This window comes from Peromyscus eremicus, chromosome 5 (genome assembly GCF_949786415.1).
Source record: "Peromyscus eremicus chromosome 5, PerEre_H2_v1, whole genome shotgun sequence".
Classification (NCBI taxonomy): domain Eukaryota; kingdom Metazoa; phylum Chordata; class Mammalia; order Rodentia; family Cricetidae; genus Peromyscus; species Peromyscus eremicus.
Window position 1 is genome coordinate 3,877,456 of NC_081420.1, and position 143,541 is coordinate 4,020,996.

A 143,541-nucleotide genomic window follows, 5' to 3' on the forward strand; every position below is an offset into this window, starting at 1 on the left:
TGAGTACGCACACACACACACAATGGGGAAAAAACACAAAACCAAATTTAATAATTCATGCCTATAATTCCAGCACTCAGGAGGCTGAGCTAGGAGGGTTGCAATGGTTTTGAAGTCAGCCTTAGTAAGTTCCAGGCCAGCCTATACTATAAAATGAGACACACACACACACACACACACACACACACACACACACACCCGCCACATTGAGATCATGATGGGAGGATGTGCAGAGATGACCGGCCACACTGGTGGAAACCCATGAACTGTAGACTAGTGGCTGTGGAGCCCCCATGGGCGCTCTGGATATGGAAGACAGTTGTTTGCCTCGAACTGGGGGGCACCCAGGCAGGGGGATGGGGATCCATCCCTGGTGCATGGGCAGGCTGTTGGGAGCATGGTGCCTGTAGCCTGTAGTGTGACACCTTGCACAGCCTTGGTGCAGTGGGGAAGGGCTTGTACCTGCCTAGGCTCAGTGTGCCAGGCTCTGCTGACTCCCCATTTGGGGAGACCTTGATTTGGGGGATGTGGGGTGGCTTGAGAGGGAGGGCTGGGGGTTGAGAGGAGGGGGGAGGGGGGATCTGTGGGTTGTATGTAGAATGAGTAGAAAATTTAATAAAGAAAAATGAAAAAATGAGACCCCCCATTTCCAAAACAAACAAACAAAATCACCCCATTAAATAAAATAATAAAATATAAAACCATAAATATGTGGCTTAGCCATTTTAGCTGGGTTGATTTTTTTTTTTTTTTTTTTTTTTTTTTTTTTTTTTTTTTGGTTTTTCGAGACAGGGTTTCTCTGTGTAGCTTTGCGCCTGTCCTCGAACTCACAGAGATCCACCTGGCTCTGCCTCCCAAGTGCTGGGATTAAAGGCGTGCGCCACCACCGCCCGGCAGCTGGCTTGATTTTAATTGTTAAATTCCACAAACTTTTAAAAAATGGTTCAGGGCTGGCAAGATGACTCAGTCAGTAAAGGGGCTTGCTGCTAGGCCTGACAACCTGAGTTCCATCCCCAGGACCCACATGGAGACAAGTAATTCCTCAAAGTTGTCCTCTGATCTCCGCACACATGTGCAAGCAGACATGCACACAAAACAAGTACGAACAAATGAACTAAGAATTTAAAAAGAAAAAAAAATATTCCAGTGGGAATGAACAAGAGAAGTTCCTCACAGAGACATAGCAAGGCTGGAGAAAGTGAAGCGCCTCGTCACCTCAGGGTCCCTTCACAAAGTGAGGCAGAACAGAGAAAGCTGCAGATGTCCAGCCCTGGGTCACCTGAGCATATCCTTTTGTGTAAGGATTAGACCACAGGGGACATCCATGACCACAACAGTTAGAACTAACCTGTTTTAGAAAATAGCTGTTATCTCTCTCATCCTGATTTATCGAAAGGCCAGGAAAGCGCCCGAGTTTCAGCTTGGTGCAATAGGACATGAGCTGACTGCTGCTGACGTTCGCCTGTTGTCTGGCTGCTCCAATGACCTCCTTAACACTGACTTGAATTGCAAAGACCAGAGAGGCAAGAGTGTCACTCAAACAACTGTGTCTGTATGTCTGTCTCTGTGTGTGTGTATCTGTGTATGTCAGTGTGTATATGTGTTTGTATCTGTCTGTTTCTCTCTCTCTCTCTCTCTCTCTCTCTCTCTCTCTCTCTCTCTCTCTCTCGTGTGTGTGTGTGTGTGTGTGTGTGTGTGTGTGTGTGGTGTCAAGGACTTTCCTTGCTAATTATGAGTATACACGATCACATCCCTAAGTGTCATCCAAGAAAAGTGGAGGGAGAACCTGAGTGGAGTGTTGAGAGACAGATCTCTTGATGGGAAGAAAGGATTTGAAGGGCTGAAGTAATGGTTCAGTGGTTAAGAACACTCACTGCTCTTGTAGAGAAGCCTGGTTCAGTTCCCAGCACCCACATGAACGCTCATAATTGTCTGTAACTCTAGTTACAGGGGAATCAGATAGCCTCTTCCAACATCCATGCACACATAAGCACACATATGGTATGGTACACATACACATATGCAAGCAAAACACTGATACATGTAAAATAAAATAAATAAACCTAAATATTTATTTAGGTTTTTTTTTTCTTGAGACAGTACTTCACTCTGTAGCCCAGACTAGACTCAAATTCATGATCCTTCTGCTTCAGCCCCTTTTGAAAATGTACCCAGCCTGAAAATGTTTTCTTTCCCACCACCCCGCTCCAACACACACACACACACACACACACACACACACACACACACACACACACACACAAATGAGTCAGGGTCTCCCCATGTTGTCCTGGCTGGCCTGGGACTGGCTATGTAACCATCCTGGCCTCAAACTCACAAAGATCCTCCTGCCTCTGCCTCTGAAGCACTGGGATTAAAGGTGAGTGTTACCACACCCTGTGAAAAATATGGTGGCTGAGTGTGGTGGTGCAGACTAGTAAAAACTGTGTTTGGAAAGATGGGCCATAAGAGTTATGAGTTCAAGTTTAGTCTGGGCTACAAGGGAACTTTGGGGCAAACATCTATACATCTGAGTGTGGTGGCATGGGTCTGTTACACGGGGAGGTTAAGGCACGAGTTCTGAAGTTAAAGGCCTGCTTGAGAAGCTTAGAAAGACCTTCTGGTTTTTCGTTTGTTTGCTGTAAGTACAGAGGGCTGGGCAGACAACCTGGGGTGAAGTGCTTACTTGTCTTCCATGCTGGAAAACAAAGCAAATGACAAAAGCTGGATCTCCTGTGCCTGGTAAAAACTCCAGACTAGCTGGGGGGTGGGGGTTGGGGTGGTGGTGGTAACTGTTTTCAGATTAAAATGCCTAAATTCATTTCTTCTTCTGTTGTTGTTTTGAAGCAGGGTCTCAGTAACTACACCTTGCTGGCCTGGAATCCACAGTTACCCATCTGCAGTGCTAGGATTGGTGTGTGCCACCATACTCTGCCCCCAAAATCATGTAAATTCTGTCGTATATTGGGTCTTTATGCTTTTACACCTTAACAAAAGAGAGGAACCAGGGGTGCACAGGCACATGTCTGTAATCCCAGAATTTGCAAGGTAGAAGCAAGGGGATCAGTAGTTTCAGGTCATCCTTAGCTACACAGCCAGTTCAAAGCCAGTCTGGGCTACAGGAGACCATCTCAAGAAAAATCACCTTCCACAAACAACAAAAACAAAAGGGAGGACACAGTGGTGTTTGAGAAAGTGAAGTTGGAGAGGCATCTAAGTTGTTCTTTGTGATATGGAGATCTTATCACAAAGAAAAACATTTAAAAGGGAACCAAATTGTCTTAGGGTTTCTATTGCTGTGAAGAGAGATCATGACCACAAAACTCTTATAAAGGAAAAACATTTAATTGGGATGGTTTACATTTTCAAAGGTTTAGTCCATTAACATCATGATTCGACATGGTAGTGTGCAGGCAGACATGATGCTGGAGAAGTAGCTGAGAGTCCTACATCTTGACTTGCAGGCAACAGGAAGTGGTCTGAAACACTGGGTGTGGCTTGAGCATATATGAGACCTCAAAGCCCTCCTTCACAGTGACACACTTCCTCCAACAAGGCCATACCCACTCCAACAATGCCACACCTCCTAATAGTGCCACTCCCTATGAGCTTGCAGGGGCCAATCACATTCAAACTATCACAAAATGTTCATTAGAACCACTGACCAGAAACTGACTTGTTCCATAACTCCATTTGTCCCTCAAATCTTCCCAGCAAGTGCCATGACCCAGCTAATATCCTAGGTCCTAGAAGGTGTATTTATAAACAAAATAGGCAAGTCACTGACATTTCAAAATGTATATTCTATTTGAAAAAGATGACAGCAAATAATTTTAATGACTAAGTGAAGAATCTGATAAGCATACAAAGTGCTACAAGAGAGAAACATAGTAAGGAGGGAGACAAGGAAAGCGGCAGAGAAGGGCAGAGTGCAGCTAACTTCCTTCCCTACAGAAGACACATCGTAATATGAAGAGCAGTGTCACTGTTCTTAGAACAATTCTGGAATAATCTACTGGACTCTTACGCCTAACACACTATGAGTTTGATCCTAAGCCCCAAGCTCAGCACTCAGGCAGCTTGAGGCAGGAGGATTGCTGGGAGCTTGAGCCCTGACTAGGCCACATAGTGAGTCCCAGGCCAGCCAGAGCTATAGTGAGACTCCTGGGAGTATAGCTAGGTGATAAGAAACAGAGAGAGAGAGAGAGAGAGAGAGAGAGAGAGAGAGAGAGAGAGAGAGGTGTTCAGAGGGGCTGCAATGAAACATGACCTTTGAGCAGAAATAAAAAGGCCAAGAAGATGTGAACTAGATACCCAAAGGAAGATTGAGATAGGAGAGAAAGATGGGACATGGGAAGGAAACATCTTACTCGTTGGCTTAAAGTAAATAACTTTAATACAACTTACAAAAACGTTTTTTGTGAATTATCAGTGAACTACTTAAGGTAAAAATGAGTGTGACTAACTACTTAAGGTAAAAATGTGTGTGACTTTTGAGTTTAACATTTTCCCTTCCTTATACAAACCTATACTCTTCTTCAAAGTTCACAAACAAAGTTATAAACCACATTTACAATCAAACCATTTTCTTTTTAACTTCTTTTTGTTTTTGAAATGGGATCTTGCTATATAGCCTGGATAGCCTGATACTTGCTATGCAGACCAAACTGTCCTTGAACTTGTGGTCTTCCTCCTGTCTCAAGTGCTGGAATTACAGCTGTGAGTGTGTGTGTGTGTGTGTGTGTGTGTGTGTGTGTGTGTGTCCCAGGATGTCCTCAAACTCACAGACTTCTCCTGCCTCAGCTTCCTGAGTGCTGACAATATATGTATGCACCATAAAACCTGGCTTGAAATGTCTCAATCTCAATATGAACTACTTGTATTAAAAAATCTTTTTGACCTTTTTTACTTGTTTTCATCTTATCAACCTGTAAGAAAAGCAAAACAAGGCAGGAAACAAAGGCCAAATACACGTCATGTTTTATCTTCATGAGAGTAGTAAATGTGTATCTGAAGGCAAACGGAGCTGTGTGGTGCTGCGGGCCACAGGAATATATCATAAGAACTCAGCTGGTTATGGCAAAGTCACTACCTGGAGGAATCAGGAAATTCCTCCAGAGGAAGCCAAATCCCAAGGAGTTTTTGGTGTTACTCGGCTTGTTATATATCAGCTGTATTCTGTTATGAAAGTCATGTGTGCCTTCATAGTTTTCCCAATTGACTTTTCCCCAAGAAGGGCTAACAGTGTGGACTGATCACTCTCTGGACATACACATTCCAGGTATTTGGAGAACAGCCTCAGGAAAGGCTTTCTCTGGAATCAGATATCTCCCTTGGCCACTTTCAAGGACTAGCAGTAATAACAGTCCACATGCAAGTCTCCTGATTTAAGGTAAATTCCACAAGGAGACACTACCTAGGTCAGGTGGACGTTAATAATAGCTTTACACAATTCAGTTCAGACCCTCCTTTCTTACAGCCTTACTAACTTTATAGATCGCTAACTCCTTACCTAACCACTTCTAGGAATAATTAGATAACCTTCTGTGCTGACAGCTATGCTCAGCCAGAACCCCAGTTCAAGTCTCCCTGTAATTATCATCATTGGCAGCATCCGGCCAGGTCCATCCTCAGATGGAGGAAAGTACCTTATCAGAGATACCTCTGTACTCTCTAAGAACAGACTTAAGCATCCAGGCTACCTGTTTGAGAAGGCCTGGCGGATGTGCCAATTAAGCTTTACTTCCTCCTTTCCCAAACCTTACCTCTAGTTCCAGATCTCCCTTTAACTATCACCAAAGGCATCTAGCTGTACACAGGTTGCCTAGCGACTGAGCACACTTTCCCCCACCCTGCAGAAAAACAGCAGATAGCTTGGACAGATAGGAGCCACAGGAAAAAAGAAGGCAGTTTTATTTTCTCCCATTGACCTAGCAACTTATAGATTCTTAACATTTTCTACTAATCACGTTTAAGACTATAGTTGAGCACATAAGATTCCCTCTTCTTAGATATTACCTGAATTTAGCCTTTAGTTAATTCATTTCCCCATTGGTCACCTCCCTTTGGGGTTGCAAATGATAATTAACGGTTATTGCCTCCCTATGTGATTCTTATCACCCCTCCATTTGATCCTGGAAACCTGGCTTTATATACCAGGACTTCCAGGGCATGGGGAGACAGAGAAGAGAAAAGAGAATGGAAGAACTAGACGGGTAAGAACTTGAGAGGAACAAACTGAGATGGGGAAGAATTAGATTGAAGGGCTAGAGGAGAGCACCAGAGGAACGAGATGGAAGATGAGGAAGAGTCAGATGGGGAAGTACTACCTGGGTAAGAACAAGATAAAAAGGACCTAGATGAGGCAGAGTTAAGACAAGAGAATTAAGATAGAACTTAGAGGAAGCAGTAGATAAATATAGAGAGAAATCAGCCAAGAAAGGAGCTAGACATGAGAACAGAACTGGGTATAAAGGATGTTATGCCAGAGGAATTAAAGCAAGTGGACTATAGAGCTCGGTGTGCTGAGATTCTATTTCCTGAAAATAGTCCTCACTGTTAGTAGTTCTCTCGCCTGAGCCCCTGGGATGTATAATATTAAGGCTGGTCCCTCTAATATTATACAAGAGTGTGGACATTTTAAGAACCTGTGTTTATTCTTAGAAGCAACAAGAACTTAACGCAAGCCTAACTCTCTGAAAGCTACTGACTGGGGCAAGCCAGCCAAGCCAGGCTAGTGACTGACAGAGTCACACCAGATTCCAGGCTGGAGATGTGTTAAGAAGTCACTGGACTCTAGACATGTTTACCTTTCTTTTGTTTTCTTTTCCTAGGTGTACTTAAAGAAGAGTAAACACAATTTGCTAACAAAGTGGACAAAAAGCCTTGAGAGAAAGAGAAAAAAACCCTAGCTGATAAAACTATAAAGATAACCACTGTTCTTCTGATGCCATGGACCTACAGAACAAAGGAGAGTTTGTTACAGATGTATCACAGTAAACAACTTCCGTTCCCTATAGAAGATACAATGTAATATGAAGAGCAGTGTCACTATTCTTAGAACAATTCTGGAATAATCTACTGTCTCCTGCCCCCACATTTCTGCTCAGGGTTACTGAAGCAATGCCACAAACATTCCAAGAAATTCAGTCTTCTTCCCAAGGACTTCCAAAGAAAATTCAAACCAAACATTTCAACTACATTAGAATTACCATGACAGATATAAATCTCCAATATATTCTGATGGTTTTATTTTGCTGTCAGTAATTTTTGATTAGTACTAGGTCATCAATATGGGTTTTTTTTTTTTTGAGTGCTGTAAAGGAACCAAAAGCATTCTTCTAACTGAGCAGTATCCTCAAATGAATGTTTTTAAGAGTTTGTTTCTTTTTATTATGTATATGCATGTGAGTGCAGTTTCCCTAGGTGGCCAGAGGCAGTGAAGTTGGAATTACAAGCGACTGTGAGCCACCCAACATGGGTGATTGGAACTGAACTTGAGTCCTTTGCAAGAGTAGCCATACTCTTAACCACTGAGTCACTTCTCCAGTCCCTGAAGATGAGTCTTTCCTTTTTTTTTAAGATTTTTTTTTCGTGTGTGCATGCATGTCTTGCTCATATATATGTCTATACACACGTGTGTCTGGTACCCATGGAGGTCAGAAGAGGGTCTTGGAGCCCCTGGAACTGGAGTTATGGAGAGTAGTGAACTGCCATATGGGTGCTGGGAATTGAACCTGGACCTCTGCAAGAGTAACACATTCTCTTAACCATTGAGCCATCTCTCCAGCACTCAGGATCTTTTGTTGTTGTTGTTGTTTGTTTTTTGTTTTTTGTTTTTTTTTGGAGCTGAGGACCGAACCCAGGGCCTTGTGCTTGCTAGGCAAGCACTCTACCACTGAGCTAAATCCCCAACCCAGCAGCACTCAGGATCGTAAAAGCAACTTTTTAGAATAGGAAATGACCTTGGAAAACATATTGAAGATATGCAAATAAAAGTATTTTAAATCTTTAAAACAGTGTAGCTGTGTCCTTCCTCTAGGATTCTAGGAATGGAGGCTGGTTTACATAAACCAGGACTTTGGTACAGAGATTACTCACCTGGGTGTGGTGACGCTGCTGTGGCCCATAATAAATATAATGATGTATCACCAACTCTCTTTGGACTCACTGTCTGCCTGGCAAACAGATTATTAGTTTGGCTCCCATAAATTTTCAGAACCAAAACATCTACATAAGAGACTATCACAAATTTTTAAGAGTGTGTTTCAAGTCACACACAGCTAAATAAAAACTTCCAGCTGGTGAAGGTTTGGATTTCAGTCAGGTTCTCCTAAAGGGCTAAGCTTTGCCATCTCAAAAATGGGAATGATCATGTTTCCCCTAGATCTGTTTCTAATGTACTTTCCTCATTGTTAAAAGATTGTGTGTGTGTGTGTGTGTCTGGGCGTGCAAGTGTTGATGGAGCCCAATAGAGTGTCAGATCCCCTAGGAATGGAGTTATAAATGGTTGGGAGCAATCCACTGCAGGTGATGGTAAGTGAACTTTGATCCTCCGTAAAAGTATCAAATGCTCTCACTCAATCCTTCAGCCCTTTCATTCCTTAAATGTATCTACAGAGGGATACAGTACATTGCTTGGTAATCACATTCACTCTGAGTGATAGGAATGCTCAATTTATGTTAGAAGAACAACTACTGACATTGTGGGACCCTGGAGATGGCTCAGTAAGAGCCACAGATAATTTCCAAGACTCACAAGGTGGAAGCAGAAGACCAACTCTGACAAGTTGTTTGTAGAATGCCTACCACTTAGCTGTGTCCCTTCTGCCTTTTAGCAGTCTATTGTATTCCTTTCTCCGTAAATTATTAGGATTGAGTTAATATTTGTTTACAAAGTTTCCAAAACAGTGTCTTGGAATAGCCAAGGCTGTATATGTTCCTCATTTTAAGACTGGCCACAGAACCAATGGATTTAAATTTGTATGTGGTAGGCATAGAAATAAAAATTGCCTTACTTTTCCCAGCACTTCCTATTTATTAGTTGCTTGATGTTTTTGAGGCATTTAGATTACTTCAGATAACAATGAATGCCCAGTTAGAAAACAAATCTACCAATACATGTATGTATTCCTCAAAATACGACCTTTTTTTGAGACACGGTTTCACTGTGTAGTCCTGGCTGTCCTGGAACTCAATCTGTAGACCAGGCCGGCCTTGAGCTCAGAGATTCTCCTGCCTCTGCCTCCTAGGTGCTGGCATTAAAGGGATGCGCCACCACGCCCTGCCAAAATTTGACTTTTCATAAAGTCAAACTGCATCACATGCAGCCTAAAGAGGAGGAAGCGTTCCCCTTGGGCATGAGAGTTGGGTTAGGGAGAGGCTTAGGTCGCTAGACTTCCTTCAAGGTCGGCAATGAAGCCTTCACTGAAACCTTGAGTCACTCGGAATTATAAAAAGGCAGCAACAGTTTGGCTCAGTTTCCTCGGAAACCACAGGAGGGCCTCCGGTAGTCCAAAAGTGCTCGGCAACAGAACCCACAAGATGCTAGCAACCGAGACCCTCGGACCACACGCGCCGCGCGCGCCCGCCGCTGGGCGGAACCTGGGCGGCGCGCGCTTCCGATGCACGCTTCCGGCTAGCGGCGGAGCGCGGGGCGGGGGCACCGCCGGCTTCCAATCACGCACAATGAGAAGGCGCTGAGCGCCGGAAGTGGGGCCGAAGGAAAACACGGAGAGGAGCCGGCCCGGACAGGAAGCGGCGGGGGACCGCAGCGGCGCTGGTGAGTGCTCCGGGGCGCCGTCTCGTCGCGTCCCTCCCGGACTCGCCTCCGGGCTGGGCCCTTGTGTTCCCCCGGCCCCGAGGAGCTTACTGCCCGGCCCCGAGGTACGTTGGCGCCGTCCTTCTCGGGCCGCCTCGGCCCGGCTGCGCGCCCGGAGCCCTCGGGTTCGAGTCCGTGTCTTCACTTTGTGTCGGGGCTCCGGCCCTGGCCGGGGGGACCACGGAACCCTGTCAATGGCCGAGTGCTTCCTGCTTCCTAGTCCCCACGGCGGCTTCAAAGCCAGTAGTGCGGTGCCGCTGCCTCCATCGCCTGGGGACTCCGCTTGTGGAAACTGAGGCACACAGGGGTGGGGCAGCCGAATGGGGAAGGAAAAGGAGTGTCACTCTGCGGAGGATTGTGGTTGGTGTCGAAACCGGACTTGTCTGGGGCTGGGGACTAAGAAATCGGGTAAGTCAGCTGGCGTTATCCCTTGGTCGCAAGCTCGGCCCCTTAGAGTGGTACCTTGCTGGCAAGTGTTGCCCCTTCGTCCAGCGGTCGCGCCGGGTCTGAAGTGAAAAGTAAAGCAAAGAGAGGGGTTGATTTAAATGAAATCTTTTCACATAGTTTCAGCTGCTTTGACACTTGAAAGTAATTGCCAACTTTTTTTTTTTTTTAAATAGACTTGGGGGAGTTTTGTAACAGTGTTGACTTAGGATGTTTACTTTGAAGAGAGGTGTTTTTGTTACATAGAAGCTGACCAAGTTGCTACATTAGTTTTTGAGGTTATAGAAGCGCCTTCGTATTTAGTCAAAATATTAAATGACTAGTTTTTTTGGGTTTTTTTATGAACGATGTAGGGCTAAGCCTCCTAACTTCTGGAATGCACTAATTATTAGCGATGTAATAGCAGTTTTATTTTTTATTTTTATTTTATTTTATTTTCTTGGTTTTTCGAGACAGGGTTTCTCTGTGTAGCTTTGCGCCTTTCCTGGAACTCACTCTGTAGCCCAGGCTGGCCTCGAACTCACAGAGATCTGCCTGGCTCTGCCTCCCGAGTGCTGGGATGCGCCACCACCACCCGGCTAGCAGTTTTATTTTTTAAATGGGGAAAATAAGTCTTCAGGGCATCAGTGTGTTACATTGAGTATTTGGTATGATGGCATTTTATAGTTTGTTTCTCCTGAAACGCTTTCTTCCAGGTACAAAGTAAGAAAATTAAAGTTCAAGACCATGGGAGATACAGCAAAACCTTACTTTATGAAGCGCACTAAAGACCGTGGAATTACTGATGATGATGATTTCAGAAGGGGTCATCCCCAACAAGATTATTTAATAATGGATGATTATGCTAAAGGCCATAGCAATAAAATGGAAAAAGGCCTTCCCAAAAAAAAGATAGCACCCGGGAACTATGGGAATGCCCCCAGGAAAGGACCATATGCGGTTTCCAGCAATCCGTATGCATTTAAAAACCCAATTTACAGTCAGCCTGCTTGGATGAATGACAGCCACAAAGATCAAAATAAGAGATGGCTGCCTGATGAACTTACTAGTAATGCAGATAGCTGGAGAGAGTTCAAGCCTGGACCTAGGATTCCTGCCATCAGCCGGTCAAGGAAAGAATCCTTTCAAGAAAGTGAAGATTGCTACCGGTGGCAGGAGGGGAGAGGCTGCAGGGCAGTTAGACGGCTGTTTCAGAAGGATCTCACCAGCCTGGAAGCCATGTCAGAAATGGAAGCAGGAAGTCCAGGTATGTTTCAAGTCTCTAGGTTACATGTCTGTATTTTTTTTCCCTCCAAATAAGTTTTGTTATTTTCAGTAATGAGCTATTTAATGTGATTATGTTAGGGTTTATAGTGCTATAATTGGGTGACTTCAACATATTTCAGACATTGGGCTGCAGAGTAGGGTACTGTCCCACAAAAAAAAGTAAGGCTCATTTTACATTAGTAAACACTTTACAGAAGAGGGTCATATACCCTTGTAGGTCATACTGTAATTTACGAGTAATGTGTATTTTCACGTTCATAATTTTAATTTTAAAGTGTGTTCAGAATGTACATGACAATTTAAAACTAAGAATATTTAATGCAAAGACAGGGTATAGTCTGCATATATTCCAAAGAGAGGGAGGGAGAGAGGAACTTTGGGGGAAAAAGGAGACGCTGAGTTGCTGTTTAACCAAATTCACACAGGGCCAGGGAAGTTAGAATACAAGCTTTACAACAGGATATGGGAAACAAGTAATTAAAGACTGAGAATTCAATATAAAAGCAGTATTGCTCCCTTGAGAAGAATCAAAATGTCTCTTTTTCTGTAGCCAAGGCTAGCCTTGAACTAAGTGCTAAACTTCATTTCTCAGTAACTTCACATGCTTTATAATAACTATACAAAGTGGTTGTGCATTTTTCTAAAAGGTGCAAGTAGATGTTTTATAGCAGTTATTCCTCAAAACAAGAAAGTTATTTCTATCTAATTGATATATTCACTGAAGTGAAATAAAAGTCGCGCATTGGATGCAAAAAAAGTAAAAACTGTTTATAGTATGAAATTGGATTTAAAAATTGCCTTTTTTTTTTTTTTTTTTTTTTTTTTTTTTAAGACAGTGTCTTAATGTGTAGTGCTGACTGGCCTGGAACTTACTTACTGTGTAGACCAGACTGGCCTCACAGCCATCCTCCTCCTGCTTCTTCCTGGACTAGGGTTTAAAGAACCATAAAAAGAACCATTGCGGTACTAATCTGTGAGCTGAACAGACTAGAAAGGCTGTTGTGTAGGATGCCAGAGTGGCGTGGAGCCACAGTTCTGCAGATTGGAGAGCTGCAGTTTGGAGAGGTTAAAATTGTCCAGACTTGTTCATACAGTGCTGGATGGAAAAGTGGGACTCCAATGAAACAGAAATCAGGGGTTTCATTCTGTCACTGTGACCATGACCTCAGGCTTGTAGGACCTGGGATCCTGAGGAGGAAATTAAGTATGTACTGGTGGTTTCTGGGCTTTTGATTTTTTTTGGTTTTTTTTGTTTTTGTCTTTTGTTTTTTGTTTTTTAATAAGTTTTGTGCATACTTTAATATAGGTGTGGATACTAAATTACATTTGTCATGTGGAAATTAAAAAATTAAGATATGTGTGTTACCTGCTTGCAATCTCAGAACTAGGGAAGATAAAGTGGGAGGATGGAGAATTTGAGGCCAGCCTGGACTATGGCAAAACCTTGGAGAAGGGATGATTTTTGAAAATCATTTTTAGGTCAGGTGTGGTGGCCCACTGGTATAATCATAACGTTTGGGAGGTGGAGGCTGGAAGATCAGGAGTTGAAGATGAACCTTGGCTCCCTGAGTGAGTTCAGGCCAGTCTAGGTTTCAAGAACAAAATAAAACAAGCACATGAAAAAAAGGAGGAGGAAAAGGGACTTTTAAGAGTCTCATACTCTACTGACTGAGCTGGGTGGGCCATCTTAAAAAGAACTTTTAAGATGGAGAGTTAAGCCAGGCTGAGGGACACACACTGATATTCCCAGTACAAGAGGAAGAGGCTAGCAGATCTGTGAATCTGAGGTCAGCCTGGTCTACTTAGTGATTTCCAGGCCAGCCAGGGCTACTTTAGACCCTGTCTAAAATTACTACTACTACTAGTGATGATTTATTTGTAGATCAATGTTTTGTAGCTAGAAATATTAAAGAGACTGATTGCAGACTCAAACCCTCTTACAGGTGCTCTTGCTCAGGAATAACTAGGGAGGTGCCTCAGCAGGTGTGAACGAGAGTACCTGCTGTCCCTGTATTTGCAGAAGCTCATTTAAGTATGTATATATGTATGAAGTACAGACATGAGTTTCAAGTTGCCAAGTGAAGAAATTGATAATTTCCCTTGAAGATCTTCATAAAGGAAACATAAAAGTTTTGTTTAAGATTACATACAATAGTGAGGAGTTTAATTTGATGTGTAAATTTGCAGTGGGTGGAAATGATCCGAAGAAAGATCATTAAAGGGACTAAAATGTCTTTAAAAAAAAATTTTTTTTTTCTTTTTGAGACAGAGTCTCCTGTGTAGCTCTGGTGAGCTTGAAACTCTCTATGTAGATAAGGCCACCTCAGACTCAGAGACATCCACCTTCCTCCGCCCTCCTTGTTCTAGTATTAAAGGGATGCACCACCACGGCCTGCAATAAGGATCAATCAAACTATGAGAAGATATGATAAAACTTATATTAAAGCTGATTTTTAAAACTTTAAGTACTGATTTTTTTTTTCTCAATTCTACATTATTGTCCCTCCCTTAGCCCTCAAATGTCTTAATTGGCAATGTAAAGCATTTGGGGCAATGTCATTAATAGGCTGACTGGAAATATCCATTCAAATATCCATTCAAATTCCTCTGTGACTGGAGTGATGTACCATATGCAAATAAGATGTGAGGGACTTGGAAAGCTCACAGACAGCTGGGGTTGTGACAGACCAGGAAGCTGAAATCTTCCTGTCAGTGGTTATAGAGGCTTCTTGGGGCTGTTTTCCTGTCCGAGAGCTGCTCCGGGGAGCTTTTCTCACAGTTGGTACCTGCAGGCCTAGATAGCCTGTCAGTTTGTAGGGATTCCTCTTCACTTTGCATTCTGCTTTATTTTAAATTGCAGTTTAGATCTTTATGTTACCTTGGCCCTGTGTCCTTAGACAAGTCACTTAGTTCTCTGAGACTGCTATTGTTACCATCTGCACAATGGGGCTAATCTCAGCATTGATGTGGGGATTACTATAGGGATCAGAGGAGGCAGGGCATATAAAAGCACTTGCTTTCCTTAGGTTGTGGGATGAGATAGTAATGTATGCTGTTGACATCACCCAGCACTTGGTTCAGCTCTCCCTTGCCAAAAGGAGTAAGTCATGGTCTTGGCCCTCTAGCCTCAGTGTCCCAGTGTTGTAGCAAGAATGCACTACTAATCACAGCTGCAGCTGATAATTACTAGTTGATGGATTGTTTTCCCCAGGCTGAGGATCAGTCTTAGTGCCGGTGTGCATGTTGAGCAAGTGTTCTGCTATCTAGCTAAGTTCCCAATCTGGCAATGGCATTCTTCATTTTTTGTAAGAATTTATTTATTTATTATTTTTATGTGTATGTGTGTGCACACCTGGATGGTGCACCATCCATATATAGGAGCCCGTGGTACCAGGCCAGAGAGGGCATCGGGTCCCCTAGAACTAGAGTTACAGATGATTGTGAGTCTTCTTAATTGCTGAGCCATGTCCAACCCCAATAGTGGTATTCTTTAAAATCGGAAGTCCTGTATTTCCTTTTCTACCCAGAATTCTTTTCTACAATTAGCCAGTGCATTGCAATTGCTGTACTGGTAATGAGTGCCTCTAGAAGCTGGAGAGAGACTGCTTTATGCAAGTTCTTTTCTAAGCACTAATTTATGGAAAGCCAATGGAAACAATTCCATCTGTTTAATCAGAATTTTAAGAAGATTTATTTTATTATTTTAGTTTATGTAGGTATGTGCATATGTGGATGCCTGCAGAGGCTACATGGGTGCTGGGAACAGAACTCAGGTCCTCTGTAAGAGCTCATTCCATAGAGCCATCTCTACAGCCCCATGTTACCATTAGCATTCATTGTCTTTCAGAACCTGATAGGAGTCCCAAGGCTGCTTACCATAGTTTTTAAAGTTCAGTCCCACAATTCTTATATGCTTCACAGGTTGAAGAGTAGTTAGCTTGAATTTATTTATTCACTCTAAGGATTATAGAACTAATAAAGAATTCATAACACATTTATTTAGGCTAAACTTTGATTTTTAACTGCCAATTGTTTTTTCCGGTATGGCATGTGCTCAGTCTGTCGGTGGTATGTTTAAAAAACAAAAGCAAAAGTGAAGTGGGGAACTGTGTGTTCTCACTAAGTAAAACTTTGGCTTGAATTTTTTCTTAATAAGGAAGGAACTCCAATTATGATTAAAGGCTACATTTGTAGCTAAATGACTTTATTTGAATCACATAAGAAAATGATCAATTTCTGAGTTCTCCAGGTGCATGCAGTATTGTCCATTCTTCCCTACTGGGATTCTTCACTTAAAAAAAATCAAAACAAATATGAATACTTTTTATTAAAACACCAGGTACATTTACAATTTGGTTGGAAATACTATGTATGTATATATCAAGTGTATTAGAATTACAGTTATATCTGCCTTCAGCGGGAGACTTTTACTGTTGCATAAGTGTGCTCAGCAGCCTAATGTGGGAGGAGATAAAATCAAATTGTACGGAAAAAACAGTCCTTTTTCATTGCAGTGATTAATGTGGATGGGTGAATATGGAAAGCCACCTTCCCTATTGTTCAATGTTCAGACATCACTTATCCTATCATTGAAATAAGTTCACATGCGCTTGGGATAGAACACAGAGTCTAGCACTTGCCAGTATATGTGAGGACCTGGGTTCAATCCTTAGTGCTGTGTGTAAGTAAGTGAATTTAAAGGAAGGAATTTCTACATCTTACTCGGAGTGATGGTATTTACCACTGTCAATATTGTCCCCTAACTTAAGAAACCAAGAAACAGCGGTCCAGACCTCGGAAGCCACGAAGGACTAGAAATGAGGAAAGTGAGCAGGATGGAGAGTTGGAAGGTCCTGTGATCGATGAGTCTGCACTTTCAACAAAGGAGCTTCTGGGCTTGCATCAGGCTGAGGAACGACTAAAGAGAGACTGCATTGACAGGCTAAAAAGGGTACCATCTTTACTCATACGTTTGCTAGATCATGTCTGTGTTTTCCTTTACACTGTGTTAGTGATTGTAACATTTGCCTCAGTGGGTTAGGCTTTCCACTTCTTTATCCTTGTGTAAGCCTGTGTGTTGAGGGATATTCAGTGTGATTTAAGAAAATCAAGACAAAACTGTCCATTTTGAAAGTGATGGGGGGAACCATTATTCTGGCTAATTTTGTTTCTCTAAATGTTTGGAGATATATCTTTCTGTCACTCTTTTCAAACTGTAGCGACCACGAAATTGCCCTACAGCCAAGTACACCTGTAAGCTGTGTGACGCTCTGATCGACTCCATCCCATTTGCTCATAAGCACATCAAGGAGAAGAGGCACAAGAAGAACCTCAAGGTGAGTCTCTGCAGCTGCTGTCTCTGTGGCCTTCCTAAACCCTGTAGATACTGAAATCAAACCACTTGCTGATTTTAGTTTTGTCAGAGTACTTCTCCTCTAGTCAGATGTGTTTGCTGGGTAGCCCTGTGAATATCCCCAAGTACAGAGTCAGGATGTAGGAGGCCACTGGGGAGCCTAGGTGTTCTTCTGTAAATAAGGTGCATAATGTCTGTTGTATTCTTGCCTGCTCTTTATTATCCATGTTAAGTACACAGAGTGTGTGTTTGATAGGAAGAAGACATGTCTGAGATAAGGAAGGCTATGAGGAGTCCAGAACATTCTCTGGGTACTGTCATGGTGAAAAGTGAAAGGTAACTGCTACCTATGAGTCCTTTGTAATCCTACTGTTGATCTTACAAGGAAAAGCAGGAGGAAGAGTTGCTCACCACGCTGCCCCCGCCAGCACCCTCCCAGATCAATGCAGTTGGCAGTGCCATTGACAGAGTGGTGCAGGAGTTTGGTTTACACAGTGAAAACTTGGATCAGAGACTAGAAATTAAGCATGTCATGGAAAGTGTGTTCCAGCACAAACTACCAGGTATTTTCTAGATTTGTTTTTCTATTTAGCATCTAAGGATACCGCATAGTTAAGTCACTTTCACCTAATAAGAATTAACTTATGGCCAGGCACAGGACTACTGCCTGTAATACCAGCTTATGGAGGCTGAGGTCTGGGGTCCCAAGCTTGAGGCCAGCCTGGGCTACATAGCAGACCCTGTCTCAAGAAACAAGGCATCATTAGGACTTTTTTGCTACATCGCAAAGCGCCTATTTTTAGTGTTCTGGTGGTGGTGGTTTTTTGGTGTGTGTGGGGGTGGCGGCAGGGGCTGGGGGGGGTGGGGGACTGGGGGCGTGTTGGGGAGTGTTCATTTTGTTTCATTTCCCTTCTTCCAGTGTGCTAGGCTGGTCTGAAATTTGCTATGTAGTCCAGGGTGACCTTGAACTCATGAATCCCCTCACATAGTTTCTTCTATGCTGGAATTACAGGCATGTACCACCACATCTAGCTCGTGTGTGTGTGTGTGTGTGTGTGTGTGTGTGTGTGTGTGTGTGTGTCTGAGTGTCTGACTTTTCCCAAGGTAACAAAAAACTTGCCGGGCGGTGATGGCGCACGCCTTTAATCCCAGCACTCGGGAGGCAGAGGCAGGCGGATCTCTGTGAGTTTGAGGCCAGCCTGGGCTACCAAGCGAGTTCCAGGAAAGGCGCAAAGCTACACAGAGAAACCCTGTCTTGAAAAACCAAAAAAAAAAAAAAAAAAAAAAAAACTTACATGTACTGTCATTATACATCTCTTTTCATTATACATTGAAAATGTGTGACTAATTTTAATATAGTTGAATATGCCCTTTATTGAGACACTGAGGTTTCGATGGATGTTTGGTTACTTTTTTGTCTGAATTAACGTAGTTTTTTTTTGTTTGTTTTGCAGTACTGAAAGCAACCCAGAGCCTTTTGCAAATGTTAGACATGTGCTTGATATTGGCTGAACCACATCCCCAACTCTATTTTTATTAACTAGCCTTATTTATTAGACTATTATTTATAGCACTAGAGATTAAATCTAGGACCTTGTACATACTAGGTAATTGCTCTATACTGAACCCTAGTCCAGTTAAACAAAGAGAGGTATCCTGAAGTAATTTTTAGGTTATATGTGTCAAAATAAAATTCTATTTAAATGTACATAAAAGAATTGTATAGAAACTGAGTTTTGGAGCCCAGTACATATTGTGTACTATTGTTTTGTTTACTCTTGCAATGATTTTCCAAGTTGCGTCTGTCTTTTGCTTTTGCCTCTTTCTAATTTTAGATCCATCAAGTTGTGGGGATAACTTTGTAGGGGCATACTGTCTGTTAACATTTCAGACTGGCAGACTCATCCCACACACACCTGGCTGGGCCTCTGTAGGCAATGACTGAAGTAGCGTAATTGGCTTTTGAGTCTTTCCTGTGGCAGAATTGCCAATGAACAGCGGACAACCCCTTCTAAAAGCCCCACAAGGCCCCAGCACTTGGGAGGCTGATGGATGAGGATCATGAGTTCAAGGCTACCTGGGGCTACCTAGTGAGGTGTAGAGGGAGGTCAAGGGAGAGAGAGAGAGAGAGAGAGTTAGAGTCATTGCTTAATTACCTTTCATTACAACTCTAAACTACTCATACTGAAAAGTCATGTACATGATGTTCTGTGACAAGCAACCAAAATAAAAGCACTTCCTCTTTTGTTTTTCCCTCAAAACAAGGTCTCACTGTGTAGCCCTGTTTGGATTGAAACTCACTATGTAGACCAGGCTGGCCTCAAACTCAAAGAGATCTGCTTGCTCCTTCCTTCCAATGCTGGGACTAAAGGCGTGCACCACCCCAGCTGGCAGCACTGTCTCTTTAAGCAAGGTGTGGTGCAGATGTGTGTCACCTGTACATATTTACAGCGTTCAATTTCAGTGCTTACTTCCGTTGTGCCAAAAAGACCTTCACCATCAAGGGGAGTGTTTTCTTTAAAAAAACAAAAACAAAAACAAAAAAAACTAAATGATTTAAGTGACTTCTTGGGTTTTAAGAGTTTTCTGTAACAAAGTATATTTTACAAGCAAAATTTACTGAAGTTACTAGTGACTAAGAGACACCTTTATAAGAAAATGAATATATTCTGTCCTCTTTCCTCAACCTTTTAAATGTGGGGACTTGAGTGTGAGCTTCACCACATCCATCTTGTCACATTTTAAATTATTCTGTAATACTTTTGCAAATGATTTTCAGAACTGGTTGTGTTATGTTAAAGGCTTTTTGTTCATGTTGTGGTGATTCCTATTAAAAAGTAACTTTAGAGCCTCATACAGTGGCAATTCTAACACCTAGGAGGAGGTGGAGGCAGGGGCATCAGGAGTTCACAGTTATTCTCAGCTACGTAGGTAGTTAGATGCCAGCAGGGCTGCTTGAGTCCTTGCCTCAAAGTCCTGTCCCCTCACAAAATGGCAGTGTTAGCTGGGTGCAGTAGACGAGCCTATAGTTCTAGCTTTGGGGAGGATGAGGCAAAATGATTGACGCAGGATCAAGGCAAATCTGAACAACAGCAAGAACCTTTACTTTATAGTGAAACCTACTCTTTATAGTAAGTTAGAGCTATGTATGCATTCTGATATTGGAAAGAAATGCTTGCAATAGCTCATGAGTATACTGTAGGATTTAAAACCAGTTGTTCTTTTCAACATTCAACATCAGAATTTTAAAAATCATTACAGAGTTTTCTGCACAAGATGTGAGCATGATCATGTAGGAGTCTTTAAATGCTTCAAAGCTCATGGCAGGGTGGCTGAAGTCCAGTGAAAAGCTGAGCAAATGGCTTTGCAGTCCTCCTTTGTGAGTGTCTGGTCTCTCTGGTCTTGCTTCTATGCACAGCTTTGATTGATGGTTTTGTGTTTTAAGTAGCAGTGTTTGGTTACAGCTTTTGAGAGATTTTACTATTTGTGACTCCCATGTGCTTACTTATTTCTAGACTGTTCTCTTAGGCTGTATGGATCTTCCTGTAGCAGATTCGGCTTCAGAGACTCAGATGTGAACATTGATGTTCAGTTTCCAGCAATCGTAAGTACAAAATGATGTGCTGGACTTTGCAGTCACAAAGAATTCTTTTGTTTAGCTTTAAAGAAAAGTTTTATATTTACATGCTTGTGTGAACTCATGTACCCTTCCTATTGTGTGTGTGTGTGTGTGTGTGTGTGTGTGTGTGTGTGCGCGTGTGTATGCATGCCAGGTGCGTGTAGATGCCCATGGGGGCCAGAGAGAGCATCAGCTCCCCTGGAGCTTGTGAGCCACCTGATGTGGGTGCTGGGATCTGAGCTCTGGTCCTCCAGAAGAACAAGTGCTCTTAACTCCTGAGCCCCTGTCTTTATTTAAGCTTATTTCATTGCTGAGTACGTAGGCACATTTGTGTGTATTTTCAGTTGGCTGGGCAGACCTGCATGGTCTTAGAATATCAAGCCAGTTGGTAATTTGGCTCCTTATCAGAAGCACATAGATCTTAGTGTCCTTATCTTTTCTGTTCCTCTCAAAACGTACACAGCAGCCATTTTCTTAATGGAGTGATGGGGACTCTCAGAGACATCAGGGGCAAGGCTTTTAGATTTGGGAATTCTCAGGATTTGATTGCTGATCAGCAAACATAATTGTGAGTCCCTCATGTTCCCGTGGATTGTGAGGAAGTCAGGCCTTCCTTAAGCCAGTTTGTCATAGCTCCTTTCTGAGGACTTGAGGTTTTTCTAGTATCAGCCTGCTATGCTTCACACTGGCACAGGCTTTTCCAGGGAGCATGCTTGAGACTCGTGGCTATCTGATGGCAAAAAGCAGGAATTCTTTTAAGTGTGACCTGGATGTGAATATATTTTGAGACTTAAAGTGTAACTGTGACAGGTCTCCCTGAGAATTTTCATTTTTATGTCTTCTGTCTTCAGCTTCAGAATTTTATTTTTTTTACTTTACAGATTTTCATGCTTATTTTGCTATAGATCTTTCCTACTTACTTGTAAAGCTGGTTTTCTAGGCGTATGGATCTTGAGAGGGTGTATATATGTCTATGAATTCAGAAAGTTTAAATTCTCTTCATAAAGCCAACCTTACTATGACAGGAAGGCAGATGTTCAAATAGTGTGTATTTGTAAATATTCATGATCTGGAAACCTAATTAACTCCCAAATTCTCATTTTATATATTATTATTAATAATAAATAATAATAGAATAATAACAATAATAAAAACTAGTGATGGACCAGAGAGATGGCTCAGTGATAACGGTGCTTGCCCCCAAGCCTGATGACCTGAGCTCAATCTCTGGTGCCACAAACTGTCCTGTGGCCAAATGTATGCCCCACACAAAGGCATAATGAATACATGTCATTTAAACAGTAATTAGACTTTTGAAAAGAACCACACCTAACCTCTTGATGGAGCACACCTGTAATCCCAGTACTAGAGCGCTGGAGACAGAGGTCAGGGCTTCGAGGCTGGCCTCAGACAAAGCAAGCTTAAGGCAAGCATAAAGTGAGGGACCCTCCTCCCAACACACACACACCAGCTATACAACCCTATGTTTTGGTGAAGTATGATTCCCAAAGACATGGATAAGTCATAACTTTAAAGCCAGAAGAAACTTAGATTATCCGTTTACCCACTCTGGTTCCCAATGGCTTTTTTATAGCTGGTCTATGCTTAGTTTAGTTGTTTGTTAAAAATATAGATTCTGAGGCCAGGCATGGTGGCACATGCCTTTGGTCCTAGAGGCAAGTGGGTCTCTGTGAGTTTGAGGCCAGCCTGGTCTACATAGTGAAGTTCCAGGTCAGCCAGGGTTACTTAGTAAGACCCTGTCTTTGAAACAACAACAACTAGATTCTGAGTTGGACTCCTTAGTGGTCTTCCTCATAGCCTCTCATTCCTTGCTGTGCTGCAATTCTGTAGCTACCTGATTAGTTAACCCGTAGATTTTACTGCTTTTTTAAAAACTTATTTTAGTGCGTGCGTGCGTGCGTGCGTGTCTGTCTTCGTGTAGGTATATGCACGTGAGTGTAGGTATACCTTCAGAGGCCAGAGGTATTAGATTCCCCCCAGGAACTGGAGTTACAAGTGGTTGTGAGCTGCCCAATGTGAGCACTAGGAACTGAACTCAGGTCCTCTGGAAGAGAAGTGTGTGCTCTTAACCACTGAGCCATCTCCAGCTCCAATGTTAATATTGTTTTAAGTTTCAAATTATAGTAAGTAATTTACCAGAGTAAATCTATAGTGGTTATTTTGATCTGGTATCATTAATGTAACAAATTTTCACTAAGCCCCTGTTGTATGTAGGCACTGTGCTAGTTTGTAAAGGACAAGATAGACCTGGCTCTCTGGTGGCACTTGTAGCTAGTCAGGAGGTAAGCTGTTTCCTCAGTTATTTACTATAGTAACAGCTGTGCAGAGAAGCAAGGCTGAGTGACAAGCTCTGAGAACAGACTTAGCTTCCTCAAAGAGGGTGCATTTCCACAGAACTGTACTTAGGATGTAGAGACCTGGGTCAATTGTACAGGAGCTTGAAGGCTGTGCAGTAACATTTGACTTTGACCTAATAACAGTATGGTATCAGCAAAAATTTAAGGACCCTTAAATTGGGAGGGTGGCTCACGCCTGTAGTCCCAGCATTTGCGAGGCAGTGGTAGGATTACTGTGAGTTTGAGGCCAGCCCGAGCTATAGAACAAAACCCTGTCTCAAAAAACAAAAAAGGCTGGAGTGACGGCTCAACAGTTCAGTGTTCGTGTTGCTTTTCCAGAGTACCTGTGTTTAGCTCCTGGCTCGCACATGGTTACTTTACAACTGCCTGTACCTCCTGTACCGAGGGTTTGACGACACCCTCTTCTGGTCTCTTTAGGGACACACACACACACACACACACACACACACACACACACACACACACACAAATAAATGTGTAAATAAAACACCTCAAACCAACGACATGAGAAAAAGATTTAAGGATCCATTGGAGAATTTGAAAGGGCTTTGGTCCAATGTGGAACAAAGATTGGAGAAAGGGATGTTATTGATGTTGGAACCATGTAGCTGTGTGTTGCAACAGTGTTTCAGAGCGAGGGGAACATTGTTGCAGCAAAACACCTTCCAACCACCATCACTACCTCAAGAATGAGTTTGTATGCAGTTAAGCAAATCCTTTACCCAACACAAGCCTCCTCATGGGCTCTTTGTTGGCCTTACACACAGGCTAATGACTATTTTCTTCACCTGTAGCAATGTGCATTTCTTATTTGGAAAGCAATTTGGGGAACTTCAGACTGTATTATACCAGAAAAACAAAAGTGCTGAGGGATTATTTCATGTATTCATTCATTTATTTCCTAGATGTCTCAGCCAGATGTCCTCTTACTTGTTCAAGAATGTTTAAAGAACAGTGGTAAGGCCAAATTCTTCCACATTTTGCTTCTGATTTTGTCTTCTGTCTATAAATTTGAATATATCTTACTACCAAACTGCAAGTAGGAAATTCACTTTTAAAAATTACTTATATTAAGGGTAAAATCCAAAGCAAAAATAAAAGTAAATGCCTTTGAACTATTAACTAGAGTCCAGCAAGCACTCTGAAGGACCACCAGTCAGACAGCTGTTAGTCTGACAACATTTAGGATTAATGAACCCTAGACTGAGTTAAAAATGCAAAATATATGATATTTACTCTTGGGAGTAAGCTCATAGTGATCTGCTTTATTGCGTGGTTGAAGTCAGCGTTACAAATGGCAAATAGGTGTGGCCCCACCCTGATTAATGAACTCAAAGACCATTGTTCCCAAATGGGCTCCTCAGTTGTCTTGTCCAATCCAATGTCCCCCTTGGAGCTTATGGCTTTTCTCAGTAGCTAGGCCTTATCAGATGATACTTTCCCTTGAGTTAGGTGTTCTTATTCTTTCTGTTTTTAGAAACATTTAAACATTTCATCTTGTTTCAGTCAGTACATATTTTGACACTGTCTATTGTTAGTAGCTTTACATCACTTTGTCCTTAGTCTCCCGTGCACATTTCTAATTATGTTGTCCACAGAGTGTTTAAGTGCTGCTTCAACACTGTAGTCTTTCTGATCAAAAACTAGCTTTGGAAGATTAGGGCTTGGACTGTGGTGATTTGATCTTGGACATAGTATCCTCTCTTTCTAAGTCACCTGAGGGGTGTTTGTGGCAGTGGCCTCTCAGACCCACAGCTACTCTTAGGCCTTCCCAGGTTTGTTTTTCAGAGAGGTTTAATTAACCTGTTTGATTGTTTTTCCTCTCTCCTCAGACTCCTTCACTGATGTTGATGCTGACTTCCATGCCCGGGTGCCCGTGGTACTGTGCAGAGATAAGCAAAGGTCTCTGTGTCTTTAAGCTGCTATTTATTTCATATGATTTATCTTATTTGGGTTTATTTTGAGATAAAGTCTAACTATATATAGCCCAGGATGGCCCTGAATCACTCTGTAGCCCAGGATGGCCTTTAGTTTTATGGCAGTATGTTTGCTGCTGTGCTGGGATCACAGGGGTGTACCACCATGTCCAGATTATCAGATTACCAAAGTCACATGTACTTTGTTAAATCTCAGGGTTAACTTGTAGAGGTGTAAATTCCTAATCTGGCTGTTACTTGTCCTGCTTACTGGCATTTCCCCTGTACTTTCATTTTAAGAAGAAAAGGAAAATAAACAGTTGGAAGTATCTTAGCGGATTCCAGCTAAACTGGCCTGATTGAATAATTGCTTCCTCTCAGCACCTTCTTTGCCGTTGTTTTCAGTAACACTTTTGGCATCTGAGATACTGTTCAGGGTGGCCTCACATGTGCAGCTCTTTTCCCTGGGGAAGCACTGCCGCCGCCACTTACTGGGAGCTTGGTAGGCTGTGATGACTCTTCATTAAGCAAATCCCTTTGACTCTCAGGAGAAAACTCTTGTACCATTGGAATGACCAGAGCAGGCCTTTGATAATACTTTTTTGTTCTTGTGCTCTTTCCAAAGTATTTTTAATACTCAACAATACTGCCGGGCGGTGGTGGCGCACGCCTTTAATCCCAGCACTCGGGAGGCAGAGGCAGGCGGATCTCTGTGAGTTCGAGGCCAGCCTGGGCTACCAAGTGAGTCCCAGGAAAGGTGCAAAGCTACACAGAGAAACCCTGTCTCAAAAAAACCAAAAAAAAAAAAAAAAAAAAAAAATACTAGGGCTGGAGAGATGGCTCAAAGGTTAAGAGCACTGACTGCTCTTCCAGAGGTCCTGAGTTCAATTCCCAGCAACCACATGGTGGCTCACAACCATCTGTAATGAGATCTAGCACCCTCTTCTGTATACATAATAAATAAATCTTTAAAAAAAAAAAAAAACTCAACAATACTGCCACCATTTTTTAAATCCAGTTTTGGGGTTGAGGATATGCTCAGAGGTTAAGAGCACTGACTGCTCCTGCAGAGGAGCTGGGTTTGATTCCCAGCACCCGATTGGTGGCTTGCAGCCACCTGGGACTCCAACTCCAGGGATCAGATGCCCTCTTCTGACCTTCTAGGGAACCCTGCATGTACATGGTACCCAACATACTTTACGTTTATTCAAAATGGTCACACACATAAAATAAATCAAGCTCTTATTGAAATCCCACGTCGTGTTTTTAAGCTCTTCATTCTTTAGGTTTTATTGTTGTTAGTGTAAACTTGATATAGAAGACCAATCCCTATTTAACACAGTTTTTCTCTTTTCCCTCTTGTCTTTACCCTTCCCCCACTAGTGGACTTCTTTGTAAAGTGAGCGCAGGAAATGAAAACGCTTATCTGACCACAAAGCACTTAACGGCTCTTGGAAAACTAGAGCCGAGGCTGGTTCCTCTGGTGATTGCATTTAGATACTGGGCAAAGGTAGGATTTGGGGTGGGTGGTTGTGTGTGGATTTTTTTTGTTTTGTTGTTGTTGTTTGTTTGGGTTTTGTTGGGTTTGTTTGGTTTGGTCTTGTTTTGGCAGCTCTGGCTGGCTTGGAACTCACTACATAATCTACACTGTCCTCTAACTTGTAGCTGCCTCTGCTTCCTGAGTGTTGAAATTACAGATGTGTGCCACCATGCCTTATTTCAGATACCTATTTATAGGCATCAAGAGAGTGGATGTTAGAATATATTGGACTAGACACTTTAATATACACAGAAGGAAAGCTCAGTTTCTATTTCAGTGTGACATTATTCCTCAGAAGATAAAATGAGTTATAGCACTTATTAAAAATCAGATATAGGTCAAACTTGTAGAATATGACCCAAGAAGTTCTACTTTAACTTCTTTGTGAAGTCTTCTGAGGCGTGGTAGTATTTGAGATAAGGCTGGTGACACCATTTCCAGTGACACACTCAGAGACTCCAGGATGCCTCACAGTTCTGTAGTGTTGTAGATAGGTGGTTGAACTGCAGTGCCAGTGTAAGCAGTCCCAAATGAAGATCACATCATGATGTAAGACTGACAGCTGGCCAGGTGTGAGCACACATGGATAATCTCATCACTAAGGAGGCTGAGACTAGGAGCTCTGAAGTTCCAGGACAGCCTGAACTGCTGCATACCAAGACTCTGTCTCAAAGAAACAGCTGTAAGAATAAAACATCCCGTTAAAAACAGAAGGACTCATAAACCACAGCTGCACTGATTGAGCTATGCTAGAGGGTTCACTTCTTGAATCTAGGATAAACAGGATGACCAGTTTTTAACTTGGTGAATTGGAAAAACCTTACAGGAGCTGGAGGTGACAGAGTTTGCTAGTACAAGTAAGGCTGTGTGTGGGTTTAGTATCCAGCTCCCCAAACTAACGTCATTAATGTGGGTTTGGTTTTTTTGTAGCTTTGTAGCATCGATCGCCCTGAAGAAGGAGGCCTGCCGCCATATGTGTTTGCTCTGATGGCCGTTTTCTTTCTTCAGCAAAGGAAAGAACCTCTCTTGCCAGTTTATCTAGGATCGTGGGTATGACACTTTTTGGTTATGCCTGATAATGATTTTATTAAATTCCTTATGAAAAAAATCTAAACCCTTAGCCAGACCTGAAGTATCTGACTATTCTACCATACTCTCATTACCAAAATATTAGTGTTTGATTACAATACTGATGTCACTTTGTCCCTGTGTAGGGATAATACTGTTTTAAAGAGTACCTAATACTAGTTGAAACAACTCTGAGCTGGGTTTGAATTTTTCATTGAGCTTAATTTTCTGACTTGATATTTGATTTTATTTAGCATCTCCATGGTATTTGAGAACCACTAAGACTTTTGTCTTATTTTTATTATTTGTTGATTTGTTTTTGAAACCGAGTCACACTGTTGCCCATGTTACCTCAAACATCTGGGCTCAGTTTATCCTCTTGTCTCAGCCTTCTGAGTATCTAGGACCATAGCACTTTTTATCTCTGGTTTCCCCTGTAGCCTGTAAAACCAAAGAAAGCAAACTGATGGTCACTTGAATTGTGAGATGCAGAGTGACATTTTAATGTTACCTTTGTGACAGTCGTCTTTAAATGGACCACTTTAGTCTGACCTGGGGGTACAGGTCTGTAATCCAGCTGTGCAGGAGGCTGAGGCTGGAGGACCACAAGGTCTAAGCTTACCTGGGCTAAAGTGAGTTCAAAACCAGTCCCCTTAGGCAATTTAGCTAGATCTTGTCTTAAAAATAGTTTGAAAAAATAAAATGGTGAGCTGAGGATGTAGTTGAAATGTTGAGCACTTGCCTAACAAACCCCAGTGTTTATACCCTGACAATGGAAACTGAAGCATAAAGACCTTCTCCAAGGCTAGGTGTGGTGTACATGTCTGTAGTCCTAGCACTCTGGAGGCTGAGGCAAGAGAATGGTGAATTCAAGGATAGCCTGGGCTATTTAGCAATACCCCCCCCCTTAAAAAAAAAGTGCTCTAAGCAGTTATTTAATGAAGGTATTACAATTTGTAACTTGCTAACAAAATAAATTACCTGGTAAAGCAAACAAAACTGTCAACATTTGTTTGGTTAAAGCATAAAGGGTCCATATTTTTCACAATATAGAACAGTGTTTATAGTTTCTAGGGTGCAATAAAAATTGCTCAGTCTATGAAGAACCAAGGAGCCTGGACAAGAGCAGGTTCCTGTGTATTAGCTGGCTTTTGGTTGCTGCAATGGTACACTTGAGAGATCAGCTTAAACAAACATGCATTTGTGCCAATGGTTTCGTTCTATGTTGTCTTGGCTCTGTTGCTTTGGCCTTTAGTAGCCCTATATATACATCATTGCAGTAGGAACATTTAGCATAAAAGACTGTTCACCTCAGAGTGGACACAAGCAAAGAGAAAGAGAGAGGTGGGGGCATGCTGTAGAGGGACTTTGATTAGTAACGTAAGCATGAGGGCCCCAGTCAGTCCCTAAAACACTTGTAAAATGCCGGGCCTTGGGTTGTACATTTGTAACTCCAGTGCTGGGGAAACCAACACAGGTGGGTCCCTGAAGCCATCTGCCCAGCCAGCCTAGCCTGCTTTGGTGGGTGTCAGACCAAATGAGAGAACCTGTCTCCAAAATCAGGGTTAACACCTCCTGAGGAACACCATTCAAGGTGGTCCTCTGGCTTCCACTTGTATGCACCCAGCCCAAGCACACATACAGGAGAAAGATGCATGAGGTCCCAGTATCCACTTTAAGGATATGCCCCCAGTGACCTAACTTCTTTCCATGAGGCTCCACCTCCCAAAAGCACCATAGACTCCAGCAAAGCCTTCAGTGTATGAGCCTTTGGGGGACCATATCATTGACTCCAAAACTACCCAGAGGTGACAGCTGTCAAAGACCTGAGCCTAGCTTTGATAACTTTGCCTCTGGAGATAGAAAGAATACACTCAGAATAAATTAAAGACAAGAGACACCAGCTTGAGAGACAGTGTATAGAGAGTGAAGTGGATGTTGATCTAGAACCAGTGATTGTAGCAGGCTTTCTCGGCCACTGGCCCCCAAATTATTATATGGAGACTTATTATTAATTATGAATGCTCATCCTTATTTTATGCTTTTCCCACTAGCTCTTATAATTTAATTTCACCCGTTTCTCTTCATCTATGTTTTGTCTTGGGGCTTTTTGCCTTTTTTTCGTTCTGTATGTCTTACTTTCATGCTTCATGTCTGGCTGACTGGCCCCGGCATCTCCCTCTTTTTCTCCTTCATTCTCTCTCAAGCCTACATTCCTCCTCTTACTTATTCTCTCTGCCCACCAGCCCTGCATATCCCTCTACTGCCTAGCTATTGGCCATTCAGCTTTTTATTAAACCAATCAGGTGTGTTAGGCAGGCAAGGTAAAACAGCAGCACATCTTTACATAATTAAACAAATGCAGCATAAACAAATGTAACACATCTTTACATAGTTAAACAAATATTCCACAACAAGTAATAGCAACAATTACCTGAAATATGAGTGGGTTGTTAGACAACCATATTTTAAAAGGCCAACATAGATGTCATGGTATACATTTGTAATCCCAGCTTCAGGAGGCTGAAGCAAGAAGATTGAGGGGGCCCAATCATTAAATCGCTGGCTGGTCTTCCAGAGGACCCAGGTTTGATTCCTAGCATTCACATGGTGGCTCATAACCATCTGTAACTCTGGTCCCAGGAGACACCAGAGTGTCCGGTCCCATGGTCCCAGAGATCTGACTCCGTCTTCTGGCCCCTGTGAGTACCAGGCACATGTCGTACACAGACATATTGCAGGCAAAATATCCATATGCAAAAAATAAACAAAGAAACAAACAAATGGTATTTAAAGGATTGAGAGATTAGAGATAGCTGGAACTAGGAAGACTCTGGAGGAGAGAGTAGAAAACATTTTTAACTAAATGATTAAGAAGTACGAGCTGTTGGAAAGCCGGGCGGTGGTGGCGCACGCCTTTAATCCCAGTACTCGGGAGGCAGAGGCAGGCGGATCTCTGTGAGTTCAAGGCCAGCCTGGGCTACCAGGTGAGTTCCAGGAAAGGTGCAAAGCTACACAGAGAAACCCTGTCTCGAAAAACCAAAAAAAAAAAAAAAAAAAAAAGAAGTACGAGCTGTTGGAGCCAGGAGGTGCACGCCTTTAATCCCAGCACTCAGGAGGCAGAGGCAGGCAGATCTGTGAGTTTCAAGACAGCCAGAGCAACACAGAGAAACCTTGTCTTAAAAAAGAAAGAAAGAAATACAAGCTGTCAGAGTGTGTGAGCTATATGCAAAGTGTTCACAAGGACATTTGTAGGCTTAATTCACTTCAATGTAAAAAAAAGAAAAAATTCAAGAAGTGTGAAGTTGAAGGGCAAAATAAATATGCACTGGGCCTGAGGAAGCAAATGGACTAGTGGACTAAGAGCAGCCACAGGAGAAGGGAGTGGGTAGAGTCAGCACCAGCAGGTGGAAAGCAAGCTCACACAGGGAGTGACGAGCCAGACCATTGGTTCACCAAAGTGTCAGTTCTGTACCTTTCATCGGGAAGCTTAATAGAGTGACTAAGATAAAGAAATACAAGTTATTGGGAATGAGAGAAAGATTATTGTTTAAGATCTAGCAAGCCTGAGTACATACCAAGCATCACTTAAAGCCAGGCATAGTGGTATACATTTGGAATCTCAGCACTCTGGAGGTGGAGGCAGGAAGATCAGTTCAGGGTCAGTCTTGGCTATATAGCAAATTTGAGGCTAGCTGGGCTATAGGAGATTGTCTTTAGATTAAAAGAGAGAGAGAGAGAGAAAAGACTTTAAAAAGAACATTTATGATGGCACGGTGGTGCATACCTTTAATCCCAGCACTTAAGAGGCAGAGGCAGGAGATCTCTGAGTTTGAGGTCAGCCTGGTCTACAGAGACTTTTTCTCAAACAAAGAAACAAAACACTGCATGGCTTTTACTGAGATTTTACAAAGAAATGTCTTCACATACCCACTCCTGATAGTAAGGGCACTGGTGTCACAAAAAGAACTCTATCTGAGTTGAACTTGGCGGACCTTTCCATTTACTGCATTGTTTACAAGAATATTGGTGGCTCAGGCATCTGTCAGCCCTCACCATTCACATGAGCTCCCATGAAACACAGCTGGGGTCTGGAGGTGGCAGTGCCTAGACTCAGGCAAGGGTCACCGGGCTCCTTTTCTTCCTTCTCTGAGGGACTGTCCACACTACTGTTTTGCTTAATTTGTTGTCTGGTCCTTGTCTTCAGATAGCAGTTCCATGGGGCCAAAGGTCATGAAATAGCTTCACTACAGCAGAAAGAAGAGCTAGGTAAATTGTACATTTTTAAAAAAATTTCATTTTATTATGTTTATGGGTGTGTGTCTGTATACATGAATGTAAGTGTTCACAGAGGCCAACAGTATCAAATCCCCCTGGAACTAGAGTTACAGATGATTGTAAGCACCTGACATAGGTGCTGGGAATCAAACTTGGGCCCTCTGCAAGAGTGCTCTCTCAGCTACTGAGCCATCTCTCCAGCTTCAAATGTACGTATTTTATAATAATCAACATGGCACTTTTCAACCAAAGAAAAAATAATCTAGTAGCCTTTCTTCTTCCTCTTTCTCCTCCTCTTCCAACAACAGCTCACCCATTTTGTGGCCTTGGCTGACATGGAGCTCACTCTGTAAACCAGACTGACCTCAGACTCACAGAGATCCACCTGCCTCTATCTCCTGGGTGCTGAGATTAAAGGTGTGGGCCACCATGCCTGGCTGACAGCCTTATTTTTACTAAAGAAGTTGAATTTGACAGTAGACATTTGTGAAAAATATCTGCAGCTAACTTATTATACTTTCTTCTTTTGAAACAAAAAAATGCCCTTATTTAAAGGTTCTGGGAAAAGTTATATGTAGCTAGCGTACAGGTTGATACGTTATTGATTGCTTGCTGCTGCCTCAGCACTCAGCATGGGACTGCCCTGGTATGCCATGGCTGCAGGCACCTGGCCAAGCTCTGCTTTTCCTTCTCACGAGAAACTTTCGCAGCCACCACTGATACCAACATATCCTAGTATGAAATTTGTCCTTTAAACTCCTTACACCTTAAAAACAAAAAATCTGAATGCTGATGGAAATTTTGGGAAGCTACCCTCAATGAAATTAATGACCACAAAGAGTGGCTGTATTGTGTCTGGTCCCCTCCCCAAGCAGCCATCTGATTTTTGCTATCATACCATGACTTCTGTATTAATTGCTTTTCTATTGCTGTGATAAAATACCACATCTTAGTTTGGGTTTCTATTTTTATAAAATTCCTTGACCAAAAGTAACTTGAGAAAAGGGTTGATTTTTACCTGAGGGAGATCAGGGCAGGAACAGGAGCACAGGCCATAGAGGAGTACTACTTATGGCTTATTTTCCATGGCTTCCTTATAGCACCAGGATTACCTTTCCAGGGATGGCACTGCTTACATTGAGCTAGACCTTCCCACATCAACATCAGTCAAGAAAATGCACCACAGGCTTTGAGAAATGCACCACAGGCTTTCCCATGTGAGGTTTCCTCTTCCCAAAATGATTCTAACTTGTGTCAAGTTGATGTAAAACTAGCCAAGACACACCATGACAAAGGCAACTTCTAGGAGGAAAGGTTTAGTTGGGACCAGAACCATTGTTGGGATACTGATATCAGGGCATCCCAGCTTTAACGGTGTTTTACTTGTAGTTTCCAACCTATGCTTGGTACCAAGGCAGCTGCATTTCTGGGACATTGGGGATAGACTCCAGTGACCAAGGTTTTCCTTGGGCTTGAGTCCCACACAAGGCATTGGCCAGTTGGCCAGGCACCCCTGCTATCACAGAAACCTCATGCTTAGTGGGATATTGGGTGGCTTTACTCTGCCAGTAGAAGCAGAGGGTGTCTGCCAACCTACAACCTGAGACTCAGCCTTTTCAGAAAGCCCTGGTCATTGCAGTCAGGAAAGAGGTGAAGAAGCAAACCTTTGTGTGCAAGTGACACAATTTTTTAAATAGAAAAAAAAAAAACTCCTAGAATTAATAAGACCGTAGGATACAAAGTTAACATACAAAATTTGGTTGTATTTTTACATGCTAGCATCACACAATTGGAAAATTTGGTTTAAAAAATTCCATTGAGCCTTTTGTGCAGTATACCTGTAATTCAAACACTCAGTCTGAGGCAGCAAGATCATGAGTTTAAGGCCATTTGGTGACATTAGCAAGACCATGTCTCAAAACAACAACAAAAATTCCATTAATAGTAATGCCAGAGAATAAGTGTAACAGAAGATATGCACAATTCCCAACTGGATATTAGAGTGTATGGCTGAGGAACTCTTAGACATATGCAGCAAGGGGCATTGGCACAGACCTACAAACCTGCTACTTGGGAGATTCAGGCAGGAAGATTACAAGTTTGAGGATGGCTTGGGCTACATACTGAGTACAGGCTACACAGGGAGACCTTGTTTCATAATCCATGCACACATGTACACATACAAAATAAAACATAGGTAAATGAGGTATACCGTGTCTTTGTGGACTCAATGTTGTCATGTGGTGATCACTTGGTTTTGTTGAAGGTATCTAAGCAAATTTTTGAGGAAAAGAGAAGTTTTTTTTAAGAAATGCTAAGAAAAACTGAATATCCATGGGGAAAAGGCAAAAATTAAGCCTTTATACTCCCCAGTGGGTCAGAGACCTACACATGAAAGTCAAAACTGGAATTCTCAGAAGTGAAGTCTTCATAGCAAGAGTTTCTTAGAAAACTAAAACTGTAATCTATATCAAGTTTAAAAATTAATAAACTTTTTAACTTCTAAAAATTTTGCTGTTCAAAAAACATTGTTAAGTGTAGCTAGAGTTTTTTTGCCTGGCCCACAGTAAGGACAAATCTCTGTCACCCGCCAGTCCCACAGCCGCTTAGACCCAACCAAGTAAACACAGAGACTTATATTGTTTACAAACTGTATGGCCGTGGCAGACTTCTTGCTAACTGTTCTTATATCTTAAATTAACCCATTTCTATAAATCTATACCTTGCCACATGGCTTGTGGCTTACCAGCATCTTCACATGCTGCTTGTCATGGCGGCGGCTGGCAGTCTCTCTGCCTCAGCCTTCCACTTCCCAGAATTCTCTTCTCTGCCTGTCCCGCCTATACTTCCTGCCTGGCCACTGGCCAATCAGCATTTTATTTATACAGAGTGATATCCACAGCACTTCCCCTTTTCTTTTCTTTTCTTTTTTTTTTTTTTTTTAAAGGAAGGTTTTAACTTTTACACATCTCCAAAGCCAGAATTTGGGCGTAGCTTCTCTTACTACTTCCTGCTGGAGGGGGGCGCTGTATCTTATGGGGACACAAACAATATTTTAGGATTATGGAGTAGTCCGTGAGGGTGTATCGTCTGAGCCAGTTGCCTGAAACGGTTCTGGATGTTGGATCATCTGGGCCATGGTGTCATCAGAGACCTTTCAGGGGGTCTTGGCTGGTCAAACCTGATGTATCTTAATCTGGAACAAATCCATAGCCTCTGGCTTTCTGTGGAAACAAAAGCAGAGCCTCCTTTCCAAAGCAACATATCCTTGTATCCAAATTTTGAAGTCAAGGTACCTTTAAAACATCCATATTGGTTTAACTCAACAGCTTTTACGATCAAATGTTTTTCTTCAGTTACGAATATCAAAGAACATAATCCACATTTTCTGTATGATAGCCATCTTTACATGGCTTATTTTTTATATTATCTTGAGCCTATTGCTTTATACTGCAGCGTTCTAAGACTGAAACGGCGCTGTGGCTGCTGGCTCTGCCCACTTCAGCTTCCCAACATGGTGGTGGTACATTTTCCGCCAGCTCTGGGAGCCATCAACTCTCAGAAATAGTGGGTCTATGCTTCTATCAAAGCAGCGTGTGGCCCAGAAACTTCTTTTTTTGTTTTGTACTAGCAGAGGCTAAATCCACCACACAGCTTAATGTGCCACTTGCAGAGGCCTCATTCCCGCCATACTGCAGGTCGAGCGCAAATGCCAGGAACCCGCCAGTAACTCAAACCTGCGTGTTGCAGCGTCTAGCTGCCCATATGAGATGCGAAGCAGGAATCTGTTTTTGGCTCTGTTTAGAATTGCTTATTAAATATTATCAGGTTTAAGGTGGAAACTCGAGCCGTTGGGCGCCATTTGTAGCTAGAGTTTTTCTGCCTGGCCCACACTCAGGACAAATCTCTGTCACCCGCCAGTCCCACAGCCGCTCAGACCCGACCAAGTAAACACAGAGACTTAAATTGTTTACAAACTGTATGGCCGTGGCTTCTTGCTAACTGTTCTTATATCTTAAATTAATCCATTTCTATAAATCTATACCTTACCACGTGGCTCGTGGCTTAGCAGCATCTTCACATGCTGCTTGTCGTGGTGGCGGCTGGCAGTCTCTCTGCCTCAGCCTTCCACTTCCCAGAATTCTCTTCTCTGCCTGTCCCGCCTATATTTCCTGCCTGGCCACTGGCCAATCAGCATTTTATTTATACAGAGAGATATCTACAACAGTTAAGGACAGGATAGACTCCATGGTAGAGCCCTTTCCTGGTCCTACAAAAAAGAAGAAAAATCAAATACAGCACTGACTTGAAGAACACCGAATGCATGCATCTTAGGAAGAGACAGGACACTCCCTGACCTCCAGAGTGTCTTTGGGAGAGTTGTTACAGAACACTGTCCTCTCCAGGCATTCTGGGTGCTGTGGTAGAACACCAGAGCAAACAATCATGTCATGAGTGTGTATACCGACCAGGGTGAGGTCTTCCTCATGCGCTAGTGCATGAACACCAGGCGGTGGTGTGTTTGAGAAAAGGAGAAGAGTGACAAGGGAAACATTAGAGAAGAGGAGTGGAGTCTGTGGCCCTGGGATTAGCAGGTGTTAGGAAGGCTGGGAAAAGACGGACTTCTTGTGAGATAGGACAGCAGGAAGTCGGGAGAGCCACAAGCTCTTCCACTTCAGTAGGAGTGCTGTCAGCTAAGCCATTGATTGACAACCAGTGCCAGTAGATGGATGTTAAGGAACCCATTCCACAGTTTGGTGTATTCATTAACTTGTTGAATTGCATGTGATGGTTGTGTTGTCAACTTGACAGAATCTGCAATCACCTGGAAGACAAGCTTCTTTAATCAGGTTGATATGGGTTAAAGGAGAAGACTACCTTCACTTCCCTGCCATGATGGACTATGAACTAAAATAAACATGTTGTCCCTCATGTTGCTTCTTTCAGCGATAGGAAAAGTAGCCCAGGCATTATGACTAATGAGCCCCGTTGTGTAAGAAGAGAACTGTCCGGTACTCCATAGTGCCTCTCAGAGCTTAGCACTTCAAACCTTTTCTTCTACAATGCACAGACATTTTCATTATTAATGAAAAAAATATACACAGATACTTTTGGACTTAATAAGAATTCATGATATCTAATGTTTTGGGGGGTTAGTGATTCTGGGAATTAAACTAAGGGTCCCAAACATGCTACCATCACAAATGCTCTACCACAGAGCTTCATTGTTAGCTACATCTTAACCTCTGCTGTGTACGCACATGCGTGCCTGCGTGCATGTATAAGTGCAGGTGCCTACAGAGGCATCAGATCCTCTGGAACTATAGTTACAGGCGGTTGTGAGCTATCATGTGGGTGCTCGGAATCAAACCTGTGTCCTCTGGAAGAGAAGCTAGTGCTCTTATATACTGAGCCATCTCTTCAGCCCTGTTTTACTTTGAAACAGTCTTGCCAAGTTGGCCAGATTCTCCTTGAACTCCTGCTTCCTCCTGAGAAGCTTGACTCCAAGTGTGTCCCCCTCCCCCAAGCTGTTCTATTAGGAGGAAGATCTAGACGGTAGTTCCATATCTTTAAAATGCTGATAGGAGCAATTCCTGGCATCCTTTGAAAATTTTTAAACACTATGTGTCATGCATGAGCAGATAAATTATAGCACCAGTATACTCCCATAGGGGGCCTCCACTTCTCAGGATGCTGAGGCCTAGAGAGATGCCTCAGACTCTCAGGACACATAGCTAGAGGAAGCTAAGGCTTAAGTACCAGTGAATTCTACTCTAGAACCAACAACTTCAGATACTTATTAGGCTATTTTGTTTTTTTCTTAGGGTTTTATTTTGTTTTGTTTTGTTTGTTTCCAGTTTTGTGATAGGTCTCAGGCATGCCAGGCAAGCAAATACTCTAGAACCATGCTGTGCCCCAGGACACTGAAAACTTACTTTGCCAAGTCACCATGGCTTTTTTGCAAATCAAAACCCTACTCTTTACCCCGAAAAGATACTTAAATTACCAGATCTCAAAGGTAGTTGGTGAACTGTTTTGTATTTTATAATTTTGTACTTTTATTCATTATTGTGTGTGGAAGTCAGAGAACAACTTTGAAGGATCCCCTGCTTCATTCCACCTTGGGACTGAACTCAGGTCATCAGGCCTTTACCCATTGAACCATCCTGCTGTCTCCTATTTCATGTCTTTGATGAACTATAGTGTGTGTTAAGTTTGTATTCCTATGAACATTTTAGTACCCCCATCATAGAATTTTTCATACTATATAGTAAGATATGTCTGATTATTTTTTCTAGATTGAAGAATTCTCATTAAACAAATTAGGGAATTTCAGCCTTAAAGACATTGAGAAGGACTCTGTGGTCTGGGAGTACACGGATGACACCTCAGGGGGCGCCAGCACTGCAAAAGAGGAGGCACCCAGAGAGACTCCAGCGAAGAAGGGGCAGGTCTGTTCTCTCCTTTCTAGTCATACCATTGATTTCCCCCTGGTCTTCGTTGTGTTTATGCATCAACCTGTCTCCTGTCTTCTTTGTTTTCACTACCCTTTTTGTTTACACTGCTTGGGTTTTGGAAACAGGGTCTTAACCCTGTTTCCTAAACTGACCCTGGGACCTAATATGTAGCCCAGAGTAGTCTGGAATTCATGGCAGTCTTCCAGCCTCGACCTCTCAAAGTCCTGGGATTATGGACATGAGCTGCCTGCCATACATGGCTTTATCTTAACTGTTTTTGAGATGTAGTATAAGTTAATTGTACAAAGGAGTGGGTCGCATTACATACAGTAGCATTTCTCTGCATGATTGTGATCTGTTTTGATGCTGTTCATTCCTGTTAGCCTTTCTTGGTCCACCTGCCCCTACCACTTCTCCTTGTCTGTGTCCTAATAGACCCTTTTCTACTGTCCCACCTTATGGTGCTCTTCGGTTCTGCACAGGAGACAAAGTGTGGGATGCTCATATTTGTGAGACTGGCTTATTTTAATGTGATAATCTCTAGTTCCATACATTCTCATGCCAGCAACATAATTTCCCTTTTTATGGACAAATAAAATTTCATTTTATTTAGAGAGACCTATTTTTTTTTTCATCCATTTATGAGTACCTAGACTGACTTCAAAGCGTGACTGATGTGAGTAACGCATTCATAAACATGGGTGTGTAGGCTTCTCCATAGTAAGCTGACTTTTGAGTGTAAGACTGGGTCATATGGTTGTCCCAGTTTGTTTGTTTGTTTGTTTTTATTTATTTTTGCTTTTTTGAGACAGGGTTTCTCTGTGTAGCCCTGATTGTCCTGGATCTCGCTCTGTAGACCAGGCTGGCCTTGAACTCACAGAGATACCCCTGGCTCTGCCTCCCAAGTGCTGGGATTAAAGGTGTGCGTCACCACCGCCCGGCTTCCAATTTATTTCTTACAGAGCTCACATACTTATGTACTAGCTCATGACTGTTTCATTTCCTTGTCTATTCAGCCTCTTGAATAAACAAGTAATGAGAAAGGTTGAAAAATTGATGTCACTAATCCATTTATTTATATGGCTTCTTCTATGTGCAGAGGCTTTTTAAAGATACTGAGTAGAACCTTTGATGTAAGATAACTGTACTAGCCATAAAATACTTCTGAGACAGGGTTCATGGTTCTAAGTCCAGTATACACTAACAAGTCATGTTACTCCTCTAGCCCATGGTTTATGCATGTCTCAAAATGGACCAGTGATGAACTATAGACTCCAGTTTCCTAGAACTGGGAGAGTAGTGGAGATGCCCCTGACCCTGCTGTCCCTAGACAGCACCATTCTGTTTCCTGTGTTTTGGTTTGGGTTGTGGAAAGCATCCTAGGCTTTTGAGGTGGCGTACGTGAATTTGTGTCTCAGCTCTGACTTTCTAGCTGTGTGTCCTTAGACAGGTCACTTAATCTTCCTGTGCCCTGGCTTCCTCCCCACAAATAATCTTGGTGCCCTCTCCTAGCATTCATTGTTTCCTAGAGAGTTTAACTCAGTGTCAGGCATGTGGTGAGCACTCGGTCAACACTAGCTGCTATTCTTCCTTGGAAAAGAGTATTCTCTACTTTGGGAAGAAAGGATAAAACCACTGGTGTAGATAGTCTCCTGAAGTTCCTTGCTATGAAGCTTTGAAGGCATTAAGTAAGAGACTTAAAAGTCCTTCCTCAGACTACAAAGTGGATAAAGAGGTGAAATTCAACAAGGCTCTCAGGCTTTCTGTGTCCTCAACTCCGATGTGTGGGACTTAGACCATGTCTGTTCCAGTGAGGAGTCTCAGCACTGCCTTGTAGTCCTCCCAGGTGACTTCCATGATTGGCAGAATCCATGTGCCTGAGATTTACTAGTTAATGAAATATCACACCACTTATTTTAAAGTGTGGTATTAGAAGTTTGATTGTAGACAAATTTATATACTTCAGATGAAAAATGTTTTATTCATGTATTAGAGAAAAAATGTGAAGAAAAGTCATTGTTATGTGTCCATTTAATGCTTTATTTTAAAATTGTTATTTGGAGATGTTAAGCAATCTCTAGAACATACTTAACTTGAGAGTGGTGGTTTGCTTAACCTCTCCTGATTCTTCCTGCTAAGCAGTGTCACCGAGGAATCACGAAAGTGCTCAGGCTTCAGTTCCTTCTTGTAGCACATGGGAGTTGAACTGAATTACCTCTAAAGAGCATCTTACAGGTGTGATGTTGTGTTTCAGTGATGTTTGCATTTCTTCAAAAGATAGTGCCTGAGAAAAGTGCAGAGAGCAACCACATCTGCCAGCTGCTTTCCCTTGCTTCTGATTTAATCCTCATCACTGTCCTGTGTTATAGGTGTATCATCCCTACTCTGCAGTAATGATAGCGACCATTTTTTGAACACTGTCTGCCAGGCACTGTGCTAAGCACTTTACAGACACTATCTCCCTCAGTCCTCCCAACAACCCTATGAGGTGGGTACTGTTATCCCCATTTTCCAGATGAGGAATTCAAGTCTTAGACAGGTTATAGACCTTGACCAAGGTCATCACAGCTAGTACCTGGCAGAGTGTGGATTTTAAACTAGGCTTGTCACACAGCCAGTTCTCTTGGCCATTGTCCTGCCTGTGCTAACAGTCACAGAGTGGAGAAACTAAGTTGCAGAGTAGCTAAAGCTATGGGCTGGCAGAGTCACGATGGGACTGTTCCCCTGTTCCTTCTATCTTAAGTCCTATGTAATTTTCATTATGTCACATATGTTGTTTGAACTTGTCAAAAAAAAAGTCTGTGATTGACAAACTAGTGTCAGTTTCTGATACTAAGTATTATCTGAGTTTCTTCCTCCTCCCTGCCTCAGCAGGAGCAGCTCTGGGTCCCCACACCTGCACAGGTGCTTGCCAGCAGCAGCAGCAGCAGCAGCAGCAGCAGCAGCAGCACCAGGCCTTTCCTGAGCACACCAGCAGCCTTCCACAGGGGCCTCTCCACCTACTGCTGAGACTTCACAATTAGCTGTGCTGTCTGCTCCTGTGGGGAAATTCCTGAGACAATGGCTGAGTGTTAACATGCTCGAATCCCAGGGTGCAGTGCTGTTCACCACTGACCAAATAGAACCTATGATTAGATTATCTAGATGGATTGTCCAGCTCATGGTTTTCTGAAGTCTTCAGATTTTTCACTTAGGTTTGAGAAATCTCTTACTTCTCAGGCTGAGCTGGCATCTGAATTAACCTCTGTGCTCCTTGTCATTCATAGGTTCCATTGACATTTAATATAAAACACCAGCCTTCAGTGCCAGTTGGGCAACTCTGGGTGGAATTACTACGGTTCTATGCTTTAGAGTTTAATCTGGCAGATTTAGTGATCAGTATTCGTGTCAAAGAATTGATATCCCGAGAATCCAAGGACTGGCCCAAAAAGCGCATCGCTATTGAAGGTAATAATGTTCAATTACTTTTTATGTGGTACCAATCTAACAGCCCATTTTTATCACATTTCTCTTTACAGTTCCTACCAGAGGTAGGCCTGGTCTGAAGGTAAAATAAACACTAGACTCCTGCATGCAGTGCCCTGGGTTGTAAGGGACCAAGGGCTTACCCTAAGGTACAGTGTCTTAATTATCAAGTGACTGGTTAAAGGTACCTGAGTCCCTGCTTTATGAGGTGCTTAGAAACTTAGTGCTTTCGAAGTTTCCCTGCGGTCTGTAGGTTCTTAGCCACCTTCTTACTGTCCTCACTTTTGTGTTTTGAAATTCTACCCTCTTAGGAATTCCTGTTGAGGTTTAGTTTTACAAAGATGAGTGAAATATTTTTCTTGTGAAAAATGCTGTCTTAAGGTTGGATGACTCTGGTAGAGGGAACAGAGAGTTATTTTTAAAGCAGAAAGCAGTAACTTCCTCATGCAGAGTCAGCTGTCAGATAGTGATGGCCTGTTAGTGTCACTGAATGGATAAACTGCTCTCAGCTTTGCAAAGTCAGGAGGTTGGAACCTTCTAGAAATCTTAGCTCTCCTCCTTTAACTTAAGAACAACAGCAAAACTCCTACATGGAAATCTCGGTTTTGCTTGATTTTTTTTCAAGCTTTATGTTGCATAAGATATTTTTTTTCTTTTTGCATAAATTCTATGTGCAGTCTTGGGGAATCTCACATTTTAAACCCTCCCCTGCAGTTTCTCTGGCTCAGCTCTTCTGGCCAATTGCCTAACCTGCTGGAGTTCTAGGGGAGGAGAAAAGATTGAGAGAAGTGGTGTCTCCTCCTGGTGCCTCCCTCTCGCCCCTGAAACTCAGGCCAGCCACTTCAGTGATGGGGCCTCCCAGGGCGGAAGAGTGGAGGTAAGCTTGACACACCGCAAGGCTGGCTGAGTAGGGTGCAGAGGACTCAGCCACAAAGCCTGTCGGAAAGTCTTCAGTTCCCCAGGGCTCAAGAGCCACACTGATGATATCTTTCCTACCTCCAGTCACTGAGCAACTAGGGAAGGGGTCTCACTTCCCATGGGTTCTCTGTGGAGAGCAGGAGACTCAGGAGCATTGCTTTCAGCTCGTAAACTGCTACCCTCACTCCCACCAAGTTGTTTTAAGTGTATCTAAAGCATGTAAGATGCATGATCCAGTTTACTATTGTTTGTTACCTGCTTTATCTTTGAAAGTCTAGTTTTAAGCATGGTGAAATAGAAGTGTACAAAGTGGTGGCGCTCTCTTTTTTTCTCTCTTTTTTTTGTTACAGACCCCTATTCTGTTAAAAGAAATGTGGCAAGGACCCTGAATAACCAACCTGTGTTTGAGTATATACTTCATTGTTTGAGGACAACATACAAATACTTTGCTCTTCCACACAGAGTTACAAAACCCAACCTCACAAAGCCTCCTGGCCCCATTACCCATGTTTCAGACCCATATAAAGAAGCAAGAAGTTGTGGCCCAAAGCTCCAAGAGACAGATACTGATAAACTGGGAAAAGCAGCTATGGCTCAAGGTCCTGGTGTTCCCACCTCAGGTTCCTGCAAGGCACAACCGCTTACTCTTAAAGATACCACTGAGCAGCTGGGAAGCCCACCAAAGGAGGAAATAGGAAGTGTGCACATTCAAATACACCAGGAAAGCTCTGGCTATGTCCAAGCAGAGGTCAGTTGCGAGGGTTGTGAGGATGCCACAGCACAGCATCAAGAAACAGGAAGTGACAACGAGGAAGTCAGAAGGAAGGCCAGGCATCTTTTGAGCTCTGATGATCAAGATTTAAGCAGCAGCAAGCATCCAGAACTTAAGAACTGTGGCAGCCTCTGTGGTCTCCAAGCAGACAACACTCTGGAGTTGGTAGGGCTCTGGAGTCATGGCACTGAAGAGTGTGGCAGCTGGGCCTCCTCGGATGACAAGGCTGATGCAAATGAAGAAAACACAGAAGGATCTCTGAATTGCTTCTCCCCTCTAGTCCCGGGCCAGGCATCAGCTGTCATGCACTTGGATGAGGATGAGGATGAGGATGAGGAGCCCAGGCTTAGTATGAACCACACAGAAGATGAGGAGGAGCTTGTTAGTGAACATCAGGGGGATAACAGACACATTGGGTCAGGGGAGGAGGATGCCCTCTCTGAAGAGGATGACTTAGCTGAGCCTGCTAAGGGTGAAGATCTAGAAGAGTCTGGAGAACACATGGGTGGGACTCTGCTCATAGACCTAAATAGAATAAGTCTTAATGAAAAAAGCCTTCCCGAGGAAAATTCACCCAGGGACCAGTCGGACTTCTTCTATGAATTTAGAAAACTGACCTTCACCAAAGGCAAGGTAAATGCTGATGGTCTCAGATCTGGGAGACTCTAGAGCATTCTAATGGATATTTTTTCTGGGTTGTTTTTTTTTGTTGTTGTTGTTGTTGTTATATTTATCCATTTATCACCTGTGTGGAATAGGCATATGTGCCATTTGTGTGTATGTGGAAGTCTGAGGCCAACTTGAGGGAGTCAGTTCTCTCACTGTGTGGGTCTCAGGAATTGAACTCAGGTCACCAGGCTTGGCAGCAAGGGCCCTTTACCAGCTGAGCTGTTAGTCAGCCTCATTTCCATGAACAGGTTCTGATGTGTGACCACTTGATCCTTGTCCCTCATTGAGACCAATAGGGTGTGCATAGGCTACAGACAGTTCACATCCCTTTTCTCCTGACATCACCAGCAGCATGTCCCATCTCTCAGGACATTTGGAGTAGCTGTAAATTAGGGAATAAAAATAGTTAATTATTTCTTTCTAAGACCCTTTATTTAGCACAGACTTCTCATTCACTTTTGGTTGGTTCATCATATCTCTGCAGTCTCCCACAGTAGTGTGCAGCTTGTGTAAGCGAGAAGGTCATCTAAAGAAGGACTGTCCTGAGGACTTCAAGAGAATCCAACTGGAACCTTTGCCACCACTGACACCCAAGTTCTCAAATATCTTAGATCAAGTTTGCATCCAGTGTTACAGTAAGTCTTCTGTGTTCCCCTGGTGTGCCACAGGAGTTGACACTCAAGTTATCACTGTCAGCCTTACAGTTAGTCCTCTGAGAACTGCATGCAGTGTGTTGTGATCATATTCACCACCACCCCTCCCCCAGCTCCTCCTGCATCCACTCCCCACATCTCACTACTTCCACTTCATGTCTTCTTGTTTATTTTTCACAACGACTGATTCCAGTCTGTGCTTCCCTGTTGTGGACATCCACTGACTATCATGCCCAGCCTAATCCCTCCTTCCCCTTCTCTGATAGGGTCTCACTGTGTTATTGAGTTCTTGGATTCAAGCCGTCCTCCTCTACCTTAGCCTCCCAAATATCCAGGATTGTCCAGCTACCATTGACATTTTTGTTTTGTTAAACTTTTTCAGATATTAAAAAAGAAAACCGGGCTACCATTTAAAAACAAAACGGCCCACAGACATTTCTGTTGGAATTCTAGAGGATTCTGTCAACCCAGATTTAGAGCCCCTGTCCCAGTTTGCTTCCCTCTCCAGAGCAGTTCTTGGGCTAGACTCAGTGAGGCAGGGTCTCCTTGTGTGTCCCTGGCTGGCGTGGACCTCCCACTGCTGGCATTATGTCTGTCCCACAGTCCTAGCTGGACAGACGCTGTCCAACTGTTTTATTGCTAGCACTGTCTGCTGAGAAGGTCTACAAGTCTAATTTTTGAAGCTTGTAAGTTTTCTTTTTCTCAAAACTATTTTTTCAGCTTTTCTAGCAATATCAACTCTTTTTTTTTTCTTTTTTTAAATCACTCCCCTATTCATTGTACCTATTTGTTTTTAAACAGAGGATTTTTCTCCAACTCTTGTTGAAGATCAGGCTCGTGAACATATCCGGCAAAATCTAGAAAGTTTCATAAAACAGGACTTTCCAGGTAAGTAATTTTATCTTTAGGAAAAGAAAGGTAATAGAAGAACATGTGTATTACAGGCACATTAACTTTAGCAACGATGGGAAAACCTTGTGGTGAGTAGGATCAGAGTTGAGGTCGTTTATATATCTGGGATGGGCTTTGGTCCACCACATCTAGTTTACCAACAGAAAGATGACAGTGTAGGATCACCCAGCATGCAGGAGGTGAATTCACTTGGAATTAGAGTAAGTCGCACACATTTACAGGAGCTAGAGAAATGGCTTAGCCAGTAAGAGTACATGCTGCTCTTGCAGACCAACTTCAGGGGACCTGACACCTCTGTTCTCTGTGGGTATATGCACTAATGTATGTAGACACATACACAGAGGTAAAAATCAGTCTTTTAAAGTACATTACAAGTATCGCTCTTACAGTATTAAATGGTTCACATTTTTTCCTTGAACAGCGTTCTTGCATTTTGGTATAAAGTTGTATCCGTTAATCTTTCATGTCATATATAGCATGTATATTTAAGTAAACTGAGAGAATCATTAAGAATAAATGTGTATTTAAAAAGACATTGGGGTTGGCAGGATGGCTGAACAGATAAATGACCTTGGTGCCAAGCCTGATGACCTGAGTCCAGGACCCACATGGTGGAAGGAAAAAACAGCTCTTGCATATTGTCCCCTGTCTTTCACATACGCACACAGACACAGTACATAAATAAATAAACAAATACAGCATTGTAATAACAACATTTAAAGACCTTAATTATGAGATAGGATAGTTAGCAATTGGTATTTTGGATTCATTAAAACAACAATTAAATGTACTCAGGTAATGAGTTATTACTTGTCATCTGTCCCTAACAGGAACTAAATTGAGCTTGTTTGGCTCCTCCAAAAATGGATTTGGGTTCAAACAGAGTGACCTTGACGTCTGTATGACAATTAACGGACATGAGACTGCTGAGGTACGGTTGCCACGTGAACACACATGTGCTGTGAACATGTGGTTAGCGCCGTCCTCACAGGCAGAATTGTGAGGCATCTGGAATGTACCGGGGCATTCCACATGCAGTGCACCACAAAGCACAGCCTCCGAACCTGTGTTGACCCGCTTGGAGGGGATGTGAAGAGTAGCAAGTGCTGGCTGGGCATGGGGCGGACACACCTGTGATCCCAGCACCTGGGAGCCTGAGGCAGGAGGATTGCTAGAAGTTCAAGGTCAGCCTGGGCTGTAGAGCAAGAGCCTGTCTTTAAAAAAAAAAAAAAGGCAAAGCATGCCCATTGACTAGGTAGCTCTGAAGGGGCTTCCACTGTAGTACAAATTGTGCTGACTGCTCTGAATCCCAACCACCTTCACCGGTGCCCATTGGCTTAGCCACTAGACCAGGACAGATACCCTCCCAGAGTTACCTGTGATGTTAGTTTGCTTATATATGGTGAGCATTAACTTTTGAGTTCAGGACCTAGATTTAAGACAAGCTTGGTCTTATCAGTACCAAAACATGTATTTTGGTAGATAATTCTGTTCCCCCTGTTGCTTTGGGAAGTTCTCTCTTGGATGGCTTGGATCATGTCTGTCAGGAGGGATAGCAGAGTACACCCCATATGCTGAAAAGCAGCTTAGAGCCCCGTTTGTTGTTTTGATTTTTCCCCCTCTTGAAGATGGGGGTCTGCTGTATAGTCCAGTCTAGTCTGGAATTCCTGATCCTCTTGCCTCAGCCTCTGAATCGGGATTATGGCCTGTGCCATCGTTCCATGCTAACACCCTGTTTTCACAGTTTTATTAGAATAGTGCCACACCCAGTCCTGTACATGTTCTCTGTGGCTGCTCTCTCTTTCTCTCTCTGATAACAGAATAAGTCTGGTAAGTGCCTTATGCATGCCAGGCGGGGCCCTGCACCAAGTCACTCCTGTCACTAAGGGACCCTTTTCGGAATGAAGGTGGCATAGATGCTGTTGGTCTGATGCCTGCACTGCTGCTGCTCAGGAGCTCACTCTCCGTGGCTTTGTTCTGAGTCTGCATTCCAAGGGCATTTCTGACTTCAGGAAAACCGTCCAAAATAATCTACCTGGAATTTGATGAATGGTGTAGAGTGAGATTAGGTCTACCATATGGAATGACCTATATCTCCTCAATGTTGATTTTCATTACTGTGTTGTATAAACTACTTTTGATAGTTATTTCTAAAGTAAAATTCTGAATATGTTGTAGGGTCTGTACCATCAGAAGGCCTTATGCAGATGGGGATCACAAACATGTTTTTATGTGCCAGAGTACAGTGGAATATGCTTGCATCCCAAAACTTGGGAGGCACAGGCAAGAGGGCCTTGAATCTGAGTTCAGCCTGGGCTGCACAGAGAGACTTGGTCTGAAAAACAGCCAAAACATGAAGTATGACTTGGCCAAAACACCATTCCAAACTACTGTGTGACTTTAATTTTGGCTAGTCCCATAGGGAAGTAACCTGAGTTCAGTCACTCTCCACAGCAAGTCATCAGTTCTTAAAAAAAACTGTGTGCAAATCTGCCCAGCATAAATGTGAGGAAGGACAGAAGCTCTCTTGCATATCCATACCTAAGGTATTCTTCCAAGTGAGAAAGTTCTCATGGCTCAAAGACCTTCTGGAAGTTCTGTTTTTGGCTTTTGTTGTACATCCAAAAGGTTTACATATCTTTAGGGTGTTTTGTATTTGTAGTAACTGACACTCAACTGAAGGGACATAGAAACCATCTGAAACTGAGCTTGTGGAGACAGCTCAGCAGGTGGATGTGTTTCAGTACAGCTCTGATGATTCGTCCAGTGCCTGACTCCCACAGTGGAAGAAGAAAACTGACCCTTGAAAAGTTGTTTTCTGACTTCCATGCATGCTCTCTTTCACACATGTAATGTCCTGACATGTGTATGCCCACACTCAGTCACACACGCACACAAATAAAAATAAGAAGAAGAAAGGTTTGAAATGAACCTCACTATCTCTGAAGGTGGTGGAAGCTGTCACAGTGTAGGACCCTGCCCCCTACTTGTTGCCGATTTGCTTCGGGTCTGACCAGAACCTCACACAAACCAGGCGAGCACTCTAACACTGAGCTCCATCCCCAGCCCCTCCCCCGAGTCTCACTAAGTTACCCAGGCTGGCTTTGAACTTACTGTGCAACCCAGACATCCCTTTAATTGTTGACTCTTTTACTTCAGTCTCCTGAGTAGCTAAGATTACAGGTATGTGCCAGCAGGCCCAGCTTGTTTCCTGATTTAGCTTTCAGTCTTCTTGTTTTTGTGCCTTTGTTGCAGGGGTTGGACTGCGTAAGAACTATTGAGGAGCTGGCAAGAGTCCTCAGAAAGCATTCAGGTACCTCTATTCATTTTTCAAAAGTACCTTTTACTTTTCCTTTAGTGTTTTATATACTTAGAATTTATTCATGCCAATGAGGAAGTATGCCTTCTCATTTATAAATATATGTAATATTGTTGTCATTAAAATGTTCTGTAGTCTAATAAGGAAAGAAAATTGGTAGTAATGCCTGTGTGGTTGATGCTAGCTCTTTTGTCTGGTTACAAAGCATATTCAAGGCAGGTGAGAGGTTTAAGTCATTTTACCTTAAATGTGGATCCAACTGTAGACATTGCTGAAAGCCCATGATACGGTGAAGAGCACACAGGCCTGGTGAATTGTGTTTGCATCCTTTCTGCGCAACAAACTGAACCATAAGCAAGATGCTTAACTTAGCTTGATCCAGTCTCATCACAGATCTAGAAGACTGTTGTAGGTGGTTTCTGAAGTATTTAGAGCTATAGAATGTGTAGGTCCTACAAATGACCTACAAACCTGAAATGCTCTTAGAGGCAGCTGTGGACCAAAATAGTGAAAGTGTATGTTTGTTTGCCTGCTTGTCTGTTGCTGGGGGTAGAATCTGAGGCCTTGCTCATCAGAGGCACTCTACCACGGAAGTACAACCCTAGCTCTGTCTTAACCATGTAACCCAGGCTGACCTCAAACTCCCTCTCTACCTCGTTTCTGGGATTATGGATGTGTACCATCATGCCTGGCTATTTGCTGGGTAGGGTGGTTAGTTGATTAATTGGTTAGTTTTGGAGGGATTTGTGTGTTTGAAAGTTCTTATCTGTTTGGGACGAGTTCTTTTTTTTTTTTTTTTGAGACAGGGTCTAATGTAGCCTTGAACTCAAAACTCTTGCCTCAGCCTCCTGACTACCTAAGATCACAGATGCAGACCACCACACTTAACAAAATACTTTCTTTAAACATTTATTTCTTAAACTTCGGTTCTGAGAGTAAAGAATGAAGGTGAACAACAGGGCCCTTGTTGTTGTGGACACACTCATGGGTGCACGTGCACACACAATGATACAGTTTCCTTTGTATATTGAGAAGATATTTTCCTCAAGTAACAGTCCATCTCTAAAGATAAGTTTTGTTTGGATTCTCAGATTATACAAAAAAAGCGAAGTTCCTAGACTTGATAGTTTTTCGTTTTTAGGACTGAGCTGAACTTTGACATTTACTGTAACTCACCCATGCTTACCTGCCTTCCGTCTTTTCCTGGATCACTTGGGTTGAGATAGACTGCCCCTGTCCTAAGCTTCCACTGTGTCCAGTGGTTGTTTTTAGAACAGAAATTACTCTGTATAGTCATTTATATAGAGAATTATATGATAGAAATAGACTGTAGAGAATTTAATGGTACCTAGAGGGCTCTGCTTACAAGCTGATGCCTTTAAAGGCAGGCAATCTCCCCAGCTATAGTGTTGAATGCCTGCTACATAATTAGAAGTGTTGGTTATCTAAGGACAGCAGAAAAGTTAAAAGGCCTGTGTCTCTCTCTCCTTTGGTATTTGGGAGGAGCTGAAGTTTGGCATAAAACTCAATTACAGTGGATAGAAAAGTGGAGCCAGGGTGACATGCAAGGAGTAAGTTTCCAAGGACAGGTTTGTGAGTGTCAAGAGATAAATCATGGCAGATTCCCTAATAAGAAAGAGGGGCGTAGTAAATTGTGGAGATTCTCAATCCTAGACTTCCTACTGGTTCTATGTTGTGTGAATTCAGATTTGCTTGTTGTTGTTTTGGGTTTTTGTTGTTGCTGTTTTTTGTTTTACATTTCTGTTCTGCTGCCTCTACCTGCTCTTACTCTAAATCCCTTCTAGACTTCAGCACTGGCGTCTGTGCAGTCAGCAACATAGGCAAACGACTGCTCGCCTGATCTATGCACAGGCCAGGGAAGTTGAAGTTGTTCCGGCTTCAATCTGCGGCCCTGCTCCGCAGCTTACCACTTGCACGTGCAGTTCCCTAGGATGCCTTCCGTTTCTGTTCCCCCTTATGCAAGGTGAAGTTGAAAGTCCGGTTATGAAGGGTCCTCTGCATACCACCATTACATGTAGGCCCACAGGAATTGAGTTTGTATATAGGCAATCTCAAGCATGCATTCCTTCATCTTTGCATTCTCAGGCCACCACGACATTTGAAGCTCAGATGTTCTTCAGGAGTGGTCAACCTGCCTCTGTCCTGTGCCTCCAGGCTACTGTTCGCCGGGAACATGGTTCAACTCTATGGTCCATGATTCTCCAGTACTTAGGCCAGCACATTGGTTTCTTTGTCCTCAAGGATTCTTCTCAGTTTTTCTCCTGTTTCTTATAACACATTTTCCTTTCCCTTGGGTCCGTTTTCCAGCCTACATAGTGTCATGGAAGGGCCCTGAAGCCTTTTTGTGCCACTTTCCTTGCCAGGTAAATGACTTCCACCTCCACTACTTCAGCATGTTCAAAGTGTGGCTCAGGCCGTCTCCTCACCCACTGAAAGTCATTCCTTCCCTTTCCGTGTGTTGTTTTAGCTCCATGGTGACTGCTGTGTCAGGCATTGAGATGATGGCTCATGGGTCACTAGTCAGATGGAAAGGGTAGCAGAACTCCTGTGTGCAAGCTCCAGTAGTTCCTCTGGAAACACCCCGTCTGGCACACACACTTGCAGCTTCTCGTGAGCCAGTTGGTTTGTGGAGGACAGTGGATTTTTTGGTTCTTGGGATTCAAATATCAGTGTGCTTAATAGATACAGACTTCGCCAGGCGTTTTCTAGTTACTTAACAACAGTTTTTGTTGATTAGTTGTAATGAATACAATGAGACAGCTCAAGTTAGATTTTGTTTGTCCTGCACATTAGCTTGAGAATCATCTCTGCCCAGTTGTTGTGCTTAATTATGCATCTTGCTTCCCTCTAGGGTTGAGGAACATCCTGCCCATTACAACAGCAAAGGTGCCCATCGTGAAGTTCTTCCACCTAAGAAGTGGGCTAGAGGTAGACATCAGCTTGTATAACACACTGGTAAGATGTCTAGGGTTTGCCCAGCCTGTCTTTCTTTTATTTATTTACTTTTTTTAAGAGTCTCAAAGACTAGCCCAGCCCAGTCTGTCCTCTCTCTTGCCATGTTATGTGTGAACTTCCTATTTTGGTTCCTTGAGTACTTTTTTTTTTTTTTAAGTCTTTCTGTTTGCTTGCTTCCTTCCATCTACTCTTTGTTTTTGCGGGGGCTGGGAGTGGGGGTTGAGACAGGGTTTCATAGTGCTGAGGTTAGCCATGAACTTGCCGTGCAGCTGATGGTGACCTTGAACTTCTGGTCTTCCTGGTTCCACCCCACAAGTGCTAAGATTACAAGCTCATACTACCATGCCTGGTGTTTCAGGCATTATCTTCAGGGAGATAAAGAGGAATTAATGTCTTTTTAAAAAGAAGCACATAAGTGAAATGAGGCATTCATTTCATCCTTCTTACCCCATCCTTTTGGTTCCTCGGCCTTTATCCCGAGGGGCTGAAGCACCTCTCAGCCCTCATTTTCTCTCTCTTTGGGAATTAGTTGGGTGCTTGGTATGTGCCTTGTAGTATTTTAAGACTGGAGGTATGGGGAATTCAGTAGCCATTTCATATCCACATGGGCTAAGAGAGTAGCTCAGTGGGAGGATGTTTGCCTAGCATTCCATCCCCACTCTGTTGTCAGTGAGTTGGTAAACGCTCATCAGTTTAAGTGTGAGAGTGTGTGTGTATGCACACATGAGCCCAATTGAAGATTCACTTCAGATAAGGTCACAGTAGCAGGTTTGTCTCTCTGACTTGAACTTGACTGTAATTTGGTTTGTGTGCTGTGCCCTCTTTTTTTTTTTTTTTTTTTTTTTTTACTTTGAGAGTAAAGGGTTTATTTGGCTTACAGGTCACAGTCCATCATTGAGAGAAGTCAGGCCAGGAGCTTAAAGCAGGATCCCGGAGGCAGGACTGGAGCAGAAGCCATGGAGGAATGATGCTTACTGGCTTGCTCCCTATGGCTTGCTCAGTTTGTTTTAATATACAGCCCAGGACCCCCTGCCATAGTGGGCTGGGCCCTCCCACATCAGCCATCAAGCAAGAACATGTCCCAGAGACTTGTCCACAGGCCGATCTGATGGAAGCAGTTTTCAGTTGACTTCTTTCTTCCTAGATGATTCTCAATTGTGTCAAGTTGACAAAACCCCAGTGCAAAGGCATTGTCCCACTGGTCAGAGCTGAGTCACAGGCCCCACTCAGCTACTGTGGAATGCTCTCCTGTTTGACGTCACATATGGCTGCTTCCAGACCCAATGGGACCTGAGAGGGTTTTACTCAAACGATGCCACAGGGAGAGGGCATCTACTTAAAGGAAACTCCTCATTTTATTACTGCCTCCATCTCCCAAGTGCTAGGATGACAGGCCTGTGTCACCACACCTAGTAACATGCTTGTTTATTTTAATGGCTTTTTTTTTTTCAATTTATTCAGACTAAAGATTTATTGATGAAATCAGAATTACATGTATTTGTCATCTCTTAGATTAACACAGCTTGTCTAAGAAAGAAAGAAAGAAAGAAAGGAAGGAAGGAAGGAAGGAAGGAAGGAAGGAAGGAAGAAAGACATTTCTAAACTGTGTTGCAGTTGTGAACTTTTCTAGGTCGCAATGTTTTCAAAGCCTCATGATGCCCTTTTCTTTTCAACAGGCTCTTCATAACACAAGACTCTTGTCTGCATACTCAGCCATTGACCCCAGAGTGAAGTATTTGTGCTACACCATGAAAGTGTTCACAAAGGTGGGTGCACTGCTGCTTGTGGCTGATCTGGAAATTGTTCTACACTTGCAAACTTTTTTGAAAGCACAAGTGTGACACTACCACCCTATACACACTGTGGGCTAGCTTGGAACTTGCTGTATAGACCAGGCTGGCCTCAAACTCAGAGATCCTCCTGCCTCTGCCTCCCAAGTGCTGGGATTAAAGGCGTGCACCACCACACCTGGCCTTGATGTCTTAGTTTTTCATGATAATCCTGCTGTGTGTCCACTACTTTCTTGAGTTCGGTTTGATTTAGGTTGGGTTGGTTGCTTTAGTTGACTTTTTCACTTTTGAAAATGTGATTTTTGTATTAGGCCCTCAAATGAAGTAGTGGTAATAGGGTGACTGCAGGCTGAGTAGACATGCTCTTCACAGTGTCTTCTCTTCCCTCTAGATGTGTGACATCGGTGATGCGTCCAGAGGCAGCTTGTCATCCTATGCGTACACTCTTATGGTGCTATATTTCCTTCAGCAAAGGTCTCCACCTGTCATCCCTGTGCTTCAAGAGGTACCCACAGGGGACTGTGTCCTCTGCAAAACTGGACTTTCTCAGAGCCTCTGCTAACGTGCTATAGATCTGTAGTTAAGCTTTTAACTTTTCCTAGTTGTCTTGCTATCAACGCATTAGTTTTTCATTCTATACTAATACTTTTTAAATTAATTTCAGATATACAAAGGTGAAAAGAAACCGGAAATACTTGTTGATGGCTGGAATATTTACTTTTTTGATCAAATAGATGAACTGGTGAGTATTTTAAGGTAAAGATTTTCCTAAGCCTTGACTAAAAGTTGTCCGGTTCTTTGTTGTAGCTGACCATGGTGTAGAGTTGTGACAGTGAAGGCTGGCATTCACGAGTGTCCCTTTCATTAAGCTAAGTGCAGTTATAGGCACTGTACCTGGGGTTTCATCAGTGTCTACTGGCTCTTGGTAGTAACTGTTCCAGGGACACATCTTTGTTGTGCGATTCTTCTAAGACTTTGTGTTAGATGTGCACTGAGTAGTTCTGTCTGTCCTGCTGACTGCACAGCTCTTAAGCTGCTTCACAGATTCTCCACCATCACATTGTGAGATATGCCATTTAAACTCTTGAGTCGTGTCTACGTCCTAGTCAGAGTAGAAGCTAATAGATTCATGTAAATGATGTTTTAAAACAAAAAAGCCAGGTGTGGTGGGGTACGCCTTTAATCCCAGCACTTACAAGGCAGGGGCAGGTGGGTCTCTGTGAGTTCAAGGCCAGCCTGGTCTACAAAATGAGTTCCAGGGCTACATAGTGAAACTCTGTCTCCAAAAACAAAACAAAACAAAACAAAACAAAACAAAAAGTTGAATGAGAACTTACACAATTAATTTACAATTACATTTTTGTGTATATAAGCCTGTTGATAGTCCAGGTTTTTCCTTCTGGGGTGCAAATGCATACTATTGTTAACACTTTATGATAGAGTGACAGCTCTTGTCCCCTTCTGTCTCTAGCCCACTTGTTGGCCAGAATATGGAAAAAATACAGAATCTGTTGGGCAGCTGTGGTTGGGACTTCTCCGATTCTATACAGAGGAGTTTGATTTTAAGGAGCATGTAATCAGCATCAGAAGAAAAGGTCTGCTTACAACTTTTAAGAAACAATGGACCTCAAAATACATCGTTATTGAAGGTATGAATAAAGTCAAATTAGAAGTGAGCTGCTGGCCTAGCATGTGTGAGGGGTGATGTGCAGAGCCTTTCAAGTTGAACACTGAGTCTAAACTAAGAGCCCTGGCTCTTGTGGCAACACATCTTTTGTGGGGCAGTCACTGAACTGCTGCTGCCCAGAGTGTGCAGTGCAGCAGCCCTGGTGTGGCCCACACCACCCTCAAGGTTCATTTTAAAATATATAATGCCTCTAGGTGGGGCCTTTCATGAGTCCAGAAAAATAAACCTTTCACTAGTACTGGACTCCTGTGGGAGAATAAGACTGCAGTAGAAATGAGGCAGCTTCGAGATAGTGGGATGTCGCAAACCTAAAATGAATCGTTTGTCTACTTCTGATTCTGTTGTGGATGTTTTTGGTTGTCATAGGTAAGTGCATGAAACATTTAATACTTAATGTGTAAAAACTAATGTGGAGTTCCACAGCTTCTGATTTGAATGCCTATTCTAACCGTATAGAGATTCATTGAGTTGTATAGACTTTGGGTCTGGTTAATTTTGGTGTGTGATGTTTTTATGTATTTGCAAGTGTCTTTTTTCTAATAAAGTAACTTAAGACTAAAATAAAACTAAGACTTTATTGAAGGTTGGAGAATGCCACTAGAAATGAATTTTTAGGACCTTTGCTTACTCTCAGGGAAAAAATTTTCTTGTAACGATTTGTCAGTGCTGACGAAAGGGAAAGGCTTTTTCTAGCTGGCCTGGTGCTCAAACCTATGACTCCAGCACCTGGGAGGCTGAGGCAGTTGGATCAGGTCACCCTACTGAATCCATGGGAGCCATTGATTTTTATAGCTAATTGTTTCTAACTGATAGGAATTTAATTTTTAAAAAGACAGAATAAAGGTTAAATTCTTTAATGAGCTGAGAAATAGCTGAGGAAATGTCTGCTTCGTCTCATAGGATCCATTTTCTTACCATGAGCTGGTATCTAGATGGTAATCTTTACGATTACTTCATTTCTTTGGGTAGTGTTGGATGCAGGGCTGTGACCTTCAGCCTGGGCTGTGGGTGGGGATTTAGCATTTTGGATGCTTCTGTCAAAGCAGAATTAGTGGGGAAAGGGGTCCTCTCATATTACCATGTCTTTTGTTGTTGTTCAGCATACTAAGTGAACTAAAAAAGAAAAAAAGGGCAGAGTTGAGTGTGATGGCCCATATGTAATCTCAGTCCTGAGAGGAGGACCTAAAAAACTCAGAGCTGTCCTGCCTCAGCTTCTCAAGCACTGGAGTTAGAGGCATGCACACCATGCCTGGCATAGTAGCAATCATTTCAACACTATGGTAACTAAGGTACAGTCTGCCTTTTATAACCAAGCAAACAACCAAAATACAACACACACACTCACTTGTGCACACACACACACACACCCCAACAGAAGAGAGCAGCACTGATCTGACTAGGATGATAGTTTCATCACACGTATTACAAGAGGATACCAGAGGAAGGGTTCTTAGCTCCAGCTGACAGTCATGTCTGATGTCATAGGCCCTGGCGTGGTGCTTGCCCGCTGGAAGCAAAGCCTGCAGAATCTTGGTGCCTAGCTTCACTCCCTAGCTCCTTCTGTGCTGCTGTGCATATGTGGTCCTTCATGTCCATATGGAGGGCTCTAAAAAGAGGCACCTTGGTTTTTCCTTTGCCTTTTTCAGTGCTGTCTTAGACAGGAAGAAAATGATATCTATCTTCATATGATGACTAGATCATTAGTAATGTGTATTTAATATTTTTAATCATCTATAAAATAATACTTGGGTTCAGTAGTGCTTAATAGTACTGTATGAAACAGTCCCCTCAGCCACATCTGTCACACCTTCCTCCTTTCATCAGGCCCGCTCCTGCAGCTGGCTTTTCACGGTTTTTGACAAGTGTGCAACAAGTGTTTTACACACTGAACTGTCTCCCTGGCTATTGGTAATCAATATTTACCATCTCAGTGTCAGTCTCTAGCTCAGATTGGCCTGGAACACAATTATATAGCTCAGGCCTGCTTCTGCCTCCCATGTGCTGAGATTACAGGCAGAGACTGCCACTCCTGGTTTATGTATTTATATTTGTGACTTATAATGTGAACACAAAATGGACATCATTAAGTCACCTGGGTAATGAGTCTTCCTCAGTAATTTTTCCAGAAGTAGGCAACCTTTATAAAGATGACACAGTGCTCTTTTCTGATTAATGCTTTTGGGAGATCTTGGCTTATATTTAGGTTTGTCTGTTGCTTAGCTGTGCATAACTCTTACTAATAAGCAAAGAGGTAGTAATGCTTTCTTCTTGTTGTGTGGACCTAGGTTATAGGATGGATGGTGGCATATCCTACTTTATTATCTTTTTTGTCTCTTTTTCTTTACTCAGATCCCTTTGATTTGAATCATAATCTTGGTGCTGGATTATCAAGGAAAAGTAAGTTAATCTTGTTGGTAAACTTGGTGTAGTCTCTTGTTCCCTTAATGCGTGTAATTGAATTCTTACTTTTTTCTTTATAGTGACAAATTTTATAATGAAAGCTTTTATCAATGGTAGAAGAGTATTTGGAATTCCAGTCAAAGGATTTCCAAAGGACTACCCCTCAAAAATGGTGAGTTTCTCTTAGAAATTCCAGAAAGCAAATAAGGTGCACATTTTAATCACCAATAAGTATGCAATAAGGAATGACTGAGTCAAGCTGATTAACATATCTATCTTCTGTGTCGTTTTATAGTGTGGCATTTGAAATATATGCAGTTATTTTGAAATATGTATTAGTGACTGTAGCTCCTACTTGGCAATAGCTCTCTCCAGACCTATTCCTTCTCTCTGTCCAGAACTTTGTCCCCTTTGAACAACAGCTTCCCATTTCCTTCCTCTACCCAAGAAGACTTTGATGCAACTTCTACATTTGAGCATGTAGGTACTTTTAGCATATCATTGCTGGGCTCATGTCAGATATTACTCTGGACATCTACAGTGGTGCATCTCATGCTTGTTCAAGAACTCTTTCTCCTGCACAGTCTGTTCAAATGAGTACTTTGTTCAGGAAGTGTGCAGGTGTGATGCAGCATCCCACAGACTCCTGCAGCAGACACTGAAGCAGCCCTTGTTTCTTTTTCTTAAGAAGCCACACAGCAGCACCAGTACTAACATGCAACTGTTACTTTGCCTTAGTATAGAATTTGCACAATGTAGATTATGTTTCTCAGTTCATTGCAGTTTAGCCATTTTGTTTCCTGACACCCTCTATTTGGCCTTGGCTTCTCCTTTAGTGTTGAAGCCGTGTGTGTGTGTGTGTGTGTGTGTGTGTGTGTGTGTGTGTGTGTGTGTATTTAGGTCAGTCTATCAGCTCTGCCTCTCACTGATGTTAAAATCTTGTTTGGGATGAACAGTACAAATATTAAAATACCAACCTGTTCTCCCACTGGTTGCATGGTGTGCCATGGTCTTGTTCACAGTTCCTTTTACACAGCTGTGTTCTTGCAGGAATACTTTTTTGATCCGGATGTCCTAACTGAGGGAGAACTGGCTCCGAATGACAGGTGTTGCCGAATTTGTGGAAAAATTGGACACTTCATGAAGGACTGTCCCATGAGGAGAAAGTAAGCACATGTTCAGAAGGGGTAGCCTTGGGCACCATGCTGTTTCCTGATGTGTTAGTGAGAGGCAAGGAGGTATTTTCTGTGGTCTGCTTGGGTCGTTTTCCCCGGCTGCCAGTGGTATTGTTTTAACTGGACAGTGCTGTTCTTACTTCAGATACACTCCAAGTAGGTAACAGTCTGGAGTTTAAGGACTAGTCATCAGTAGGGCAGAAAGAAATGATCTTGATACCTGGATGTCATTTACCAGTGCTTTTTGCACTTGGGAAGCTGAGAGTTCAAGGCCAGCCTCAGCTACAAAGGAAATATGAAGCCATCCTGGGCTATGTGTGATGTTATCTCTGAAGAGATGACTCAGTGGTTAGAGCACACTGCTCATGTAGAAAACCCCAGTTCCATTCTTAGCACCTGCATCTGGTGGCTCACAACCACCTGTAACTCCAATTCCAGGGCCTCCGTGGACACTTACATATATTTGGTACATATACGTATACATAAAATAAAATGACTTCTAAAAAAATAAATAAATAAAGGGAAAAGTGACTGACATTTTTTAAGATAAGCCTCCTTAAAACCATTGTTAAATGTTTCAGTGGAATTCAAATTTTACAGTTCAAATTTTCACTGCCTAGTAAAAGCTGATGCATCAGAAAGGCTGATGAGCACAACAGCACACGCGTGATTTGAGTGTCATCACACAGATATCGAGGCAGGCTCTGGGCTCAAGACTCTGAGCAGTAAGCGCTAACTTTGCAGCACTGTTAATAGACAGGCTCTGTGCCAGGGTTTCACATTTGAAAATTCAGCCAACTGCAGACAGGCTGTTTGGAAACTAGTGCATCTGGGTTGAAAAATATACAGACTTGGGTGTCTTGTTATTCACTCCACAGTGCAGTGTAACTGTCAGAGGGTGTATGTGGGTTATGCTTATACACACCATTTTCTGTAAGGACTTGGACAACCGTGGGCTTGAATTTCTGAGTGGCCACCAGTTACCCACCCCTGTGGATGTTGAAAAACTACAGAAATCGTAATAATCGTCTAATTCAAGGTTTCCTTTTCACACTTTCTGGTCCTGTAGACGCTTTTCCTGTTATATTTTATCTTCAATAGAGTGAGGCGACGGCGAGACCAGGAAGACACCCCAAACCAAAGATACTCTGAGAGCAAAGAAAAAAGAAGCAAAGAGGACAAAGAAATTCAGAACAAGTGCACAGAGAAGGAAGTGTCAACAAAAGAAGATAAGCCCACACAGTGCGCAGCTGCGAAATCGAAGCTGGTGAAGGCAGTTGTAGACCTGGGGCGGGAGAAGATTCTCAGGACACCAGTGGACAAATGGAAGAGACAGGATGACAAAGACTTGAGAGAAAAACGTTGTTTCATTTGTGGAAGAGAAGGACACATTAAAAAGGAATGCCCACAGTTCAAAGGCTCTCCAGGTACAGACACCTCTCCAGAGACCTTGATGTCTATGCTCACAGGATGTTAACCTCTTAGAGTTTTTCACATTTTGTATTTTTTCCTTCAAGGAATTTATTCACTCAGCAAAGATTATGCTGTAAGGAAGTGACATCTCCCCCTACACACACCTTTAATTCTCACCCTCTGTATGACTTAACTGCTTATTACTGGGTTTACTTAGTCTTATGAAAGTCTAAGATTAACAATGAAATGGCAGATTGCTCATCTTCAGTCCTTATAAGCATAGTCTCAGTAGCCAGTAAACAAGTTACAGCGAGAGGCATGCTGCTCACTGTGTGTATTTGTGAGTCAGAGCACTGCCTAGACACTGGTGAGGCAGTAGCTTGGTTATCTCAAGACACCACCATGTACAAATGAGCCGCTCGTGTTTCATTCATATACTCTAAGCACATGAGCAGGAAAGAGAATAGAAGGATGTTGACAGTGTTTGTGTCTGCAGAGAGCTGTGGAGGGTTTCATCTTTAGCCCTTATTTAAATACCTGTCTGTCAATGACCATAGTTATTCTTAGGATGAAGGGGGAAATATCTTAACAGCCCACAGTTCAGAGTCATCCACAGATCTTCTGGTCCATGTCTCTAGTCAAAGCTACTTAATAGGCTGAAGCAGGAGGTTACCTTAGCCCAGGAAAGTGACACCAGCCTGGGCAACATAGTATAACCCTGTCTTGAGCACAAAATCAAACCACCCCCAAATACTGACACTTTATGTTGTTGGATGTGAGTTGATAATTTTTACGGAATAGGTTGTGTCCATCATGGGCACCTTTTTAACAGAGTCTAGGCACCTTTAACCTGTGTAAGTTATGGTCTTCAAAACAACTTATAGACTGTACTGGTTCTTAGAATAAGCCTGGGTGAAATTGGATAAGCATAGACAAGGGCCCCTAGAGAGTAATTGTTACTGCCCATTTGCTGAGCATATTAGTTAGGGCAGCTCTGTAGTTCCTTCCAAAACACCCCGTGTGCTAGGAGCACTGATGTGCTCTTCCGGTTTAAATGCCAGGCCTGCCTGTCAGATTCTCTTAGTGTTTAAGACTGAAAGTTTTAGATCTCCTCTTGTTATTTATTTATTCATTTACTTATTTGTTTTATTTCTTTGGTTTTGGGGGCAGAGACTCACTATTGTAGTCAAAGCCAGTCTAGAATTTGCGGTGTAGTCCCCGCTGGCTTCAAACTCAGAATTCCCCTGCCTCCCGAGTTCTGGGATCACATGCATGTGCTACCATGCCCAGCTCGTTCTTACTTATTTTTTTAAAGGAGCCTTATGTGGAAAGAATTTGTCTTGAACATTTTCTTTTATTTGAAGTAGTGCTTGAATATGGATGAATGATGCAGCTTTGACTGACTTCCCACGGCTGAGTTAGCCCTGTTCTCCTGAGGAGGTCTGAACATAATCCCAACACTTGCCTTGATTTTCCTTTATAAGAAGGAGGTGTGACTTAAATAAATTAAAATAATGACATGTTAGCAGTCAACATGCTACTAAGGGTCAATTAGGCATTATTTCAAAGTTAAGTATAGTTAAAAAGATCTCATTTAGCTCAATAGCCTCCTTCAACCTAGTTAAACTAGACAATATAAACACAGTTTAACATAGTTTTCTCAAAATTACTCATACTCTGTATTTGATAAAGACTCAAGGCTGTGTTTACAAACAGGATGAAGCAGATCTTTGTGGTCCCCTCTTCCTCCTCTCCAGCAGAGTCATCCTGTAACTCCCCATTAGGTGCATCCCTTTGTCTAGTAGCAAGCTTAAAGTCAGTGGCCAGGATGTCTCAAAACCGTTAGAGGGGGGCCAAGGAGATGGCTCGGTTAGTAAAGTGCTTGCACAGAGACCTGAGTTCTGTTCCCAGTGTGTACATGAAAAGCAAGGCACTGTAGTGGATGCTTAATCCTGTGCTGGGGGGGGGGGGGGGGGGGGCGGAGACAGGCAGATCCTTCGGCTCACTAACCAGCTAGCTTAACCTAACTAAGGGAGTCCCAGTGAGAGACCCTGCCCCAAAAACCAGAATGGACTGCTCTTGAATGAACTCAGATACAGGTACACATCCCCACACATATGCATGTGCACATACACACACACACACACACACACACACAAGTGTGAGAGTGGTGATTCTGGCAGCCTGGCAAGACACCTGGCTAGCAGAGGGATTAGCAGCCTTAAGGAAGAGTCTGGTCTAGAAAACCTGCCTATGTAGTGTTTACAACTAATGTCAACAGTCAGCACACAAGAGCAGAAGGGACAAGTGGGGCTAGACTGTGACAGATGCTACTTGGTGGTAATTAAAATAATCAGGTGTTTCTGTGCCCAAAGTTCTGCTCTTCCCTATCATTCCTTCAGTGGACTATGTGGATGGAATTCCATCACATCAACAGAGAATTCTTAAAACGTTCGCGAACAGGGCTGTTGCTTTCAATTTAAAATAGGAACAAAAAGTGTTCCTTTCTTTCTGTAGGTTTGTGTAAGTCAGATTATGTGTCTGGATACTCTTCACCTAGCCCTTTGAGACCAGTGGCTCAGGTAAAAGCCAGCCCAAACCTGAGAAGGGAGCCCTGTTCACTCTGTCCTGCTCACTCCTCTGAGTCTTCTGGAGTGCTTGGAGCTCCTGGCTGGCCTGTGTGCTTACCCCTTCTGCGCCCCATGTACTGTGTGGTAAGGCTTGTGGGCCCTGGTAGCAGGGGCTTGCTGAATGACTCCTGCATACATGTCTGTCATTCCCACTAACATGCAAACTTCTGCCACCCACATGCCTAATTCCAGCTCTTGGATACAGTTGAGACTGTTTCTGTTGCTTTTACCTTCAGTCTTTGTAAACCAGTCTATTTCATTTTTTAGGCAGTGCTTTTACATGAAGACAAAAAGAAACAAAAAACAACCATATTTTTGAGTCCCCAGTCAGGTATGTGGTTTTTAAAGGATCAGATATATGTTGTTTTTCTTCTCTGAATATTTTACCACATGCCTTTTGAGACTCTTCCTTTACCTTGTGGTTCTGACAGAGGGATATCAGAACCTCTCAAGGGAACTTAAAAAACAAAAGCAACAACAAAAAACAAAACCTTTCTTGCCTTGCTTCCACGTTACATCCTTAATCTGATTGTTCAATGGGTAAGTGCAACCTGTACAGTTTTCAGATTTTCTGGGGAAGAATTGCTACCCTCAACTATGGAATCCTTTCTTTGTGACTTTTTGTGACTGCTGTGGAATTGCTATTGTTTTGCCGTCACTGTTCTCCTTGTGGAGATTATCTGCCATATTCTAGAAGAAGGAAAGAAAGTAACTTGAACCCTCCACTCTGCAACTAGACAACTATTTCATTTATGTATCCTTTCAGTAAATATCTATTGAGACTCTAACTTCAGGGCACGGCCTCAGCACTGAATACACCCCAATGAGTAGCAAAGCCCCTCCTCTATATTCTTGTCAGGGACAAACAACAATAAAGGACAACCATGTGGCAACAGATGCTTTAAGCGGGGAACCACAAAGTGATGCTGAGTATGGCAGTATCCCCTCTAATAAAATATTATCTCAAGTCAGCTGGGTCGTAGAAAGTGAGGGTCAGGCAGAGAGGAGATAGACATTTAACTGTTAGCAGGTCCTGCCCTTCAGCCTGAGACTGGCAGGAGTGGTGTGAGCTCAGGAGAGCAATGGGAGATGACATCAGAGAAGATGAGTCTAGTGTCCTGACGCTCCAGCAGTGATGGAGGGACTGGAAGGTTTTTTAAGATCTAAGTGAGATGGGAAGCTGCTGGAGACCTAACTAGAGGAATGGTGCTATTTGAAGTCTTGTAAAAGGCTAGGATGGGAACACTGCAGCCACTAAAGTATTTACCAACGTAGTTAAGTAGAGGTGATGGCGCAGGCTTGGGAGGAGTGTCGGGGAAGATGGTTGGGTGTGGATATTCTGAAGGTAACACCAACAAAATCGATGTACTGTGCACTGACGTGAAAATACAGTAAGGCTCAGATGTCACAACAGTCTTTGAGAACTGGAAGAATAAAGGAGAACTTTATTGTGCTGGGAAAAGTTGGAAGGAAACCGAGGTCTGTTTTATAGTGGTAGCTGTGGAATTCTAGGGCAGGGATGTCAAGTGGCCAGTTGAATATTTGAGCCTGGCATTTAGTGGGTCCAGGCTGCAGAAAGGAGTGTAGTGTTGTCAGCGTGGAGATAGCATTTTAAGCCCCTGTGCTGGGGACACGGAACAATGGGAGTGTGTAGACCCTGGAAATAAAGAAGACAGAGAGAGAGATGACTAAAGAAGGAGCGGAAGGAGCCAGAGTTGGGTCTCAGGATGCAAGCAAATAAAGTGATTTGTGAAGTGCTGCTCAAAGTTCTCTGTGGAGGCTGAGTTCAGCACTGGACTTGGCACCTGGGCTCACTGAAGCCTTTGTAAAGAGCTTTTTCTTTGGTAAGAAGGTTCAGAACTGCATGGAAGGAATTGGAGCCTGCTTAGCCTTGACTGTGGTATCAAGGGAGAGCCCTCCTCCTGCCATGTCCCAGGCCTGTGGAGGGATGCTAAAGAGAACATGGTGGACTACCATGACAAGAAGGTCTTTCCTGGTATTTCAGATGTTCTTATAAGTCTTGGGGGGGCGGGGAGGACAAGATTGAGGTGAAGGAAAAGAAAGTGACTTTTTCAGCATTATTATAGGAAATAACAAAACACAATGTAAACAACAGAGTCCTAGCCTAAGTAGCCTTACTTAATCAATCCATCCTGATCCCTTTTTACCTCTTTAAAAGAAGGCTAAAGGAGGAAAATTAAGAACGAGGAGCATGAACAATCAGTCCCTTTTAAGTTCTTGCATTTTTTATTAAAAAAAAGAATGGGGGGGTCTTTTTTATGTATATGAGTGTTTTGCCTGCATGTGCCTCATATATACATGGTGCCTGAGGAGGCCAGAAGAGGGTGTCAAATCCCCTGGAACTAGAGTTACAGATGGTCTGAAGCTACCATGTAGATGCTGGGATTCAAACCTGGTTTCCTGCTGGAGCAACAAATGCTCTTAACTGGTGAGTCATCACCAGCCCCAGAAAATGAAATTTTAAAAAATAACACTTATATAACTTTTACTACAGCAGTGTCTCATTCAGTTAACAGTAATATCTTTTATGCATTAGACTCTGTCACAGAATGGGTATGTAAGAATAAGCTCAGAACATATAGAACAGTTTATATGTTTACAGGTACAACAGAACATGTAGATAGCTTCAGTTTCAGGCATCCATTAGGGAGTCTTAGAATGACATTCTAATGCTAGGAACAAAGTGTTGACTTTTTTAGCTTGGATAAAATGTGGTAGAACGAGAAGTCTTAGCTGAGATCAGACCATAACAGATTCCCTGGCTCCTCAGAAGGATGAGCTGCCTTTTCTGGTCTTTCCAACCTCTTCCATCAAGGCAAGGATACTGACCACACTCTGGGAAAGTTGAAGAAGCTTTGGGTTAGGAATGTCTATTATTTCTACTGTGAGTGCTGTTAGAGGGGAAAAAATTGTGGAACTGTTAACATTTGACTCAAGTTTTTCTTTCAGTACCACGTGTTATCTCAAATATTTGCAATTACTTTACCTTTTTTTAGAGGGTGAGGGGAAATGTTGAAATTATACCAGATCCTCTTTTTTTTTTTTTTTTTTTTTTTTTAAGCTAGTATCTGATGTAGCCAAGGCTGGCTTTAAATTGACTATGTAGCTGAGGGTGGGTCACGCCATGCAATGCTTCATGAGTGGTAGGCAAGCATTCCACTGTCTACGTGACATCCCCGGGCATGGTATCAGATCTCTTTACACAAAATTTAAAGTTTGTGGAGTAGAGGTTGATGTGTAGAATAAGGGCAGATAATTTAAAAGAAACAGAAATCTTCAAATCTTAACTGCACTTAGACCTGAAGGAGAACATTTTACGTGATAGATAAGCAGGAGGAGGCTTAAGAACATGAGCTGCAGTAGTTCTCAGAAGATTTGTAATTTTTCTACATGGAATACATCATTTCAAAATAAGGGTTCTGTTGGGTACTCTCCAAATCCAGTAGACAGAAGTGAAAGGGGAATGGTGGTCCCCTGCAGTTAAGCTGATGATGGGTGAGGAAGAGAAATGGGCTGTATTATAACCATGCTGACTGCCCAGCATTCTGGAAGGGTATGGACAACAGACACCACCAGTCAATGGGATATTCCTCCCATAGATTTGGAAGTTTGAAAAATCACTGATGTACCATGTATAAACAGACCAAAAGAATGTTATTTTAAGTAACTTTGACCCTGAACAGATATTCCCAAAACATTTTACATAAGAAAAATACTGATGTTCCTGATGCTAGGCTTATAAAGGAACACAGAGTATAAACATCTGTTCTGCAGTTTATTACATAGGTCTGGTTTCCCTTCATTTGTTGGGGATGCTGCATGTCCTGCACATATCTCAGATCTCTCAGCTACAAACCAAGAGGCTAATATCTGACTGCTAAGGCTGCCGAGGAGCCCGTGTGTGAACAGTGTGAGCAGCTGTGTGTGTGAGTTAGAGAAAAGGAGGTGGTGGTGACTTCACTGACCTTATTCCCACACTATCCCCAAGTCTGCACGTATCAGCATTGCTTGGCGTATGGGTTTACATATCTTAAAAGTAGAATTTTACTATAATTTTGCAAGTTTTGAAACAGTGGAAGAAAACTGCAGATGTTAGTTATATATCTAGAAATGGCGTGGCCAACTGGCATTTATTTACTTAGAAAGAAGTTATTAGTTATTTTTCTGGGTAAAAATCCTGTAACTGAAAAACTTACTAACTTAAATGTATTATGGGGAAGTTTTATTATAAATTGTATTCTGCTTTCTACAAGAAAAAAATTATAGATGGCTAAGATTTGTCCTTTCCCATAAAATAACTCATGAAGTAAGTTAATGACAGCTGCCAGACTTACCTGTCATGTGCAGGTGTAAATGACGTTGTTAACATGTGAACTGTTTCTGTTGTAGGTAGGTGTAATTTTCCCTGACCCCTTTGTAGACTGTGCCTTTGACCTACCCGCTGCTCCCTTAGTTAACACACACCGATGTGCTCTTCGACTTTGCTAGTCTTGGGAAACAGATGCATTTCTGTTTCCGATGCCATGTCCCAGCAAATGTTGTTATTTTAAATGATCATGAAGACCACTGGTGGGGCTGGGAGATGGCTCCATGAGTAAAAGGCTTGCATTTAATCATGAGGACCAGAGTTTGGATCCTTGCATCCATGTAACTGCTAGGTGAATATGGCAGCTTGCTTGTAATCCATCACACAGGAGGCAGAGGGAGGGAAGCCCCAGAACAAGCTGGATAGCTAACCAAACCTGCCTCAATTCAATATTTTGAGTATAAACATCTGGAGGAAGGTACCCAATGTCAACCTGTCTCCATATGTGGATACACACATACACAATGTGTCCAAATACACATGAACATGTATAAACATGAAACTTTATCATACATACACACGGGGTGGGGGGAGACAACACACACAACATAGTGTTTGTTTGTTTCCACTGGGCTTTAAAATTCTGTCCAGTGATAAAGTTGTATGAATATACAAAACATGAAGGAGGAGAGATAACTACCAATCTCTTAAAATGTCTGATTTTAAAAACTCAAACCATGGGATTAAAATAGGATAAAGAGGCCTGGAGAGATGGCTCAGTGGTTAAGAGCACTGGCTGCTCTTCCAGAGGTCCTGAGTTCAATTCCCAGCAACCACATGGTGGCTCTCAACCACCTGTAATGAGACCTGGTGCCCTCTTCTGGCCAGCAGGGACACATGTAGGCAGAACACTGTATACATAATAAATAAATCTTTTTAAAAAAAAATAGGATAAAGAAAAAGCTTGTGGTAGATCATTCTTTTTATATATATCTCTTGAAATCCTCTTTTGTGAATATAATAATAGTCCCTGTTGACCACCCTGACATACTTAACTACAACAAAACATTTATAAATTAGATTTTAAAACTTTTTATTAAATCTCAAGCTACAAAAATTACCTCTATGTTACGCTTTTTTATTTTGACTATGTAAATGGTCAAAATAAATGTTACAAAATTTGATTAAAACTTACATTTCATGCACTTACTAAAAATGACTTTCAATCCGGGCGGTGGTGGCACACGCCTTTAATTCCAGCACTCGGGAGGCAGAGCCAGGCAGATCTCTGTGAGTTCAAGGCCAGCCTGGTCTACAAAGCGAGTTCCAGGAAAGGCACAAAGCTACACAGAGAAACCCTGTCTCGGGGGAAAAAAAAAAAAAATGACTTTCAAATAACAAGATAGGATACTTCCTCTTATCTTTAGATAAGTATTACTCTGCATGTGTGCATGCGTGCATGCATGTGTGCGAGCGAAGTATTCCTTGTCTTTGGTTTGTAAACACTGAGAAATTTTAATAGTCTTAATGACAGCAAATGAGAAGCAATAGAAATACTTAAGAGTACTGGTTCTCAACCTTCCTAATGCTGTGACCTTTTAATACAGTTCCTTATGTTGTGGTGACCCCAACCATAAAATTATTTTGTTGTTACTTCATAACTGTAATTTTGCTACTGTTATGAATCATACAAATATCTGTGTTTTCTGATGATCTTAGGCGACTCCTGTGAGAGAGTTGCACTGCTTAAGAGGTTAGAAATGGAAGAGTTTTTTGTTTGTTTGCTTCCTGGCTTTCTGAGACAGAGTTTCTCTGTGTAGACCAGGCTGGCCTTGAACTCAGAGATCCACCTGCTGCTGCTTCCCAAATATTGGGATTAAAGGTGTGCACCACCACCACCGCAGGCAGGAGACATATTTTTACAACAGTGCCACTCAGTTACCTGAATTAATTGTTAATTATGTGACCCAAAATCGAATAATGACATGTCACAGAAAATGATTTTTAATGATGATTCACATGTCAGTGGAATTCCTCAAAAAATTGGGACTTAGAGATATTCCCGCTGCCACAGATGTCAGCATTTCGTCTGCTTCCCCATTGCCGTGAGTGTCATGCACGGGCCATGGGAAGAGAGTTACAGTTCCGTCCCTAGAGTTGAGTTCATGGTGGGAACACAGTGTGCAGAGCCATTTCTTAGAGACATTCTCACACTTCCGTCTTGAAGTGTGTGTCAACTCCAATACCACCAGTGTTTATGGTGGGGCTTCCTTCAGTTAAGACTCCCCTTCCCAAACACACCCAAGTGTGTCTCCTGAGTGCTTCTAAATCTGGCCAAGTTGACAGTGGGGTTAAGCACACAAAGTGTGTTTTCTTCTATATATATTGCTTTTTCTTTAGGAAAACTGTGTCCATGCCTTTGAAAACATGCACTACTGCTTATACTTTGACTTTCTTTTACTGGCATTTAATTCTGAGATCCATGTGGAAGAGAGTGACAAGAGGGGCAGTTTAAAAAAGGAAGCTAGCTTCCGTCTACCCTTCAAAAAGTATGTATTTGAGCCAGGTATGGTGGTGGTGGTGGCAGCGTAGTCCTTTAATCCCAGCACTCAGAGGCAGACAAATCTCCATGAGTTCTAGGCCATCAAACAAACAAACAAAAAACTGAAATAAAACAAAGTAGTTGACATGATAATACCAGTTGCTAAATACTTTGAATTCTCTCATTCGTTTGATAGTGCCCTCATTATACAGTAGTGGTTACACTGGTTCTCTCAAGTTCTCAGCTCTCTAGCCTAGTTCATTTATGTGTTCAGCCTCCAGAACACAGTAACTGTGGTAATGTGTGGCTTGCTTCACTACTAATTAATTCTCATTCCTGTCCTTCACCTGTAAGAACAGTGAATTTTATTTTCTCCTTGTACATCCATAAAGCATGACTAGACTTCTAAAGGGTAATGGTGTGAGATATTAATTTCTGGCCAGAGAACTCTTTCCCATCTGTTTGGTTGCAAACGAAAAGAATGGCCTTTGTAAAGAACTTCCTTTTTCCTTTTCTTTTCTTTTTCCTTTTTTTTTTGTTTTTGTTTTTGTTTTTGTTTTTCGAGACAGGGTTTCTCTGTGTAGTTTTGGTGCCTGTCCTGGATCTCTCTCTGTAGACCAGGCTGGCCTCGAATTCACAGAGATCCTCCTGGCTCTGCCTCTCAAGTACTGGGATTAAAGGTGTGTGTCTTTAATCTTTAAAGAACTTTCAAAGCATTGGTTTCCTCCACCCTCAGCGCCAGCCTGGGAACACAGCCTGAAGCTGCATTAAACAGCCTCACTGCAGGGACTTGTCAGCACCCAGGAAGCAGCGACTAGCACTGTCTAATGCCTGTCTGCACTTGTTTATGTCTAGCTTGCTTAACCACTTGACCCAGGACAAGTGCCCTTTCTAGTGGAACATACTTCTGTGAGTAACTGATAATAAGATTGTGTGACTTTGATCAAGTAAGGTTCCTTTCATTTATGTTGGATTTTGTTTTCCCTCCTAGGTAGCCTTTCCAGTAAATATATGACTCAGGGGAAAGCCTCAGTGAAGAGGACCCAGCAAGAATCATGAGGGAAGGAAATGCAGCCCTGGAAATGGCCACTGCAGCGTCCCTGTCCACTTGGAAAATTAGGTTCACTTCACAGGACATAGGAACACAGATCAGGCTTAACAGTTGAGGGAGATGTCAGAATTTTTAAAGTTTTAATGAAATTGTTAATGAGGAAAAGAAAATTTTAATACAGTCTTAACATCAATCCCCAGAGATTTGAAGATTTTAATAGAAAGCCATGATGTATTTAAGCCAACCTCAAAGAAAAAAATATAACTGTGGGCCAGTATTCAATGACTACAGTGTCATGGTTTTTAATTCTTTCAAAGCACACTAAAAATAGTGTGCTGTTCTCGGGAGGAATTAGCCCTCCTTTCTCTAGGCATCCCTTTTGATGTCCAAGAGGGAATTCTATCTCTGCTGGACCCTGGAGTGGATGCACATCAAATATGTGTGGACTACCCTTCTGTAGTTAGGGTCTACCAGCATTACTCATGGTTCTTGTAGAAGTGATAACACAGTGCAGGCACCTATCAGTGTGGGCCTCAGTGGACTGCAGTACCACTGACTTATCTCTGGGGCTTCCTTCTCTAAGTAAATTGACACAGAACTGTTGTGCTCATAAAAATGAAGTCATGAAAACAAGTAGTCCCATTTGCTGGTCTTAAAAAAGAAATTTTCAAGGGGAAAATGACAATAAAAGTGCTTTTTACTTTTTATGATACTCAGAAATTAGGATGGGGAACTTTTACAAACGTGAAGATCAGAGAGGCTGCTGTCTCTGCCAGTCACAAGTTTGATTGGCATCCTTATGGGTCTGACTGGAGCCCTCTCTGAACTGTTTCTCTAACTTCACAAGCCTTTCTGAAATAGTACATAGTCAGAACTATGCCTCAGTTTATTTATCATTTTAAAATAAAATCGAACTTTCAACCTGTAATTTTATCTACATTATTTTCTTATAAAAGAAGCCTCATTAGAAAAATCAATGAAGGATCTGGGACAATACAGATGTCCTTCATGTGATGCCTATGAGGTGCCCCTTTGACATGGACTGAGTTGTTGATAGCTGTGTGCTGGGTCTGAGCTGCAGGCGCAGGAGACTAGGGGCTGAGAGAGCTTGCTGAGGACACCCCAGAACTGGAGGACTTGGAAGGTGCTTGTATGCACACTTCTATTCACATTCTAACTACAGAAGAGTCATGCCAAACGAAGTCTGTGAGACTTTGGAAATCATGGGAAATAAAAACGGTGACCATCAAACTCATAAGTTGTGCTACCCAGCCGCCTGCTACGTGACTGCTTAGCTGTTGTTCCTAGTCTCTGGCTGTGAACTGGCAGCATGCCACTCTGGCCTGAACAGCCACACCTTCCTGGAAAAGCTCTTGTGTTGTCTGTCTGCCCTTAAAGCAGAAAAGAAATATGTGGCCAAACTAACATTTATCCCTGGAAGTTATTTCTACTTGTGTTTTTTGTTGGTTTTGGTTTTTTAGGGTGTGTTTTAACTTATCCCTAAAATTAGGAAACAGAATTGCCATGTTTTCTTCTATCCTTACAAAGGTTTCCTACATTTTGTTTTGATTCTTAAAAGAAATTCTGTCCAGCAGGCTGGGGTTTTGATGGCTTACAGTGAGACCATGGGACAATCAATGAAGCATGTTTACCAGAAGATGACAGAATGGGGCTCTAAGCACCAGCTCCCCACAGCCCCAGCCCCTCCAAAGCTGTCTTTACAAGTGATCTCAGTGCCTGCTGCTGTGTTCTTTCTAAAACAACAGAGACTCAAGAATCCTGTTTTTACAGCAGGAGTCCTGAAAACTCCATCACTTTTTAGCAGTGCTTTGCTCACTTTGGACAGCTTTGGAAAGTGTCACGGTAAAAAATCAGTCTATTTTGTCTTTTGCTTCAAAGGTGGGGGCGGGGGGACTTCCCAAGTGGAACAAAACCCTTGCAAGACAGATCAGTGAGTGAGTGTCGTTCACAGTTACAGACAGTAGAAATACAGTCCAAATATGGTGTACCCGCTCTTTGCTCCTGGGCACATCTAGGCAGCAGCCATGTAGAACATCTTATTGGCAAAGCCCCCTTAGAGTGGGCCGTCGGGTTTCCATCCTTTAAAAGGAAACTGCCCCTTCTACTCAGATCAGACCGCACTGGGAAAGCACTTGTTACCCAAGGCTGAATCCTGAAGTGCAGTTACAAACATTTCCCTCCCTCAGCCTTCCTGGAACCCTGGGGTGGTTCGAGCCAGCGAACTCCTTCAGTACTCCCCACGCCCACCCAATGCCAGCACCAGGGCAGCTGCTGCCCCGAGATAAAGGAGTTCCTGTTTTTACAGCATCATGAAAGCTCATCTCACAAGCCCAAAAGGAAGCTGGGGCGTGTTTACGTGCGTGCTGCTAATCAAATGGAAACCGCCTGCAGGAACTGGTTCCAACAAAGCGCCCAGGACACACTGTTTTCGTCCTCGTCAGTCACGTGGCTGGTAGGTCACGTGCTCAGTTTTCACGCTGCAAACTGCTACACGAGAACTGGAAGCCCGCCGCAGGGGGTCTTAATCCGCTGGTGTTACTGTCCGAGCGGCTGCAGGCTGGAGTGGAGCTCGGGCGTACTGTCTTCAGTTCCGGAACGTCCCGTTAGAGGGCGCCGTGCGGAGGGAGCCATTCCACTTCCGGTAGCTCAGTGACCGCGAAGCCCGCAAGGTCACAGGTCACCGCCCGCGCCTCGTCAGCGATGACGGCCATGCGGCCCAGCCCGTCACTCACCCGACTGTCCAATGGCGGCGCGGGGCAGGCTGCGCGGGGGCGGGGCCTGTGGCGCCTGCGCCGGAGCTTGTGGCGTCAAAGCGCCAGCCGTGTCCATGGAGAGAGGCTGAGCTACCACGCTCCGGCCCGAGCCTCGGGCGCCGCGACGTGGACATGTCGGCGTCGTTGGTCCGCGCCACAGTGCGGGCCGTGAGCAAGAGGAAGCTGCAGGCCACGCGGGCGGCGCTGACGCTGGTGAGTCACCTCGGCGTCCGCGGGAGGTGGTGGCGGCCCGGGGCGCCGCGGGAGCGAGCCTGGCCCGCCGAGTGGGGCCCCCGGCGGGCCGCGCGGGCGGAGCTCCGAGGAGCGGACGGGCTGTGGGCGCTGCCGCCCGGAGGCCCGGGCGGGGGACGGCGGTTTGCCGCCGAGGTCACGGCGTTCTGGGAGAAAGGTCACGCAGGGATGACGCCGCGGAGGACGGCGGGTCAGCATACCCATCCTGGAGGCGTCTAGCACTGTTACCTCTGTCACCCCAGGGGGCAAGCCGCGTGAGGCCGCCGCGGAATCTGCTCCATCCGGTGTCCTAAGAGCGGCTGCTGCCAAATAATTAGTTGAAGTAAAATAGAAGGGAGTCGTGAGCAAGTAGAGTGATCTTTTCAGGATAGGTCGGTGTTTGGGCCTTCAGTCCGTCTCAGGTATACTGCACTCTGGAGTTTTCTAGAGCCAGCTTGTTTTTATTTCTGCAGGTACACCATGGAATCCAGAATTGTGCAAGCACAATTCCGGCTATGTTTCAACTTAGAGCAGAACAGTCAGTGCACAGGACGGGTTTCTCTGTTTGTTATCCCCCCTCCTTTTTTTTTTTTTTTTTTTAATCACCATTTGGCATATTACCTGTTACTTGGGAATTTCGAGGCTCCCTTTTCTTCTCCTTTCCTACCGTTTCAGCGTACATTATCAAGACCTGCTATGTTTTGTGACAAGAAATAAGTGAGTTTCCTGGGTCCCACCCTCCGTAGGCTATTCTTAGAAGGAATAACGTCTCTGCCCGTGTTTTCTGATCTTCTGCTTCGTTATGAATTGTCACACAGCAGATCTCAGTTCACAGACTCTCCGTGCTCCTGTAGTCTGTCATGTCAACTCATCCTTGAATCTCCTTTCCCTGTGATTTTCCTAGGAGCTAGCATGAGAGGATAGCACACAGAGCAGCACTACAGCCTGTTTGTGCTTGCTTTTCGGGTGTTTGGTAAACATTTTGAACCCCAGCGTGTAACATGCAAAAGCAGTGAGATGATCAAAGGCTCAGTGCTTGAGAGAGAGATACTAGCAAACAAAAGTAAACTGATAATTAAATATTGCCCGGCTGCCTCAGTCTGACAGTGGGAATTTGACAGGTTACAATAGCTGAAGAGTGCTCTAGAGTCTACTAGAAGTGAGCTGTGGCAAGGAAAGGTGCAGCATGAAAATGTGAGCACCAGTTAATTCTTTTAGCTGATGTTAGTCCTGGAGAGAATTGATGGGCTGTCATGGGATTAGATGGGTAAAGTCTACAAACCAGGAATGACTCCAGTTCACCCTGTTAGTGCAAGTACCCTTGGATACTTGGAGAGAACATCCAAGGAGAATGGGCTCCTTCCTACCCCACATTTCCAGGAGTTAATAAATAGAATTGAATTTGTAGGGACCAGATTAAGATGTGACTGAAGAATGTAAAACTTAAACACCTCCTAGTTGACAGGCAGCTTTATCGCCATCATTGTACAAGACAGTTAGTGCAGCTCTCATTTATGACTAGAGGTTCATGCTGCACAAAGCTCAACTTGTGAGTAAATGATGGGGCCCAGCCAGTATCAGTGTCCATATGTGCAGAAAAGTTGGTTCACTGCACACAGAATACTGAGGGTGGGGGGAACTTAGCTTCCCTCTGCTTCCTGATTGAGGGACACATGTAAGGACCTGTTACTTCGCTGGAGTAGGACCAAAGACCTTTGGAACAGCATGCAGTTCAGAAGCTGTTACCAGGAAAACTACAGCATACAGCTAGATTTCTAGTCCAGTGGTAGAGCAGCTGCTTAGGGTGTGAGAAGGGAGAGAGCCTGTTGGCAAAGTATTATGTACTCATTGCAAAGTGTAATTTTTTTTTTCAGTTTTACAGTCGTTAACTCTTACGTCATTAATTTAGTAGCCCTTGCAAATATTTAATTATTCCTAAACCACAGAATTGGTAGTTTAGCTAAAAGCATGATGTATAACAAACATCAGGGTTGGGGGCGGTGGCTCAGCTGGCAGAGAGCATGCTGTGAAGCATGAGGGCCTGAGTTTCCTCCCCAGTTCCTAGATAAAAACAGCTGGGGGGAGGGGGGGTGCATACTTGTAATCCCAGTGCTGGGATGGGAACAGGATGAGCCTAGGCTCCAGTGGCTGGCCAGATACTACTGGACAAGCACCAGGCCCTCTGAAGCAGATCTGAAACACTCACTTGGAGGGCATTTCCCAGCATTCTGACAGCAAAAACAGTCTTGAAACCATTTTTGGTTTGTGGTTTTGAATATTTTAAATTTACATTTATGTAATGTGTGTGCGTATATGTGGGCACTTGTGCTGGCGATTGTGTGGTCAGAGGGCAGCTCACAGGAGTCACTCTTCACCTCCCATCATGTGGATCCCAGGGATTAAACACTGATCCTCAAGCTCAGAGGCGAGTTCCTTTACCTGATGAACCATCTCACCAGCCCTTTAATAATTCTTTAAAAACATCTTCAAAGTGTTCTCCCTCTAAGCAACCATGTTCCTGTGGTTTACACGGGAGCTGATTAAAAGGCATTGTTAGATTTGAGAGTATTTCAGTATGAACTCTGAGTCCTTACTTGTTGGTGAATTTCTTGGGGAGGTTCAGGTTGAGTTGGTCTAGGGGTGCAGACACAGTAGAGACCTGCCAGTCTTGGAGGGAGCTTCAGGAAGATCTCGTCATTGCCAAGGTGTGCACATGGAGTCAAGGGGGTCACTTACCTTCTGTCTAGTACCAAATACAGTGCTGTACCTAGACTAGAAAGGGCAGCCCCACGCCCAGCAACAGTTCCTTCAGCTGAACAATGGCAGTTCACTGCACTCCTCAGAGGCCTGAGGGTCAAGTGTTAAGACCAGCCTGGAATACATAGTGAGTGTCTGTCTCCAAACAAGGCAGAATTAGAGCAGTCACTTGGCCAGTTCCAGCTGTCAGTCCCTCTTGGTTGAGAGCTCCTTAGTAACAGCTCCCCAAGGAGGAGCATAGCAGAGTTAAGATCTGTTTTGTCCTTCGACAGCCGCTGGAAGACATTCAGGTCCTTTAATGTCACTTTCTCCTTGTGTGTCTTTCCCTGAATACAAGATGGGACATTAGCAGCCCAATGCCTGTGTGGATGGTTCTGCATACTTTTACTTTCTGTGTTGAACTTGTTTTGAGAAAAACCTAGCTGTGTAGACCAGGTTGACTTCAAATTCATTATCCTCCTGCCTCAGCTTCCCAGTAGCCAGGAGTATAGGTAGCTACTGTTTAAATGTTTTCTAAGACTTGAGAAAAGAAGGAAACCTACTGATTTGTAAAACCAAATTAGGTAACTTAGAAAACTTTATGGGGATAAAACTCAGGCCCAGTTAATCAAAAAGAGCCCATGTGCTCTCATCACACAGTACAGTGGGCTGCTTCTTCACCTTTGACCTGTGCACTCGAAACACAGACTCTCCTTCAGAGTCTTGCTCCAAAAAATACTTTTTCTAGACTATGCCTTTTCTTCTAAGCTTTTTGTTTTATGTCTGTGAGTGTTTTGCCTGCATGTATGTGTATGTACCATGAGTAATTGGTGTCCCTAGGGTCAGAAGAGGGCATTGGGTTCCCTGAAAGTGAAGTTACAGATGGTGGTACCCCACCATGTGGTTGCTGCGACCAAAGCCAGGTTCTCTGCAAAGACAGCTAGTGAGTGCTCTAAGCTACAGCACCACCTCTGCAGCTTCTCTTGTAAGATTATTTTCAGAACTTGTGTTCTGTTGACACAGAATTTCCTCAGCACTTTCGTAGGAAATATGCCCATGAAAATGTACAACTGGAAGACTGGAAAGGAAGTGCTTATGGGCAGTCACTTGGAAATGTAATAATAAGCACATTTTTTAAAATGTTCTATTTATCCTTGATAAACCTTTTACTTTAACTAAAATTGTTTTCTTTCTGAAATTAAGTTTAGATAATTTAAAAATCTGTTAGAATCATTAAAATCTGCACATCTTTTTAATTCCTTCTCAAATAAGTTCATATTTAAAAATTATTTCTTTTCTGGAGCCATATTGTAGAGCAACCACTTCAAATGTGAAACAGCAAATATTGGTATATTCTGACATTTGATGTCACTGTATAGCAGTACCCTAGGTTCGTATTCAGGATGACACAGCGTCCCTTGTGCACAGTGGCTTTTCCTAAGAAAAGCAGCCTGACAGGTAAAGTGTGCAGTCAGGAGCAAAGACAAGGTCTTTCCTTCCTCTTGCTCCGTTGGAGTTCATGGAGCTTTATTTCAGATACTCAGATCCCAAGGTCTTAGAAGCATGAGCTCACCTGTCAGTTTCTCTAGTTGCCCTGTGCTCTTGATTATTTTGGTAGCTTTTATTTGACTTTATCTCTAAATGTCTTATTGGTGTAGCCTTATTTTATGAGAAGTACAGATAATGGCAAGATGTAATAAAGTCACCTGTAATTAGCTTGATTTATGATAATTAAAAGCTGCCAAATAGCCAGAGGAAAGTTTAGAGTCTTATAACTCAGTCTGCCTGAGCATCACAAGTTAGGAGTGTGTGTTGTTTTCTTTCTTTGTTGACATGGCACCTGTCTGTATACTGGGCTTTGGTGTTGTCATCCCACATTCCCTTCACCCCCTCTCCCATTGAAACCATTCTTCCTATCAAGCCCCACCACTTAGATATGTTGTTGAGGTTTTTGGGTGGTGGGTTGGTTGGTTGGGTATTTGTTTTTGAGACAGGGTTTCTCTGTGTGATCCTGGCTGTCCTGGAACTTGCTTTGTAGACCAAGGAGACTTTGAACTCAGGGATCTACCTATCTCTGCCTCCTGAGTGCTGGGATTAAAGGTGTGGACCACCACGCCTGGCTTGTTAGTTCTAATGAATGTTTCTGTTAACTCCTTGAGGTTGGCGTTCCTTTCTTCTACCCTTCATGTTGTGCCTGTGTGCCACTTCAGCCTGTCTATACTATAACTGAGGTCCAGGACTTGACAGACCACACTGACATTGACAAAACAGCGTCCATTTGTATTAAACATACTGCATTGCTTTCTTTTTGTGTGTGGAGTGTGTATGTGAGGGAGTGCTGGTACACATACATGTGTGTGCATGTGTGTGGAGGCTGGAGGATGTCTCCAGGATTATTTATTCCTCAGGAGCTCTCCTCCTTTCTTTTTCTTTGAGGCAGTCTCTCACTGACCTGGAACTCCCCAGGTAGGCACAGCTGGCTGCCTCCCTCCCTCCCTCCCCACCCCCCTATCCCATCTGGCCAGCTTACTGTTTGTTTTGTTTTATGGAGATTGAACTCGAACTCAGGTCCTCATGACTGTGAAGCAAGCACATTACCAGCTGAGCTGCCTTCCAGGCCTTCAATGCACAGCTTCTTACTTCACGTTTTCTTCTTTGTTGATTTTATGACTCTTGATTTAGTTCCACCCTGTATTTGTACTTCATCTGTCCAAGCCTCTAAGTCAGATCTGATCTAGGGCCAGGCCTATCATCTGTCCCCTTAGCACTAGCCTGATGCTCATTACTCTTGATCATAATAGACCCTGCCAGCTGGAATAGCTAATGATCACAAAGTAGGAAGAACATCATTCCCTCACCGTGATTTTGCCCACCTTTGTTACAGGAGCTGCCAATTTGCACTATGCCCCGTCCTCTCCTGGACTTTAGAATGCCATCCTCTCTAGGCTGCCTTCCCTGCATTTCAGTGTTTAGTCTTCATCAGAATTCTAGGGAAGGGATTATCTCTATTACCCAGAGTAGGAAGCTTAAGCGTTAGGAAAAAACTGCTTAGGGTGTCTACCTTTGGGATATACCCAGGAAGTAGTCCAAGAATGTTGCAGATCAGACTAGGTTCCCAGCACCCTTTACAAGAAAGTGGGACTGGTGACACTGATCTGAGAACAATGTACATCAGGATGTTTTCTCCTGCTGAAGACCACTAGGTTGCACTGCATTCTTAGATACACAGCCACATACGTAGTCCTGTCACTGAGGAGCATGGCTGCTCACCCAGATATCTAGGTATGTTTTTTATGCACACTGGATGTCTGTGCCTAGAAGCAACTCTGTAGCCATGCATTCAGATGGGCCTGAAGGGGATTGAACCAACAGGGAAAATACCCAGAAGTTGGCTTTTCCGTTGATAGGCTATTCATGAGCATCTCTGTCTGGCTCTGTACTTATTACAAGGCATGCAGTGGATGCACAAAATATGGTCTTCCCAGGAAAAGTGGGTTTCTGTTAGGATAGGAATGAATGTGCTTTCACTGTGGCTCCCTTTGCTGGATGAAATCCACAGGTCCTCTGGCAAGAACCACATGCATGCACTTACAACAAGCTCCTGTAGTGGAAGGCCTGGCCATTCTGTGGCTTCAGAGGATGAGTCTAGTAACTGTTTCTTTTTTTTTCCAGACCCCCTCAGCTGTGAACAAGATAAAACAGCTTCTTAAAGACAAGCCAGAGCATGTAAGTAACACCTGTGGAAGGGTTGGCAGATCTAAAGTTCTGTTCTCATTACTAAGGCATTTTGTTGCAAATAGTATGTTTTCATTAATTAAAGTGTTTGGTTTTGTTAGTTTTTACATTGCTTAGGACTCAACCTCCTGGCTTCACTCATGCCAGGCAAGTACAGGGAGCTGTACCCAAATTCTTGAATCACACAGGGAGAGCTTTTCCATAGAAAGCAGCTGCTCACCGCTCAAAACCCTAGACAACCAAGACATTGTCACTCTTATGCCAGATGCAGTCTGAGCTCGTCTGTGGGCTCACTGTATCTGGGCACTCCCCTGCCTCCACTGTATGCCTTAGGGTGGCCGAGGATGTTCTGGAGGGTCTCTGGCCTCTGCCTGCTGCATGGCAATAGCACCCTCTCTCTTCCCAAGTTGTAACAACCAAAAATGGCCTGCATGGCACTTGTTCTTCCGTAGATGACAGCATACAGTACATGCTTGGTTACACTTCCGTTCTTTACCCTAATAATTCAGCCTGAGGATCTTCCAGATCATTTTCTAAAGGTCTGCTCCTTTTCATGACTGCACATATTCCACCCAGCAGGTTTGATTCGTTCGACTAATCCTTTGTATGAAAGGCTACCACAGATTTCATTTACCAGCTGTAGATGAATTGAGCCATGCCCACAGAGGATCTATCCCTGCATGTAGGGTAGTTGAGTTAGATTTGTGAATCACTTCATGCTGTGGCCTGTGCATAGTGGTTCTGAGATTGTTTTCTAGATTCTCTTGTACTACATGACTGGTCTTCTCGCACCTCCATCCTAAAAGCTGTTAAATGTTGATAGGTGTCAGTGTTCTGACTCTGGACTTTCTAGCACATAAATTGACAAAAAAACTCAATGAAATTAGCCTTGTAGGTTTGTAAGGTATTTGTTCTTATTGGTGTAAAAATGTGTAATTTACAGCATTAACAATCCTTTCCCAAACTCCCATTACCTAAACCTTCCTGGACTGGAATTGTATGGGAACTAGGCTACCTTTGAACTCATAGGCGATCCACCCATCTCTTCCTCCTGAGTGCTGGGGTCACAGGTGTGGGCCACCATGCCTGCTTAAACCTCAATTTTTAGATACTGAGGAGGGTTTCTGTTTGCTTTGGCTTTTTGTGTTTCTGGGAGTGAGCGTGGGACTTCAGACATACTAGGCAAAACTCTTCTGCAGAGCTACACCCCTCACCCTGTCTAATGTCCACTGCCTAATGTCTGGACTTCCTGATTACAGCGGTAGAAACTAAAGCCTGCGCTCCAGAAATTCATCAGGCAGCTTATTCCCGTTCAGAATAATGAAGCCCCTCATTCTAAGCTTTGCAGTCAAGCTCATGAAACAAGCAGCCTTACAGAGTTTCACAGAATTGTAGGGCTCTGGTGGGACAGGACTTAGGGTAGTAGTACTTGACTGTTTACTTAAAAGAAAAGGCAGGCACCAAGATTGAGAGTTGGTAGATATTGTTAGAAAACCCCAGTGATGTGCTGTGTTGGCTAGGTTTATGTCAATTTGACACGAGCTAGAGTCATCTGAGAGGAGGGAGCCTCAATTGAGAAAATGTCTCTATAAGATCAGGCTGTAGGCAAGCCTGCAGGGCATTTTCTTAGTGATTGATTAGGAGTGGGGGTAGCTTATTTTTGGTGGTTGTGTCCCCAGCCCGGTCATCCTAGGTACTGTAAGAAAGTAGTTTGAGCAATTCATGAGAACCAAAGCAAACCAGTAAGCAGCACCTTCCACAGCCTCTGCATCAGCTCCTGCCTCCCCCATACCCCATTCGCACCCCCACACACAAATTTTTAACTTCTGTGGTCTTTGGCTTTCTGGTATGTTGGAAATGTTTTACTGGACTGCCTTAGAAAGGAGGCTCCTGTCCAGAGGCAGGATGGTTGCCAGGTGACAGGATGAACCTCAGTGCTCACTAACCATGGAAGCCTCCAGAAAGTATCTCACAGAACAAAGTGGAGCAGAGCCTCTTTAAGGAAGTCTAGGTTTTAAAGACAAAATCTACCATCAAATGCCTTTTAAAAAGAAAAGAGGTGGCACACCTCTAATCCCAGCACTGGGGAGACAGAGGCAGGTGAGTCTCTATGATTTCTAGGCCAGCCTGGTCTACAGTTCAAGTTTCAGGACAGCCAGGGCTACATAGAGAAACCCTGTCTCGAAAAACCAAAAGGAGAAAAGAAAAAGCCAGATGTGGTGGTGCATGAGCTCATTACCCCAGCCTTTGAGCAGTAGAAACTGGCAGGTAGTGAATTCAGGGCAAGGCGGGGCTGCAAAGCAGGTTGATACCTTTTTTTTTTAATTAATTTTTTTTTTAATTTTTTTATGTAATGCCAAATGCTGTTTATTGAAGGAGGGAGAAGGTCTTAAATACAGGCTTACAGCACAATGGGAGAACCCCGGAGGGCAGAAGTTCGCTACTGATGTTTTACAATCTTGCATCTAAGCTGTTAACGCCCATTATGTAGGATACACAAACAAGGAACTTCCCTTAAGCGTTCAGGAGGGTGGAACCCGCCAGGGAATTAGCATAGGGAGGATATCAAGGTCAAGGTCAGCAAGCAAGGCAACAGTTACCCAAAACAGGGGCCAGGACCCTTCAGGTCCCCCCTTTTACTAAAAAATGAGCTTCTGATGTCAACAGGTCACCTTGCCTGTCATGGAGACACCTGCCCAGGCCACACAGGCACTCTGTCTTAGGTTGGTGAGCGCCCCCCAGGCATTACCCATCTCCAAATACTCATTATCATACAGGCCCAATCTTGTGTGAGCGGTTGATACCATTTTTGAGACCCTGTGTTTAAAAAGTAAAAGAAGCCAGATGTGGTAATGTACACCATGACCCCAGCACTTTGAAGGATGAAACAGGTGGATGGTGAATTTGAGGCCAGCCTGGACTACAAAAAAAAAAAAAAAAAAAAAGCAAGTGGTATTCATGGCTGCAGAAGAGCATTGTGCTCTCATTACTTCCAAACTATAGTTAAGAAAGCAAACACTGTGTGAAACTATGTAAAGCCATAAAATACAATAGAGTACAACTTCTAATATGCTGTAATAAAAACTATGCAGATGCAACCAGGCCTGAGGAAACACAGAAAAGCTGCTTTCCTGGACAGCAGTGGTTGTACAGTTCTTCCTGTATGCTTTTTCAGTGTCATTTTAAATACTTGTTTCCCGTTCCATTTGTTCTTTCTATAGGGGCATTTTATAACCAGAAACCTATTACTTCCCACTGGGTTTAGGAGAAAATGAATAGTGGTAATAAATATCTTTTTTGGTTTTTTGAGACAGGGATTCTCTGTGTAGCTTTGTGCCTTTCCTGGAACTCACTCTGTAGCCCAGCTGGCCTGGAACTCACAGAGACCCGCCTGGCTCTGCCTCCCAAGTGTTGGGATTAAAGGCGTGCGCCACCACCACCTGGCTGGTAATAAATATCAAAGGTTGCTTTTTTTGTTTGTTTGTTTTTTGTTATTGTGTGTGCAGGTTATCTGTTTGTATTAGTGCTTTCATATTTGTGTGCATGTGTCTGGGGCCAGAGGTCAATCTCAGGGGTCACCCACCCTGATTGGAGACATGGTTTCTTGTTGGTTTGGACCTCAAGAGGTAGACCGGACTGACTGGTCAGCAAGCCCCAGAAATGGCCTGTCTGTGCCCCCTCCCCAGCACAGGGTCAGGCATAGGTCGCTGTGATGGGCCTTTTCATCTGGATTCTGGAGATCTGCCATAGGTTCTTGTGTACTTTACTGAGCTAATGCAGCCCTCATTGATTTTTCTCAAGAGCAAGCCTTGCTCTATGGCCCAGACTGGCTCCATCCTGCTACAGTCCTGTCCTCAGCCTCCCGAGCAGGTGCTGGGATTCAGGGTGTAAGTTATCATGCAAAGTTTATGTTCTCAATTCTTTTCAGGTGGGTCTGAAAGTTGGTGTGCGAACCAGGGGCTGTAATGGCCTCTCTTATACCCTAGAGTATACAAAGACAAAAGGAGATTCTGATGAAGAAGTTATTCAAGATGGTAAGCTCTCTTCTCTTTTTGAGATAGGTTCTTTTGTAGCCTAGGCTAGCCCTGAACTCCTTATGTAGCTGGGTGTAGGGAATGACATTAATTCCTGCTCCACTACCCAGTGGTGGGGTATAAGTATGCACCCCTACACTTGGCTCTGGTAAGTAATGGAGTTTTTTGGTGTTTTGGGTTTTGGGTTTTTTGTTTTTGTTTTTTGGGGGTTTTTTTTGTTGTTGTTGTTGTTCTTTAACATTTTATGGGCAAAAGTTTTGTCCTGATGAAAACTTTTATCCTTGTAAAGACTGCTGTCTGTGTTAGGAGTGGTGCTTCTTATGTGCCCAGCATTGGCAGACAGACTTTCATTATCGAACTATGTGCAGCCACTGAAAGGAGAGAGGTGACATTTTTCCTGGCTTCTGTTGAAGAACCTGGTACAAGGAGAGGTTCAGTAGCTGGGAAGCCCAAGGACCCAGTGAAGCTTTGAACCAGTTCTAAGGGTTTGGAGGAGTTGTGTTTTGTTTCAGCCCTAAAGGTCATCACTGTGAAAGGTTTTGGCTTGTTTTTGTCCCGGTTTTTTTAAGACAGGGCCTTCACTATGTGGCCCAGTTTCAGACTCTTGATTCTCCTTCCCACACATCTTAGTGCTGGAATTACAGAATGTTGCTGTGACTGCTGAGGATCAAGTTCGTCCTCACAGGTTTTTAAACGTTCTATTAGCATATGAAGTCAGAGGACAACTTTTGAGAGTTGGTTCTCTTCCTTCACCATGAATTCTGGGTATCAAAACTCAGATAGTCAGCTCCTTTTACCCCCTGAACCTCTCACCACACACACAGATTTTAAGACCAAAAGTAAACCATCCAACCATTTCTGTTGAAACAGTTTTATGCGGGTGTGGGTGTTGGTGCAGATTCCTGTTCCTATGGAGGCCAGAGGTGTCAGATCCCCTGGAGCTGGAAGGACAGGCGGTTGTGAGCTAGCTGCCTGAGATGGGTTCTAGGAACCAGGCTTGGTTCTCTGCAAGAGCAGCACATGCTCTCCAGCTACCACTTAACTTTTGAGGCCTTGTTTTTTAGTTTTTCAGTTATTGCATTTGATACCAACCCCTGTCATCTTGCAAAACCTACCAAAGAGTGAGGTACAGTGGCCCAGACTTAATATTACTACCTTTGGCAATAGGGATCTTAAGTTTGGAGTTCAAGATAAGGTCAGGCCAGCCTGGGCTAGCAAGATCCTGTGTGAGACAATAAACAACACTACAACCCTGGAGAAAGGGAGAGCCACAGGCTTTGCAGGTTTCTGCACTGGAGATGTGTGTGTAGCTTGCAGCCCTTTTTTGTGTGAGACAAGCAGGAATTATATTCCCAACTGTGCTTCCATCATATTTAACTGAAATAATTAACCAATAAAGGCCTTTTTTAAATTATAAATAAATGGGAGCTGGAGAGATGCTCAGAGGTTAAGCGCTTTTACAGTTCCCAGCACCCACATAGTGACTCACAGCCATCTGTAACTTTTGTTCTAACACCCTCTTCTGGCTTCCACAGGCAATACGCACATACCTACAGGCAAAACACCATACACATGAAAAATCTTAGAAGATAACATCAGTTCAAAAATAAGCCTCAGTTGCTCCCCTACAGAGGAAAGGACCTATAGTGTATGTTCATGTTTAAGTGATGTCTTGTAAGGAAAAACATGTTCTTGTATTTTCAAGAGGTTGGTCTCTCCTTCACAGTGACTAGGGAATATTACTTATTTTTAAGGCCATCAGCAGATTATAGCTCTGGGTCTCATGGGCATTTTCTGAAGTTCACATCTTATTATGTGGTCTTGGTTTATATGGTCTGCTTAGAAATGCACCATGGAATAACAGTTCTGTGGGTGTTTTTACCTGACAGGGTCAGGCACAGATGGTCCCAGAAATCTCATTATTAATGCCGTCATTAAGAAACTCAGAGAATTATACATTTTCCTGTGGCAGATTGAGCGGGGAGGGGATGAGTAAAATACAGTGAAAGGCAAACCACAGTTTTGCAGAAATGCCTTGGGATTTCCATATGTAAAAGGGTCTTCCCTGTTATGATTGGTTGGGCACAGACTGGGCTGGCTGGTGGGCAGCTGTGTGCTTCCTCCCTGTAAGGAACCCTGGGCTTGCCCAGAAGCTGTAGGGTTACCGATGGCACCCACTGGAAACTCACTGGCAGGTTCTTCACCCTGAAAGCTTCATGTCTAATGTGTTTTCTTTTCCCCAAGGAGTCAGAGTGTTCATCGAAAAGAAAGCACAGTTAACACTTTTAGGAACAGAAATGGACTATGTGGAAGACAAACTGTCCAGTGAGTTTGTTTTCAATAACCCCAACATCAAAGGGACTTGTGGCTGTGGTGAAAGCTTTAACATTTGAAACCTCAGGACTCCAAGCTCCGGGAGAGCCGGGATCTACCTGGGAGCTCACTTGAAGAGATCATGTGACTGTTATGTGCTCAGAGTTTATAATGTGTGGCCACCTCATGGGGAAAAATAAAGTGATGCATTTTGGAAATCAAGCCAGTGTGCTAAGAGTCCCGAAAACTTGGTATCTGTATTGTCTGTAAAGCACAGAAACTGAGAAACCATTGGTTTCTTTGGGTCGTCTGTTCTGTACAGAAAACTCTTACCCTGCTCTTAACACTGTAGCGTTTGTGCTAGAACCAGCTTCGTGGCCATTGCTTTGCTGGGAGCTGAGGAAACAGATAACAGGTGTGCCCCCATAGATCCTAGTGAATGGCTTGAGACTACGCCTGCTGGGTCCTTTCTCAACCTTTTGCCAACTCCTAATCTCACAGTCAGGACAACTGTGGGTAACAGCATAGTGGTACCCCACTTCTCTCTCACATTTGCCATGGCCTTTTGCATTTTTATTAGAAATATGATGATCGGATGCTTCATTTGCCCACTCAACAGGTCCAGACTTCTGAGTGATGGTGTCAGAAGGTGGGAGCTGCCAGACCTGGTCTCAGTCCATCCCCTAGGGCATGCTTCAAGATGGTTTGCTTAGACCTTTCAATTGGAAGCTCTTATAACAAGCAGCCAGCTAGTAACTCACAGCACCTAACTGTGTGTATGAAGACTAGATCCAAGTACAGGTTAGAAGAGCTAGGACCGGACCCAGCTCTACCTTCCTCACAGGTGACACCAGTGCTGTATGAGATAGTCAGTGAAGGTGAGTGCTGGCCTGGCTTGATGCCTGGGTAGCATTTTCATAAGACCTTAATTTATGGCGATTGCATTAGTTTTCTTTTGAATGGAAAAGTCTTAGTTAAACCCTTTTGTATGAATTGCTACCTTGTTTGTTTAGAACTTTGAAACAAGTTTCTTACAGAGATCCTGCAACAGGGGAATTACTCTTGGAGCACAGGACTTATGGAGCAGAACATGGAGGTGTCTTCTTAGAGTTCCCAATATGCATATACTTTCTGGTTCCTAAATGAATTTTTAGTATTTTTATCACCAGTTTTTTTGAGTCGTGATTTCACGACCCTCCTGCTTCAGCTTTCTGAGACATGTGCTACCACACCTAGATCCCAAGTTTTTCTTCAAAGTGATCTTGACTTGACTTGTGTTGACATCTTAAGTAACCTGTGAGTTCTTTTGTGGGAGGCTGATTTTCATGAAGTAGCTGAGTTTAATATTTGCGCTGTTTACTAAAGTACCTACCACCAAAATGCACCGACTTATAGTTTTATGATTGTTGATGAGTTTGTATCATAAATAGAATTGTTGATACATCTTTAATTTGTGCAATATTGTATGTAGAGATTATCAATTAAAAAACACAACTCCTTGTGGTCCTAATACTGTCTTTTCTTTTTGGGGGAGTTAGCTACTAAAGCCAGTCAGTTATGCTGCTGTCTCCAGAAGCCTGAGAACACACTGGAGATGATGCTGTCTTGCTTTGCTGCCTGTTTGTGGTACACACACTCACACCCTACCACACCATCTCTCCAGCTGACTGTAGTGTGTGTGTGTGTGTTTGTGTGTGTCTCGCGCACGCGTCCCACCACACCATCCCTCCATCTGACACAGATGCTTCCTGTCATCTTCAGGAGAGAATTTTATCCACACTCTGCATGCTTTTCCCTTGGTTGTCTGAGCTTCAGCTTCTCTTCCTTCCAGAAGGTTCTCAGCAGTTCAGATCCAGTAGACTATCCTGGACCTCACAGCCTAGAGCTCACACATGAACCAGACTCCAGACTGTAACTCGTATGTGGAGTGCATACTGTTCTCAAGCGGTAGGTCTGACAATATCCTTTTCATACTTGAGAACGTAAAGCATGACAAGAGTAGAATCTTTTATCTAATTAAATTATATAGGGCCTGGTGATGCTCTGAACAGCTACAACATATACTATTTTCATGACCTCTAGGGGTGAGAGGCAGATGGAGGGTACCCTCAAGGTTTTGTCCTGAGTTGAGTTTTTAAAGATGAGAAATGTAGAGGAAAGGGGGAGAATGAACAAAACTAATTGGTCTGAAAAAATGTAGAGAAGCTATGCCCTGAAAAGACCAAGGCACAGGAAGGACAAGGTGGGAGGCCATGAAACAGCCTCTCAGTTCTGCAAGGGCATCAGTGTGTACAAGGGAGTCCTCAGAATACAACTACATTCCACCAGACAAGGTGCAAGCCTACAAGTATAGCATTGGAAGGCTGAGGCAGGAGGATTGAACACTCCAAACCAAACCTGGGGGGGGGGGGGGCAAGACCTCCCACCTTAAAAATACAAATGGAAGACAAAACAGCATTCAGAAGTATCAGTCTTGTGCTTATACAGGAAAGTGGGCTAGAAAAGGGTAGAAAAGGGCTATTGGAAAACTCGGAAGGGGACAGACAGGGACCAGTGTGACTCAGTTTATGTGGGTACAGCAATACCTACAGTTTGGGCTTGGAGTTTTCTCTTATTCTCTTATCCAATATTGAAACGTTGAAGACAGGAACTCAACTGCTTCAGTGTTCTTGCTCCAGAGGTGCATCATTCTTTCAGACAGAATGGCTCAACCTGTAATCCTAACAACCATGTCACTCAAGCCTCAGCCCTGACCAGAAAGGTTCTCACATACCCACACAAACCCTGTGGCACCTCTAAGTGACATGTGGGGCATCAGATGTTGTTTCAGGAGCCTCACAAGGTGGCTGATCTCTTTCTTCATATAACCTTGGTTAAAAATTTCACTGTCCTAATCAGGAAGCTCTGAGATGAATGGGTCAGGCCACTGTGGTTAAAAATACTCTTTAATGCATTTCAGAAGGCCAGCCTGCTGTGCTTCATTGTTCTGGAACATCTCCCAGCCCCCCCCCTCTCTGCACCTACAAGAATGGCTTTTTTCTCAGACAGGAAAGGGAGTAGGAGTGGGGAAAAAACCCACAAGATTGGGGGTCTCTGAGATCCTCAGTACTTCCTAGGATTGATTCAGCAGGAAATGCCTCAAAAATAGCCTTTCTTGTCATGTTTTGATGTGTAAACAATCAGGAAACACACGTCCGTGATGATGTTTGGCTGAACTGTGAGCATTCATTTAAACTCCAGGGCATCAGTGACATGGGCCAGAGACAGGCTCAGCTCAGAATCGGCACAAACACAGCCAGCCTCAGGCATAGTGGTCTAGGGATGAAAACTAACCTGGATTTGATCCCGTGGAAGAAAGGAAGATCCATCTGCCCTTGACCTCGACTGGTGTTCTCAAAAGAGAACACAGGGAACAGGGTCATGTACTTGTGACTACACAGACATATTTGAGGTCATGAGCCAGCCAGTAGCCCAAAATTCCAGGGTTTGCTGGCAGAAGCTATAAGAGAAGCATACAAAAGGTCTTTCCCAGCAGCCTTTGGGGGAGCATGGGCTTACTGACACCTTCATCTTGGATGTCTACTTCCCAGACATATGCAGATGAGATTTCTATTATTTTAAAGTGCCTGGCTTGGGGAGGTTTGTGACAGTATGGTACATGCTATCTGTCAAATGTCAGAATCTCAGATGCCCCGTGTGGTGATATTGTGTTCCCCAATATATCGTGAACCCTAATAAATTTATCTGGGGTCAGAGAACAGAACAGCCACTAGACAGACATAGAGGCCAGAAAATGGTAGCACTCACACCTTGATCTCTGTGAGTTCAAAGCTAGCAAAGCTGTGGAAACAGCTAGGCATGGTGACTCACACCTTTAATCCCAGGAAGTGATGGCAGGAAGCAGAAAGATATATAAGGTGTGAAAACCAGGAACTAGAGCTGGTTAAGCTTTTATAGGCTTTTGAGCAGCACAGTTCAGCTGAGATTCATTCTGGATGAGGACTCAGAGGCATCCAGTCTGAGGAAACAGGATCAGCTGAGGAATTGGCAAGGTGAGGTGGCTGTGGCTGGTTCTGTCTCTCTGATCTTCCAGCGTTCACCCCAATACCTGTCTCCAGGTTTGTTTTTATTAATAAGACCTTTTAAGATTCGTGCTACATCTGGCACCCAACTTGTCGGGTACAAATTCTCGGAAAAGCTACTTGCCTGTGGCCTTGCGGGCCCCAGCTCAGACCTGAGCTACACGTTGCCGGTTGTGGTGGCGCATGGTGTTTGGATTTACTGAAGGAGACTTGCTAAAGAAGCTATGGCCGGGGTCGAGCCACAAACGGTGGTGGGACCATGGAGACAGCGGCTGCTGCTCATCATGTTGGTGACTGCAGTGATGCTGCTACCTGGGACAAAGGGTTTACTGCTGCTTGTTCAGAGAAGAATTGCCTATACCATTGTGTTACCAGAAAGCATCGGCAAAGGTCAGTTTGGAAAAGTTTGGCAAGACAAATGGTGGGGAGAAATTGCTGTGAAGATTTTCTCTTCTAGGGAAGAACGTTCATAGTTCCGAGAGACAGACATTTATCAGACTGTGATTACTCCAAACCACAGAGGTGGCACAAAAAAAAAAAAAAAAAAAAAAAAAAAAAATCTAAAGGGAACCATGACCACACCTAACAGTAACTTTGAAATCTTCAAAAAGATGACAGGAGCACACAATAACGATTCCACATGGACTATGATAAAGCCATTAAGCTGATTAACACCACCAAAAGATTGACTTTGGACTACAAACTGCTCAGGACAATTTTGAGATGGGTTGCTGAGATGATCCAGCCTGACAGACTACTTGAACAAGGACTTGAAACAAGCCCTGAACTTTCTCATTATGCAGCAACTGGACAAATGATAGAGGACTTGACAATTAACCCAAAAATTTTCTTTTCAGGATTCCCTAAAGATGTCTTCACCCCCCAAGAAGCAGGAAGTAATTTTAAGAAAACGACGCCTACATTCCCAAGAGGTGGGGTGAATGGTTTTTGGGTTGTTTAATGAGTTATGGATATTGTCATTGTTTAAGATGATTGGTTACAAGTTGTTAATTGTTAATGGTCAGGAAAAACGCTGAACAAGGATATTAGATTCAGAGTTTTTGTTTAAAAAAAAAAGAAAAAATATAGATATGAGGTAGATCATTGATTGACTCTACTCTGAGAAAAAAGATAAATAATAGGATAAATGGGTAGATCATTGAATCTACTCTAAAAAGAAAAAGAGGAAGATATAAAAATGACAAAAGGTAGATTATTGAATCTATTATGAAAAGAAAAAGGAGAATATTGATATGATAAGATAAAAAGGTCAACTATTGAATCTACTTTTAAAAAGGAATTACTTGTTTTACATAGGATAAGTAATGAAAATTTTTTTGTCTGAGTTTATCAAATGTTCCTGGACTGGACATTGTTAATATATATAATGGAGTTTTTTGCCTGAATCTGTCAAATGTTAATGGACTAGACATTGTTCATGTAATTCTTGACTGTATATATTGTATATACTTATTGGATATAGTTTTTCTTGTATTAGTTATAAGCTTTTTAAATTTTAGGCAAAAAGGGGAAATGTGGTGATATTGTGTTCCCCAATATATCGTGCACCCTAATAAATTTATCTGGGGTCAGAGAACAGAACAACCACTAGACAGACATAGAGGCCAGAAAATGGTGGCACTCTCACCTTTAATCCTAGCCTTCTGGAGGCAGAGATCCATCCGGAATTGGCAAGGTAAGGTGGCTGTGGCTTGTTCTGCTTCTCTGATCTTCCAGCATTCTCCCCAATACCTGGCTCCAAGTTTGTTTTTATTAATAAGACCTTTTAAGATTTGTGCTACAGCCCCATCTTGGGATATCTTAGAACAGTTGAGCATGTGCCCCTAAACTCCTTACCTATGACTTTTTGAGGCTTTCTCTCTACTTTCCAACATACTTAGTCTCACAGTGCTGAAGAAGCTAAACTATGCCCAGAGACAGGGCTGCTGCTGTAGCTCACAGCCCTCCCCATAACAGCCTCACCACTGCATCTCACCTAGCAATGCTGTGCACCACAAGTGGAGCTATTTCCACAGAAACATTTGCTTTTGAGAACAACAGAGAGAGAGCAAACCAAATGCACTTACTGGACACCTTACAGCTCCAGTTCAAAAGAAATGGCGATAACTGTTCCACTTAGGTCCAGGATTGTCCAGTTTTGTGCCTGTTTAATAAGAACATTGGTGAGAAGCACGATACATGCAAATAAGATGATGTTATAACCATGTGCTGGTTCTGAGACAGCCATGTGGTCTTATTTGCCTTGAGTGTCATCGTCTGGGAAATGCTGGCTAAACTCATACACTATTGCATTCATCTTGGTCTCTTTTTTGTCCCTGTGGTTAAAATACTCTGCAAAAGCAACTTAGGGGAATGGGGTTCCTTGCAGCTCAGTTCAAGGTCACAAGTTCATTTTTATGGAGTAGTCAGAGTGGCAGGAGCTTGAGGCAGCGAAGCACAATGCATCTGAAGAGAAGTGAAGCAAGGTGAGGGATGGACACATGCTGCTTCCAGGCTCCCTTTCTCCTCTTACACCATCCAGGAGCCAGCCTGGGGAGTAGCACCATTCAGCGGCAGGTCTTCCCATCTCAACATCCAGAAACCCCTAACAGACAAGACATGCACAGAGAGGCCTATCTCATGGGTGATTCTAGATTCTTTCCTGTGTAAATAACACAAATCATCACAGCATCAGCTCCTTTATTTAGTGTCCATCATTAGGCTAGTGTCATCCATTGCGTCTTGTGCACAAATCCTACACTTATGAGACTGATTTCTTTGTATTGACATGAATCAATACTTAAGTTCTTCAAATAGGTTCTCAGAACTGAATGCTTTCTGAACAGGGTTGAGGTCACTCAAGAAAGAAAGCCAGTGATCGGCACATGGGATCTCATGAGAGTGTCTTGCACAACAAAGACATTCAGAGAAGAGACAGTTTCAAGAGTGAGAGAAAACCTTTGCCAGCAATATATCCAACATAGGGTTAGTATCTAAAGTATGCAAAGAACTCGAGAAACTAAACATCAAGAAAATAATCCAGTTAGAAAATAGGCCCAGGAGCTGCACACAAAATTATCAAAATAAGAAATACAAATGGGCCGGGCGGTGGTGGCACACGCCTTTAATCCCAGCACTCGGGAGGCAGAGCCAGGCGGATCTCTGTGAGTTCGAGGCCAGCCTGGGCTACCAAGTGAGTTCCAGGAAAGGCGCAAAGCTACACAGAGAAACCCTGTCTCGAAAAACCAAAACAAAAAACAAAAAAAAAGGAAATACAAATGGTTAATAAACTTTTTTTTTTTTTTTTTTTTTTTTTTTGGTTTATCGAGACAGGGTTTCTCTTGTGTAGTTTTGCGCCTTTCCTGGAACTCACTCTGTAGACCAGGCTGGCCTCGAACTCACAGAGATCCGCCTGCCTCTGCCTCCTGAGTGCTGGGATTAAAGGCATGCACCACCACCACCCGGTGGTTAATAAACATTTTTTTAAGTGTTCAAATTATTAGCCATCAGGGAAATGCAAATTTAAACTACTTTGAGATTCCATGTCATCCTGATACCAATGGCAGTCAAGAACACAACAGTGATTGATGCTGGTTAGGATGTGGGGAGAGAAAAACAGTTATCCACTGTTGGTGTGAGTGTAAATTGGTGCAGCCACTGTGGAAGTCAGTGTGGAGGTTTCTCAAAAACCTGTAATAGAACTTCCACATTATCCAACTGTCCCTGTCCCTGGGCATATATGAAAAGATTCAATGCCATCCTACAAAAACACTTGCTTATCCATGTCCATTGTTCCTGGAATCAGCCTAGAGGCCCATAAACTGACTGGTGAATAATAAAAATGTGGTAGAATGGAATTTTACTCAATCATAAAGAAAAATGAAATTAAGCAACCTGCAGGAAAATGGACCAAATGATTTTATACTAAGGTAGCCCAGGCCAGCAAGACAAATGCTGTGTGTTCTCATGTGGATCCCAGCTTTGAATTTTCACAATTGTGTGTTAATTTGGAGTGTCTGGAGGACAGGAAGTTAGAAAGGGCCCAAGAGGAATGGAAGGAATGAGGCCTTAAGGGTTGAAGTGTTAGTAGAACTCAGTCAGATGCTATGAAAGTAGGGGCGGGGGCACTGGGGCTGAAGGTTTAAGTGGAAGCTGAGGCAGGGGATGAAGAAGAGGAGTTGACTGTGTGGGTTAACCAAACTGCAGATATATAAAACTCCCTTATAGAAATACACCACTTTACATCTGATTAAAAATAGAATTTTTTAAAGGTCTGAACACATGGGTAGATAGGGGGTGCTTCCCTAGAAGACATGAGTAACTAAATGAAAATCTCAGTACTAGTATGGGATAGCTACCTAGGAGTAACTCGTCAGAGAAGGCCCAGAGGACCCTAAAACAATACAAGCTATTGATCGCCATTTGTCTTGGTTGCCCACCAGAACTAGATGGTGAGACTGTTATTGAAAACACACCCACTTCAGTTGCAACATAGAGAAAACTGGAACAGATCTCAAAACCTCCTCCCTAGTACCTGAAAAGTGACTCATAACTGGTCAAGGGCTTACAATAAGTGGCTGTTGAATGCTCTGCCTTTTATGAGACATCTATAAGCACCACTAAAGCCTGCCCAAGGCTCAGGGACACAGCATAAAAGCAAATAAAAAGAATACAAGAGCCAGAGGAGACATACTGTAAATACCATCTTCTGGGTATGGCATGGCTGTGGCGCTCAGGAATTCATTGCAACTGTGGCGACCTGCACAAGACCTGCATGAGATGAAGCTGACAACATTGACTGCAGAAGGCAGAACTGGACTCAGTGGAAGGGGCAGGGAGGGCTCTCGGTGGGAGGTTGTGGATAGTTATCAAGAGAGATTATCTGAATGTATGAAATTATCAAAAGATAAAAAGATTCAAAACATTGTAGCAATTGAAAATTTTCCTAAGTGATTTAAAACACTTCATTTCCTATAAATTATCTGGCTATAGAAAACAATTCCAACATTTACTGGGTGCTTACTAACTTACTTTACTATTGAGTTCTGAAGAGCAAGCCTAGCACCGTATGCCTGCTAGGCAAGCAGTCTACCCCAGTACACTCCTGAGCTACATCCCCAGACCAAGTTCTTAAAGCCAGTATTAAACAGTTAATCACTTAACATCACAACCAACTCAGTACAGTGTTGTCCTTTCCCTGATAAGTGAACTAAACGTATGTCAATGTCTGTTTTCTATAAAGCATTCTACTATATAAATATACTTGAGACTCACAGCTTAGAAGAAGGAAAGGATGTACTTGGACTCACAGTTTGGGAAGTTTGAGTGCATAGTCCATTGACTTTAGAGATTTGAGGCCTATTATGAAGCAGAACAAAATGATAGAATTCAAGATGTCATGAGGCAGCTGCACATAGCTCACAGTGGAACAAGCCCAAGCCAAATCAAATCCCAGCATGGAGATGGGACACAAGCATGAAATCCCACCCCTAGCCATGGAGCTATTGGCAATTGTTTGCTTCTGGGAGAGAGAGAGTGTTTTCTCTAAGTGCAGCCTCTGATAAATCAGCCATGTTCCAGGAGAAGGCCACACATCCAAGACCATTTGGGCTACACAAATTGATCTTGATGGGTTCTTTGTTTTTAAGAATACAAAATTGGATGGGTGGGGAAGAGTTGGGGGAGGAGATGAATATGATCAAACCATGGAACTCTCACAGAACTAATGCATGTTTTGTTTGTTCTAGTATTTTGAGGGGAGTTGTTTTGGTTTTTGGTTTGGTTTGGCTTGGTTTTTTTTTTTTTTTTTTTTTTTTTGGTTTTTCGAGGCAGGGTTTCTCTGTGTAGCTTTGCACCTTTCCTGGGACTCACTTGGTAGCCCAGGCTAGCCTCGAACTAACAGAGATCCGCCTGCCTCTGCCTCCCGAGTGCTGGGATTAAAGGCGTGCGCCACCACCGCCCGGCTTGGTTTGGTTTGATTGGTTTTTCAAGACAGGGTTTCAATGTGTAGCCTTGGCTGTCCTGAAACTCACTTTGTAGACCAGGCTGGCCTCGAACTCACAGAAATCCACCTGCCTCTGCCTCCTGAGTGCTGGGATTAAAGAAGTACTCTACCCCTGCCTGGCTAATACATGTTTTTAAACCAAGTTAAAACAGGCAGGAAATAAAAAAAGAGTCAGTGGGGGCCCATTAAGTTGGTGTCACAGGATGAAAGAGAAAAGGAGACCATAGGCTAAATTGTCTTCAAAGGCACCCAGTGACAGAGGACTTCCTGCTGTGAGCTACAGAAATATGAAGTAGGAATTCAGCTGACTATGGAAAAGCTATTACCTGGAAGAGTCAAAGACTTCCAAAGGATAAAGCCAAAACTCAAGATGTGTTGGTGATACTGGATTTTGAATATATTAGTTGTATCCTGCAGCAAATTTCTTATGTGCTATTGTAGCTTTCCCATTTGGTTCTTTTCCCAAGAACTTCTAACAGTGTGATCAATCATTTACTGGGCACAACTTCCCATATACATTCCCCAGCTGTGTTTATTCTTCATTAGCAAACATCTAGCCAGGGCCATTCTCCGTACAAAAGTATTTCATCTAAGATACTTTTCTGCATCCAAGGACAAACTGCAGATAGATAAGCATTAGCTCATCTCACCTACAGATAAGAAAATAACCACTAACAATTAAATCCTTAACTCCTTACCTTCACCTTGGTTTATTTACACAAGACCCTAATTTAAGGGATTTACTGCTTACAATTCTGGCATAGTGTTTTGGACATCTGCTAGTTACTGAGTGAAGGTAGTTATTTCCCACTGACCCAAGGAGTTTACTGACAAGGCCAGGCAGATGATAGGTACCAAGCTTCATCTCATATGCAAATTGAGCTTTAATCCTCTCTCCTTTATCTCAGCCCAAGTGTTATTCCTAGTTCTAAAGATTCCTTCCTTAGCATTTAACTCAGAGAGAAAGTGCTTTTACTTACCAAATACTACACATTGTAATGCAGGTTGCCTAGCAACCGAGTATACTCTTCCCCCCCCCACCAGAAAGCAGCACAGCTGAAATAAACTGGGACAAAAGTGGCACCTAAGGAGAAAAAGACAGTTTTACTTTACTAGTGACTTATACTTACATATATAGACTCCTAAGGTTTTATCTAGCCACTTCTAAGATTATAGTCTGAGCACACAAATTCCTTTTTAGAATCCCCTAATTGATTTTAGCCCTTAGTTGACCCTACTGAAGAACTCCCATTAGTCACTCCCCTTTTTGGGTTGTAAAAAAAAGCCTGACAGTCACTGCTTGGTATAAACTCTTACCTGCCTTTATGACCCTGAAAGAATTCAAGCCTGGTGACCTCACCTTGGCCAGAGAGTTGCTGATTGTGTGTGTATATAAACTGGAAACTTGAGAGGGAACGAAGTGAGAGAACAGCAGAAGAGGGACAGAGAGGAGTCAAGTGTGAGAACAGAAAGGAAGCTGTGCAGATAGAATTGACTTAGAAGAATAAAGTGAATGGACTAAAGAGCTCGGTGTGCTTAGATTCTTTGCATATCCCTAAGTTTAGAGCCTCAGCTGGTTGTTAGATTCGTCTATGGACCCTGGGAAAAGACTATAAAGGGCTGGACCCTTACAGTCTTTAATAACTTCCATTAGTCCCGGCCTCTTAAGTTTCATACCATCTATCGACTGGGAGTCAGCCTTCATTAACACATGTGCCTCTGAGGGCCATTTCAGATTCAAAAAACAGGAGACAGGTTGGTTTGTCCATAAATGGGAGTTTGGGGTTCTGGTAGTTTCCTAACTGCAAAAGCACTATGCCAGTGATTTTCAAACTTCAGTGAATTAAAAATCACCTGATGTGTAGGGCTACAGAGGTGGCTCAGCACTTAAGAGTCCTGACTGCTGCTTGAGAGCACCTAGGTTTGGTTCCCAGCACTCACCTGGCAGCTCACACCCATCTGTAACCCCAATTCCAGAGGAACTGACGCCCTCTTCTGACCTCCAAGGGCACTGCACACATGGTACATAGACAAACATGCAAGCAAACACACTTACATAATTTTTTTAAAGTTTTTTAATTACCTGAAGGAATTAGATAAAATGCATATCCTGGCAGAGCATGATGGAACACATCTTTAATCCCAGCACTTGAGAGGCAGAGATAGGCAGATCTCTGTGAATTCAAGGTCAGAATTCCAGTCTAACCAGGGCTAAACAGAACCTGACTTAAGAGAATAATAGTATAAAACATATCCTTAGGTTTTACTTACCAAAAATCAAATGAGCCTTAGGAAGTAGACATCAACTTTCACCCAAATGACTGGATGCAAGAGGTCTGTAGTCACACTTTGAGAAACACTGCTCTGCATTGAGATGCCATTTAGGATTATTATTTTATTATTAGTTGCTATATATTACCAACATCATATAATAATTATGATTATAACATGTTTCAACACTATCTTGCCTCTTGTGCAGATGCAGTTTTCCCAGCAACATTCATTGCACAGAAACTGATTATTCATTGATCTATTCAATTAGAAAAATACCTAGACAACCTAGACAACCCTCATGTGAAGCATGTGAATGGAGAAAATCATTATAAACGAAACATCTGCTGTGGTGAAGAGTGACAAGGAGTCCCACCGGCTCTCTCAGGGCGCTGAGTCTTCATCCTCGATGTAGCACTAAGAAGTTAGTGACATGCAGAGTGATGTCATGTAAGTTTCCCTTTTTTATGGGGACACACACAGGCCAAGCACAGCTGGCTCACTGTTTGCTTTTGCTCAGACTAGGCAAGGATCTTCAGGCAGGAAGTACACTCAGCTTCTGGCAAGGCACACTAAGTGGGTGACCATGAAATGATGTCTTAGTCACTGTTCTATTGCTATGAAGAGACACCATGACCAAGACAACTCCTGTAAAATAAAGCATTTAATTGGGGATTTTCTTACAGTTTCAGAGGTTTAGTCTATCATCATCATGGTGGCAGGCAGGCAGGGATGGTGCTGGAGAAGTAGCTGGGCTACATCCTGATCCACAAAGAGAGGGAGAGACGAGACCTGGTGTGGGCTTTTGAAACATCAAAGCCTACCCCCAGTGACACACCTCCTTGAACAAAGCTACATCTCCAACAAGGCCACACCTCCACCAACAAGGACACACCTCTTAATCCTTCCCTGAAAGCTCATTAACTGGGGACTAAGTATGCAAATCTATGAGCCTATGGGGGCCAATCTCAAAACACCACAAAAAGTGACACTTGTATTTCAGATTCTTGATGGTGAGCACAAGAGAGATTTATCATCTTCCAACTGAGAGAGATAGGCTACAAGTGGATGCACTTAGAAACTGCCTCAACCTCATCCATTGCAAAGCTCATAGTAATTTGGAAATGTGGTAAAATTATGAAAAATGGGCAGTGGATATCCATGATTCTCGGAATTGAAATGGTAATTTCCCGAGTGTTTGGGAAGCTGTCGAGGTTAATTTCAGAACCTGTCTCCTGTGCTCGATAAAGCTGTGTCATCATGCTTTTAGAGTTTTGCTTTTAGAGAATTGTGACTAGGGTTTTAAGGGACTCCAAACTCTAAAGTTACCATATGAGCATATAAATATCTAATGGAGGGCAAAAAGTTCAAGAAGTTTATCAACTACATCTTTGAAATAGTTCATAGGGCAAGCACACACACACACACACATACGCACGCACGCACACACACATACACAGGCATGCACATACAGTCATAGACACATATACACAGGCACATGCACGCATGGACACACATTCACATATACTCATGCTGGAGTAGAACCAAGTCAACTCTAATATATTGCCAAGGGGTAGATCCTCTTAATGTGTCCTCAGGAAGGAACATAATTCATGTTTGCAGAGACTATATTAGTGATTCTCATATAATCAATCTCTTGGTGAACAAGAGTGTACCTTCCTCCCTAATCACTAGGACCCTGTGACTGAATGATCTCCTGAGGAAATCCTCAGTGTGTTCAGAAGTGAGTCCTCCATCCTGTAGGCTATGCTCTGTCCACCTGTACCGTGAGTCCTCCATCCTGCAGGCTGTGCTCTGTTCACCTGTACCCTGAGTCCTCCATCCTGCAGGCTGTGTTCTGTCCACCTGAGTCCTCCATCCTGCAGGCTTTGCTCTGTTCGTCTGTACTTTGTGTTTTAGTGGGCTCCATGAATCAACTTCTCAGAAATAAGTTCTTCATAAGGTCAGGGTTACACTGTGCCACAGTGTGTACTTAGTACTGAAATAGAGTTTCTAGAGCTTGGTCAGGAACATGATAAGAAGGTCAGTCAACTATCTCAGCTCCTATCTAATACTGCAAATACAGCAAAAGAAATCAAGGAAACAATATTCATAAGAGCCACAAAATTGTGTCTTAGTATAAACCTATCTGGGGAAATTAAAGACATATCCAATGAAAGCTTTAATGTTATAGAAAGAAATCAAGAAGTCACTAAAAGATGGAAAGACCTCCCATGCTCATGGGCAAGAAGAATCAATATTTGTGAAAATGACCATCCTATTCAAAATGATCTAAAAATCCTAAGCATTCCTGTTGTAGGATAATCTTCTCATACCCTGTGTAAATATGTGCCATTGTGATTGGTTTAATAAAGAACTGAACAGCCAATAAGTAGACAGGAGAGGTTAGGCAGAACTTCTATGCAGAGAGAGGATGAATCTGGCACATCAAGAGATACCAGTGAGATACTGAGGAAGTCAGACATACATTATAGAGGAGAGGTAAAGAGCCACATGGCAGAATGTAGATTAAAAGAACTGGGTTAAGTTATAAGAGCTAGTAGGACAAGCCTAAGCTAAGGCCAAGCTTTCATATTAAGTCTCCATGTCATTATTTGGGGGCTGGAGGGGGCCAAAGAAAGTCTGGCAAAAAAGACTAGCTACATTTGGCATCCAACGTGAGGCACATAACTGGAGTCCACTGCTCGAGGCATGCAGAGGTGTAAGAGGTCCTGCTATATAGCAGAGCACTTAAATGGCACACTGCCAGTGGAAGGCTATTGTCAGATATTTCTCTCCCACCCGTCAATCCCCAAATAACCATTCAGAAGCTTAATATTACTTATAAATGCTTGGCTTGTTACTAGCTAACTCTTACACTTAACCCATATTTTTTTAAATCTATGCTTCGCCACATCGCCCATTGCTTGTTACCTCATTTTCTATACATCCAGCTTCCTCACTGCTGGCTGGCATCTCTAGACTCTGCCCTTCTACATCCCATCATTCTCAGTTTGGCTTTGCCACTTAGGCTTATCCTATTCAGCTATTGGACAGTCAGCTTATTCACTAAGCCAATAATACAACATATTCACACAATATACAGAAGGATAATTCTACAGCATTTTCCCCTTTTTTTAAAAGGAAGGTTTTTAAATTAACATAGTAAAATTATGTACAACAAAACAGTTATCAATTAAAAATTATAGTTACAATATCCAGTTTATTTGTATTTGACAAAATTAGAGAAAACACTCTATTATCTGTCTTATCTTGGTGAGTCTAAAGATTTATACCTAATTTGCTTTCTATTATAACTAAGGAAAACTATAAGTTTAACTATTTAGTCTTTAACTCCATCAAATACCCCACAAGGATGAAATAATACCTAATGACAGGGACATGTAGAAAAGGTTTCTGAGTTGATTCTAAAGGAAATTGAGACTTCATCAGTTAGGAGGAATAGACCCAGCAGAAATTGTAATACCTTTTACTAGTGCTGAAATTTCCTCTTTATGGGAAGAAAATGAACATTGGCAAAGAGCTTGCAGTAATTTCTTGGGAGAAATTAACAAAAAATATTCCAAAGCAAGAGAATTCAGTTTATAAAGAGAACTAACTGGGTCCTTCCTCACATTGTACAGGGAACATCAATACATTCTATACTGATGCAAACAAATCAGGAAAGACAGGTGATAAAACAGGAAATTTAAATAAAGTGGCTCAAAGCTCTTATGATTGTGTTCAAAAGTCAGAATTGTATGCTATAATCATAGTATTAGATTTTCCAAAACCTCTTAATGTAGTTACTGACTCTCAATATGCAGAAAGTTGTTTTACATGGTGAAAGTGCTGGATTTATTCTAGATGATTCAGAATTGGCTTTGTTGTGTGTTAAAAGAAATAATCAGAAATAGAAATTATCCCCTATATATAACACATATCAGATCCCACATGGGTCTACCAGGCCTTCTACTACAAGGTGATGGTGAAGTTGATCAACTATTACTAGGAAATGCATTAGAAGCCTCAGAGTTTCATTAGAAACATCATGTCAATAGCAAGGGTCTGAAAAAAGATTTTTTCCCATCACTTGGCAACAAGCAAAGTGTGGGGCGTTTACCCAACCACCCCCACAGTTCCCCAGAGTTTTCTTGAGTGCGAGCAGCAGGAAATATTAGATAGAAGGATTTATTGCGGAGAATATCGCGGAGATAAACAGATAGAAAATAAAGGATAGCCTCGAGAGGGCCTGGAACCTATTCCAACGGGCCCCGACTGTCTCTGCCCCAGGGTTTTTATAGAGACGCCAAGGGGTGGAGCAAAAGACCTCCTCCCCCAGCACAGCCAAGTGCAGACCATCTCAGACACCTGCACTTAGGCCCGTGGTCTAATCATCCTCTATGTGGACCTGCTGGGTAAAGCCACGAGGAACCCGAGAACGGGCTCCCACAGGTCCCCCTTTCTTAATATATAAAAAAATAACTATAATGGCTTACAGCAATCTCCATAGCTGTTACACCTCCCAGTATGGGAGTAGAGGATGATATAGATGGCATTTCTCTTTTGAATTAGGTTCAAGGTGACTACAGCAGTCTTTGCTGCCTCAAGCCCTTTCTAAGCCAAAAACTCTTAAGGCGACTACAAACTTAAAGAATCCCTTAGCTTCATCATTACCATAACAGGTTAACATAAACATTGCTATACATAGCCACAATTCTCTGTCTTACAACTTTAACTCAATCATTTGAATTTTCTTGTTAACAGAACATAGGAAAAACTTCGATGTATTCACATCAAACTTAAATATTTCCTTAACTCCACAAAACCAGGGTGCATTAATATCAATAGGGTTCTGCAAACATAATTCAATCTCATAGCTCCTCTTCTTTATAATTTTTTAAAGAAAACCTCAAACCTAGTTAGAAGAAACTCATACAATTCCTACAAACCCATATTGAAAAGCAATCTTCTCAATCTAACCATTAACACTTTGAAAACTTAGCAAAACATCCAAAAGCAGTTTCTTAATAAAACTCTTTATACTTTAAAAGTAGTCTCTTAATATACATTTCTTACTAACAAAAACATGACTTTAATCCCTCAAACAACTTTTGAAATTAGACTAAGGAATATTAACTCTCCCCCTTTTCTTTATAATTTAAGCAAAATCTCAAGCCTAGTTAGAAAACCCAAACTTTTCAATTTAAACAGTTCCATTTGTAACACAAAACCAGTTCTGTAAGTAATTTCATTTTTACATAAACAGTTCCACAAAACAATTCATGAATCACCTATTAATAAAGCATATATGCATACACAAAACTGCATCTTGATTCTAGGTAGAAACAATAAATTTCTTCATTTAACCCAATTCCAGAAAACTGTTCCTAGGTCATTACTATGAATAAACTCAAAATTGTCCAATTGCAATGAAATCTCTATTGTTCATTTCATTTCTTAAGTCCCAAAATTCGAATGATAAATTCTGGTACTAGCCTTCCAAATATGAAGAAATCCAAAACCAAAATCTTTGTAGTTTTATCTCATTTTAAGTTCAAAGAGTTCAAACAAGAAATAAATTCTGGTATCAGGCTTTCACTTCCAAATATGAAGAGACGTTTTTCAACCAAAACTTTTTGCAGTTAACAATTTTTGTTCAAACAAGCGTTTCTGAACTTATTCTTTTTTAGGTACAGTAGTAATCTAAACCGCACCGTTTTTGATGTTAGCTCAGGTTTTTCTGTGTTGCGTCGATTTTCCATGAATCTCAGCTGCGGATGCCTTGTGCTAGTTCTGGCATCTGCCATTCTTAGCTTCTTAGCGGCTTCTGGAGCTTTTGAAAAGCCGCTCAGACTGCCTGCTTTGCAGTCTGCTAGGACACTAACTTCTGTATGTCTCAGGTTCTTTCACCATATACATTAAGAATAGACTCACACTTAACATTTACACTTTACAAACTCACATATAACCTTTTGCCTTGCAAAGCATTTAGACTCACATTCAACATTTACACGTTTTTACAAACTCATATAACATTAACATCTACTTATTTAAATTCCTTAAGGAAACTATAGAACTACTTCAGCAAATATATTTCTTATTATTTATATATTTCTTATATTCATTCCATCTTATTCTTATTTAAACTTACATTTACAACTAACATCTTTACTTCTTACAAGCTTATCACTACATGTCTTAAGACTACCTTAGATACTTCTTGCAAGCTTATATTCTTAAAGGATCTGTAGATCTATTTTACAAACTTATATAGGGCTACCATTAGCATATATTTAACTTAGCAAACACCTAAAGATTTTTTAACACAGATCTAACAAGAGAATTTTTATAAACTTATATATCTTATTTTCATCTTTTTCTATTTCTTACTCTTAATTATTATCACTATCTCTATTAGAAAGATTCTTAACTAGACAGGAAGTACGTACATCATTGCTAACGTTTAGAGTTTATAGTCAGCTTTGTTATAAAACACTGGGATTTAGTGAGTGTTGTTGTTATAGAATTGTGATAGTTGTTGCTAGGGGACTGTAACTTTCCCAGAATGACGCCACACTCCAAAGTTGCCAGTTCTCTCAGCCGTTCCGGACCGGCAGAGATGCACTGTCAGCGGTAGACGGTTTTTAACTAGAGGCTGTCCCTTCACCCAAATTCATAATAGCTCCCCTAAGTACTTCAATTCAGACAAACGTTTCTATTACAGCAGTACTTTTGGTTTGTTCTACCGAAAAACTTCACTTTACACTGAGGGTGAAATTACCGTAATTAGCTGCTGTAAAGCTCTTTGCCAAATAGTGCACAGCTATTAGGTGATATAAAGTATTTTTCTAAAGGAGCTAGTAAAGCCACAAGTGGCACAGCTCCGAACTGTATTTAGTATTTTCACTTCATTAGCTTTAACTCCTGATATTAGCAGCTGTGATATTTAGCATTGATTTCTAATCAGGAACTTTCAGGTGAAGCAACTCTTATGACAGCTAGATTTTCTGGTTTGTTTCCCATCTATAAAGCAGTCATTTTTTTGAATGCCTGTGTCCTTGTCTCCTTAATAGAATGCAAAGGAATTGCTCATTGCAGGCAGTTTGTTCAAAAGGTAAATAATTTTTAATTTCACATAAGTTTCTTCATATCTAAGACAACGTTCAGTGTATAAACTGCTCTCTCTTGCTTAAGGATTTTAAAGTGGCTTGTTTGATCTTATAGGTAGCTTTCTGTCATCCAACTACCGTTAAAACTTTGCACAGCTATTAGGGTAAATAAGACATTTTACCAAGGAGCCCCAAACCGCGAAGTGCCTAGTTCCATATCCTTTCAATGTTTCATTGGAACTGACACTTAAAACTCTTAGATGATTTTCCTCCTTATTCTTTTAAAAGCTGTATTTTAAAGTTTACCATGAACGTATTTTCGAGCTGACAAACGTGTTTCAGGGCAATGTCGCCATCTTTATTGGAAAAACTACCTTTCCCAGAATGCATTTCCCTTATATCAATCCATAATAGTATCAGTCCCTTAAATTAGTCCTTTATATCATTTCCCTTATATCAGTCATTTCCCATAGTTCTTTTTGGGTCTGAGAGTCAACTTTTAAGTTCTTTTTTACCAGACTTGCTTACAAATTCTTGCCCGGGAGGTTTGAACAAAGTTTTTGCTTTTCCAACGGGAGATTTGAACAGGCATTTTACATTTTTAATTATGGGACATTGGGAGGTTTCTGGTCTCTCCTCAGCTGGCTTTAACAGGTGTCTCTCCTTTAATTGACACTGGCCCCCAAATCAGAACTGCACCTGCCTCGTTAGCGCGCATTGAGGTGGGCAATTTCTGATAGCAACTTTCCTCGGGGCTTGTGTTTGTCTTAGCCAGTCAGTGAAAAACAAATATTTACAACAGAGTTTTTTCATAGCTCTTTCAGAGAGATTTTCTCCCACTGATCTATTTCATTTTGCTTGTTCCTTCCTTCCCCAGATGCAGAGCTTCAAGTATCTGCGGCTCTGTACCTCTGCTAGCTGCCCTTGGAAGTAGGGGCTTTTTTTTCTCCCCAATCCGCCTCAAATTCTAGCAGCTTTTTTAGGTCATATATTTTTCTGGGGAGGATTATGTCCCTTCTGTTTCTTCGGAGTGTTTTTCCCAGACAGTTCCCAGTTTGGTCTCAGTTTATCCCCTCTACCCCAGAAACAGTTTCCGACACTACAGTGGCGGCTTTCCCTGCTCCTGAAGGTAGGGGCTTTTTGTCCGTTTCTGTTTTCTGGGTCTGTGTGGTTTGCGTACAGACTGAAAATCTAACAAGGGAGGTTTTTGCCATTTCTAAACTCCCATTAGGACAGGTGTTTTGCTTCATCAGGCCTTCACCTGGTCCAGTCCCCCAGTAGGTTGTGTTTGTCTGGGTGCTCAAGGACAGAGCTTATGCCAGAGGCAATCACCCCTTAGGGCTATACTCCCTCATCTGATCGGGAGTTAGTTGAAACAAAGCTTTTCTCAAAGAGATGCTTTCTCTGACAGAAAAGAAAGCTTTACTAGTTCTGTTCTGCCCTGGCTGGGCTCTTTCTCCAGACAGCGTTCTGACTCAGCAGCACAACTGCTTCAGACACAGTTCAGCTTTACAGTGTTTTCCCAGAAAGGTCCTTATTCTGATAGGAAAGCTTTTTTCAGATGTCTTTTTGCAGCAGTGGACCTACCAACCCGGGACTTGTAGGAAAGCAGACAACTGTGCTGTTCCCACTGGCTTTAGCTTTGGTTGTTCATTAGCAACCTTCCCCTGGGTCCTGCACCTTCCTGCCTCAGCTCTGTGCTCCAGGAAGTTTGCAACTGCAGGAACCCTAGTATCCCTGAAATGCACCCCAACTCAGAGACGCTGGCCAGTCGCCTCTGGGTTTTTGGTCAGAAGTGAGGATACAATGCTAACAGTTTGCATTACTTGAGGGGATTAGGACGATTAGGAGCACCTTTTCATTCTGAAACGCTCACTCAGAAACAAAACCCTTGATGCCTCAGCTCGGCTGTAACTGAAAAGCTTGGCTTTTTTTCTTTTCTCAGGTAAAGTTTCCTGCCCTTTTGGGCTCTCTGTAGCTCTTTACCCACACTCTCCCAAGCGTTTCCCTCAGGGGACTCTGACCCACGGTCTTTTACTAGCTTAAAGAGACACAGCTTAGAAGAGGTTTTTAGGAACTTGTCCCTGCCTCCTGAATTGCAGGGAGGATTTTTAAAGCTTGAAAGAGAACTTGGAGAGGTTTTGCCATCTTAAGAGGTTTGTTGTTTTCCCTTAGAGCTAATCACAGGTGGTCCCCATATTAATATCTTCAGGTGATTCTAATTTTTGTCCTTCTGAGAGAAAGTTAAAGGCTTTAGTTTTTAAGTTTGAGAGCTTTTGAGAAAGATGAAGGCTTTTTAGAGTTTTTTCCCCCAAATTTTCCAAGAAAAGCTTTAAGAGAAAGGTTTTTTTCCCCCCAAGAAAAAGAGCAACTTTTCCCAAAACTTCCCAACTTTAAACTTTGGCTCTTTACACCCCCATTTTTGCCTCAGGGAGAAATCACTTTCTCCTGCCGCTTGGACTTAGCATTTCAGTTGTCCCCAGGACAAAAGCTTCCATAGGAAACTTATTCTTCCCCATAAGCTCGAAGAAGAGCTTTTTTACTACCCAAATAGCCCAAAGAAAGATTGTTTCCCCCAGTTTGCATTCAGAGCCCCCAAGTTAGAAAATTGAAGAGTTTTTCTGTCTAGTTACCTTACTTATTTTTTCCTACACAATCTTACACTTCTAAGTTTTTCCTACACTATATTACTACCCTATGCCTTATACTTATTTTTCACAGATAGAAATTGAGAAAGGGATAGAAGATAGAAAATTTTGACAGAAGAGAATTTCGCTGCAGCATCGGACATCCTTCCAGTCCGCTTTCCTTTTCTCTCGAGGATAAAACCCCTGCCTCTCAAAAATATATATAAAAAATATATATTTTCCATAACACCGGCATGCCTCATCCACTGGCAGGGCTGAACTCAGCACTTTCGCCAAAAACTCTGTAATAAAACTATTATTTTCCTTTATCTTTAGTACCTATTACTTTGTCTTTAGTCCCTGTTCATTTGTCTTTAGTCCCCCCTTTTTTTCTTTAGTCCCTTTTTTCTTTTTTCTTTAGTCCCTGTTCATGGCGCCATTCTGTGGGGCGTTTACCCAACCACCCCCACAGTTCCCCAGAGTTTTCTTGAGTGCGAGCAGCAGGAAATATTAGATAGAAGGATTTATTGCGGAGAATATCGCGGAGATAAACAGATAGAAAATAAAGGATAGCCTCGAGAGGGCCTGGAACCTATTCCAACGGGCCCCGACTGTCTCTGCCCCAGGGTTTTTATAGAGACGCCAAGGGGTGGAGCAAAAGACCTCCTCCCCCAGCACAGCCAAGTGCAGACCATCTCAGACACCTGCACTTAGGCCCGTGGTCTAATCATCCTCTATGTGGACCTGCTGGGTAAAGCCACGAGGAACCCGAGAACGGGCTCCCACAGCAAAGGATGTGGTGGTATTGTGTTCCCCAAAATATTGTGTACCCTAATAAACTTATCTGGGGTCAGAGAACAGAAAAGCCACAATATTAAACATAGAGGTTAGGCAGTGGTAGCACACGCCTTTAATCCTAGCATTCCAGAGGCAGAAACCCATGTGTTCAAGGATACAGCCAAGCATAGTGACTCACGCCTTTAATCCCAGAAAGCCAGCCTTTAATCCCAAGGAGTGGTGGTAGAAAGCAGAAAGATATATAAGGCGTGAGGACCAGAAACTAGAGGCATTTGGCTGGTTAGGCATTTGGCCTAGTTAAGTGTTCAGGCTTTGAGCAGCACAGTTCAGCTGAGAGCCATTCGGATGAGGACTCAGAGGCCTCCAGTCTGAGGAGGCAAGACCAGCTAAGGATCCGGCGACGTGAGGTAGCTGTGGTTTGTTCTGTCTCTCTGATCTACCAGCATTGACCCCAATAACTGGCCTTGAGTTTGATTTTATTAATAAGACTCTTTAACATTCATGCTACAAAAGGAAATTATAAGAAAATGTCCTACTTGTTCCTTGTATAACCAAACTCTACTACCTGTAGGAAGCAACCCAAAGGGTACTCAAAGAAATGAAAATTGGCAAATGGATGTGTTTCATTTTGCAGAGTTTGGAAAATTAAAATATATATACTATATCATAGATACATATTCAGGATTTCAATGGGCAACTGCTTTGAGTTCTGAAAAGACTGATTCTGTAATCACACATTTGTTAGAAGTTATGGACATCATGGGACTACCCATACAAATTAAGACTGACAATGCTCCAGCATGTCTCTAGTAAAATGAAACAGTTTTTTGCTTATTACAACATAAATCATATTACAGGTATACCACACAATCCTATAGGGCAAGTAGTTATAGAAATATCTAATTGAACTCTAAAAGATATGTTTAGTAAACAGAAAAGGGTAATAAAGACCCCTATAGATAGATTACACAATGCTTTATTAACTTTAAATTCTCTAAATGCTAATGAGAAAGGAATGACAGCTGCAGAGAGACATTGGACAGTAGAAAAAACTGCTGAATCAAATCAGCCTATATATATTAAAGATGTGTTGACCTCAGAATGGAAACCAGGATATGTGTTACATTGGGGAAGAGGTTCTGCTTTTGTTTCCACAAGAGAAGAAAATCTATGGATACCATCATAATTGATAAAGACTAGATTTAAACAACAGGGACCTCTTCATTAGAAGAGGCAATAATAGTTCATCAAACAGCATGACTAGTCAATCTAAACTAACTTATAAGACTAACAAATGCTTTTCATTTGATCAGATATAACTTGCCAAAAGGGAAACTCCCCAAAGTTAGGGCTGGGGCAGGGTTTTGTTTTTGTCTTTCCAGGAGAATGAAGGCATCCTACTAAGGAATCTGAAGACCACTGGCCAAATGAGACATCTGAAGAAAAAGGACAAATCATCCAGAGAAAATGTCCCAAGAAACAGAGTAAATTAGCCTATTGGTATATCACATTTCCAACAGGATAAAATTTCATAAATCTTTCAAATGTTTGTTTCTGCTGTTCTCTACAGACATAAAATACAAATGATCTTTTTGTACTCACAGTTCAATTAAAAAAAAAAAGCTAGCTTTGGAGTTGGAGTGTGGTTCTCTCCTTCTCTAATCCAAGCATGCTTGTTTGGAAAATCCAAAATCTCTGTTTCATGTCAGAAAAGCCACCTGATATGGGACAAAAGAAAAACCAAAATTAAGGGACTATTCTTTTGCCACTAATCTCATAATTCTTTGGTTTTATTTTGACTCTTTAAAACTTTTCTTAAGGTATAAATATTATCTCAAAATTTGTAAGATTAATATATATATTTTTTAAACTTTTGTCATGATATTAATGGTCATATAGAGTACTAATTAATTCTAGAAAAAGGTTTCATCAAGTTTTCTGTACATGATTTCAAATTTGTCTCTATCAGGTAACTAGGAATTAAGTTTTTGTGCTCTGGATGTACATAACAAATTATGGTCCTTTAACCTCTTTGAGATCTGTTGCATATGATATTAAAATGTTTAAGTTTTCTGCAGTGAACCATGACCATGCCTAACAATGACCTTTGAAATCTCCAAAAGGAGGGTGGGGCCCCACAATGAGGATTCCAACTGGACTATAGTAATGCTGCCGAGCTGACAAACACCACCCAAAGATTGGCTTTGGATTACAAACTGCTCAGGATAATTTCAAGGTGGCTAGCTGAGATGTTCCAGCCTCACAGACTACTCTAGCTAGGACTTGAGACAAGCCCTGCACTTTCTCATTACACAGAGACTGGACAACAAATGATACAGCTAGCTCTCCCAGGACTTGACAATTATCCCAATTTTTTTCAGGGTTCCCTAGAGATGCTGTTGCCCCCTGGCAAATGGGAGTAATTTTAAGAGCATGATGCCCACATTCCCAAGAGGTAGGGTGGGTGGTTTTTGTCATTCAGTGGGTTATAAATGTATGTCATTGTTTAGGGGGGTTGCAAGTTGTTAATGGTCATGGTCAGGGAAAAAAATAAGCAAAGGAGATTAGACTCAGGGATCTCTTTCTAAAAAGAAAAAAAGGAGGGATATAGGAATGATAGGATAAAAGCATAGATTATTGAATCTACTTTTAAACTAAAAAGCAAGTATTAATCTCAAATATTTTACATTCATATGGATTTTTATATATTGATACAAATTTAAGGTTATTTTTGCTTTAACATACTGTATGTTTCTACTCTTGTTTAAGGTACTGTACCTATGCAGCTCATTAAAAAATGAAAAGTTCTAGTCCTTAAAAGATATTATAAACTATTTAGTATAATTGAGAAATGCAATGTTAGTAGTTAATCATCTATAACAATCAAACTTGTAATCAGGTATGCTTTCAAGGTCAAACAGATATTTTTAGATAGATAGATGGTCATTAAACACTTTAGAGATCTACAGAATATGGCATTTATGATGTTTTAATAGCATAAGGCTTTTCATCACAGTGAGATACATCTGCTCCTGGCAGCACCAGTCTACTTCAGAGAAGATGATGGGCATTGAAGAACCTTACATGGAGTTTGCTTTTTTGTGGCAAAGTTAGCCACTGTGCAAGATATTGCCCTTCCCTTGACTGCTGACAATATGTTGTCTATGTTGGACAAGTAGGACACAAAAGAAAGGACTGCTGAACTTTGCCAAGACAAGGTAGGACAGTCCTTCAAAATTCCTGCTTCACGGAAAACTCTGTCAGATATTCTAGGCTTGTAGACCAAAGATGGATGCCCCAACATTGCAGAGGAAACTTGGGTGACTGTCTAGGTAGCCAGATGTCTTTGTCATTTCTATAGTTTTGGAAGTTGCTTGCTCTGTGCTTCCTGTTTACTCAGGTAATATTTTATCCTTCTTGGGTCTCTGATAGGGTTGAAGACTAGATAGTTATACCATTTTCTTTGTTATAAAATTCAGAAAAGAAACTCACATAAAAGATGTAAAGTTTATAAAGGTTGAGAGATATAAAACCTTAAGTTGTTTATCTAATAAAATGCTTTAAGGTCTAAAAAGATATTTTTAGGTTGGTAATACAAGTTATGATAAAAAGTGGTTTAGGTAGAAAACTTTGGACTCATCAGTATAGGAGAGATAATGGAGTAAGTTCTCCGAATTTGCCAAATACAAGTGGACTGGACATTGTGAATGTAATTCTTTTTTTTTTTTTTTATTTTATTAATTATGTATACAGTGCTCTGCTTGCATGAATTCCTGCAGGCCAGAAGAGGGCACCAGATCTCATTACAGATGGCTGTGAGCCACCATGTGGTTGCTGGGAATTGAACTCAGGTCCTCTGGAAGAGCAGCCAGTGCTCTTAACCGCTGAGCCATCTCTCCAGCCCGTGAATGTAATTCTTACTTGATAATTGTTCTTATTGTATATAGTTTTCCTGGGTTAGAGTTAAAACCTTTCCTTTCTATTTAGACAAAAAGGGGGAAATGTTGTAGGATCATCTTTTGTACACTGTGTGAAGATATGTTGTTGTGAGTGGTTTAATAAAGAGCTGAATGGCCAATAGGTAGGCAGGAGAGTTTAGGCAGGGTTTCCGGGCAGAGAGAGGAACTCAGTGGGATAAATCTAGTATGGCAAGAGATGCCAGTGAGACACTGAGGAAGTCAGCATACATTATGGAGGAGAGGTAAAGAGCCATGTAGCAGAATGTAGATTATTAGAAATGGGTTAATTTAAGTTATAAGAGGTAGTGGGACAAGCCTAAGCTAAGACCAATTATTATTATAATTAATAATAAGTCTCCATGTCATTATTTGGGGGCTGGTGGCCCAAAGAAAGTTTGACAAGAAAGACTAAGCTACACATTCCCAGTCTGAAGTCCAGGACAGTTTTTCTATGGCCATAAACACCAGGCCGAGGTCTCACCACCTACAGGGGCTGAGCTCTCCCACATCAATCATTAATCAATAAAATGCCTTACAAACTTTCTTATAGGCCAATTTGATGGAGGCATTTTTTTTTTCAATTGAGGTTCCCACCTCTCAGGTGACTCTAGCTTGTGGTAAGTTGACAATCTTATATCAACTTGACATATTACACATCACTTTTTAACTAGAATTTTTTATCATCTGTCCCCAAGGTCTCATTAATATCAATATATTACAAAACATATTACAAAATTAAAAGTCCAACCATCTTTATAAAAAAATCACTTTAGAAGTTCAATCTCCTTAAAAAAAATTCAAAATCTCTGTAAAACTCCAAAATCTCTTTAAAAGTTCAAAGTCTCCCAACTGTGGGCTCCTATAAAATAAAAAGTAAGTTAAATACTTTCTTACTTCAAGAAGAAAGAACCAGGGACCATCACAATCTGAACAAAGCAAAACCAAACTCCAACAGTATAAATAACTTGAGTGTCCAGAAGTCTGAGATTAACTCACAATGTCCAGGGCTCCTCCAAAGGGCTTGGGTCACTTCTCCAGCTCTGTCCTCTGCAGCACACGCAGCTCGTCTCCTAGGCTCCATCGGACTCCACTCCACTGCTGCTGCTGTTCTTGGTGGTCATCCCATGGTACTGGCATCTCCAACATGCTAGAGTCTGCGGCTGCAACTGAACTGTGCTTTCAACATAACCCCTCCGTAGGCTTTCTTCAGGGACTCCAGCTCTGCCACACAGTGCCACGGCTCAGCTGCTCTTTATGACCCCTTCATGCCCTCAAACCAGTACCACCTGGGTGACACATTACCAAGTTCAGCTGCCAGCATGAGTTGCAAGCTCAGTCCCTCTAGAACACAGCTTCAGTGTGCTCACCCTGAGAAAACACTCCCAGAAGATTTCACCTCAGTGATGCTGGTCTCTTCTTAACCACCCATAATCTCTTAACTAGCCGTCATCAATTGTCACAGCAAAGCAAAGCCTTCACTTCAGAGGTTCTGGTCTCTTGTTACTCACAGCCGATTCATCATGCTAAGCTAACCAGAACCACAGATTCTTAACTCAAAATCTCAGATGACCCTGATAGAAAACTCTCTGCTTCCCTCTGCAGCGTCACAAGCCAGGTCCCCCAGCTGTGTTGCTCCCAGCATCATCCTCCAACCTTACAGATTGCACAACTAACCAAGCTTTGACAACTCGGCTTTTCCAAGACAAAGTCCTCCCCAAACCATGGGTCTGTCACAGCAATACCCCACAAACCTGGCACCAATTTCTGTCTTAGGGTTACTATAGCTGTGATAAAACACCATGACCAAAAACAACTATGGGAGGAAATGGTTTATTTGGTTTACATGTCCCAGAATCAAGTCCAATGATGGAAGCCAGTCAGGAACCTAGAGGCTTGGGCTGGTGCAAATGCCTTGAGGGGGTTCTGCTTACTGGCTTGTTCCTTATGGCTTGCTCAGCTTGCTTTCTTATAGAACCCAGGACCTCTTGCCCAGGGTGCACCACCCACCATGGGCTGGGCCCTCCCACAGCAATCACTAACTAAGGAAATGCCCCATAGGCTTGGCCACAGCCAGACCTTCTCTGCTGTGCTGGGATTTTTCTCTGATTTGAACCTGTGCAGGTCTTACGCATGATGTCACAGTTGGTGAGTTCATGTGTGCATCAGTCCTGTTGTGTCTGAAAGACATGGTTTTCATGGGTCATCCATTACTGCTGAGTCTTACAGTCTTTCTGCTTCCTCTTCCAAATAGATCCCTGAGCCTTGAGGGGAGGGGCTAGCGAACATAGACTTTTTAATTCATACAAAGCTTGGAAGTTTTGTTTTCTACAAACTGTCTTTATTGATGCTGACATAGTAGGCATTCAAAATGTTTTCATATAGTCCATTCTCATTACAAGACTCTGAATTTAAAAGGCAAGAGAACTATTACTTATAGCAGAAGTATGTCACATACTGTTACTCCCAGGAGAGAAAGCAAGAAGGCAGAGAGGATGCTGGAGCTGTGAACCTAGCAGATGACCAGGCGCACAAGACAACTCTACTTCCAAATTGGCCAATATTTTGTTAAAGCCATATTCTCAGCTATGACATTGCTTTCATTTTAAGATGAAGACCTTGTCTTAGGCTTTCTATTGCTGCAACAAAATACCATGACCAAAAGGCAACTTGGAGAGGAAAGGGTTTATTAGGCTTACACTTCCATGTCACTGTTCATCATTGAAGGAAGTCAGAATAGGAACTCAAGCAGGGCAGGATCCTGGAGGCGGGAGCTGATGCAGAGGCCATGGAGGGTGCTGCTTACTGGCTGCTCACATAGTTTGCTCAGCCTGCTTTCTTTTGCTTTTTTTTTTTTTTTTTTTTTTTTTGGTTTTTTTCAAGACAAGGTTTCTTCTGTGTAGTTTTGGTGCCTTTACTGGATCTCGCTCTGTAGACCAGGCTAGCCTCGAACTCACAGAGATCCTCCTGCCTCTGCCTCCTGAGAGCTGGGATTAAAGGCATGTGCCACCACCGCCCGGCCTCACTCTGCTTTCTTATAGAACCCAGAACCACCAGCCAGAGATGGCCCCACCCGCCGTGAGCTGGGCCCTCCACCATTGATCACTGTCTTAGTTAGGGTTTCTATTCTGTGACGAGACACCATGACCATGGCAACTCTTATGAGGAAAACATTTCATTGAGGTGGTGGCTTACAGTTTCAGAAATTTAGTCCATTATCATCATAGTGGGGAGCATGGTGGCATGCAGGCAGATGTGGTGCTGGAGTAGCTGAGAGTCCTACATCTTTCAGGTAACAGGAATTCAACTGAGACACTGGGTGGTATACTGAGCATAGGTAACCTCAAAGCCCACCCCCACAGTGACACACTTCCTCCAACAAAGCCATACACGCTACAACAAAGCCACACCTCCTAATAGTGCCACTCCCTATGAGATTATGGGAACCAATTACATTCAAACTACCACAATCACTAATTGAGAAAATACCTTAGAGCTGGATCTCATCAAGGCATTCCTTAACTGAGTTTCCTTTTTCTTATGACTCTAGCTTGTGACAAGTTGGCACACAAAACCAGCCAGTACAACTGACTGCTGTGGGATGTTCTGTATGGCAAATGTGTTGCTAATTAGTCAATAAATAAAACACTGATTGGCCATTGGCTAGGCAGGAAGTGTAGGCGGGACAAGGAGGAGAATAAAGCTGGGAAGTGGAAGGCTAAGTCAGAGAGACACTGCCAGCCGCCACCATGACAACCAGCATGTGAAGATGCCGGTAAGCCACGAGCCATGTGGCAAGGTATAGATTAATGGAAATGGATTAATTTAAGCTGTAAGAACAGTTAGCAAGAAGCCTGCCATGGCCATACAGTTTGTAACCAATATAAGTCTCTGTGTTTACTTGGTCGGGTCTGAGGCTGTGGGACTGGCAGGTGATAGAGATTTGTCCTGACTGTGGGCCAGGCAGGAAAACTCTAGCTACAACTGACCCCTTGTCAACTTGATACACAAACACATCACTATTAAGCCACAACCCTTCCTTTCTTATTCATCCTCAAGATCTCTCATTAAAATTATAATTTTTAAAGTCCCACAGTCTTTACACACTCAAAACACATTAAAAATTCAGTCTTTAAAATATCCAATCTCTTTTTAAAAAGTTCAAGTCTTTCATCTGTGAGCTCCTTTAAAAATAAAAATTAGATTAAATAAATACTTTCTTCAAGAGGGAAGAACCAGGGCACCATCACAATCTGAACCAAGCAAAACCAAACTCCAACAGTATAAATAACTCGATGTCCAATGTCTGGGATTCATTCACAATCTTCCGGACTCCTCCAAAGGGCTTGGGTCACTTCTTCAGTTTTGCCCTCTGCAGCACACACAGCTTGTCTTCTAAGCTCCAGACGGTTCTACTCCACTGCTGCTACTGTTCTTGGTAGTCTTTCTATGATACTGGCATCTCCAAAATTATGGGGTCCCTTGCTGCAACTGGGCTGCACTTCACTAATATCATCTCATAGGCTTTCTTCATGGTGCCAAGCTTCAACTTCTCTGCATGACCCCTTCAATCTTGGGCCTTCAACTGTCACTGAGGCTGCATCTTCACCAATGGCCTCTCCTAGCCTCTCACAGTGCCAAGCCTCAGCTGCTCTCCATGACCCTTTCATGCCTTCAAAACTAGTGCCACCTGGGTGACGCTTACACATTACCAAGTCCTGCTGCCAACACCAGATACAACCATGGCCACCTCTGGAATGTAACTTCTGTTCTCTCAGGAAACATTTGCCAGAAGATTTCATCTCAGTGAAGCTGGTCTCTTCTCAATCACCACTACTTTATTAGCTCCAGTCAACCAGCAGCAATTATCCCAGTAACATAAGGTTTCACTTTAGCAGTTCTGGTCTCTTGTTAATCAAAGCTGATTCTTCAGCCCCAGCTAACCAGAACCATAGGATCTTAATTCAAAATAGCAAACATCCCTTGTCTTTCATCTTCCCTCTAAACTCTTGCAAGCCAGGCCTCCATCCTCTGCACTGCTCTCAACATTCTTATCTTTCAAGCTTCCACAGAACAGCCTACTGAGGTCTCAACACTCAATGGCTTTTCTAGCCCAAAGTTCCAAAGTCCTTCCACAATCCTCCCAAAAACATGGTCAGGTCTGTCAGAGCAAAACCCCACTTCTGGTACCAATTTCTGTCTTAGTTAGGGTTTCTATTACTTCGACAAAACATTATGACCAAAAGAGCAAATTGGTGAGGAAAGGGTTTATTTGGCTTACATTCTTACATTGCTGTTCATCATCAAAGGAAGTCAGAACAGGAACTCATGCAGGGCAGGAAGCTGAAGGTAGGAGCTGATACAGAAGCCATGGAGGGTGCTGCTTACTGACTTGCTCATAGAATCCAGGACCACCAGACCCAGGGATGGTACCACCCACCATGGGCTGGGCCCTCCCCCATTGATCACTAATTGAGAAAATGCCTTACAGCTGGATCTTATGGAGGCATTTCCTCAACTGAGACTCATTCCTCTCTGATGACTGCAGCTGGGTCACATTGACACAGAAGCCAGTATAGACCTAATCATTAAGAAACCACTTTTTAAATGATTCATTTAGAATACAGGGATTTGTGAAGTTTCTGTGACTTACTGTACCACCTAGAGAAGTTACTTAACCTCCCTGAGCTTGGTTTTATTTATTGAGAGAATGCTCACAGTGCCTGCCCTGCTTACTTCCCTGGCTTATTGAGAGGGTGTTGGAAGTTGATGCTCCATAAGTTGGGCAGCAATCATGTTCAAAATAGTTGCAATTGGTGTAGGAAGGATAAGTGTTGGGATGGTCTATCACTCAAGGTTAGTGGAGGTCATTGCTGGCAATGGAAATTATGTCCTCCCAGTCAGTATCCAATTCCACCCCAAATAAATTTCCTTTGTTGCTAATCTGCAAGGGGAGAATGCTGTCCTCAGTCTCCTCCTCCTCGTAGCTTTGCAGGAGTATCTGGGTGGTGCTGAAAATGAACCAAATTCGATTTGGGAAGAGAATTTTTACTGAAACTTCATGTAGGCTTGAATATTTGACACAAGTCTATACAGGAACATATCTAGCCCATGATGTCATTTTAAAAGACAAGTGTTGTTTGATTATCTTTCCCAAAGAACTGTTAGTTCATAGCAGAAAACTGGAGAGATGGGCAGGGAGGCCTAGCTAAGCAGTGGTGTCCCAGCAGTCCTGATCCACTGGCCCTAACCCACTCCGCAGGTTGCTTGGCAGTTTGTAGCTGCTGTAGGGGCTGGACTCTCTTCTTTAGGTGTGCAACTTTGACCTCTGCAGAACAGCATCCTTCAACCTTACCCTGAGCCCAACAGCAGAGCCTGTGACCTTCATGACTCTATGTCTGTCTCCTAGTCTCCAGTGATGGGTGATACATGAAGACTTGCCTAAGGTTGCAAGTCAACGAAGAGGAGCTTGTCCTCCAGGAAGGGCATGTGTCCTGCATGACTGACAGGGCTCCAGCCAGCTTAGAGTCCATCCCCTCACAGGAAAGCTAGTAAGAGGCATGGGCTGTAGTATGAAGTGATGGGGTTTAGAGTTTAAGGGTGTCATGAGAACCTAGCAGACAGGTTGGAGCATAGCAGACAAGAGGAGAAAGTCTAGAACAAGTGTAGGCGAGGGTGAGGTACAAAATCTGCAGTTTTTTTAAACCTGAAAAGAAATGCTACTTGTGTAACAAGTGACAGACTCCAGTTTGGAACATTACCAGGGGATTATATCAAGTATATTTTAGGGATAATCAGTGAGAGTCCTCAACCTTGGTTCTTCCCTGGCTTTGAGAATCCTGGGTCCCGCTCTGTCCCCAAGGACTTGTGCACCAAGGGCTTATTGTCAATCAGCCCTGTCTTAGTGAATCATGGATTGCCAATGCAATTGTTGACATGGCCAGGGATGGTCTATACTGTATGTAGAGTTGGGAGAAGTTAGGGTAAAAATAATGATGTAGGAGAAATGAAGGAAGGGAAGACTGACTCTTCTCAGACACGAGAACAATGCACTGATTTGTGAGAATGAGTGTGTGTGTGTGTGTGTGTGTGTGTGTGTGTGTGTGTAACTTAAAGTCTGGTCCACTTGAAGCTTCACTAGTTTCAGAAAAATAAATGGAATAAAACTGTACCCAAGGATTCTAGGAGGTGTATGCATTTAGTATCATGTACATTTCATATCACTTTGAGTTTGGTGATTCGAGTCTACCCCTGAATAAAGGTGTTAAAGTGCTGACTGGAACATGAAAATGTTCTAGTCAACATTTATAATATCATGTACAAGAGAATTTTTCTTCCTAATCTGAGGGAAAAGAAAACAATTCCATAGATAAGATGTACTGGAGGACATTGTGCCATTGAGACTGAAAATCCAGCCCAAACAGGTACTTCAGGTAGGCTGTTAGACTTCCTAGGCAGCACAATGGGCTGCATCCCAATCGAGTGCTGCAAAGCCGGAAGGAGGCTGAGGTGAAGTCCTGGTCCCAGCGGGAGCAAACAGAGACTCTGTGTGAGACATGAAGTGAGGACAGTGGGGCCGAGAGCTGCAGGCTCTGGCACAGGGTGCTGCTGGGACTCGGGGGGTAGGGAGGTGTTGAGGGCTCCCCTGCCCCCGCCCTCACAAGTCCTCTATGACTCTCCCCTGCTCTGTGATGCAGACCTGGGCCTGCACTGAGGCCCACTCAGCCTCAGATCTCAGCTGGCAGCTGTGTGAGCCACACTATGGAGAAGGTCATCTCCTTTCTGCACAGCACGACGGAACCATGCTTGGGCTTCAGCTCCGTGCTCTCGGACACTGACCCACTGCACCTTCCTGAGTGCAGGGGCTGCTGCTCCTGTGCCTGTTGTACCTGATACTGACTTCATTTTATCACTGTGGAAACGTCAAGACCTCAGAAAGGTGAGTCAGTACGGTGAGCCCCCGTACGGAGAGATTCTTTATTGATGTGTCCCATTTCTTTTGTTTTTTTGTTTGTTTGTTTGTTTTGTTTTGTTTTGTTTGTTTTTTGAGACAGGGTTTCTCTGTGTAGTTTTGGTGCCTTTCCTGGATCTCCTTCTGTAGACCAGGCTGGCCTCGAACTCACAAAGATCCGCCTGCCTCTGCCTCCCGAGTGCTGGGATTAAAGGCGTGCGCCACCACCGCCCAGCCTTGATGTGTCTCATTTCTAGACTCACATTATCAGATGAATTTAAAGAGTTTGGCTGTCCTAGAGAGATGTCTGCATGGGACACTGAGGAGAGGAAAGAGCACTGCTGCCCTGGGTATGAGGTCTGGTGGGGCACGGATCCAAGGAGGACCAGGGTTTTCATCTGGACCCACAATCTACCTCTCTGGGTGTAATTGAAAGTTCCATGAGCTAGGGCTGAGCACTGAGTCTGGGGCTCATTGACTTCATTCCAGAGGGTGGGTTCTCTGGAAAGCAGTGTCTCCTGGCCTTTAGTCTGTCCTGTTCCTGCCTCTCATTGCCCTTCACCAGGCCTTTCCTAAGCTGGACATCAGGAGAGGCCTCTAAGCAAAACCTGGAGCCTGAGCTTTGTCCCCCAAACATAGGGCCCTCAGAGGTGCTTAGCTGTGCCTGGAGCAGAGGCCTGGGAGCTGAGAGCATGGAATGTGGACCTCACAAACCCCTTTAGTTTCCCAAAGAAAGAACAACTGAAAACGACTGCCTTTCAAAGTTAGTAAGTGGGAAGAAACTGTTATTTGAAGTCAGTATTCCTGGATAATAGATGTCCAAGAGAAACACGTTAATGCTACCTGCATTCTTTTATTCCTAATATCAGAGCAGAACCAAGAAAAAACAAAAAAGGGGTTATATTCAATGTCAAGGTTCTTCCTGTTCGACCTGAGTCCCTTAAGGTGCCCCCTCCTGTTCTTCCATGAGATCCCAGGCTCATGATCTGAAGATGTCTGTAAGACACAGTTCCTCTCAAGAAAGAGCTCTCAGAGAAAATGCTTACAGATTCACACTTGAGCACTCCTCAGAGCCCCGGATCTTGGAATGTGGTAGTTTGAATGAGATGACCCCACAGTCTCAGCATTTGAACTCTTGGTCCCTACTTGGTGGTGGTCTTTGGGAGGCTTAGGGAGTGTGGCCTTGCTGGGGGAAAGTATGTCACTGGGGATAGGCTATGAGAGCTCACAGACTCATGACCTTTCAGTGTGCTTCCTCTGCTTACTGCTAGGGGCTCCAGATGTGAGTCACACTGTCGCTGCCACCAGGATTCCTGCCACAGTGGGCTCTTAACCCTCTGGAGCTGTAAGCCCAAATGCACCCTTCTGTAAGCTGCTTTGGTCATGGTGTTCTATCATGGCAACAGAAAAGTAACAAATACAGAAATTGGTGTGATGGACCTGGGCACTGGGTCCTTCTCCTTTCTGGCCAAGAGAAGTTTAAGAAGGTCTGTTGGCTGCTTGGAGTCATGACTTCTGTCTCCTGACATCATGTAAAGTGCTTTTTTTGTTCCCAAGTGCTCAAATGTCCTGTGTTTCTCATGAAAGGACTCCTGTAGAATCCTTATGTCTCAATCTTTATTTCTGTATTAGTTGCTTTTACTCTTGCCACAATGAAATAGCCTGACCAAAGCTACTTGAAGGAAGAGTTTGTTTTGGCTTATAGTTCAAGGGCACACTCTATCCTGGCGGGGAAACCATGGTGTCAGGAGCTTGAGGTGATTTACTGCATTTGTGTTGTTTTTATCTAAGTTGTTCTATTTACCAATAAGGTCTCAGGAGTCAGATTTTGAGGTGAAAACCTGCTAGATCAGGGAAGCTGAGAAGCAACCAGCTGACCTTCCTTTTTGGCCAGAGATCCTGCAAGAGAGCTTCTCTCCACACCAAAAAGGCCTTCGAATCTCTAAGTCCCTCCCTTCTCCTTCCTGTGGGTCTCTCTATCCACCTTCCCAGGTCCTTCGCACTCTCTATGGCCAATTTTTGTCAGTCTCTGGCTCTGCCCCCTGTCCAAGGTTAATTTTATCAACACGGTTTCGGAGTGTCACCGTGCGGTCAAATATCCTACAACACATCTGCAGTTGGGACGTGGACATGAGGGCAGTCGCCTCACTCTCTCCTCTGTGTGGTCCAGGACCCCAGCCCGTCAACCAGTGCTGCCATCTAGTGCTGGTCTTCCGGTGTCATCTATTAATCCAGAAAGTGCCTCACAGACATTCGCAGAGATTCCTTGTAAGGATTGTAAATCCCACCAAATTGATAATTGAGATTTACAATCACAATTGCATATAACCACTGTTTTTGTTTTCCAGATTCGAGAACTTTCCAGAGAGAAACAGAAGGGAAGAAGTTGTCTGTTCTAGAAGGTAATTTAAGTATTTTTCTTTATCCTTGTTCCCTTTGTAACGTGGCTGTGCACCCTGGGAGCTCAGGGCAGCCGGTCCCAGTCTTGGGAGGGAGAGTCACTGGGAAGTGGGAACTTTGCAGAAACCTGGTCTCTTTTAGGTCAGAGATGTGACAGACCATGGCAGGCATCAGGTGATCCCGTCTGAGATCGGTCACCATGGCCTCCTGTCCCTTGTGTTGGCCCTTACAGCAGCTCGTGCCTTGCTCTTGAAGCCCCATGGGTGGGTATCGTGATAGCAGCTACTTGCAGTAACTATGGTGTCCTGCTGAGGCCAACCACCTGCTGTGCCTGGCCACAGGGCACATACTGCCCCATCTCTGGTCCCTTTGGCTTCCTTAGCTCTTTTGGCTGTACTCAACCTTCCTGGCCCCTCTTGGAAACCCAGTGCTAGCCTCTCTGCCTGAGTCTTTTCCCACTTTCTCCTCCATCCTGTCACCTGACCAGGCACCTCCTTGGAGAACCTGCTTCCATCCTCACCGCTAGGTAGCTCTCTGACACGAGAACCCTCTCCTCCCTTGGATTTGAAATTTCTAGTGAGCATTCCCTATGCCTGCTGCACACCCTCCCTCCCTGAAAGTGCTTCCCGTTCCAAAGATGACCCTGCTATCGAACTAGACCATTTGTCTCCAGTAGGGAGCTCATCCCTTATTCCTGTTCAGAGGCAGCAGCTCCCCAGTCTCCTCACCAGAACACTATGTGAGATTGCCACACTGTGGCTCTTAGCACAGAAAGCTTTCCTGTGTTGAGGATTGTGTGGTGCCTTGTAAACAGAAACAGGCCCTATTTCTTTCTTGTTCTTCACATTCAGGAACTCGAAGAGACAAATGAAAAAGACATTGGCTTTCCAGACTCTGGAGGAGACTAAAAAGGAAGATGACACATTTTCAGATCTCAAGAGGTCAGAATATCATCTCCCAGCCCCATGGAAGTTGCTGGGTTCTACTGTCATTGATCAGGACACCCCAGTCCCCAAAACTGGCTTAAATCTCAAAGGGAAACCAGGGCAGTTTGGAATTTCTGAACAGCTCCTGTGTGTGAAGGTTCTAGAGGGAGACCTGGGGCAAAAGCACAGCCAGCTCTTCTGGGGTCTCCCCTCTCTGCACAGCGAGTCCATCGTGGCCACTCTCCTGGTGCCCCTGAACAGCTGCTACTCACTAGAGCCTGAACTTGTGCTATTCAACGGAGTCTGTAAAGCTGCCACAGCCCCCATATTGGACCATGGATCTCCAGCCCTTCCACAGCCCCATACCTTGCCCCTCACCTTTGTACATCCTCAGCCTTTTCCTGACATAGAGCCCCAGCCACCAACTCTCCCTTTCACTCAGGTCCACCCTCAGGCCCACATGCAGTCTCCACTCCCCACAGTGCAATTGTCACCTCTGCCCTGTGGAAGCACTCTCCAAATACCACAGAACAGGACTGTCCCTGGGGTCTTCGGTGGACACGAACAGCTGCAAAGCCACTTGGTGCAGAATCATCAAGCTGGTCTGTGGGATTTGGTCCCCAGATATCAGCAATATGGAACTGCCTTTGGTCTTCTAGTTCCCGGCTTTCCATTGGTCGGCCAGCCTTCGCAGGACTATGCCTCCATCCCCAGCACCGGTCATTTTCATTTCAGCAGTGAACTTCAGGACAACCTGGGGCCCTATAGACCAAACAACCCAACCCCACCCTGGCACTACCAGCCCTGCAGTAGGACAGGAGTACTGGGAGTGATGGGCCCTCAGTACAAACCAACAGGAACATCTCCCCACAGCTGCAAACGTGCTAAACCTCAGCACTCCGTACACTGGGACCAGAGCTCCAGCGACCTCAGGACTGAAGAACCGAGTCACTCAGAAAGTTTCTGTGAGAGCTTCTCAATGAAGCCTCAGCTAAGAAAGGATGTAGCCAAGAATCTCGGCCAAATCCTAGGGAAATGCCCATTAGACAACCCACAGATGATCTCCGGATGTTATGTACTGAACAGTCTGAGGGTTGTACCCGAGACAGAGGGGAAATGGGTATGTCACTCAAGAATTGACTTGAAAAACGAGCGACTCAGCATCTCAAGGAAGAGCTTGGACCAAAGACAAGCAAGAAGCGCCCTTCGGTTACATGTGAGCAGCAAGCTCTGGCAGATCACTATGGGTCGGATCCCAACCAAGGTGTGCTGTTCATGGCTTGCTGAAGGTGCACCTCTCTGGAACTCACCACTGGGAAATACTTACTGCAATACTGCTATTCCCGAAATACCTTTCCTTGATCACAAGACGCAAAAGATGCTGGAAGCCCATCTTATAAGGTTCCGAGTGAGTCAGAAGTGGGGCCTCCCCCTCAAAGTTATCGAATCCATAAAATTCTATATGTTAAGAGAAGCTAAAACATGGCCCTTCCCTCAGTCTGATGTCCCCTCATCTTCAAACAGTATTTCTGGGATGGATTTGAAAAGTAACTTCTCCCATCCCCTCAGAGGAAGCTCTAGCCTTTTTCATAGAGACAAGATAGAAGCGGCAAACTCAGCCTCCATCACGGTTCATCGCCTTCCCCTCACCGTCTCACATGCAGACGGGGGAGGAGAGGCGTCCCCGAGACAGTCACTGTCTAGCACTGGTTATGAGGTTACAGAGACGGTCCAGACAACTGAGAGTGACAGATACAGCGGTGTGGACAGCATGAGTCTGAATGGTGCTGAACGACAGAGCAGACCTAGTCAGGAGCAGCCCAGCCAGGAACAAGTGGCTGCGTCTGAGCCAGAGAATGAGGTGACAAGTTCTTCTTCTCATCTAGAAACCACTGGAGGCAAACAGAGGTCGGAAAAGAACTTAAAGCACGTGCTGACACCCAGCATGCTCAGGGAGATATTCAAGGCCCCGGAGGTGAGGGTTCTTCTGTCAGGATCTGATGCTGGCGGCACGTTGGCAAGCTCCACAGAGAAAAATAAAGACAGCAATAAAACAGCATCTGTTCTGACTGCAGACCACAGCCCATCAAGGATATCGGTTCCTGAAGACCTGACAGTGTGGGACTTTAAGAAGCAGCTGTTCACAGAGCTGAAGTTTAAGTTGGAGAATCAGGCACAGAGCCAGACTGAAGGCTATGAAAGTGATGTGTCCTTTACCTCAGACAGTCTGACTGGCTACTTGCCATCTTCATCCAACAGTGTGTCCAGTGGGGATGCCTCCGTTTTCAAGGACTTCCATACCCACTTACGTAATGCAGGCGTCAGTTTGGATCCACGGCAGGAGCCCGGGTTCTTCAAACGTATCTTAAGGAATTTAACACCAGCTGAGAAAATACTGGCCTTATCAGTACCCAGAAAAGAAAGTGGTAGAAGTGAGACCCCAGGGTTAGGGACATCCAAAACAGGAAAGAGCCAGCCTATTAAAGGAAAATCAGACAAGAAGCCACATCCTCCTGAAAGTTACTTCAGGAAAAAGATAGGACAATTTTTTCAGTTGCTTTATTCCAGCAAAGACAGCACAAGACATAGGTCTGAGAAAGACAGGGCTCTCTTTATGAGCTGTGGGCCTCCCGAAGCCCATGAGCTCATGGCGTCCCTTGGGAAACTCCTGGAGGATAAGCTGTTGTGTGGGCAGAAATCTGAGTTCTTGGAGTGGAGCCGTAGGAAGAGCCTACAGGCTCAGCCCAAGCCCACCAAGGGGCAATCTTCCAACCGTGGGGCTACCTGTGCCCAACATGGAGAAGCAAAGAGTAATTGCTGCTGTCACCAGACAGCCATCTCTCCTGGTTTCAGTCGTGTGCTAAGTCCTGGACAGAGACATCCTCATGTATCTTTTGAGCAGCGGCCACAATTCTGGGATTACTCGCCTACCCCTGAGTCCAGGGATCCCTAGTCCCATTCAAGCCTGAAGGTGTGTCCTATGCCTTCCCAGCCCTCACATCTGCTAAAGGGAGTGTTCTGAGACCCGACTCTTCTACAGAAACAGAACATGTTTCTGTTTATGTGAAGGAAATGTTTCTGCAATGGAATCGTCTTTGTTTAAAAAAAAATAAAATATTTTCAGAGCAATACATTCTGTGATGAGAATAATCTATTTAGTAAAACCAAGAATAAATGTTTCTTCTGAGAGTTTTGTGGGCCTTCTTGCCACATGCCTAGTGAGAGGGTTCTATTAAAACGAATGTCTAGTCCCTTGTCGGGTGCTTGACAAAATAGCCTTCCCAGCTTAACTCTGGAGCCTGTGATTTCACTGCTTCATGAAACATTTTTTCCTTTGAGACTTTCATACATGTACATAATGAAATATATCTATTCCACCATCCTCCCCACAATGTCTCCCTCAACACACATTTCCAACTTCATGTCTTTTATATGTAACTTACTTGGTCCAGTTAGTGCTGCCCACAAATGCATAAGAGTAAACATCCATGGGAAACCTACATCTTCACAAAAGGATGACTTAGTGGCTAAAAGCACTTGCTGTCCATTTAGAGGACCTGAGTTTGGTTCCCATCGTAACATCAGGTAGCTTATAACCACATGTAACTCCAGCTTCAGGGGAAATGATGTCTTTTGGGCTCTGTGGGCACCCACACACGTGGCAGACATGGAGACACACACACATGTAAATAATCTCTTAAAAGACAGCTCTTCCTCCCCAGCAATTATCCACTGCCAGTAGCTCCTCCGTAAGAGGTGGGGCCTGGATGTTGTCTGCCCCACCCCTGTGCTTGTGGCTGGCTTGATCTTGTATAGGCTTTGTGCAGGTAACCTGTGTGCCATGAGTACATGACTGTGTTCAGAGCACTCCTCCCCGCGGCCTCTTCCCTGGTGTTACCTGAGCCTTGGTGCTTGGATTGATACAACCCATTTAGGGCTGTGCACTTGTCTCTTGTTCTCAGCACTTCGCCTGGTTCTGTGTGTCCACACTGACTGCTGTCCACTGCAGAAAGAGGCTTCTCTGACAAGATTGAGAACAGCCCAGGTTTACAGGGAGAAGCATAAGGCTTGGGAAATGTCCCCACAAGTTATTGGTCAGAGCTGCTCTAGAGGTCTCCAGAAACCACACAGGCTGTTACCGTTCCTGCGGTTGTCCACCATAACTATATGCCAGGACCCTATCGCTAAAGATATCACACCACAGGCTACAGGCAGGACCTAGAGAAATCAGTCTCAAACCACTTGGGGAACTTCCAGCTGGCTCTTTCATGATGCTGGAGGGTGCTATGCAAGCTGCTGGGGGAGAAAACAAACCAATGGCCTTACCTAGAGCTGGGCTTTGCATGCTGCAATGTGGACCTGCCAGGCAAGACGTGACTACTAGTGCACATCTGATTGGATTTTGAGACATGATCCACGGAAGGGAATTTCACGTTTGGTACTATAATGCTCTTCAAAAGCCCATGTCTAGAGGAATATTGTTTTTATTCTGCTAAATGTTCATCTGGGAGATTGCCTTTTAAACATCTATGCTTGTACCCATTTTGTGTTTTTAACACAGAGACTTACTCTGAAATTTTCCAGACATTTTCTTTTTTAAAAAAATGTGTTATTACTATTATTCTCAGGTAGGGTCTCACTATATGGCTCCAGTTGGACTGGAATGGAACTTGCCTTTTTAAAATTAAAAATTTTTATTTATGTGTGTACATTTATGTGTGTGTGCCCACAGAGGCCAGAGGAGGGCATAAGACTCACTTGCAATGGAGCTGTAGGTGGTTATGATGTGCTGGGAACCTCTGTAAGTGGCAGCACTCACTCAGAGTTTCTGAGATCTCTCCAGATGTTTTCAGGTGAAGAAAACACTACAAAATCCAGCCATGAAACTACCGTTCCCCTTGCACCCTCATTATCCTACACCACATAAAGCTTCAGAGCTGGGCACCTTCTGGCACAGTCAAGACAGAGATGTCCCCTGCAGTCCCAGGAAGTATGAAGCCAAGGCTCTGAGGTCGGTGATGGAGAGAAAGCTTCTCTTCTGATCTCATCCTCATGAGGACTGAAAGTCACCTACTCACAGAGCCATCTCTCTGTCCCTCACGAAGGGTGTAGTGAGGACCCTGCTCCCCACTTTTATCTGTCACTAGTGGAAAGGAAAACATTCTGCAAGCATCCCTCTCTCTTTATCTACTCTTCACAGACACAGAAAAGATAGAACTTGCAGCTGTAGAGGGGCCCAGGGCTAAGGTTTTCTGAAAAAGAGGATTACTTCTGTTCTTAAAGAATACTGACTTGAATGTTTCACAAAAGAGTAGTGTGAGGTGTGTTTTCATAGAGCTACAAATCACTGTGTGAGGTGTGTTTCCGTTGACCTGCATAGTCATCCTGTGAGGTGTGTTTCCAGAGCTGTAAGTCGCCGTGTGAGGTGTCCATAGAGATACATAGTCGTTGTGTGCATAGTCATAGTGTGAGGTGTGTGTCCATAGACCTGCATAGTCATAGTGTGAGGTGTGTGTCCATAGACCTGCATAGTCATTGTGTGGGGTGTGTGTCTATAGATCTGCATAGTCATTGTGTGAGGTGTATATCTGTAGATATGCAAGTCACTGTGTGAGGTGTGTGTCCATAGAGCTGCACAGTCATTGTGTGAGGTGTGTGTTCATAGACCTGCACAGTCATTGTGTGAGGTGTGTGTCCATAGAGTCACACAGTCACTGTGTGAGGTATGTGTCTGTAGATCTGCACAGTCACTGTGTGAGGTGTGTGTCTGTAGATCTGCACAGTCACTGTGTGAGGTGTGTGTCTGTAGAGTTGCATAGTCACTGTGTGAAGTGTGTGTCTGTAGATTGTGCTGCTTTGGGGCCAGCTTAGAGGCCAGGAACTAGCTTTTATGGTGGCATGTTGCTCTCTCTGGCAATGACACTTTACCTATTCTTAACTTGAAAATGAGATATCTTTACTCGTATGGGCACTGTGAGGGAAAGGAAGAGCCTTTCCCACCCCCAGAAAACTCTCTAGGATGCTGGCTTCTTGACATTAGCAGAACAAAAGGCTCCACAGTAATCACCTGAGAGGTGGCCAGCATGGCCACACAGTATTTGAGAATAAAGGAAACTATTTTGGGGAGGAATCAAAACTCAGAATTGGGAGGAGGAAAAGAAAACAATGGGAGGGGCCACTCCTTCATCCTCACAACCCCTTCCCACCCAGCAGTCCTTTACCCATGGAGCACAAAATGGACTTTCTAGCACAGAATTACATTGCTTCACAACAGCAGCATGAGGGCATCTTCCAGCAGTCTTCACAACGGACCCTGAGGGGTGCTGCCAGACTCTGTGTTAGTCTCTTTAGAATGGATCTCTTTCTACCTTCCTTAGAGCTAATATGCTGCTCATCCAAAGCCACAATGATTCCATAATATATTAATCACCTATTGGTGTTATGGGTACCTTGAATTTTAGTGGTTAAGAACCTAACTTGTTGCCTCAGTCTCTGTGACTCAGGAGTCCGGGCCACTTCTACCTGCATTCTCTGCCTTGGGGTCTTTGACACTGTTGGAATTGGAAGGCTTGACTGGGGAACAACCCTTTCCATGTTCGATATGTCACTGCTGGCAGGTTCAGTTCCTCAAGGCCATTTGGCTGAGGCTGTTGATCACGTGCTGGTTCTTGGTTGGAGCCCTCCCTCCGGCTTGCAGGTGGGCATACCCTGTGTGGTAGCTTGCTTCATCAAAGCCAGGGGAGGGGGGATTTCTGCTAGCAAGATAGAAATGCCAGTGATGTGTAGAAACACTGGAACTACAAAAGCACCAATGTGTTACACACAGGAAGTACAGAAACGCCAACGTTTTACACACTGGAAGTGTGGGTGATGTGCCAACCTTACCCTCCATTGTACCAACTAGAAGCAAATCAGTAAGATTCATCCGACTCATGAGGAAATGAGATGACATATGCTTGTGGATGCCAGAGACAGGATGGTTGTAGCTAGAGTTTTCCTGCCTGGCCCACAGTCAGGGCAAATCTCTCTCACCTGCCAGTCCCACAGCCACTCAGACCCAACCAAGTAAAAACACAGAGACTTATATTGCTCACAAATTGTATGGCCGTGGCAGGCTTCTTGCTAACTGTTCTTATATCTTAAATTAATCCATTTCTATTAATCTGTAAGTTGCCACATGGCTTGTGGCTTGCCAGTATCTTAACATCTTCTCATGGCAGCGGCTGGCAGCATCTCTCTGACTCAGCCTTCCACTTCCCAGAATTCTCTTCTCTGCTTTGTCCCGCCTGTACTTCCTGCGGGGCTACTGGCCAATCAGCATTTTATTTATACAGAGCAGTATCCACAGCACTTCCCCTTTTCTTTTTTTTTTTCAAAAAGGAATGTTTTAACTTTCACAAAGTAAAATTACATATAACAAAACAATTATCAGGCAAGAATTACAGATACACTATCTAGTCTATTTATAATATCTAGTCTATTTGTATTTGGCAAAATTAAAGAAGATATCCTATCTATCCTATATTTGTGAGTCTAAAATTTCATATCTAACTTATCTAAATTGTAACTATATAGTCTTCAACTACATCGAAGACCTCAGAAGGATATAATATTACCTGAGAAATAGGAAAAGGACGCAAGCAACTTTCAGGAGTCTTGCGAGAGTAGACAGAGACAGCTGGCAGCCTAGACAGTCATCTAAAGTTTCTTTGTAAAGTTGGGGCATCTGTCTTCAGCCCACAGGCCTAGAGTCTCTCAGTCATTTCTCTCTGTGTCCTGTAGAATGTCTGACAGTTTCCTCTGCGAAGCAGGAATCTGAAGGACCACTTTGCCAAGCAAAGTTCAGTGGTCACCTTCCTATGGGTCCTGTATGTACAGTCAATCAAGCAGTCCAGGCAAGAACAGTTTCTTGCCCAAATAGCTATTTTTGCCAAGAAGAAGATAAACTCCATATGGAGTGTCTTCAATGTCCATCCTCTTCTCTTAAGTAAATTAAGACACATCTCACTGTCCTGAAAGGCTAAATTCTTAAAACATTTTAAATGCCATATTCTGTAGGTCTTTGAAGTGTTTGAAGATTACCTACCTAATTGAATTATATCTATGTATTCCTAGAAAACAACATGACTATAAGTTTGACTATCCTAGAAGACTAATTATTAATCTGTATTTCTTAATTATCCATTACAATCTAAATGAGTTACATAAACATAATACCTCAGACGAAAATAGAAATATATATATATATTATAACAAAATTAAGTTTAAACTTTTTTTTCTCAGGTTTTAGGTGGAAACTCTTGCCAACCCGTTGGGCATCATTTGTAGCTAGAGTTTTCCTGCCTGGCCCAGGGTCAGAACAAATCTCTCTCACCCTAGCTCATACACAAGTTAGAGTCATTTGGAAGGAGGGGCCCTCAGCTGAGAGAGATTCTTCCTGGGAACTCTGTTCCCTGAAGCCATAGCACTACCAGTGAAAGGGGACCCCCATCCTCATCCTCATATATGTCACCAATGTCAAAGTATTTAAACACAAGTGGAGTGGGTCTTGGTAAAACAAAGACAGACAAATTTTAATCACCTAAAGAGATGGAAGACTGCATGAGGTGCTGAGTGGACATAAGAAATGGTAACGTAGCTCATAGCGCCTCCTGGTGTCTCACTGACATTATCACTTGACTTCCTATCATTAGGAAGCAGGAAGCAGGTACTTCAGGGCTCATCCCAGACACAAGACTAAATGGTAAATAAAGCCCTTCTGCACAGATAGTCAACCCTATAGGAGCACTGCAGTCGACACAATTTTGTAGACGAATTTCTAAACAGTCTTATTAAATAAGAAGCACAGAGCCAAATACAGAGTTAAAGCCCAAGAGATCCGAGCACTAGTGAAGAGCCAAGACTATAGCTTACCACTTGCTGCCGTCACTTCCCCTGAGAGAGTGTTTCTTCCTGTCTGACTTGTCTTTTTATTGCCTTTCTGTTCTGCCTTCTCATTGGCTCTAAGCCCAGCCATATGACTTCTTCATCACTGTCTGTCTATACAGACCTCCAGGTCTCTATGGTTGGTACTGGGATTAAAGGCTCATGTTACCAGCTTGGCTGTGTCCTTGACCACACAGAGACTCTGCCTGCCATGTGACTGGATTAAGGCATGGGCTACCAGCACCTGACTTCTGTTCCTGGCTTGCTAATGACCTCTGATCTCCAGGCAAACTTTATTTATTAACATACAAATAAAATCACATTTCAGCACAATTAAAATATCACCACACAATTTAGTCTCTCTTGTTAATATATTCAGTGTGGCATGCCCATCATCTCAGATCTGACTGTCATGGTGTGAATGCCAGAGAGGAGTCACACGGTAGGAAAAGCATTCCCAGGGGATTCAGAGCCTGTGCCTCCACCTCTGGAATGCTTTTCAAATCCCCCAAAGAGGTGGAGTGACTGACTGCCTGAGATAACAAAGCAAGCTGTGCTTAATACCGGCTACTCGTTTCCATTCAGAAAAACACTTGAGGTAACAATGGGACACAGCCCTCACTCACAGAGCATCTAGGAAGTGAACTATCTGAATCATCTTAAGAGACACCTGTCTGGTGATTAGCCATGTCTAGACTCCCTTGTGACAGGGAGGTTGTACTCAAGATGACCAACAGGGAAACTTCCTCTCTGGGGAGCCCAGCTGTGCTTGTGCAGTTTTAGGTAATGTTTACTGTGACCAGTTAGTACCTGATGGATGTTTCCTCTTCCTGCCAGAGTGGATTCCAAAAGAAATCCAAACTAACTTTCCACTTGTGTCATCTAGAAAAGTTTGTACTCTTGATCTCAGAGGTTATTTGTAGTTTTCATGCTTTCAGGTCCCAGCAGAAGCATTGAGGTACACAGAATACAGGGATCATCTGATTCTCAGTGGTTATAATGCATCTGAGTGTCCCTGAGGAGGAAGGCCTTAGAGTTCCAGCAGATCCTGCTTGGCAGTGGAAGAACTCCTTTGTGGTAGCATTGGTTCTAGTGATTTGAAACAGTATATAAAGATGGGCTCTGTTAGAAATTAGGTGCTCTCGTGTAGATCACCTGTAAGAAGCAGCAAGATTTGTTGTGGGATCAAATATTTACAAGACAGATAGCCATGAAGCCCATTAATTGGAAGCTGGACAAAAACAAAGTGATACACTGTCCAATCATGGCCTGAGATGCAACAGGAAATAAGGAACATTGTCCAATCATGGCCTGAGATGCAGCAGGAAATGAGGAACACAGTAATCAAGGGACCAGGAAAGACCAGTGCTGGATTGTCCTGCATTTAACATGGGACTTAAACAATAGGTTTAGTTTAACTTAGAGAAACTACACACTGCTAGTTTTACACAAAGGTTTGAATTCAGGTGGGTTTTCATGTTTATACCTCATGCTATCTCTTCAGAGCTTTGAAATGTGTCTTTCTCCTTGTTTTCACAAGCATATCCTAAGGGACAGAGAAAGCTAACTGCATTAAGGTTTACAATGGTCAGAAAGCCAGGTGTAGAGAGTCCTCCTATACAGAGATGAATAATTTGGATCCAGAAGATAACATACCCCATTCAACTGATTTAAGGACAAGAGCCTGCTCACTGGGGTACACGAAAAAGCCTGAGAATAAGGCTGGAGGTCATGCCACCTGGTGTCCAAGACAGTTGTAAAACTCCTGGGCACTGGACAGGAACACCACAGCTTGCCTCCTGTGTTTCTAAGGAAAGTCTTCCACGTGGCTCTTTCTCTGCCCTGAGAGAATTCTGGATGAGGCAACATCAGGCAACTGCTGGTGGGGTGGAAACAAACTAAACTCTCTTGATGGCCTTGTGTCTTCATAGTCACCCACAGGTTCAATCTCTAACATGCTTGCCATGTAAGCACAAATATCTGAATTCAGATTCCCAGCACCCACATAAAAAGCTGAGTGCAGTGGCATGTGCCTTTGAAAACCCCAATGTGTGCTGAACAGAGAGTCTATCCAAAATTGGTGAGCTCCAGGTTCAGTGAGAGAGACTGCCTCAAAAAATGAGGTAGAAGGCCAGCCTGGTCTACACAGTGAATTTCAGGACAGCCAGAGCTACGTAGTGCATCCCTGCCCCAAACCAAAACAAAATAACAACAAATGAGGTAGAACTGGCCAACATGTAAAGAACGAGTGACTGTGGGGTGCTGAGTGTACTCCTTCCTCCTCAATACAAGACCCACACAAGATCAACCCTGCAGCTGAAGTTTTCTCCAGTCCTGCCTGGCCCATGGTCAGGACAAATCTCTCTCACCCGCCAGTCCCACAGCCACTAAAACCCAAATGAGTAAACACACAGAGACTTATATTGCTTACAAATTGTATGGCCATGGCAGGCTTCTTGTTATCTAGTTCTTCTATCTTAAATTAACCCATTTCTATAAATCTATATGTCATCACATGTTCCATGGCTTTACCTGCTGCCTTTACATGCTGTTCCCTGAACAGCAAGCTGGCATCTCCTCCAGACTTCCACCTCCCCACCTCTCCTCTCTGTTTGTCCCGCCTATCCTATACTTCCTGCCTGGCTACTGGCCAATCAGCATTTTATTTATTCACAACATATAGAACATCCCACAGCACTTCCACTTTTCTGGTTTTTTTTTTAAAGATTTTAACTTTAACATAGTAAAATTACATATAACAAAACAGTTATCTAGCAAGAATTACAGTTACAATATCTAGTCTATTTATAATATCTAGTCTATTTGTATTTGGCAAAATTAAAGAAAATATCCTATCTATCTTATATTTGTGAGTCTAAGTTTTCATATCTAACTTATCTCCTATCATAACTAAGGAAATTATAACTATCTAGTCTTCAACTACATCAAAGACCTCAGAAGGATATAATATTACCTGAGAAATGGGAGAAGGACACAAGCAACTTTCGAGAGTCTTGAGAGAGTGGACAGACAGCTGGCAGCCTGGACAGTCATCCAAAGTTCTCTTGTAAAGTTGAGGCATCTGTCTTCAGCCCACAGGCCTAGAGTCTCTCAGTCACTTTTCTCTGTGTCTTGTAGAATATCTGGCAGTTTCCTCTGCAAAGCAGGAATCTGAAGGACCACTTTGCCAAGCAAAGTTCAGTGGTTACCTTCCTATGGGTCCTGCATGTTCAGTCGATATATTTTTTCAAGCAGTCCAGGGAAGAACAGTTTCTTGCCCAAATGGCTATTTTTGTCAAAAAGAAGATAAACTCCATATGGAGTGTCTTTGATGCCCATCTTCCTCTCAAGTAAATTGGTGCTGCCAGGAGCAGACATGCCTCACTGTCCAGAAAGTCTAAATTTTTAAAACATTTTAAATGCCATATTCTGTAGGTCTTTGAAGTGTTTGAAGATTACCTACCTAATTGAATTATATCTATGTATACCTAGAAAACAACATGACTATAAGTTTGACTATCCTAGAAGACTAATTATTAATCTGTATTTCTTAATTATCCATTACAATCTAAATGAGTTACATAAACATAATACCTCAGACAAGAATAGATAGATATATATACAATATAACAAAATTAAGTTTAAACTTGTATCAATAAACTAAAATCCATAGCAATATAAAACATTTTAAACAAGTTGCTCTTTAAAAGTAGATTCAATAATCTACCCTTTCATCTTGTCATATATATATATATATATATATATATATATATATATATATATATATATCTCATATCCCCTTTTCTTCTTTAGAAAGAGATCACATTTATAATCAACCTGATTTAAATAAAAATATTGTTTTTTCTCTGTCCCACACCAGAGGGCTCTTCTGATATGGGACACAAGAATCTCTTAACCTTTTTTTTTAGCAATATGTTTGGTTTTAGAGAAGGAGTGAGCCAATTCCATCTCCAAAGCCTACTTGGTATATTTGGGAATTTGGGTGTAGCTTCTCTTACTACTTCCTGCTGGAGGGGGGCACTGTATCTTATGGGGACACAAAGAAAATTTTAGGATTATGGAGTAGTCTGTGAGGGTGTATTGTCTGACCAGTTGCCTTGAAACCATTTTGGATGTTGGATCATCTGGGCCATGGTGTCATCGGAGACCTTTCAGGGGCTCTTGGCTGGTCAAACCTGATGTATCTTAATCTGGAACAAATCCATAGCCTATTGCTTCCTGTGGAAACAAAAGCAGAGCCTCCTTTCCAAAGTAACATATCCTTACATCCAAATTTTGAAGTCAAGGTACCTTTAAAATATACATATTGGCTTAACTCAACAGCTTTTATGATCAAATGCTTTTCTGCAGTTAAAAATCCCAAAGACAACACAATCCAGATTCTCTGTGTAATATCCATGTTTATGTGGATTATTTTTATACTACCTTTACTGTCTCTTTAAGGTCTTTACTTTTAAAAACTATTTCTTTATATAACTGTATATATTTCTTTTTCTCTTTTTTCCAAGCCTGTATACATTTTTACACACATTGCAAAGCATTTAAAGTATTGCTCCATCTGAATTTGTCTTATTGTGAATCTATTGTTTTAAACTGCAACATTACTAGGGCTAAAATAGCAGCTTTGGCTGGTGGCTCCACCCACCTCAGCTTCCCAACATGGTGGTGGTATGTTTACCACCAGCTCTGGGAGCCATCAACTCTTAGAAACAGTGGTTCTATGCTTCTATCAAAGCAGTGTGTAGCCCAGTGTGGTGGTATTGTGTTCCCCAAAATATTGTGCACCCTAATAAACTTATCTGGGTCAGAGAACAGAACAGCCACTAGATACAGAGGCTAGAAAATGGTGGCACTCATGCCTTTAATCCTAGCATTCCAGAGGCAGAAATCCGTCAGGATCTCTGTGAATTCAAGGCCACATTGGAAACAGCCAGGCATGGTGACACACGCCTTTAATCCCAGAAAGTGAGCCTTTAATCCCAGGGAGTGATGGCAGAAAGCAGAAAGGTATATAAGGCGTGAAGACCAGAAACTAGAAGCTTTTAGCTGGTTAAGCTTTTAGGCTTTTAAGCAACAGTTCAGCTGAGATTCACTCTGGATGAGAACTCAGAGGCTTCCAGTCTGAGAAAACAGGATCAGCTGAGGAATTGACGAGGTGAGGAAGCTGTGGCTTGTTCTGCTCCTCTGATCTTCCAGCATTCACCCCAATACCTGGCTTCAGGTTTGTTTTTATTAATAAGACCTGTTAAGATTCATGCTACAGCCCAGAAACCTTTTTTTTTTTTTTTTTTTTTTTTTTTTTTTTTTGGTACTAGCAAAGTCTAAATCCACCACGTAGTGTAATGTGCCACTTGCAAATGCCTCATTCCTGCCATACTGCCAGTCAAACGCACACACCAGGAACCAGCCATACTAGCTCAAACCTGCAGGCTGCTGCTAACTTGAGAGAAACAACTAGGAACTGTTTTTAGCTCCATTTTAGAATATTTTTTCTCAGGTTTTAGGTGGAAACTCTTGCCAACCTGTTGGGCGCCATTTGTAGCTGAAGTTTTCTCCAGTCCTGCCTGGCCCACAGTCAGGACAAATCTCTCTCACTCGCCAGTCCTGCAGCCACTCAGACCCAAACGAGTAAACACACAGAGACTTATATTACTTATAAATTGTATGGCCACAGCAGGCTTCTTGTTATCTAGTTCTTCTATCTTAAATTAACCCATTTCTGTTAATCTACGTTGCCACGTGTTCCGTAGCTTTACCTGCTGCCTTTACATGCTGCTCCCTGGACGGAAGGCTGGCATCTCCTCCAGACTTCCACCTCCCCACCTCTCCTCTCTGTTTGTCCTGCCTATCCTATACTTCCTGCCTGGCTACTGGCCAATCAGAATTTTATTTATTCACAACATACAGGACATCCCACAGCACAACCTGTCAAAACCCTAGCATAGGTGAGGAGGAGGAGCATAGGAACCACTGACAGCTGATGGTTGCTGGAGAAGGGAGAGGAGAGGAGAGGAGAGGAGAGGAGAGGAGAGAGAGAGAGCACATGAAGTTGGGGGGAAAGGGGAAGGCAAGGATAGAGGAGGGGAAGAATGGAGGGTGGATTTGATCCAAACATGTTTTATATATGTATGTATGAATATTAAACAAAACATTTAATTTTTAAAGTGGAAAGTAATAGAAGACAAACAATATTAACCTCTGCCCCCACACATGCATACACACACATGCCTATACACCTACACCACACACACACACACACACACACACACACACACACATCCCCAAATGCTACAAAAAGCACTTTAAGTTCATAATCCTTTAAAAGGTATAATCTTAGTCATTCAAGGGGTGCCTTGACTTAGGACTGAGTGCCTGAAATAGGGACCTAATACATTAAGTTAGAAATCTAGGAGCTGGGAGATGAGCTAGTTGGTAAAGTACTTGCTGGACAGGCTCAAGGGCCTGAGTTCAACCCCCAATGCCCACATAAAAAAAAAGCTGGGTGTGAGATATACACTCATAGAATGACAGCATCTTCAACAGATAGTGTCTACATGTAGAGCATGAGACTAGATCCTTATCTGTCACTCTGTATGACAGTGAACTGCAAATGCACCAAGAATCTCAATGTGCCTGCACTTGGGAGGCAGAGACAGGTGGATCTCTGTGAGTTCAAGGCCAGCCTGGTCTACAGAGTGAGTTCCAGGACAGCCAGTGCTACACAGACAAACTCTGTCAAAAAAAAAAAAAACTGCTGGAGGAAAAAGTAAAGGAGTACACAGTAAGATAGAGGCATAGGGAAGGACTTTCTAAATAGGAAAGCACTGTACAGGCTGTTGGGGGAGAAAAGGCATCAATGATCTCCCCCAATTGTGGACCCTATGTGCTACAACACTGACTAGTCATTCTTGGCCACCCTGCCTACCCTGTGTCTAATCTTTCCCTAGTCTACCCAGCCTGCTATGTCCCCAGACTCAGTAAGCTCAGCTGCCTAGCCTGCCGGATCCCATAGCTCAAATCATTGTAGTCCAAAATTGCACTCTGCTCTCCGGTCACACTGGTGTACCCCATATGCTCCCTTACCAGTGTCACAGTGCCCCTAATCTGTGAGTCTGTCCAGTGTCCAAGCTCATACAATTCCATTGGTGGGAAGGATACCACACGCACCCTTCCCAAAGATGCCCCTCACACCCTAGTGTTCCCTCCACTACCTCACAATAGAGTATTCAACCTGTTCTGTATCTGGCCCTGTGGCACCCAGAGCTTCATGCTCCCCATCTCACCCAGCCCCACTATCCCCATCTCAGCCTAGTTCCATCCCCCCTGAGCTGCCAGCCAGCTTCCACAGCTAGGCAAGGCGTCTTGAGCTATTTGGATGTGCTTGATGCCTAGTGGCTGCTAACTAGCCTGCCTCCTATTGCTTGTCGCCTCAGCTTAGCCCACCATGGAGCTCTTGTCCAAGTCCCTTGATTATGATGTCACATGACCCACCAACTTCCCCTTTCCTAATGTCACAATAGTGCCACCAGAGTGCTTGGTTCCACAGATCACCCCAATCCCAACTCAACCTAATCCAGCCATGGCCAGGCCACAACAACCCCTTTCCCAACCTCATCCTGGTCTGTAATTACCCCTGCTGAATGGATAGGGGGCTCCCACTATGCCCAAACTCACTGTGGTATGCCTCCTCTAGCCCTGACACCTGTCCTTGTAACCTACCTCCTAGACTTCTGCTCCCTAGATTTCCAACAACAGTTTCTGTCCTCACCATATCTGCTTTTGCCTGTCTCCACAGCCTCCCATGTTCCCTGACGCACTTTAGTGGTGGCCATTAGCCCAGCCTGCTACCCTACTCACCCTAGTCTGCCAGTGTTCCAGGTTCCCTACACCACCTGTGCACACCAAGAACATGCCATACCTCACCTCACCTACATCCTGTCCTCCATTCATCCTACTGAGACTGCCTAACCCTCCAGGAAAGCCAATTCCCATACTACACTGGTCAGTTTAGGAGACCATGTGCCCATGCATGCTTGCATGCTCTGTTCTATGGCGCCCTAGCATGATGTCCTGCCTTGCCCCTAGACCTATACCCATGGCACCTTTTTGCCACCTGACTCCCAGCCACATCCTAGGTTGCCAGCCTGCCACGCTCCCCAATCTGTTTTATTCCACACAAGGTATCCCATTACCAACGTACCCTGCCCACTCATGAATGCAGCAGTTGTCTGCTTTCCCAGGACCTGACACATACTGTCCTGTCCCTCAGCTTCCCTCCCACCTAACCAGCCCCATTACCACTTCGCTCAACTCTACCCAGTGCAACCAGCCACAAAAACCTTTGTCTGCCCAGCCTACACTTCCCCCAGCTCACACGAGTTCTCCAGTTTCCATTCAGTTTGCCTATCAGGATGCCCACCTCATCCTGGTCTATGTAGCACGCTTTCATTCCTAGCTATTCACAGACCACACACCTGCTGGGTTCCCTAAGACTCTGCAGCTGGCTGGCCTGCCATCTAACACTGTCAGCCACTTTATCCTGTACCACCAAGCACACCCCATTCTATGACTAGCCTTACTTCTTCCCAATCTGGCTTTCCAACTACATCACCACTAAAAAAAAAAAAATTGTATAATCATACACAAAAGAGTGCCTGAAGTTTTAATTGTATACATCCCATATTTATGATAGCTTTATGATTTTAGTCTGTCCCTCTGAAGACATTGCAAGCTGACTCAAACACAAAAATTGGTCACTGAGCATTCACAAAGTAAATATGTGAGAGAAAATTTCATCTTATAGCTAATTTGGTGAGAGAGAAAATGTTGAATTTTCTGTAGATATGTTGAAGGACATTGGTCCTGATGCAACACACTAAAAAGCAAACACTTCCAGGAAGATGCCAAGTCAGACTCTCTAGGCAGGAGAATTGCAAGGGTCCAGGGACTGAGCTGGAGTCCTGGTCACAGAAGAAACAAACTGGAAAGCTCCCCGTGGAACTTAACGAGAGGAAAGCTGGGTGGGAATGGAGCAGCAGGCCCAGGCAGAGGGCTCTGCTGGGGTGAGGTTGAAGGGGGGGGCTGGGGGGCTGAGGGCTCATGCTCCTCCCCACCCTCACAAACCCTCTATGACTCTTCCCTGCTCTGTGATGCAGACCTGACTCTACAGTGAGGCCCACTCAGCCTCAGAACTCAGCTGCCTCAGGCAGCTGTGTGAGCCACTATGGAGAACATCATCTCCTTTCTACATAGCGCTACTGAACCATTGTTGAGCTTACCCTCAGCTTTCATGGATATTTACCCCAAGTGCATCTTCCTGAGTGCAGTAGGGGTGCTTCTCTTGTACCTGAGGTACCTGCTACTGAAACCCTTCTTACCCACATGGAACAATCGAGACATCAGAAAGGTGAGGCAGTATGGTGAGCTCCTAGGGGGTTTCTTCATTTGTAGCTGCCATTTCTACTCCCATGTTGTTGAATGAGTTTGGTTGCCTGGACTAGGACACTGTGAAGAGGAGAGAACACTGCCATGTGAAAGCATGGAGCCTGGGATGGGGGGAATTAAGGCTAGCCTAACCCCTGGGTGTTCATGGCCCGGCGCTGAGCACCCATCCTGGTCTTATGCTTAGTCCCAGATGTCAGATTTCTGAGGGAGAACAGTGTCTCCTGACACCTGCCCCATGCCCTCGCCCACGTCCTAAGCTCCTCCACCCTCACTCCCCCAAGTCGTGCTGCAGGAGAGCAGTGCTGACCACAGACGGACGGCCTCTGAGCAGAGCCTGGAGTCCGAGATCTGTTCCCAGGACA

General features: G+C 43.2%; 4 protein-coding genes across 9 annotated transcripts in view; all 4 read left to right on the plus strand.

Annotated features, from left to right (window-relative positions):
* Window positions 1-9,666: 9,666 nt before the first annotated feature.
* Tut7 (terminal uridylyl transferase 7) lies at window positions 9,667-71,767 on the plus strand. 5 transcript variants are annotated; one of them, XM_059262766.1, is made up of 29 exons: window positions 9,667-9,781; window positions 10,960-11,510; window positions 16,300-16,481; window positions 16,750-16,866; window positions 17,269-17,446; window positions 20,399-20,487; window positions 23,786-23,837; window positions 24,713-24,782; window positions 26,180-26,306; window positions 27,267-27,386; window positions 37,982-38,134; window positions 41,407-41,587; window positions 42,874-43,928; window positions 44,449-44,599; window positions 45,419-45,505; window positions 46,360-46,460; window positions 48,785-48,842; window positions 51,721-51,824; window positions 53,501-53,590; window positions 54,006-54,119; window positions 54,279-54,356; window positions 55,086-55,263; window positions 57,651-57,698; window positions 57,782-57,873; window positions 58,752-58,867; window positions 59,978-60,303; window positions 62,807-62,871; window positions 63,187-63,250; window positions 70,780-71,767. In XM_059262766.1, exons 2-29 carry the CDS (start codon window positions 10,991-10,993, stop codon window positions 70,845-70,847), a joined length of 4,584 nt encoding a protein of 1,527 aa, XP_059118749.1. In that variant the 5' UTR covers window positions 9,667-9,781; window positions 10,960-10,990; the 3' UTR covers window positions 70,848-71,767. The 5 variants fall into 5 exon arrangements, with proteins under 5 accessions (XP_059118749.1, XP_059118754.1, XP_059118753.1 ...); XM_059262768.1 differs by lacking the exon at window positions 9,667-9,781 and adding an exon at window positions 9,787-9,885; XM_059262767.1 differs by lacking the exon at window positions 9,667-9,781 and adding an exon at window positions 9,902-10,228.
* A 1,869-nt stretch (window positions 71,768-73,636) lies between these two features.
* On the plus strand, window positions 73,637-88,172 carry Isca1 (iron-sulfur cluster assembly 1). Its single transcript, XM_059262774.1, has 4 exons — window positions 73,637-73,826; window positions 80,253-80,306; window positions 84,244-84,349; window positions 86,594-88,172. The coding sequence occupies exons 1-4, from the start codon at window positions 73,746-73,748 to the stop codon at window positions 86,740-86,742; spliced, it is 390 nt and encodes a 129-aa protein (XP_059118757.1). The 5' UTR covers window positions 73,637-73,745; the 3' UTR covers window positions 86,743-88,172.
* Window positions 88,173-99,340: 11,168 nt separating this feature from the next.
* Window positions 99,341-127,894, plus strand: LOC131910876 (spermatogenesis-associated protein 31D1-like). Of its 2 annotated transcripts, none has more exons than XM_059262772.1 (6): window positions 99,341-99,469; window positions 111,938-112,011; window positions 112,573-112,774; window positions 121,210-121,451; window positions 123,812-123,865; window positions 124,715-127,894. In XM_059262772.1, the coding sequence occupies exon 6, from the start codon at window positions 124,731-124,733 to the stop codon at window positions 127,740-127,742; it is 3,012 nt and encodes a 1,003-aa protein (XP_059118755.1). In that variant the 5' UTR covers window positions 99,341-99,469; window positions 111,938-112,011; window positions 112,573-112,774; window positions 121,210-121,451; window positions 123,812-123,865; window positions 124,715-124,730; the 3' UTR covers window positions 127,743-127,894. The 2 variants fall into 2 exon arrangements, with proteins under 2 accessions (XP_059118755.1, XP_059118756.1); XM_059262773.1 differs by lacking the exon at window positions 99,341-99,469 and adding an exon at window positions 109,610-111,040.
* A 15,015-nt stretch (window positions 127,895-142,909) lies between these two features.
* LOC131910878 (spermatogenesis-associated protein 31D1-like) overlaps window positions 142,910-143,541 on the plus strand; it is a 5,601-nt gene continuing 4,969 nt past the window's right edge. The window contains exon 1 of the mRNA XM_059262775.1: window positions 142,910-143,141. Coding sequence (XP_059118758.1) covers window positions 142,959-143,141 — 183 coding nt within the window. The 5' untranslated portion in view covers window positions 142,910-142,958. The remainder of the gene's footprint in view (window positions 143,142-143,541) is intronic.

Bases quoted from the DNA above. Each gene is read 5' to 3' on its own strand.
- LOC131910876 (XM_059262772.1), top strand. From the start codon at position 124,731: ATGAAAAAGACATTGGCTTTCCAGACTCTGGAGGAGACTAAAAAGGAA.
- Tut7 (XM_059262766.1), top strand. From the start codon at position 10,991: ATGGGAGATACAGCAAAACCTTACTTTATGAAGCGCACTAAAGACCGT. The intron at 11,511-16,299 runs GTATGTTTCAAG...CCCTAACTTAAG, and splicing joins AATGGAAGCAGGAAGTCCAG to AAACCAAGAAACAGCGGTCC. The intron at 26,307-27,266 runs GTAGGATTTGGG...GTTTTTTTGTAG, and splicing joins CATTTAGATACTGGGCAAAG to CTTTGTAGCATCGATCGCCC.
- Isca1 (XM_059262774.1), top strand. From the start codon at position 73,746: ATGTCGGCGTCGTTGGTCCGCGCCACAGTGCGGGCCGTGAGCAAGAGG. The intron at 73,827-80,252 runs GTGAGTCACCTC...TTTTTTTTCCAG, and splicing joins CGCGGGCGGCGCTGACGCTG to ACCCCCTCAGCTGTGAACAA. The intron at 80,307-84,243 runs GTAAGTAACACC...AATTCTTTTCAG, and splicing joins TTAAAGACAAGCCAGAGCAT to GTGGGTCTGAAAGTTGGTGT.